At 46.6% G+C, this 140,250-nt stretch overlaps 5 protein-coding genes and 1 pseudogene across 37 annotated transcripts in view; 3 read left to right on the forward strand and 3 right to left on the reverse strand.

Annotated features, from left to right (window-relative positions):
* Window positions 1-1,803: 1,803 nt before the first annotated feature.
* Window positions 1,804-76,727, forward strand: CAMK2G (calcium/calmodulin dependent protein kinase II gamma). Of its 24 annotated transcripts, none has more exons than XM_060173285.1 (23): window positions 1,809-2,020; window positions 3,367-3,437; window positions 16,656-16,715; window positions 27,499-27,553; window positions 29,172-29,237; window positions 32,905-32,977; window positions 33,136-33,238; window positions 33,660-33,743; window positions 34,181-34,275; window positions 34,876-34,998; window positions 41,301-41,384; window positions 41,611-41,653; window positions 44,252-44,314; window positions 46,818-46,861; window positions 60,225-60,257; window positions 62,201-62,269; window positions 63,425-63,469; window positions 66,083-66,131; window positions 67,902-68,015; window positions 69,847-69,922; window positions 70,292-70,386; window positions 73,914-74,158; window positions 74,749-76,727. In XM_060173285.1, the coding sequence occupies exons 1-22, from the start codon at window positions 1,956-1,958 to the stop codon at window positions 74,144-74,146; spliced, it is 1,743 nt and encodes a 580-aa protein (XP_060029268.1). In that variant the 5' UTR covers window positions 1,809-1,955; the 3' UTR covers window positions 74,147-74,158; window positions 74,749-76,727. The 24 variants fall into 24 exon arrangements, with proteins under 24 accessions (XP_060030104.1, XP_060029482.1, XP_060029268.1 ...); XM_016186965.2 differs by having other exon boundaries at window positions 1,810-2,020; window positions 3,343-3,437; XM_060174121.1 differs by lacking the exon at window positions 74,749-76,727 and having other exon boundaries at window positions 1,804-2,020; window positions 3,343-3,437; window positions 70,292-70,394; window positions 73,914-74,093.
* Window positions 76,728-77,207: 480 nt separating this feature from the next.
* On the forward strand, window positions 77,208-90,384 carry NDST2 (N-deacetylase and N-sulfotransferase 2). 6 transcript variants are annotated; one of them, XM_016186961.2, is made up of 16 exons: window positions 77,208-77,346; window positions 77,958-78,049; window positions 81,101-81,140; window positions 81,371-82,690; window positions 83,206-83,293; window positions 83,755-83,909; window positions 84,086-84,271; window positions 84,846-84,974; window positions 85,101-85,283; window positions 85,372-85,468; window positions 88,131-88,254; window positions 88,375-88,549; window positions 88,764-88,934; window positions 89,039-89,148; window positions 89,330-89,432; window positions 89,759-90,384. In XM_016186961.2, the coding sequence occupies exons 4-16, from the start codon at window positions 81,686-81,688 to the stop codon at window positions 89,882-89,884; spliced, it is 2,652 nt and encodes an 883-aa protein (XP_016042447.1). In that variant the 5' UTR covers window positions 77,208-77,346; window positions 77,958-78,049; window positions 81,101-81,140; window positions 81,371-81,685; the 3' UTR covers window positions 89,885-90,384. The 6 variants fall into 6 exon arrangements, 5 of the variants coding, with proteins under 5 accessions (XP_016042447.1, XP_016042446.1, XP_016042449.1 ...); XR_009545351.1 differs by lacking the exon at window positions 81,101-81,140 and having other exon boundaries at window positions 88,764-88,814; window positions 88,999-89,148; window positions 89,759-89,794; XM_016186960.2 differs by lacking the exon at window positions 81,101-81,140.
* Window positions 90,385-90,506: 122 nt separating this feature from the next.
* Window positions 90,507-113,099, reverse strand: ZSWIM8 (zinc finger SWIM-type containing 8). Of its 5 annotated transcripts, none has more exons than XM_007520331.3 (26): window positions 112,606-113,099; window positions 109,274-109,427; window positions 108,934-109,028; window positions 108,580-108,752; window positions 108,298-108,405; window positions 107,599-107,680; window positions 106,829-106,949; window positions 104,345-104,546; window positions 104,021-104,196; window positions 102,715-103,708; window positions 100,108-100,239; window positions 99,789-99,968; window positions 99,389-99,572; window positions 99,094-99,192; window positions 98,425-98,549; window positions 94,884-95,121; window positions 94,623-94,781; window positions 94,298-94,526; window positions 93,834-94,123; window positions 93,448-93,671; window positions 92,484-92,966; window positions 92,089-92,248; window positions 91,790-91,966; window positions 91,537-91,656; window positions 91,115-91,225; window positions 90,507-90,982 (listed from the first exon to the last, which is right to left on the reverse strand). In XM_007520331.3, the coding sequence occupies exons 1-26, from the start codon at window positions 112,811-112,813 to the stop codon at window positions 90,522-90,524; spliced, it is 5,685 nt and encodes a 1,894-aa protein (XP_007520393.1). In that variant the 5' UTR covers window positions 112,814-113,099; the 3' UTR covers window positions 90,507-90,521. The 5 variants fall into 5 exon arrangements, with proteins under 5 accessions (XP_007520393.1, XP_016042444.1, XP_007520394.1 ...); XM_016186958.2 differs by having other exon boundaries at window positions 91,115-91,293; window positions 112,606-113,095; XM_007520332.3 differs by having other exon boundaries at window positions 91,115-91,293; window positions 92,065-92,248; window positions 112,606-113,095.
* A 5,602-nt stretch (window positions 113,100-118,701) lies between these two features.
* LOC103111099 (histone H2A.V-like) lies at window positions 118,702-119,606 on the forward strand (annotated as a pseudogene).
* A 7,289-nt stretch (window positions 119,607-126,895) lies between these two features.
* CHCHD1 (coiled-coil-helix-coiled-coil-helix domain containing 1) lies at window positions 126,896-128,945 on the reverse strand. The gene is made up of 3 exons (XM_007520330.3): window positions 128,786-128,945; window positions 128,539-128,657; window positions 126,896-127,422 (listed from the first exon to the last, which is right to left on the reverse strand). The coding sequence occupies exons 1-3, from the start codon at window positions 128,928-128,930 to the stop codon at window positions 127,309-127,311; spliced, it is 378 nt and encodes a 125-aa protein (XP_007520392.2). The 5' UTR covers window positions 128,931-128,945; the 3' UTR covers window positions 126,896-127,308.
* Window positions 128,946-132,956: 4,011 nt separating this feature from the next.
* FUT11 (fucosyltransferase 11) overlaps window positions 132,957-140,250 on the reverse strand; it is a 12,132-nt gene continuing 4,838 nt past the window's right edge. Inside the window, exons 3-4 of the mRNA XM_007520329.3 lie at window positions 134,928-136,069; window positions 132,957-134,866 (exon numbers count right to left, since the gene is read on the reverse strand). Coding sequence (XP_007520391.1) covers window positions 135,922-136,069 — 148 coding nt within the window. The 3' untranslated portion in view covers window positions 132,957-134,866; window positions 134,928-135,921. The remainder of the gene's footprint in view (window positions 134,867-134,927; window positions 136,070-140,250) is intronic.

Raw genomic sequence — 140,250 nt, forward strand, 5'->3', positions numbered from 1 at the left:
TCCCACTACAGGGAGAAGCTCTGTCTGGGAGCTTTGCTCCACCCACCCCTTTCAGGAGGCAGCCTCGGAGGTTAGGATGCCTCTCAGTCTCTCAGCTGCCTTCTCCAGGCAAGCCAGCCAGCTGACAATGAAGGCCCAACTCCCAGTGGGCATCCTGCTGTAATCAAGACTGAACTACAGCAATTGGCTGAGCTCCTCCCTGCCCAGTTAGGGCTGGTCGCTGACTTAGGGGTACAGCTGCCTGGGCAGATCGGGAACCTGCCTAGCCTGTTTCTCTTCCCCCTAGACAGTTATGTTCCCTGGTCCCACCATCCTATGACAATGAGGACAGAGGAAGGGATTAGAGTTCCCTCTGCCAGTACCCTCAGTAGTCCTTTCATTCCACAAATATTTACTGAGAGTCTGGGTTGCAAGTATACAGTAGTCAAAAAAGAAGTTGAGGCCCTCCCCTGTTTGAGCCTAAAATTTAGTGGGAAGACAAATAATAGCACTGTTCTAACTAGGTGCAGGTATAGTCTAAGTGCCAAAGTGATTTTGCCCACTTAATACTCACAACTTAGGAAGAATACTATTATTCTTCCCAGCTTTCAGATAAGGTAACAGAGGTACAGAAAAATAAGAAACTTGCTCAATGTCACACAACTGGCCAATGAGTTGTCCAGAAATTCAAGCTAGGCAATCTGACCCATGGGTTACTTTTTTTTTTTTTTTTTTTTTTTTTTTTTGCCACCAGGGTTATTGCTGGAGCTCAATACTTGGCACTACAACTGCACTGCTCCCAGTGGCTGTTTTCTTTCTTTTTCTTCTTTCTTTCCTTATTTCTTTCTTAAAACAGAGACAAAGAAATAGTGGGGGTGGGTGGGCATGAGGCAGAGAGAAAGAGAGACACTTGGCAGTAGTGCTCCATCTATGAAGCTTCCTCCCTGTCAGTGGGGACTAGGGACTTAAACCCTGGCCCTTGTGGATATAATGTGTGTGCCACTGCCCAGACCCCCACGATTTACCCTTTAGATAACCTTATCCTAGTTTTACTGCATCTTATACCAGTAAATGTGTCATTACAAAATGTGAAGAGGGCCCCCCTAAATGAAAATACACGGTACTCTACAAGAAAATGGGAATCTTTTCTCCTTCCTTTCACTAGCCCTTCTAGGTCACACTAAAGCTATCTATCCCTTTCATGACTAGCCTAAAAGAAAATATCCATTAGATAGCTAAGGTTGATGTGCAGGAAGGCAGGGTTTCACCTGCATCCTTGACACTGGCCTGGCCTCCCTGATCAATCCCTGCCTGAAGGGATTTATCTAACGTTGGGCCCTGACGTTACACCAGTCTAGACTGTCAGCTTCCCGAGGGAAGATGCGGGAGCCGGCTCCGCATAGGATAAGGGCGCCTCCCTAGCGTGCAGTCTGACACCGGCTTTTTGACTTTGTCCTTTAATCCACTTCCTGTGAGCAGGGCCAGGGGGTTAAGCCCCCAGTAAGGGGCCCAGCCAGAGAACTCGGTAGTCTCTACCCCTGCACCACTCCCACCACACCCTCGCACATGCACATTCGGAGCCCTTTGCAGAGCGCGCCCCAGGACCACACGCTCGTGGCAAACCTTCCAGCCCCCCCAACGCAGGCGGGTGGCGGGAGGCTGGGACCCCCTTCCCTCCGCAGCCTCGCGCAGCCCAATCCGGGCGGCTCCCGGGCGGGGCGGGGCGGGGCGGGGCGGGACCGCCTAAGGCCCCTCCTCGGAGGCGGTCCGGGGGCCGGGCGGGGGGCCGGCGGGGCTGGGGGCGGGGCGGGCGGCGCGGGGGTGTCACTCCCTCCCTCGCTCTCCCCGGTAAAGTCTCGCGGTGCTGCCGGGCTCAGCCCCGTCTCCTCCTCTTGCTCCCTCAGCCGGGCGGCGGTGACTGTGCACCGACGTCGGCGCGGGCTGCACCGCCGCGTCCGCCTTGCCCGCCCGCCAGCATGGCCACCACCGCCACCTGCACCCGCTTCACCGACGACTACCAGCTTTTCGAGGAGCTCGGCAAGTACGGCCCGCTCGCCGCCCCCCACCCCGACCCCGCCGCGGGGGCGCTATGCGGTCCTCGCCCCGCCCCCGGCCCTACACCGGTCGCGGCAGCGCCCCCTCGGCCCGCCCCACCCCCAGCCTTTCCCGCCAGCCGCCTCCGGCTCCCCGCGCCCCGCACCAGCTACCCCGACCGCTGCACCCCGCGCCGTTGCGGAGACTGCAGCCCCCGGACCGCTCCTGGGCGCCCTCCAGCCCCGCCCCTCCCGCACCCTTCAGGCGCCCCTCACACTGACCGCGCCGGCTCGCCGTCCCCTCCCCGCCCTGCTCACGAGCTCCCGGGCATCCTGTGCCATGTCCCACGCGCCTGGCACTCGGGACCCTCCCCGGCCCTGCAGCTCCAATTCCGCTGCGGTGCCCGGGTGTGTGTGGGGGGGTGTTTGGTTCCCGGCCCCGCCCCCCGCTAGTGTCGCTTCCAGGATCCCTGCCCCGCGTCTGGGCAGTGCTGCGGCACCCCCGGCCCCTCCCCCTTCCCCGCAGTGGTCCCGGGAGCCGAGCGCCGCAGCCTCCGCCGCCGCATCCCCCTCCCCTCCGCACTGAGCTGGCCGCTGCTGCAGCCCCGGCCCCCCCACCCCCTCCGCGGCGCTGAGCCGGGCCACTGCAGCCCCCGCCCTGCCTGCCCCCCTAGACGTTTCCAGAGCTGGAGAGTGCGAACTCTTGGGTGGGGGGTGGTTAGAAGCAAATATTATATGTTGAGGAATGAGAGCTATTGATGTCTGAGACTCACAACTGGATCCTGTCTTTCCCTGCTGTCAGTTGAGCTGGGATGCAGTGGGATGAAGCTGGTTGTAGGCGATTTCAGCCTCACTTTTCACACCTTCCCCCACAGTTGAGGGAGATTTCTCACTCAGGGGATTATTCACTCTTGCAAATCTCTCTTCCCCTTCCCTTAACTGTTCCCGCGGGAAGAATGACCGGGTCAGTGCCCCCTTCTCCTCGTTCCTTTTGCTGGAACCCCAGGGCTGTCCATGATATGCAGCAGGTGTGTGTTATAAGCATCGCCCACCAGCTCCTGATGTGCAGTCTGGAGATTGGGGCTGCCGCTTTGCCCACAGACTAGATGTGGGGGTGGGAGTAGGGTGGATTCCCCCACCCATTTCTGTTGAGAGTCATGCAGTGGCTACATCCTTCTGCCTCATGATGGGAGGGCAAGATCAATCACTACGTGTGTGATTTTGACTAGAGGTCTGCTGATAGGAGCATCCCTGTTCTCAGACCTGAGGCTTGTGTCTGTGTCACTCTGCTTTGCGCTGTGTCCCAGTTCTTTCCCCCTTCTCCCTCCAGGGGTGCTTTCTCTGTGGTCCGCAGGTGTGTGAAGAAAACCTCCACACAGGAGTATGCAGCAAAAATCATCAATACTAAGAAGTTGTCTGCCCGTGGTAAGTTATTCCCCATCTTGGTACCACCCTGGTGTGTGTGTGGGGGGGGGGGGGGGCGTCCTCCAGAGGCTATGGTTTCTTTTGAAGATGTTTCAGGAGTTGGGAATTGTTTTAACACTTGGTGCAGAGTTGGAATTTCAGGGTAGGGGAATTTTAAAATTCAGTAAGGAGTTGTCTGGGGAGCTGGAAGTGTACAGGTAGAAAAGAATAAAGACATAAGAAATGTAGGTAGCTGTAAGATGGAGTGGTACTTGAAGCCTCAAGGGAGTTAGATTTTTTTTGGGTGGGGGGGTGATATATGGAGTGGTTGGTGGGTGGCACAGAATAGATAGCATTAACTAGGAACATTTAGAATCTCTGTGTTTGGGGCAGTGGTAGCTACTCTATGTCTGTCCTAGTGCGTATGCCCAAGTAGTGTCTCAGGGTAGAAATGCTGTAAGTGAACAGCTCTAATAAACCCAGCCTCCCCCTGCCCAGCAGGCGGCAGAACAGACTCCCCAGGGAAGAGAATCTGTAAACAGGGGAGGCTGCTACTGGCGAGGGCTTCTCGGGAACAAATCCTGCCAGATGAACTTGATTGCTTTTTTGATCAAATTACAAAGTTGGTGGTGCAGCAGCAGATGCAGTCTGTCCTGGATGGAGAGTGATGCCTCATGCTCTGAAAAATCTCAACAGCCTGGTCTGGGTGGGAGGAGTGTTGCCTGGGTGGGATGGGGAATCTGAGGAACGTGAAAACCTAGGTCTTGGACCCTAACTTGTACGATCTTCCCGAGTCCCTAAGGCTGGAAGGGCCAGGCCCTGTCTTTCACACCTCAAACTTACACTCCTTGAACTTAGTGTTGGGTGCTTGCCAGACTCACCTCATCTGATAGGTACAGACCCAGCAGTGTGTGAAGTGCTCTGTGAACAGGTCTGGTGAGTACAGTGGTAATGGGTCAGGTCATTGAGGGCTGCAGGGAAACAAGTTATGAGACTCAGAAAGGAATTTGGATTGGGCAGTAAACTGCTGCATATATATTAGGAACAAGGATGGGTACCCTGATGAAGATGTGGGTTATGACCAGTAATAACTTAGGCATTGTTGTGGTAAGAGGTGTAACAGTGTCCCCAAGCATCAGAGAAACTACTGATTTAAAATTCCACAGAGGTGACAGTGGGCTTCTGTCATTTTGACACTTCTGTAACCTGTTTAGCAAGACTGTATCTGCCTCCTAACTAAGAGGCCCTTTCTCTGTTGTCCCCTTCCCGTCCCCCATCTTTTGTTGTTCTTTTACATTGGCTACAAAGGTGACTTCTTTCCTTTTTTTTTAATTATTATTTTTATTTATTCATTTACTGGATAGAGTCAGAGAAATTTGAGTTGGAAGGGGGGAGATAAAGAGAGAAGAGGGCGGAGGTAGATAGCATAATGGCATCCAAAGAGACTCTCACGCCTGAGGCTCCAGAGTCCCAGGCTTCAGTCTTCTGCACCACCATAAGCCGGAGCTGAGCAGTGGAGGTGGAGAGAGGGAGGGAGGAAAAGATGTCCGCAGCACTGCGTCACCGCCTAGTGAAGCTTCTTCGCTTCTTCCCTACAGGTGGGGACCAGGGACTTGAACGTGGGTCCTTATACATGGTAATCTGAGCACACCAATGAGTGTGCCATTACCCAGCCCCTAAATTTGACTTATTTCTTGTTTTCCTTCTCTCTGGGCACCTTAGCTTGGAGACTTTAGTTGCCTTAGAACTATATGAGCCATCAGATGCCCTCTTCCCCTGGGGGTGGAGCAGCAGTTTGGTGGGTTGAGCTTTTTATCAGATGTCCTCTGGCCAAGGATGCAAGCAGGCAAGATGGTGTGAGAATGGATCCTTCCTGTGCCTACGCACCATAGCACATCCGAAATGGGGCTGGTGTCTGGTGTCTCCAGTTAATGATGCAATATTTTTCTTCCCCTCATTTCACCTGTGTCCTCTGACCCACAGATGGGTGAGGGAGAGTCAGCTGGGAGCCAGACTCTGGGATATGAGAATAGCTGGTATGGTGACTTTGTGAGCTGCCTGCCTTGAACATCTATTCCTTCCCTACTCACTTGAATTTCTCTGACCTGTGTTATCATGTCCCCTTCCTTGACTTACCTTTTAACCTTGTCCCATCTTTCTCAACTAATATTTTTCTTTCGTTGCTCAAACTGAAAGAAACTTGATGTCTCTTTGATTTTTCTTGTCCTCGAGGAGAGGATTCTTGTGTAAGGTCATACTTCAGACATTAATGACCACCTCGCTCAAAAAGGCTATGCCAAGTCTGGAGCTCTGTTGTGTAGCTTATGTGTCAGGTTAGCTTGGGGACACAGGCTTGGTCCTGACTGATAAGCACAAATGACAGCAAGAGGGGTCAGGAATACAAGTGCTAGTACTGTTTGGAGGTGGGAGAGTGGGAGGGTGTTGTCTTGGAGATGGAGGGAGCAAGCCAGGGATTGTGCTGTAGGGGTGGACCTGGGGGATGTTAGCTCTTGGGGGGTGGGGAAGGGAGGGGAGATTGGACCAAGGTGCCTATTTGACTGGTGCCCATGGGGTTAGGGAGTGAAGGCTGTGGCTTCCCTGTAGCCTCTCAGTTTACGCTGTATATTTTATAAAGGTACAGCAGCTGGGGCTGGGTTTCACTTGTCACTGTCTGTCTGTCTAGAACTCTGTAGGTGTTGGATTTCTGTGTCTGGTATTGTGGTTGGACCACCAGGGTCATCCACGAGGGTCTGAAGAAACTTGCTCTGCTTGTTGAATCTCCTTGCCTGTTTTCTTGTTGACCAATCTCTGTGCTGCCAACCTCAAGGAAAGAAAGAGGGTATCAAGCAGCTTCTCTTTGGCCTCTGTGGTAAGGTGACTCAGGAGGTACACAGATCACCTAGTATTCTGGGGGTGGGGAGATGGGATCTGGATGAGAATACTTTTGCTCTGTTGTTTCTTGTCATTGCGGTCTTTGGTCTGGGTTGGTGACTGGGTTGTAAAATAGAGATCATGTGGCTGTCCTTTGAGCATGGTTTTTGTCTATAACTTGTCTACATTAAGCCACCCATAGTCACATAACATCACCACATTTGCTTTGGAACAGAGATGGATGTGAAATTGGGGCCCGTAAGGGAGTCCATGGTTCCAAGCTCAGCTCTCGGCTAGCTAGGCTGAAGGAGGCATTTAAAATAGTCTTGGATGCAGGAGCTAGTGGGCCAGGTGATGGCAATGATAAGTTGTTATTTTAAGATTTAAGAGCACCCCCCACCAGTAGCCTGAGCCCTTATGTCTTTTTTTATTTTTAAATCTTCATATTCCCTTCTTATCTTTATTCATATGCATATAGATTTTTCACCTCACGGAGCATAACATTTTATATCCCACTCTTGCTGGATCCAAAGCATTTTCCCCATATTGCTACAGTTAAAGGGTAAATGGCCCTCCCTTTCTTCTGCATAGTTTAAGATTTATCCTCGGAGTAATTAGCATCTTAAACCTTTATCTTTGGACCATTTATCTGGATTTCAAGTGGACACATGGCTGTAGCTAAAGATGCTACCAGAAACAAATATTACGAAATATGTTTATTATAGCACTTCTGTGTTTATTTGTGTATTTAATTTGTATACTCATGTGAAGAAATTTCTATGGAGCTAAATGAAAACAAAAGCTTTCCTCTTCCTGATAACCTGGGAGGTAAGAGTAGGGATTATATATGTTTCTTTTCTTCGATGTGGACAGAATCCAGCAAAATGTCCGAGACTTGCTGAGCATATACATGTTGAATAGATGTATTAAGAAAAATGCATAATCAGTCACAATTACCTTTTGGATTTTGCTTTCAAGAAACTTCCAGAGCTAAGTTGCTGGAAACCTTGTACCCTTTTGCTGGCTTGGCTCACCCTTTTCTGATCCATAGAGTCAAACTGTAGGCCTGATACAACTGTTGGAGAGGATAGACTAGGTTAAAGATCTGTGCTTGGAGCAGAGGACAGATAGGAGTTAAAGGTAGACAGTGTAGGTTGTGATTCTGCGCTCTGTCATTAATAGCCTTGTTGGAACTTCCTCTAAGGAATGATTTCAATTTTAGTGTGCGTAAGGATCACCTTGAGTAGTGGTTTAAAAAATAGATTCAAAAAGAAAAAAAAAAGTAGGTAAAAAGTAGATTCCTGGGCTCTATAAACAGATTCTGTGTCAGGAGGTCTGGGATGGGGTTTCAAAATCTACATTTTTTTAAAAGATTTTTTTAAATATTTATTTCCTTTTGTTGCTCTTGTTGTTTTATTGTAGTTAATGTTGTTTTTATTGATGCCGTTGTTGTTGGATAGGACAGAGAGAAATGGAGAGAGGAGGGGAAGAGAGAGAGGGAAAGATAGACACCTGCAGACCTGCTTCACCGCCTGCAGACCTGACTCCCCTGCAGGTGGGGAGCCAGGGGCTCGAACCGGGATCCTTACGCCCAGCCCCTGTGCTTTGCACCACTAGCGCTTAACCCACTGTGCTACCGCCCGACTCCCCTAGAATCTGCATTTTTAACAAGGATCCTAGTGGGTTTCCTGTAGGTAGTCCCTGAGCCATACTTTAAGAAATGTTGTCTAAAATCAGCAACAGTAGCAACGGTTGCTCTTCCCATGCTCTCTGAAATTTACCAGGCACACCTTGGCCCAGCCTTTCTCCAGGTGGCATCACTTCTTGTACAGGACCATCTGTGTGCATTGACTGTTGTGTGATATGGGGCCTCTTTCTGAACCCCCAGGCTGACATGTTAGTCTGTGTCCAAGACTGTGCAAGCTGAGTGATTAGGGTTGTGGCATGTTGGCTACCAGAAGGGCAAAGACTGTCCCTTTCTGGGTCCAGCTGGCCCTAGGGACTGAAATGGGATCCCCTTGGATGGTGCCAGCTGAAAGTCTCCGCCCCTTTGGTGTTGGCCTGAGTAGCCCCCATGACATTTGTGTCCCCTGTGGCATCTCCAAGTGAGACTTTCCTGTTAAGGATCTGGGTGAAGAGAGGGGAGGGTGAAGCAGCAATGGGGGTGGAGGAGTGGAGAAAGAAATCTGCAGTACTGGAACTCTGGGACTCAAAGCATTTAAGTTGTATGCAAAGGCATGCTTTCCTCCTGAAAATAAAATATACCAGTATTTGTTGACAGAGAGATAAGCCTCCTGCACATCAGCAACAGAACTCCTCTGACCATTCCCTATGTGGATGAGGAAGCATCTTGGAGGTCCCTTCTGTATGCCAAGACCTATGCCAGGGGCTTGCTTCATCACACAGTCACTCTCTGTGTGTGATTCAGCTCACACAGCACTGGCCTATCACCCTGCCCTCTCGCCCATCTTCCCAGGATGACTTTGAGTGCTGGCACCATGGGGTAGGGATGGCGGTCGGAAGATGGCCCCAGCCTATTGGGAAAGCCCCTGCTTTCTGCCTGCTGCTTGCTCTGGTCTCTAGGTAGAAGCTTTGTTCCCAACTTTGAGGCTGTGGTAAAACCCCCAGAATGACTGACTCCATTCTCTACTGAGACTGGAGACAGGGAAGGGAAGGAGTGGGTGTGACAGACTCTGGCCCCATCTCTTGCTTGCTGTTCTTTGAATAGCCTTGGCACACGAACAGGGGCCTGATCCCATGGGTGCTAAAAGGGTGGTGGCAGGAAGAGATGGGTACTTTGCACATCTTGAGTGCTCTAGCAGGGGCTCTTTGTCATCTGCCCAAGACTAGACAGACCTGCCCTAGATGGGGAAACCAAGGTAGAGGATTTGTTTTGTTCATCTTGAGCTATCGGTATGACGGTGATTTTGCCATTGCTCAGATTCCAGCATCCTTAAGTAATGTGGTCTTCACTTATCTCTTGACTCTTCTCTTCAAAACACAGATTCTGTGTGTTTTGTTCCTGTGACGAACCGTATATATCACCACCCATCCTCTTCTTCTAGGCCCAGAGTTCTAAGCACAGTGGGGCACATCTCTTTCTCCTGGCTAAGGCCCGTCTGTACACCACAGAGGAATGTAGCCCTCTCTATGGTGGGGATACTTCCAGTCATCCCCCCAACCCCATCTCTACTTTCTGGGCTCTGGCAGCAGCAGCAGCTTCCCATATGCTCCCCTCTTTTCTCCCTCCCCCCCCCCCTTGCTGCTGCCCTGGGAGGAGCTATTTTTAGGGCTACTTCCTGGGATGTTTTACTTGGGGCTGGTTACCATGAAGGAAATGTCACCAAAACAGTGGGCAAAGGCTGCAGGCACCCAGAGTCCTGCTGGGAGCATGGAGACCTCAGCAACTAACCCTGTTCTGGACCTTGAGTACATTTAGAATGTCCAGAGGCAGAGTCTTGCCTTCTTGGGGCTTGCTAGTTACTCCATGGGGATTTTTCTCCATCCAAGCTGGTTTGGGAGACTTGCTATGGGGTACTTCTTGGCACTGCTTACCTCTTCCTTCTTAGTTAAAGCTTTTCTTCTCTTCAGAGCTAAAGTGGAACTTAAGTCTTTATGTGGCAGGTTTAAATAGCTCAAGCTAGGACTGATGAGAAGGGTTTCAGGCTATAGGATAGAGTCTTTGGGTTCACATGGGCATGTTTCATACTCACAAGCTTCGGCTCATCTTTGGGTGTGTAGGTGTGAAGAAGTTAGAAGTATGACCCCTGCTCATACATGGTGGATGATTTTGCTCTTAATTGGAGGCTCTTTGAACCTTTCAGTGATATTTAAAGAGGAAGGGATGTGGCTTCACACAGTGTCAGAGTGAGGTCAGTGGGATTGTGGTTTAGGATTCGCACTGGTCAGTTCCCGAGGCCAGGGGCTGCTTATAAGCAGCTGGGGAATGTGGGTTGTGATACTACATCTCTACATTGCCCATGTTTTGCTTTTCAGGGCAATTCTAGATAGGATCCTCTGTTGCTTGGAGTAGGGATAGGGCATACAGGAGAATACTCACATTGATTATCTGGAATTGATAGGGCCATAGACCCATCTCATGACCCATGTGAGTCACATAGGCATAGACCTTTCAGATATTCAGTGGAAAATCAAGGGTGTCTTTGAGGTAGGAACTTGGGGAGGGTCCTCATAGCTTGAGTTGGGGGGGGGTCTGTATTCTTTCCTATTTCATAGTTGTGGGTTTAGGTGGCAGCAGGATCTTATTTGAAGCTCATGCTACCATTTATGGTTTTAGAGAAATGTCACTAAATCAACACGCCTGTTCCTGCAGGGGCATGGAGAATCAGCGATTGGGCCTCCTTGCCCCCTCCTGCCCTACCCTTGTTGGGGAGAAGAGTGTATTTGGAGAAGGGTTCTGTCCTGGGGTCCTAGGGGAGGGAGGTGCTCGTGCTCTAGGTGTGCCCTGTTGGGGCAGGCTATCTCCTCACTATTTCCTCTTTATTGCCTCCTTTGGCACATCTGCTCACATCTTGATGCCCTTCCTGTGAAGGATACTTGGCCTTCATAGTACCCTGGACCTCTTCCTGAAGTACTTAGGCAGAAGGAAGAGTCGATGCTTCCAGAGACCTTGTTTTCTAAGACCTGGCTCTGCCCTGGGTGGGCTGTAGGTTAGGTCCTGACGTGGGTCCCTGATAACAGCTGCTTCTGCTTTCTGCTCCTGTTGCCACCTCTGCTCTTGAGGGGGAAAGCCTTGCAAAGGGCTGTGGTTGGAGCTGGGCTGAAGGCCAGCAGGGGTGGGTCTCTCTCCATGGCGGTAGCATACAGGCAGGCAGGAAGTGGCCCTGTGCAAAAGCGGGAAGTGGCTGCTGTCAAACAGGAAAGGGGGGCAGGGCTGTGTTAGCGGACGGGGACAAGCCCAATAGAAGGCGGGCGGGAAGACAGTCAGGTCAGCCTTGGAAGGTGTGAGCTGTTTCTGAGGAACAGTGAGCTCAGTGGTCATTGGGAAGAGGGATGTCTCAAGGGAGAAAATCACCTTTGTGACAGGAAGGAACACCACCTGGCATGTTAGCACAGTGGGATATCAAGTAAGGCCTACACCTAACACTGTGGGCGAAGCATTGACCCTTTAGGGATTGGGGACACTGTGTTTAGCTAGGACAGCTCTTAGTGTCTGGGAATGATGCTCTAAAAACCATGATTTGTTCCTGTAAAGCTGCTGCTGCTGCTACTGCTAGAGTGGAGTCTTTGCTTTTCCCCAGACATGGACCATCCCTGGAGGGGATGACAGGATAGGAAGTAGGGGGTGAGGAAGTGGGGGTAGGTGGGAGAGAGACAGCAGATGACAGCTGGAGAAGCTAGGGTGCTGGCCAGCTGCGGGGGTATAAAGAGGCAGGGAGAATGTGGTAGGCAGAAACCACATGGCTCATTGACCAGAGCTTCTAGATGGCAGGGCAACACATCCAACAAGGCTAATTCTGAGGAAGAGGAGGGATCTTACTAGCAGCAGCACTTTCAAGGCTCTGTCCTCTGAAGATCCTTTTCTGCCAATGTTTACCTGTAGATGTGGTTGTGTCCCAGCAAAATGGTAGGAATTCCTCCTCCCTTATGGGAAGGCTATGGTGAAACCCTGTGGCTTCCCAGACTGAAGGAGAGTGAGTTCAACTCCTTCCATGTCTCTGATGGTAGACAAAGCCAACTCGAGAAGCCTTGTTTATTTCATCACTGGGCCTTTGGGAAGGAGACAGTCCATGAGTACCATTTCCCATGCTGAGCACTTACCTGGTAAATCCATTTAATCCACAGGTACCACTGCCTCTGTTTCAGAAATGAGGAGACTCTAATTTCCTTCCTTCCTTCTTTTTTTTTAATATATATTTTTATTTATTATTGTATAGAGACAGAGAGAAATTGAGAGGAGGGGGGCAATAGAGAGGAAGAGACACCTGCAGTCCTGCTTCACCACTTGTGAAGCTTTCCCCTTGCAAGTGGGGACCAGGGGCTTGAACCTGGGTCTTTGTGTACCATAATATGTGCACTTAACCAGGGGCACCACCACCTGGCCCCCCCTTTTCCTATTTTCTCTCTCTCTCTCTCTTTCTTTCTTTCTTTTTTTTTTTTTTACCAGAGCACTAGTCAGCTCTGGCTTATGGTGGTGTGGGGGATTGATAACCATTATGCTATCTATCCTCCACCCTCTTTCTTATTTTCTTGTTGTCACTGTGGTTATTACTGGGATTCAGTGCCAACACTACAACTCCACTGCCCCCAGTGGCTCCTTCCTTCCTTCCTTCCTTCCTTCCTTCCTTCCTTCCTTCCTTCCTTTCCTTCTGTCTTCCTTTCTATGTTATTTAATAGGACAGAGAGAACTTGAGAGAGGAAGGGGAGATAGAGCGGAAAAGTGAAAGAGAGACACCTACAGACCTATTTCACCACTTGTGAAGCTTCCCCTGTAGGTAGGGAGAGGGAGCTCAAACCTGGGTCTTTGTGCATTGAAACATGTGCTCAGTTGGGTGCACCACCCAGCCTCCAAAAGGTGACTCTTTTCCTGGCCATCCTATTTAAGTCTATGTGTTGCCTCTTCCCTCTTATTTTTCTGCATTACACTTAGCATGACATCACATGTTGCCATCGACTACACTAGTATATCAACTCTGTAATGGTGGAGATTTTTGTGTTTTGTGTACTGCTGTATCCCCAGCATCTAAAACAGTGCCTGTCACATAGTAGGCCTCACTAAATTTTTTTTTGAATGAATGAATGAATGAATGAAACTTAAATGGGTTTGATAAACTGATGTGATAGTCCTGGGAGTCTCGTGGGGTGTGTCTGACTCTAAAACTGACGTGTTAGTGACCAGAATTCATGGTTAAGGATCAGAACAGGGAGTCAGGTGGTAACGCAGAGGGTTAAACTCACGTGGCGCTAAGTGCAAGGACCGGAACAAGGATCCCAGTTCAAGCCCCCGGCTCCCCACCTGCAAGGGAGTCATTTCACAAGCGGTGAAGCAGGTCTGCAGGTGTCTATCTTTCTCTCCTCCTCTCTGTCTCCCCTCCTCTCTCCATTTCTCTCTGTCCTATCCAACAACAATAACAATAATAATAACTACAACAAGGGCAACAAAAGGAAATAAATAAATATTAAAAAAAAAAAAAGGATCAAAGCAAGTACCAAGACTTGATTCAGGGTTCAGAGAAGACACAGTCCTCACTCAGAACATGGAGCTCCTCCTCTTGGATTGAGGGATGAATGCAGTGGCAGACAAGGACCCTCTGAACCCTAGGAAGCTCCTTTGAGGGGCTGGAAGCGTAAATCTGTGTATCTGTCTCCTGGCTCAGAGTCACTGGTAAAGCCAAAGCACCATTATTTTTAGTGTTGTTGCTGTTGTAGAACTGTAACCATTAGCCAGTAAGAGTCTTAAGGGAGGAGATAAACATTACTCTTCTAGGCCTTCCCCTCCGCTGCCACCTCCACACTGCAAGATGCTGTTCTCCTGCACCTACCTGGGCTGCCCAGCTTGAGAGTTGTGGGTCGGAGGGTGGTGAGGTGAGTGGTCAGAGAGAGGGCAGCTTTGTCACTGGCTAGCTTGGTGCCTCCATCCCACATCCCAGTAGGGAAAGAGGCAGTGAGGTCTGATAGCCTCCCCATCAGATCTAGAAGGAAAGAGCCATGGCAAACACGGGTGTTACTGTGCTTCCTTAACTACAATTTTTGAAGGTTCCCTGGGACTAAAGGGTTCCTGGCATGGAACTATGTGGGAGAACTAGGGTTCTTCTGGCTACATCCTGGTCAGTGGGCATGCTGACCCAGAGGATGGGAAGGAAAGCCTGACCCAGATCCTTAGGCAGCTGGGATGGATTAGCTGGGCAACAGGAACTAATCTCCGCCTATCCCCACCTCCTTCTTCCACAGAGCTGTTGTGAGAAGGAAAGTTTAGGACAAAACTGGGGGTGGTTGGTGAAGCAAAAAATAGGAATTTCTTCTAGTCTATAATCACTATATTATCTCAGAATACATTATCTCAGATGAACTAGGTTTGAATCCCAGTTCTATCCCTTTCCTGCTGTAGGGCCTTTAATATGTTATTGAACTTCTTTGGGCCTTAGTTTCATCATCTGTAAAATGGAGATATTCATAGCACCTGCCTTGTAGGAGGGCTTGTAGGCTCATGAGAGGCTCCATAGGGGGGCTTTGCTGTTTGGGGTAGACATGGAGGGACAGAAGCCCCTACCAAGAGAGACTTGGCAGATGTGGGTATAAGGTGCCTTCCTGGGTTTGAAAGAGTTGAAATGACTTGGACTTACTACCCCTCCCTGATACACCCCAAAGCCCATTTTTACTTATCTATAGCATACTGATAGGAAAAAAGGTCTCTGAGCTCATACCACCTGCATCTACTCCCTGTCTGTGTAACTTCAGGTGGGTTGCTTTGCTTTCTCTCTCCCTCTCCCTCTCCCTCTCCCTTTCTCTCTCTCTCTCTCTCTCTCTGTCTCTCTCTCTCTCTCTCTCTCTCTCTGTGTGTGTGTGTGTGTTCCAAGGACCTCATACATGCAGTTTCTCTGCTGTGAGCAGTGGGGTAGAGAAGAACAGACAGGGAGAGAGAGACACCACAGCACCAGAGCTTTTTCCAGTGCCATCCTAGCACTTGCTGTAGGATACTAGAGCTCGAACCTAACCTACATGTATGGCAAGGCAGGTGTGTGCTACTTTCTCTGACTGTTCTGTTTTTGTTGTTGTTGCTGTTTGTTTTTTACCAGAGCACTGCTCAGCTCTAGCTTGTGGTGGTGCGGGGGAGGGGGGGGTTGAGCCTGGGACTTCGGAGCCTCAGGTGTAAAGTCTCTTTGCATAACAATAACGCTATCTATCCCTGCCTTTTTGCTTTATCTTTGTAAGCCTCAGTTTCCTCTTTTATAGTGCAGGGTAGCTAATTAGACCCCCCTACTTCGCTTGATTTTTTTATTAAGTGTAAAAAAGATGATTCTTCTATGAGGATGAAATAAGATGATTCTACAGTAGAAAAGGCATATAATAAATACTTAGGGAATAGTAGTTCTTACCACAGCTCTTGATGTTATTGACAAGCCCTTACGTGCCTATTATAGAGAGAGAAGATGGGGGTTTGATTACTAGGAGGGGAAATGGAAGTTTGCTCAGTGGAACAGAGACAACTGTGAAGAAGGTGATGTTGGGATTTTACCAAGCAAGCACTAGGGAGGAGTAATGGGGAAGGCCTCTGGCCATCTTGCTTTGAGCAGTGGCATCCTTTCTACATCATGAAACTTCTGTTTTTCTCTGGAAGGCATTGACTAATGTAGCTCCTTGAATCTGGGGACTCTTGGGTTTGGGTCATTTTACCAAATCAGAGTAACCCCAGAGTTTGAGTGCCAAAAGGTCAACGATTATAGCAGTGGGTGGCCAAGAGGATCCTGGGCATCATAATAGTACACCCTCATATAGTAATAACAGGCATCATAATAGTACACCCTCATATAATAATAACAGGCATCATAATAGTACACCTTCATAGGGATGTCATAAACATAAGTTAAAAGATGTATCTGCCTGTATAAGAGATTCTGGATACCCTGGTTCAATGATAACCTTGCTGTAGTGGGAAAACCACTGAAGTTTTAGTTGAAGGCATGAGTTCAAATCCTAGGTTTGGGGGCCCAGGCAGTGACACCCAAAGCCCAGCATTTTTACTTATCTATAGCATACTGATAGGAAAAAAAGAGGTCTCTGAACTCATACCACCTGCATCTACTCCCTGTCTGTGTAACTTTGGGCAGGTAATGTTGAGCACACACATTACCAGGCAGAAGTACCCAGGTTCAAGTCCCTGATCCCCACCTGCAAGGGGGAAGCTCCCTTCTCAGTTTCTCACTGTCCTGTCTGTTTAATAAAGTAGAAAGGAAGAAAGAAAGGAAAGGGAAGGGAAGGGAAGGGAAGGGAAGGGAAGGGAAGGGAAGGGAAGGGAGGGAAGGGAAGGGAAAGGAAAGGAGGAAGGAAGGAAGGAAGGAAGGAAGGGGGAAGGAAGGAAGGAAGAAAGGAAAAAGAAAGAGAGAGAGAGAAAGGAAAAATGGCTCTGGAAGCCATGGATTCATAGTGCCAACAATGAGCCCCAGCAATCACCTTGTGGCAATAAATAAATAAGTAATGCTAGCTTTGCCATTCAGTATCTTGAGGTGCTTTCCTCCTGTAGAAAAAGTAGTTGTAGGTACTGTCTCTAGGATTTCTATGACTTGTTGCATTCATTTAAAAAAAAAAAAAAGACAAGTAGTACCTTAGAATTGAAAGAGTTTGACTAGTCAGTTGGCCACAAATAGGGTGGATGGTTGATAACTTTTGCTTTCACTCTTCTGCTTCTAGATCACCAGAAACTAGAACGTGAGGCTCGGATATGCCGACTTTTGAAACATCCGAACATCGGTAAGTTCCCTCCTTACACAGCATATTTTTGGGTATTATATAGAAGAAGGGAAGAACAGAGAGATCTCCTGCTATTGTGTAAGAACTATTCTGACCTTGAGTCTTTCCTGGAAACTTCTACCAGGCAGGAAAACAGCCATGGCTTGCTTAGAATTCTGGGGCATTCTAGACTCGAAACCTGAGTAGGTCTTCATCCCTGTGGTGCCATCTCAGGGCTGGGAGGTGAGGTGTTGAAACAGGTCTTAGACTCCCTTTTTCCTCATCCATCTTTAGGCTGAGGTTCAGAGCCCTCAGCATGTGATGCTCTGGGTCAGTCGCCTGCCTGCGCCCCTCAGTGGGTACCTTCCACAGCCATCGTAGAGAGTTTGGATTTTTGTTTCTGGGCTTAAAGGGGTTTTGTTCCTATTGCAGTGTCATGCATACTCTGGGGGTTTCCATGGTACTCCTGTTTGTATTCCCCAGAGCCAGGAAAGCAAGCTGCCCACCCGCCTGGCTTCTCTGGAGAAGAGATGGCAGGAGCCACTCAGATGGAGAAGGAGAAAAAAATTAAGAGGATTTCTCCCTGCTCCCACCCTGACTTGGGGGACAAGAGCACATTGTTGGTTGTTCTAAAGCCTGAGGAGGTTGCCTGCCACAACCCACTCTGGCTCAGTTTTACATTGTTCAGTTGAAATAGTGTTTGCCAAAAGCGTTGGCCCCAATTTGATGTTTCTCAGAAGGGACAGAAACTGGGCTGACTGCAGTGTTTGAGCAGAAACCCCAGTCTTAACTTGAGGCAGAACAGAGAGTATCTCCTAGGTTTTCCCTGAAATCCCTGAGACATCACAGAAAGAGAGAAAAAGGAAAAGGCACGTGTTTCACGCACCTCAGGCATGGCCTAAATATCGGGACTCCCGCAGTGCCCCAGAGACCGCCTGCTCTGCTCTGATGGTGGGCAGGACTATGAGGCAACTTGCTGAAGCTTCATGGTTCCTCCAGAGCTTCCTAGATTCTAGTTATAGATTCTAGTACTGGGGCTTAGCGTGCTCAACATGAGCTCTTACATGGGAGAGCTGAGGTCATACTCTAGCCCAAGGAGAGAGGAACAGTTCTGAAGTAACCAGAACTCCACCCATGCAGGGCTTTGTAGATGGTAATCAGCAGCTTGGATTACACCGAAGCAGATTGGCATAACCAGTGTTGAGCACTATGTGGTGCAGTATTTACTTGGAGCTGACACTTCTCAGCTAATGGGTCACGGGCTTGGAACTGCTAGAGCTCCTGGGTGATCTCTAGAGTTAGACCCTCACCTGACAACAGCATGGTGGGGGCCAATGTGTTGCCTTGAATAGGAGAGAAATGACAGAGGAACACCTTGATAGCAATCACAAATTCAGGCAAATTTTGTTTGGGTGGCTTATCAGTCTAAAAACATTTTTATTGGGGGGCTAGGTGGTGGTGGTACACCTGATTGAGTACACACATGACAATGTACAAGGACCCAACTCAAGTCCCCGGTCCCAACCTACAGAAGGAAAATTTTATCAGCAGTGAAGCAGTGCTGCAGGTCGGCTCCTCTCTCTCTGTCTCTCTCTCTTCCACCCTCCCTCTCTCTCTCCCTCCCACCTCTTTATTTCCCCCTTTACCTCTCAATTTCTCTGTCTCTAGCCAAAAGACAAATATATTTTAAACACTTTCAATATTTGCCAGTATGTAAAAGTGAAATTTCACATTTTGGGGAAAAAAACAAGCAAACGGTCCAGGTTGTGATGCACCTGTTGGGCACACATGTGTCAGTGCACAAGGACCTAGTTCAAGCCCCTGGTCCCCACCTGCAGGGAGAAAGCTTCTCTGTCTTTCTCCCTCTCTGTCTCCCCTACCCTTTCAATTTCTGGCTGTCTCTATCTAATAAGTAAAGATAATTAACAAAGTAAATAAATAAATAAAACTGAAGGGGGGGAAGCAGGCAAACAGACAAACAAACAAACAGAAAAACTCTGGTTCCTAGTCTTTCAAGTGAGAAGACCACTCTGCTACCCCATATCAGTGTGAGACCAGAATCACCTGGGGCAGGGCAACAGCTGCCCTCTTAGCCGGCCCACTATCATCCTCGCCACTCACTGTTGTCTCAGATTTGCACTCCTTACATGACGCTGTGAGCTTGGGTCCTGGGCTCTGGAAGTTCTAAGGAAGAGAAAGCATCTGAATAACTATAACCATCCACAATCACAGAAGATTTTGGTATTCCAGTCCCAAGTCTTAGGGCCTAAAGGAAAAAACTTTCTTTGCTGCTTTTATTTACAAAGAAACTTGTAAAACAGTAATGTCCTCCTGTACGTAGGAGAGTCCAGGGTGAGCTAGGTGAGCAGGAATCTGTATATCTGAACTTCCTCTGTATCAGCTGTAACATGGGTGTGGCTGACCCCAGAAGGATATAGGATGAAAACAACTGAGAAATGATCAAGAAGGATTAAAATGAGACTCTAGGTAAAAAAAAAAAAAAAAAAAAAAGTTTTACTGTGCTCCTCAAAATTAAATATATACTTGTTGACCTCTTAGACTTTTAGACTTTATTTGCTTTCAAGGCAGTCCCTACCCCCCCCCCACCCCTGAGTTAGAATTAAGACGTGGAGTTTCCTCAGACAGATGACTGTCTCCTCCAGCCATCTGCTCTGATGGGAGGGAACGGGCCCCAGGACACTGGGAAAGGCACACTCACTTCGTCAGCATCTGACTGTCCATGACCGTGCTTCATTTTATCACTGCTCCCAGATCCTGAGAGATGTTGATCAAGTCAGGGAGGGAGAGCAGGGTGAGTCAGGACTGTGTCCCAACAGAGCTGCTGGCCAAACTTTGGCTTCCGCTGGGAACCAGGGCTCCTGGAGATGTGGCTAAGCTTTAGGGGAGGGGGGGCATAGTGTGGGGGTTGTTGCCATGGATCCTGACCTGGCTTGTGGCAGAAGAGGAGGTAGTTTTGTGCCCCCCTAATTTACTATTCATCTCTTTCCTCTGCTGCTCAGTCCTTCAGAGCTGTGACCTTTTTGGCTCCAGCCTCTTTAACCCCATCCCGCAGAGATACAAGTGGATCAGCCCAAGTGTGATGAAGAGCTGAGGAAGCTAAGAGCAGATAGCACGTGTTCTGTTGTTGCGAGACTCAGAAACACTTGAATTCAGAAGGAAGTTAGGTTCGTGGAGTCAGGCAACCCCAATTTTTTCCTTAATAGATATCCTGTCCCAGGAGTTAGAAACTAGTTAGAAGGGTGAATCCCAATGTAAACTATGAACTGTAGGTGATAGTGGCATGTCAGTATTGGTTCACAGATTGTACCCAAACGTGCTTTTAAAAAACTAATGAATTTTATGTTAATGAGAGAGACAGACACACTCCAGAACACTGGCTCTCCTTTATGGTGGTGCTAGGGATTGAACCTGGGACCTCTGAGCCTCAGGCATGAAAGCCCTTTGCATAACCATCAAGATGTGCCTCTAAAGGTTAAGTTTATATGGCCTTGCAAAACAGCTCGCCTGAGTACTACACCTGCTTGGCTATGCCTATAACCCAGATTCTAGCCTAGTCCCCACCACACTGGCGAAAGCTTCAGTTCTGTGGTCTTTTCTTTTCTCCGTGTTTTCTTTTCTTCCTGAAAAATAGGGGAAAAGTCAGCCCAGGGCAGTGAAGCCCCAGTAACCACAAAAGAAGAAAATCAGTTATAGGGGCCAAAGGGGTTGTGCAGTGGTTGCAAAGAGGATTTGCAAGCAAGGGGTCCCAGGTCCAACATGGTACCACAATGTCCAGAACTGACAGTTGCTCTGGTCAAAAATGCACACGTGTGTGAGCACACACACACATACACACACACACACACACACACACACACACACACACACACACACACACACAGTGGAGCCAAGGAAATTGGACGGCTGGCAGAGAGCACCAGATTTGCATTTTTGAGACTCTTGGCTTGATCTCCTACATATACTAAAGGGGCTCTGGATTCTGTCTCATATAAGAGACATAAAGCAAATCTTTAAAAAAGAAAAACAGGAGACTGGGGTGTTGCCGTGCTTGGTTGAGTGCACATGTTACAGTGCTCAATGACCTAGCTTCAAGCTCCCAGTTCCCCACCTGCAGGGGAAACTTCATGAGCAATGAAGCAGTACTGTAGGTATCTCTGTCTCTCTTTCCTTCTCTCTCGCTCTCGCTCTCTCTTTTTCTCTGCCTTCTCTCTCAATTTATTTCTGTCCTATCAAGTTAAATAAAGTTCAAAAAATTCAAAAGAAAAACATGCAAATTAAGTTTATTAACAAAAACAAATACAACCTGTTATTCTGCAAATCCTAAAACAACCCTAGGAGAGTGACCAGAGGTGTGGAGTTGAGAGGAGGATAGGGCATAGTGCTAATCGTCTGAAGTCTGAATGGAGTGGGTTATTCCTGTGATCTGCTTGCTCCCTGCTCCAAATTCCTCTAATGAATAGACTCTGTCTTCCATTCATGCTGAGCTGTCCCAGCAGTTTCAGTCATAGTCTGGCATTGTGAATTAGAGCAGCATTTCTCAAACTTTTATGTTTTCGTGAATCACCTAGGGATTGTGTTAAAATTCTGCTTCTGATTCAGGAGGTCTGGGGTGGATTTGAGATTCCTCATGTCTGCAGTAGTCTCCAAGTGGTGTTCATTGCTGCTGGAAAAGCAAAGTTTATGGCTTTGATATCACGTTCTCAAGGTTTGAATGTAGTACTTACAGGTTTAATGACTGTGATCTCCAGCAAATTTAGTGCACTTGCTCCTCCATTCTGTCATCAGCCTTTTTATGGAATTGTGAGATGCTTCACTAAACAGATGAGGTCTAGTAATGAATGGAGACTGGGCTGGGTTGTGGCGCACACAGTTAAGCGCACTGAGTACAGAGTGCAAAGACCTGCAGAAGGATTTGGGTTCAAGCCCCCGGCTCCCCACCTGCAGGGCAGTCGCTGCAGGTGTCTGTCTTTCTCTCTCTCTCTGTCTCCCCCTCCTGTCTGTCTCCCCCTCCTCTCTCCATTTCTCTCTATCTAACCCAATCAAGTGGAAAAAATGGCCACCAGGAGCAGTGGATTCATAGTGCCAGCGTGGAGCCCTGATGATAACTCTGGAGGCAGAAAAGAAAGAAAGAAAAAGAAAGAATGGAACAAAAGAAGCAGAGATTCCCCAAGATTTGTTAGTTAAAATGTGACATGCTGTATGGATTTTCTCTTTTTCTTCCTTTCTCTCTCTCCCTCCTACTCTTCCTCCTCTTTACATTAGAGTAAAAGAAGTAAAGCACTTCAGCATTGTTCCACCACTCATGGATCTCCCCACTTGTCACCCGTGGTGCTCCCATGTAGTCAGTCCTGGGGCACTGTGCCTGACTGGCTCAGCTGTCTCTTCTCTCTGCTGGGTGGTTTTTAAAAAATTGGAAATAGTAGGAAAGATAGTATAAAGTTTATGTAAAAATACGTTCATGCCTGAGGCTCCATAGTCTCAGGTTCAGTTCCTGCACCACCATAAGCCAGAGCTGAGCAGTTGTCTGCGTGAAAGATAAATAGGGGCTGTGTGGTGGCACACCCAGCGGACTACACACTCTGTACCATTTAAGAGGACTCAGGTTTAAGTCCCCAGTTTCTTTTTATTTTTAATCTGGATTTATTTATTGAATAGACACAGCCAGAAATTGAGAGGGAAGGGGGTGATAGACAGAGAGACACCTGCCGTACTGCTTCACCACTCATGAAACTTTCCCCTGGCAGGTAGGAAGTGGGGACTCGAACCTGGGTCCTTGCACACTGTAATGTGCACTTGACCAGGTGTACCACATCCCTGACTCCCAAGTTCCCCCCCCCCCTTTTTTTTTGTCTCCAGGGTTATGGCTGGGGCTTGGTGCCTGCACTACGAATCCACTGCTCCTAGAGCCTATTTTTTTCCCTTTTGTTGCCCTTGTTTATTGTTTTTGTTATTATTGTTGTTGTTATTGCTGTCACTGTTGCTGGATAGGATAGGATAGAAAGAAATGGAGTGAGAACGGGAAGACAGAGAGGAGGAGAGAAAGACAACTGCAGACCTCCTTCATCGCCTTTGAAGTGATCCCTCTGCAGGTGGAGAGCCGGGGGCTTGAACCGGGATCCCTACTCCAGCCCTTGCACTCTGCACCATGTGCACTTAACTCACTGTGCTACCACCTGGCCCCCAAGTCTCCAATTTTTTTTCTTCTTTAAATATTTTTAATATTTATTTATTCCCTTTTATTGCCCTTGTTTTATTGTTGTTGTAGCTATTATTGATGTCGTTGTTGGATAGGATAGAGAGAAATGGAGAGAGGAGGGGAAGACAAAGAGGGGGAGAGAAAGATAGACACCTGCAGACCTGCTTCATCGCCTGTGAAGCGGCACCCCTGCAGGTGGGGAGCCAGGAGCTGGAACCAGGATCCTTGAGCCAGTCCTTGTGCTTTGTACCACCAGCGCTTAACCTGCTGTGCTACTGCCTGACTCCCCAAGTCCCCAGTTTCTAACTATGGGGGGAAGCTTCACAAGTGGTGGAGCAGTGCTGCTGGTATCTCTCCTCCCTGTCTCTGTCTCTCAACCTCTATAAAAAAATTAATGATGGGAATCGGGCAGTAGCGCTGCAGGTTAAGCGCAGGTGGCACAAAGTGCAATGACCAGCATAAGGATCCCAGTTCGATCCCCCAGCTCCCCATCTGCAGGGGAGTCGCTTCACAAGTGGTAAAGAAGCAGGTCTGCAGGTGTCTATCTTTCTCTCCTCCTCTCTGTCTTTCCCTCCTCTCTCCATTTCTCTCTGTCCTATCCAACAATAATAACTACAACAATAAAACAAGGGCAACAAAAGGGAATAAATAAATAAATATTTTATTTTAAAAATTAATTAATTTAAAAAAATTAATGGCAACCAGAAACACTGAATCATGAAGACACTGAGCCCCAGCAATAGAACCCTGGTGGCATAAATAAATAAATAAATAAATAAGCCACAACATCTGGTTTGTGATTTTGTTAGTCCTTGAAGGTATGAACCATCAAATAAGGTATTTTTAAAGAGCAATGATTCATTTTATCGCTGAGATGCAGTAAATGCGTTACACTCTTTGCCTTACTGTTTATAGACTGGTCTAACTCTCCTTGACCTTCATGCCCTCTCCTTACTGTGAGGTGGGCTGGGCATCAGACTATTAGTTCATGCATCCATAGCATCTTCCACTTCTGCTTCACAGCCCTCCATAAAGCATACTTTGTGTGAGTGCTGGTTTAAAGCCCGCCTTCCTCCTTCTGGAAAGTCTGCAGTGGCAAGGCCAGGCTTCTCCCTGAAGTATCTGTGGCATGTACAGCCATGCCTCCTTCAGGGAAGGTATCTCATGGATGTTTTGAGCAAAGCAGAATGACCAGGACCAGTGAGGACAGGTTGGATGGCCTTTGCCGAGGAGGATAAGCAGCTTTTCTACTGTATTAGGAATCTAAACATTGACTTGTTTTAGTTTCATGCCTCTATCCTGCCACTTATTATGACCTTGGGTAAATTTCTTTTGGAGCCTCAGTTTCCTATTCTGTCACCTGGGAGTGACAGAGTAGCTACCTCAAAGAATTAAGACTAGGGTTGGATGTGAGGGTGATCTCGCTGTGACATCTGTCACCCCATTGATCGCCAGGGTTGATTCGGCTGATCTGGCTGGCTAAGCGGGTGTCCCCTTCCTCCCTCACCGCTCCATGTATGTCCCTCCCGAAGCTGCACACTCGGTGGAAGAGGACGGCCTTCCCTGAATAGAAACGGACCGGGCTTCGGTCGAGGGTATAGGAGTAGCTGCGCTCCCCTGCTAGAACCTCCAAACAAACTCTCAAGACTAGGGTTCAGTAAGATGGCATGTACAAAGCATTTACCACAGTACCTGGTACACAGAAACAGCTCAGTTGAGTGTTGTTATCACATGGCTTATCATTATTAAGCATCTGTTAGATAGGCACCTAGTGTGGCATTGCCAAGTTTCTCCTCTCGTTCTCCACTCCCTGCTAATTTTCTTTACAAATGAAAAAGTAATGACAGCAGTCTCTGTTCAGCTATGGGGCTTTCCACACCGTTCTTGCTTGAGGGCACACATCAGAACTATTCTCCGGGCTGGGTGGCTCGGGAAGATTAATCTGCTGCTGCTACTCCTCTGCTGTTTCTCCTCTTGGCTTCTTCCCACCTGGGTTCAGTGTGTGGCCCTCCAGGAGAAGGGAAGCACCATTGACTACCTGACTGGACAAAACAAGTGAGAGTGCCTATACTTTTTGCCCGATTCTCAGTCTTTTTATGCCGGACTGGAAGGCAGGCATCAACCCCAGGGCCGGGGGAGGCAGGGTCAGGTGTCAGGTCTCCCCTGAGAAAGACTGTTAGCTCCACACTGTCCTGTTAACTCACCATTCTGCTGCTGTTAGTCACCTCCCTAATGAAGCTGGTCTTTAGCTTCTGGGACAGTTGATTTCCAGGGGATTATTTGTATTACACACTTTAATGCTTTTTAATAGCAAATTTTTAATTAAATGGAAAGTCCTTTTGGAAGCAAGGGAGTAGCAGCTGCAGTAGGACTCAGTGTGAATTACTGACTGAGACCAGAGAAGCACAAGTGAGGCGGGAGGGTGGCAGGGCTTTGGGGAGCTCACTTGTGTACGCCACGGTTGGTTAGTTGGAAGGAAGGCAGGGATCTGGCGGTAACTCCGTTCCTCTGCCCTAAAAGCCCTCAGCTCTCATCTCTAGGCCTAGAAAAGCATTAGCCTGTCTGCTAGAGTATAGAAAAAATGAATTTGAGGAGAAAGAATATGGCAAGTGCCACCTGCCTCTGCCTTCATTGGTAAATCATAGAAATAAAGAGTTGGGGCTGGAATGTAGGAATTGAGTTAGCTATATGCTTTCCAATAGGAAGTGTAAACAGTTATTACGCCCTAGTTGTAGTCCTAGAAGACCTGAGTACTCATTTGTCATATAAAGGGACTGAGGGGCTACAGTGATGGCTCGGTGCCTGTATTTTACATTCTGACTGATTTTGCTTTGATGGGAGAGGATGTAGGGAAGCACCTCAGCCCTTATAAAATGTTCTGACATTGGAAATGGAAGACTTTCGATTGGGATGGTTAGCAGTCTGGGCCTGCCAGGAAGAGAGTTTGATTTTTTTTTTGCCTCCAAGAAGCTCACTGAGGGGCTGGGTGGTGGTGTACCTGGTTAAGCTCACATGTCACCATGGGCAAGGACCTGGGTTCAAGACCCCATTCCCCCACCTGCAGAGGGAATACTTCATGAGTGGTGAAGCAGGTCTGCAGGTGTCTAGGGGTCTTTCTCTCCCCTCCTCATCCCTTCTCAATTTTTCTCTCCTTTCCCAAAAAAAAAAAAAAAAAAAGAAGCTACTGGGAGTGATGGATTCATAGTGCAGGCACCAGGCCCTATTGATAACCCTGGTTGGGGGCTTTGGAGGGGAAGAAGTTCACTGGTAAGTTTGGTGTCAGGCCATTCCTAAAGTGAGGTGCCCCTGAAGCTGCAAAAGGTTGAAGTGAGGGTTTAGGTAGACCTTTGGAATAGAGGTTCCGTATTCATAGAGTTTAGGTCAGGAAAGGGACAGAAAGAGCCACACAGTTGGCCAAAGCCTCAAGTTGTATGTATGCATTAGAATGATGCTCAGAGGTTGGCATTTAACCCAAAGGTAGTTTGTGGGCAGAAGCTTAACAAGGAGACCTCAGAAAACTTTAGGTTGGCTTTTTGCTCAGGAGTTATGAAGGCAGGGAGTAGGAAGGGATTCTGCTCGCCAGTCTTTTCTTTCAGTTGGTGAGTTGTCCTGGTCAGCTCCCAGAAGTGGCCTCCTGGACTGTCTAGGATGCTACTGTCGGTGTGCTCATGATTAGTGTCTCTCCTGGGCTCTGTTGCCTGGACGTATGGGCTTCTCCATATTTCTTATATGACGCAGCAGCATAAACTAGTTTTTAGAGCCAAAAATAACTGGGTCACATCTTGACATGGCACATCCTTAGCCTTTAATGAGATACTATGTGCCCCCGAAGGTCCAGTGATGACCTCTGTAGTGTGGGAGTAATATGGTGATAATCGAGAATAGCAAGCTCCTTGAAGGCAAGCACTCTGCCTTTTCTAAATCCCACCATCCAGCACAGGGTCTGGTATGTATCAGGCATTCAGTAAATGCTGTAGAATAAGTAATGCATGTGAAGAACCTCCAGAAAGCCAGGGCCGTAAGGAGCACTTAATAATGGTTACTGTTGTTACTGCCGGAGTCTGCATGTTGCTTCCTGCTCTCAGCATCCCCCCCATTATCTTCGCTCCATGCCTTCCTGCCAGGCTCTGGGTTTCCAGCTTCCTCCCCTCCCCTACATTGTACTGTTCCATTGTACTTACTCCTCTGAAAGTGCTCTTGGGCTTCCTATCTTGTTCTCTGTCCCTGTGGCCCATGTCACTTTGTCATTTCTTGGTGTTTATCACACAGCACACCCCAGGACCAACTTCTCTGGGACTAGCCCCCAACTCTGAAGGCTCTTGCTGTTCTTAAGTCATGTAGCTTCTATGTTTTGCCTCTGTGTGAGACAGTCTGAGGTGGCAGCCAAAACACTGGCCCTGAGATCTGGTAGTCTCTGCTCTCTGACTGCATAACCACAGATCGGGAAGTGTTGGCTTATTGCCACTGCTGTCCCTCCAAGAGAGAACCTGGTAAGACGAACAGGATGAGGCAGAGTAGAGTCGATGAAGAGGATGGGATTTCCAAGTTTTTTCCTGTTAATCTCTGACCCCATCTCCTCTTTTGCAGTGCGCCTCCATGACAGTATTTCTGAAGAAGGGTTTCACTACCTCGTGTTTGACCTGTAAGTGCCGCTTTCTAGGGGTGGGGGTGAGGGGTGGTAAGACTTCCCTCTAGTTGACTCAAGATGAAGGAAAATGTCCTCAGTTGGGTCTTCAGCTTTTGCTAAGGGAAGGGATTTGATTTTGAACTTCTCCCCTCTGGTAATGGGCAGATTGCTGAGGGAAGATTTCATTGTTTGCTCAGTATCACCCCAGGGCCCCCAAACCCCAGCGGTGATGATGTTGCTCTTGTATTTCTATTCAAAAGCACATCTGTGAAGATGCTTTTTTCTTGTTCCTTTTAAATATTTTTATTCATTTTTAATATATTTATTTTCTCTTTTGTTGCCCTTGTTTTTTATTGTTGTAGTTATTGTTGTTATTGATGTCATCATTGTTAGATAGGACAGAGAGAAATGGAGAGAAGAGGGGAAGACAGAGGGGGAGAGAAAGATAGACACCTGCAGACCTGCTTCACCACCTGTGAAGCGACCCCCCTGCAGGTGGGGAGTCAGGGGCTCGAACCGGGATCCTTGTGCCGGTCCTTGGTGTTTGGCGCCACATGCTCTTAACCCGCTGTGCTACCGCCTGACTCCCTATGCGTTGTTCTTAGTAGAGAAGTGAAATAGGGCTCTTTGCATGATCTTAGAAACTCTAGGATATTTTTTTATCTTTTTTTTTAATTTTTTTTTAATTTATTCCCTTTTGTTGCCCTTGTTTTATTGTTGTAGTTATCATTGCTGTCATTGTTGTTGGATAGAACAGAGAGAAATGGAGAGAGGAGGGGAAGACAGAGAGGGGGAGAGAAAGATAGACACCTGCAGACCTGCTTCACCACTTGTGAAGCGACTCCCCTGCAGGTGGGGAGTCGGGGCTCGAACCGGGATCCTTATGCCGGTGAAACTCTAGGATATTTAAGGTAGCTTTTATTAGTCATAGGATGGGCTCCAATTGATTTCTCTCCCACTTTGGTTATGGTTTAATATCTGAAAAGTGATTCTTCACCACCTTGGAATGCTTCTGGAATTTCCAGAGTTGGATCCCTCTGCCTGTGGCCTCCTTGTTCTTCAGCTTCATAGTTCTCTCCTCCTTGGGAGGCTATTTGTTTTCATATTAGTCGCTAGTAAAGCTCAGACTATCTAAGCCGATCATTTTATTTCTTTTTCTTTTTAAATTTTTTTTTTATTATCTTTATTTTATTTACTGGATAGAGACAGCCAGAAATCAGGAGGGACGGGGGTGATAGAGAGGGAGAGACAGAGAGATACCTGCAGCCCTGCTTCTCCACTTGCAAAGCTTTCCCTCTGCGGGTTGGGGGCTGGGGGCTCGAACCCAGGTCCTTGCTGCGCATTGTAACAAATGTGATCAACCACCCGGCCCCTAAGCTGATCATTTAAATCTTCACTCCCAATATATCCACCTTTGTCTTAGTTTGACCAATCTATAGGTCGCTGAAACAAATGTGCAGAAAGGAGAGAGGGCATATGGCACTGAGTGAGTATGTCCCGGGATCTCAGGCAAAATCCATGTAGAGCTGGGATTTCTTTAAAAGCTGTTCTGCAGCTTGACCTGTTACCTGTCGGATGTTGGGGTTGACTTACTGACCTGCTTCCTCTGACCCTTTTCATCTGTTTGTTTCAGTGTTACTGGTGGGGAACTGTTTGAAGACATCGTGGCCAGGGAGTACTACAGTGAAGCTGATGCCAGGTGAGATAAAGGCCCTGTAGCCTGTGTGAATCTTGGCCATCTTGGAAGGAAAGGCTCTGCGTCCATTTGAGTAGACGCTGGGGAACATCAGAAGAGCTTTTGCCTGAACAAAGATTCTATAGAGCTGGAGCTGGGCTGTGTTTCTGTGGGCAGAAAATTCAACACTCAGATTTTTTTTTTTTTAATGCTCTTAGAAGTCTCCTTCACCCTGTCACTCTAGAACTACCTATTCTTTCGTTGCTGTGTGCTCACAGGCATGGCCATGGCCCCTGCCTACTGCACTTCTTTCCTTTGACACATTCTATTCTGTATAAGGCATTCTGGGGATGATCCAGAGATGGAGAAAATGTGATTTCTTTCCTGAAGGAGGATAAATGGCTGGGTTAGTGATCCAACCAGAGACCTTCTTGGGAGAGTTCAACTTGTAGTGCCATGTCTCTTGACCACCATGACCAGCCCTGATATGGGACCCCTTGGGCTGACTGACTTGTAGACCCACCCCTCAGCCCCCAGCCATCTATGAAATCCCTGGCAGCTCCTTTGTGTGACACAGCAAAATTCCTCCCACACCACAGCTCTCTTGGCCTGCCTTTCCTACCTCAGCTCCTCCCCCAGTCCCAAATTTTCTCTGAGGGTGATGTCTTTACAGCCTGGTTTTGATCATCCTGCCTGTAGCTTATCTGGCATGTGTGGCAGGGCTGGCTGTCTCTGGGGAGTGGGGGAGCATGGCTTCCTCACAGATTTCTCAACCCCAAGAGTCCAGTGTTTGCTGATCAACTTCAGATGCTTCAGCCTCAGGAAAAATTCTCAAGTGGGGAGATGAATTCCAGTGCCAGCAGGGGAGGACCAGACTCCAGGCGGGAGGAGGCGGTGATAGCTCAGGGAGCCTGGAGGGGAGGAGGGAGAACTGGGGGGGGGGGTGACTGTACCAGTGGGTTTGGCCTGGCTCTGCTGGGACACTTCGCACTTTTGCCATTTTTGGCCAGAAGGCTCTCCCTGCTAGCCTGGCTCTGTTCTAATTATACATTTCTGTGGAGACGCGCCTGTTCAGCTCAGTCTTAAAGTCTCTTTGGCCTGCTGTTGGGCTGTGCCCTGTAGGGAGCCCTGGCATACAGGTTGGAGCCGTAGGGATCAGGCACTACCACATGTAGGGAACAGGTTTACTGAGTATCTGGGGTGCTTGGCTGGTGACCTGGACTTACTCCTTTCTCTTAAATCTGGATGTCTGGGCTTCCATGAGAAATAAGAGGTCCTGCTAGGCTCCTGGAGGCTGAGTCAGCACAACTGACATTTAGGGTCAGATATTTCTTGTTGGAAGGGCTCCTCTTTTGCCTGGTAGAGGTTTCCTCACCCTACCCGCCAGATTCTAGTAGCACCCTGCCCTCAGTTATCACCAGAAATGTCTTCAGGTTTTGCTAGATATCACCTGGGAGGCAAACTCATCCCCCATTTTTCACTGCTGCTCTTCACTACCAGTGGTCCCTGCCAGGAGTCTGATTGCAGATCTAACAGGGTGGTTTTAAAAGGAGATATAGCCTGATTCAAGAATCAGCAGCTCAGTATGATTGTAAGTTAGCTTGTCTTTTTCTGTGCAGAATCACTATCAAAAATGTTCCTCAGGACCCTGCCTCTTAAAGGCACTGTTATTATTTGTGGTTTTTGTGTATGGTAAAGGCACTGGGATCTCACACCAGGATTTTACCACTCCCGGGCTGCTTTTTCATTCAAGTAAAGAGAGAGAGGGAGAAACAGCGCAGCACCAGCACCTCGCACGTGGTGCCAGGACTCTAACCTAGGCCTCATGCACAGCAAGACACACACCATCCCCAATGAGCTGTCTCTCTGGCCCAAGTGCATTATTTCTTTTTCTTTTGTTTTAAATTTATCTAGGGGGCAGGGGTAGATAGCATAATGGTTATGCAAACAGACTCTCATGTCTGAGGCTCCAAAGTCCCAGGTTCAATCCCCTGCACCAGCATAAGCCAGAGCTGAGCAGTGCTCCGGTAAAAAAAAAAAAAAAAAATCATCTAGTGGGGCCAGGCGGTGGCACACTTGGTTAAATGCACATAGTACTAAGCACAAAGACCTGGGTTCAAGCCCCTACTCCCCGCCTGCAGCAGGGATGCTTCATGAGGGTGAAACAGGTCTGCTGGTGTCTGTCTGTCTTTCCCTCTATCTATCCCCTCACCTCTCAATTTCTCTCTGTCATATTGAATAAAGAGACAGAAATGACCATCAGGAATGGTGGATTTGTAGTACTGGCGCTGAGCCCCAGCAATAACCCTGGAGGTAAATAATAATAATAAAATAAATACATAGATTTATTTAGCCACAAGGGTTTCCACCACTCCTAGCAGACTTTTTTTTTTATTAGATAAAGGGTGAAAGAAAGAGAGAAAGAGAGGGAGAGGTAAAGGGAGAAGGGGAGAGACCACATCACCACTCCTGAAGCTTCCCTCATTTATGTGCTCCCATGTGGTAGCCCAGGGCTCAAACCCAGTCCTTACAAATGGTAAAGTGTATATACTGAGTGAGATATCACCTGGCCTCCCCTCACCCACCATTTTTCTTTTAAGATTTATTTATTTATTTTGTGAGATAGAGGCCAGAGCAGCACTCAGTATATGTAGCACTGTTGCTGGGGATCAAACTAGGGATCTCATGCTTGCAAGTGAAGAACTCTACCACTTGCTACCACCCAGGCTATGGTATATTATTGTTTTCTTTCTTTGCTTCTTTTTTTCTTCTTCCTTTCTTTTTAAAGGTTTTAACTGTTAATACGAGAGGGAGGAGAGAGAACCAGAGCATTATTCTGGTACAAGTATTGCCAGGGACTGAACTCAGGGCCTCATGCTTACGAGTTCAGTGACCTGTGCACTGTACTGCCATTCATGTACACGCTACAGTACAGTGTCTGTTAAAGGTATCTGCAACCTTCTCTCCTGATTGTAGAAAGCCCAGTGCCTGCAGGCACTCAGTAAAGGTTTAAATAAATGAATGCAGGCATCTACTCTAAAAAAAAATATTAGGTCTATGGATTCTCTAAATTGCTACCCTAAGCCTGTTCAGGGGTCAGGGGGAGAAGGAGAAGGAATTGGATGGGGGGCCAGGTGGTGGCACACCTGGTTTAGCACACACATTACAATGAGGAAAGACCTGGGTGCAAGCCCCTGGCCCCCACCTGCAGGGGGAAAGCTTCACATGTGGTGAAGCAGGGATGCAGGTGTCTCTCTGTCTCTTTCCCTCTCTTTCTCCCCCTTCCTCTCACTTTCTGCCTGTCTTTATCTGATAAATAAATAAGGATAATAAGAAAAAAATAAAAAGAGAGAGAAAGAATTGAATGGCCATTCTTTGTCTGGAGTCTGAGGTTTCCCAAAGTCTCTTGGAAACATTGATTGTGTTGGACCTTTACAGTCCAGGGAAATATTACGGATCCTGTTCTAGTCCTCCTGCCATTATCTGGTCGGAAACACTGGGCAAACCACTTAATGTGCCTGAGATTCATTTTCCTCTTTTACAATATAGGGGAAACTAGATGATACTCTCACTCAATCAGTGATTGTCTGTGAACCTGTGACCCAGCATTCCATGCTTTAGTCTGCAGCCTAGGGTCATGGATGACGTGATTTAACTGTGCACTGACACTCTTTTATTTCTGCTTCTGTAGCCACTGTATACATCAGATTCTGGAGAGTGTTAACCATATCCACCAGCATGACATTGTCCACCGGGACCTGAAGGTACTAACTACCCTGGCTCCCCTCCTGCCTCCTGTTTGTATGGTGTTGGCGCCACCTGGTGTCAGGCAGTGGTACTGCACAGGGATTCATAGGCCTTTTTGAGCCGCACTGCAGCAGCATCTCTGTGCCTCACAAGCTCCTCTCTTGTCCTTATACAGCCCGAGAATCTGCTGCTGGCAAGTAAATGCAAGGGTGCTGCCGTCAAGTTGGCCGATTTTGGCCTAGCCATTGAAGTGCAAGGAGAACAGCAGGCTTGGTTTGGTAAGGGTGACCCTGTCTTCCTGGAATATAGCCCCCGCCCTTCCTCTTCTTCCTTATCTGCCTTCCTGTCTCAGAACATGGGGGTTCTGGCCTCCTCATACTGGAGGAGAAGGAGGGTGCAGAGATCTCCCTGCTCCGCCCCCCCACCCCGGCCCACATGATTCAGTATAGTGAGTCTAGCTGCTTTTCTTGCTGCCTCTGGGAAGGAGTTGGGAGTTCCTGGTAGGCACACAGACTTGCCCCCTGATTGAGATTCCAGGCACTACAAGGAGCCCGGCCTGTTATCTTTTGCTGCCAGTGTGCTAAGAGCTTATGTAGCAAACGCAGCAGTAGTGAGACAAGACTTGGGGGAAATTGCTGATACGGATTTAATGAGAGTGAAAGTGGGTTCAGTTTGCCTCCACCCTCTCTTCTGCTACAGGTTTTGCTGGCACCCCAGGTTACTTATCCCCTGAGGTCTTGAGGAAAGATCCCTATGGAAAACCTGTGGATATCTGGGCCTGCGGTAAGCCCATTCCACACTCTCAGCTTTTCGGTGTTAAGGGCCCTCGACTTCCAGGGATGGTGAGAAAGAAGCATTGTTATTCCTTGCAGGCCCCACAACTGTCTGAAATCCAGGGTACTTGCTTTAGTGTCCATGGGATGGTTGTTCCCATCACACCCTCCTCCTCAAGTACTTCCTGGATTACATTATGTCCTTCTTGAAGAGGGATTTGCTGACATATTAGAGGATGGGTTGTGCCTAGAGAAATGTCTGGCACGGCCTGGTGACATGGGGAGCATCAGCAGGAAGGACTGGTGGCACAGCATTAACAGCTGGCATCCACTTCTGCCTCTGGTATGGCCCGGGACTTTCTGGGTGGCTCTGAGCCCCACGTGGCATTTCCTGGTTCCTCGAGTAAATAGGTGGCTGACCCTAATGACCTGTGTTCTGTTTCATAGGGGTCATCTTGTATATTCTCCTGGTGGGATACCCTCCCTTTTGGGATGAGGATCAGCACAAGCTATATCAGCAGATCAAAGCTGGAGCCTATGATGTACGGGCCAGTTTGTTCCCACCCCTTGGATTCTCTCCACAGGAAGAGATGAGTCCAGAGTGTCATGGGGAGGTGGGGAGTGCAAGGGGAGTTGGGTGATCAAGGATGAGCATGTGGATTTCAGTTTTTGTCACCCCTTGCCCAGGGAGCAGTTTTTCTACACAATCCTTGATAGCTCTAAAGTGAAGAAGCCCTCCGATCTGTAATTTGCAAAGAGTGATGTCATGTTAAACTGAGCTGCATCACAGAGGGATGAGAAATCTGGTGGCTCCCTCCACCGGAGTTTCTCCCACAGTGGAGAGACTTTGTAGACATTGCTGAACTGCCCTTTCCTCCTAATGGAGAGATGGCCCTTGAGCCAGAAGACACTCGAGACCTCTGCCTGCTCTGACCCCCTATCCTGGCATTCTGTGACTCTTTTATCTTCCTTCTCCAGTTTTTAAGTTGGCACAGGTCCTAGGATATACCCCAGGGCTTCTCCAACTCTGCCAGACAGCTGAAGGTTTCAGAGTAGTCCAACTTACAAGGTTGGTACGAAGAATCTACCTTTCTGAAGCTCATGAGTTCTGTTTCCTCCTTCCCTCTGCTCCTGCTCCTTAGTTCCCATCACCAGAGTGGGACACGGTGACTCCTGAAGCCAAGAACCTGATCAACCAGATGTTGACCATAAACCCTGCAAAGCGCATCACAGCTGACCAGGCTCTCAAGCATCCATGGGTCTGCGTAAGTATCTGCTCAAGACTGAGGTCAAGGATGTCAGCCCTCAGCGTGCCCTTAGTGGCTCCCTTAATCTTTTTCCCTTCCTTCCTTTCTTCTTCCTCCCCTTTTTTCCTTCCTTCACTTACTTATTTTAATTTGAGGTGATACTGGTTTACAGGACTGTATATATTTAAGGAGCACATCTTACACTTCTTTAAATGTGTTACCACACCACACCTACCGTCAGATTACCAGTGTCCGCCACCAGAGTCCACTGGACCTCTAACTCCACTTTTAAAAACAGAGAATAGTCATTCTGTTGCCCAGGCAAGAACTCTGGAAGAGGAACTAGGTGCAGCCCAGGGTCAGTGACTATCACCAAGAGGGACTCAGGAAGACACCAGGGATAACTGGTCTCTACCACCTGCCTCTCCCTCGCTCCCTTACCGAGTCATGTAGTTCTGCTCTTGCATGAGAGCTTAGCCTGACCTTGGCAGAGTATAGGTAGAGTTGATAGAAAGCAGCAGGCAGAACCTAAAACAAATCGCCAAGATCAGAGTGAGTATGCACTTCAGATGTCAACTCTCCTGGCAATGTGACCAAGACTTACTATATAGCAAGGGCCTCTGAGCAGTTGAACATCTTGGGTGGAGCAACAGCATAATGGTTATGCAAACAGACCCTTTCCCAGGTCCTAAATTTAATTTCCCCCACCTCCATAAGCCAGAGCTGAGTTGTGCTCTGGTTAAAAACAAACAAGCAGGGGTGTCGGGCCGTAGCATAGTAGGTTAAGCACACGTGGTGTGAAGCACAAGGACCGACCTGTGGATCCCAGTTCGAGCCCCTGGCTCCCCACCTGCAGGGGAGTCGCTTCACAAGCGGTGAAGCAGGGTCTACAGGTGATTATCTTTCTCTCCCTCTCTGTCTTCCCCTCCTCTCTCCATTTCTCTCTGTCTTATCCAACAACGACGACATCAATAACAATAATAACTACAACAATGAAAAATTAAACCAAAAAAATGGAAGCTTGATAATAAAGTACAGACTCTGGGAGAAGCTGTCAGTGTGCGTCAACACCCTCTGTTTTCATGTAAAGTTCTATCAAGCCGAAATACTGTTTTCAAACAAGGAAGATGCAGTAAACATCCTGGCAACTGGCACATTTGTTTGCACTTGATTGTGTTTACTGAAAACCTCTTTGCTACTGGCCTCCTTGTCGATGCTAGAGACGCAAAGTTGAATGATGTCTAAGATTATCTGGGGAGAGAGTCATCCAGACGACCTCTCTAAGTGTGCGTAATCACCCAGGCGCTGCCCCGTCCGTGGGATTACTGAATACTGTGTGGAGGAGGAGGTTAGCAAGGCTCAATGTGAGAGGGAAGGGAAACTGGTGGGCTTAAAGTTTGCTAAATTGGGTGTACATAAGGCTGCAGGGATACGAAGAAGAAGCCAAAAATATTTCATGACCTAAGTTTCTGCTTAAGGAAGGTGGATTTTATTCTGAGTGAATAGGGAGATATTAAAGGATTTTGTAGATAGGATGAAATTTACAATTAAGAATGATGGCTTTGGGGCCAGAGAGTTCAGTATTAGAACACAGGACTTGCATGTCTGAGGCTCCAGCTTCAATCCCCAGCACTGCCATATGCCAAGCTGTGTAGTGCTCAGGTCTCTCTGTCTCTCATTCTCTATCTCTTATGGAAAAATACTAGAAAGAAAAGCCACTATGGGCACAAGGGAGGTGATCTAGTGGGAAGAACCCATCCCTTCAATACCAGAGGCTCAAGGTTCTATCCCCAGCGCTACATGGGAGCATCAAGGACAGAGACAGTTGGAGCTCAGTGAATGGTGGAGCCATAGTTTCATGTGTCTGTGTCTTGCAAAAAACAAAAGCTATACACTGGAAAACTTGGGAAATGGTAGCAGTTCAGGATTGCAATGCATTGTGATTGTGAAGCCTTGTTTTATTCCATAGTACCACATTAAAAAAGAAAGATCACTTTGGAAACTATAGAAAATGGAATTGAAGAGGCCAGGGAGTAAATAACTAAGTAGTAAAGTACATACTTTTCCTTTTTATTATATAGTTTATTTTAATGAACGAGACATACAGAGAGAGAGTGGAGAGGAACCAGAGTACCACTCACCTGTGGCTTATGGTAGTGTTGGGGATTGAACCCAGGGCCTTAGAGCCTGAGACCTCTTTTGCATAACCTTTATGCTGTCACCCCAGCCTGAGTATATACCTTTTATGCATGAGACCCAGGTTTCCAACCCTGTTACCACATAAACAAGATAGACAAAATAAGTAGAACATCATAAATGGTAGAGCAATTCTCTCTCATTAAAAGGAAAAAAAAAAGTTGTGTGTGTGTGTGTGTGTATATATATATATATATATATATATATATATATATATATATATTCCATATATGTGTGTGTATGGGTGGGGCAGTAGCATAATGTTATGCAGACAGACCCTTTCCCAGGTCTGTTTCCCACATTCCCATATATATGGAATTGAGTGGTGGCACATCTGGTTAAGTGTGTTAGCATGTGCGACAACCCAGATTCAAACCCTGGTCCCCACCTGCGGGGGGGAAGCTGCACAAATGCTGTGGGTTTCTTTCTGTCTCTGTTTCCACCCATATCCCAATTTCTCTGTCTTTATCAAGTAAAATAAAGTAAAAAAATATATAGACTAGAAAAAGGAAGAAAAATGCATAATTATTGTAATACAGTAATGCCCTCAGGGGCTACTGAAAGGTGATGAAGGCTGGGGTTGACAGAATAACCTCCAGAACAGAATATTTCTTCAGCTCTTGAGCGCCCATTTTAAATTGGTTGCTTTCTTACTATGGTTGCTTTCTTAGCTACTACATTAGTAAAGTAAATCCCCTAGACAGTCATTTGCAGAGGAATGAAACTAGCCCGTCAGTTAACACCATGTACCAAAATAAGTTCCAGATGGGTTAAAGACCTAGATACTGGGGGCCGGGTGGTGACTCATCTGGTAGAATGAACATTTTACAATATGCAAGGACCCAGGTTAGGAACCCCCCCCCCGTTTGTTTCTTTCTTTCTTTCTTTCTTTCTTTCTTTCTTTCTTTCTTTCTTTCTTTCTTTCTTTCTTGCCTCCAGGGTTATTGCTGGGGCTCAGTGCCTGCACCATGAATCCACTGCTCCTGGAGACCATTTTTCCCCCTTTTTTTGTTGCCCTTGTTGTTGTAGCTTTATTGTGGTTATTATTGTTATTGTTGATGTCATTCATTGTTGGATAGGACAGAGAGAAATGGAGAGAGGAGGGGAAGATGGGGGGAGAGAAAGACAGACACCTGCAGACCTGCTTCACCACCTGTGAAGCGACTCCCCTGCAGGTGGGGAGTCGGGGCTCAAACCGGGATCCTTCCACCAATCCTTCCACTTTGTGCCACGTGTGCTTAACCCTCTGCACCACCGCCCCCCAACCCCCATTTCTATCTGCAGGGGGAAAGCTTTGTGAGTGGTGAAGCTGTGCTGCAGGTTTGTCTGTCTCTCTGCCTCACTGTCATCTCCTTCCCTCTGGCTGTTTCTATCCAGTAGAGATTTAAAAAATAAAGAAAAGCTAGATATTGGACTTGAAACTATAAAATACGTAGAAAACATAGGGAGAACACTGCAGGACCTTTACATCAAAGATGTATTTGGTGATTCATCCCCATTGTCCTTGGAAATTAAAGAAAGAATAAGCACATGGGACTACATCAGATTGAAAAGTTTCTGTGCATCAAAAAAAATTGCCCCATAGATAAAAAGGAAACAACTGGGAAGTGGTATTTGCACACCACACATCTGACAAGGGATTTATATTTTTTTTAAAAAATTTTTTTAGTTTTTTTATATATATTTATTTTCCGTCTCATTGCCCTTGTCCATTTTTCATTGTTGTCATTATTATTGTTGTTGTTATTGATGTCGTCATTGTTAGATAGGACAGAGAGATGGGAGAGAGGAGGGGAAGACAAAGAGGCGGAGAGAAAGATAGACATCTGCAGACATGCTTCACTGCCTGTGAAGTGACTCCCCTGCAGGTGGGGAGCCGGAGGTTGGAAATGGGATCCTTATGCCGGTCTTGCGCTTTGCACCACGTGCACTTAACCCGCTGTGCTACCTACCGCCCGACTCCCCCTAAATTTTTTTTAAATTTATTTATTAGATAGAGATAGCCAGAAATTGAGAGGAAAGGGATGACAGAGAGGGAGAGACAGACCTCCCCAAAATTTTTTTATGAAGAAGGAACACATCAACAAAACAACACAGTGTTAAAATGGGTAAAAGATCTGAACAGACAATTCTGTAAAGAAGACATTGAGGATGTGGGATGGGGAGTCGATAGCATAATAAATTATGCAGACTCTTGTGCCTGAGGCCCCAAAGTCCCAGGTTCAATTCCTGCACCACCATAAGCACTCTGGTCAAAACAAAACAAAACAAAGTCCAAATGGCCCACAAACCTAGGAAAAATGTTCCACATACAAAAGAAAAGTTCCACATACTAAAGAAAGTCCAATACAGACCACAATGTGATGCCACCGGACACCTGTGTGGATGACTCGCATCAACAATACAAGAAATAGCGATTATTGGCAAGGATGTGGAGAGACAGGAACTTCGCTGCACTGTAGGTGAGACTGCAAACTGGTACAGCCTCTATGAAAACCAGTTTGGAGAATACTTAAATAAACATGGAATTGCCCTGTGACCCAGCCAATTCCTAGGAATAGACTCACTCAACGGATATAGGAGCACAAAGCCAGAGATGTATGCCCCTTTATGTGAGCGGCTGCTTTATTCACATCGGCTGAAGTGTGAAATAACCTAAACGCTCAATGACAAATGAGTGGATAAGAACGTTGTGGGATGTATATACACAATGGCACACTACTCTGCAATAAAAAGATAAGAGTGTATCATTTGGAGCAAAATGAGAATTGGAGGTGAATATATCAAGTAAAGAGGTGAAAGACAACTATCATGTGGTCTTGGTCATGTTAGGGGCATAAAATTCAGGAAGCCATTAGAGGTATAAGACCAGATGAAGCTGTACAGATACATGGCATTGTTTCTATGCTTCTTCTAGCATTTGCCCTTCTTCCGTAGCCAGTCAACAGCGTCAGGTTGAGCCCGATGTAAAGTTTCGAGACCTCCTTTGAATCTGGAGAGGTGGCAGTCGTTGACTATGTGGGTCATAGTCTGTCTGGAGCCGCAGGGGCAGTTCGGGTCGTCTCTGGCTCCCCAGCGATGGAACATAGCGGCGCACCGGCCATGGCCTGTTCGATAGCGATTGAGGAGGGCCCAATCATAACGTGCTAGGTCAAAGCCGGGTTGATGCTTGCAGGGGTCTGTGATGAGGTGTTTGTTCTTTACCTCAGCTGACTGCTGTATGCTGATTTAATTTTAATTCCAGCTTCAGTAAGAGTGTTTAGTGTTTAAAGGAATCAGGACTGAGAACAAAAACTTCCATGGTAGTTTCATTCTGCAGATGACTGTCCCAGGGATTTATTTTTTCTAGTAGGTTAATTAAGAAAGCAACAATAGTAAGAGAGTGACCAGTTTAAAATGGGCACTCAAGAGCTGGAGAAATACTCTGTTCTGGAGGTCACTTTACTGACCCCACCCTCCATCGTAGATATTTCAGAAGCCCCTGGGGGCTTAACTGTATCGTGATGCATGTATTGACGACACTGACTCAGAAAATTGCACGGCACGTCTAGTGTTTAAGGGAGAAGGAAAGTAGTAGTAATGATGCACTGAAGAAAAAATTCTCATCTAAAATGATTAAAAGAACTGATGCTTCAAGGTAAAGATCTTTAGCCTCTCAGCTTACAGTTTCCTTTAGGATCTTGGGATATGTTAAGACAAGCTCTTGAGGGGAATGAACATTGTCTGTAGAGAACAGGTTCTCTGCATGTTCTTTCAGTACTCAGAATCGGGAGTATAATAGGTGCTCAGGAAAGACTTGCTGAAGGAGTATCTGTATGAAGATCACACTTACAGGATATGCTCCCGCTTCCTAGCTTCTGTTTTCCCAAGGAAGATTAGAGTGCTCTCTCAGGCTCCCTCATCTGGCATCAATTATTGGTGGTGTTTTCATCTTCAGATGAAAGATTCAGTCCTCACATAACCTTGAGTTTTGGGTAGTGCTTTTATTCTAAGAGCATTTTCAAATCTATGACCTCATTTTACCATCAGAGCAACTGTGGGGTAATTGAGTGCAAGGCCAGTGATGGTAAGGGACAGAGGATGTGACGAGAGTGAGCTCACAAGCCTGTCTGTTTGGTTTCCAGCAACGGTCCACAGTGGCATCCATGATGCATCGTCAAGAAACTGTAGAGTGCTTACGCAAGTTCAATGCCCGGAGAAAACTGAAGGTGAGTCTTGTCCTGAAATCATACCTTTTGACAGTGCGTATCCAGCCCCATCACAGAAGGAGCTCTCTTTCTGACTGTGAGAGTTACGTAGACTGAACACATGTTAGAGAACCCCAGAGACCTGATGTCTTGGGGCTTCTAGCTAGTAGCAGTCTTCTACCGAACTGAGGCCAGGCTTTGCTTCCTAGAGTCCAGTAGCATTCACAGGACCCCTTTTTCTCCCCAGGGTGCCATCCTCACGACCATGCTCGTCTCCAGGAATTTTTCAGGTATGTTTTCCCACGTGTGCACTTTAATTTCACTGAGGTGAGTGAGTCAGAATGAGGCACTGCCATCCCAGCACTGGATGTTTCAGGTAGCACCTTGACCATGATAAGGATGTCGTTTTGAGGGGCTACTGCTGCTGGTTTCTGTAACCTGAGATTGAGGGGGTGGAGAGGCTTTGCTGGGGTTCACATTTATGAATTCTATTCCCTAGAACCTCCCAAGGAATAGGATGCCCAGCCTCCCACTGGACTCCTTAATTCTCTGAAGATTCTCAGCACTTTAAAGCTTTAGCCAGTCTCAGGGGTATTGCTGGGGAAAGAAAGGGATGAGGTGTAGTGAATCTTTTCACTTTTCTCTCTTGCTGCTGTTAAGTTTGCTGACTGGGCTGTTCTTTACTGTGTCTGAGTAGAGTTGACTAACAAAAATTACTCCAGATGTTTAAACCTTTTATAGTAACTGTGCCTAAAATAATTTCTGTGATGTTAAACTGCAAAAATTAAGAAATAGAGACCAGCAGGATGAACAGAAAGGAATTTGCTTAAGGAATTGGGAGCGTTGGAGCCAGTGAATTGTAAATCACTCTTGACATTTCTTTTTAAGATGCAAGACACTCCACTTCCCCCCACTCATCCCCCTCACCTCCATCATTGTTTGCCCTCAATTGGGAAGCATGGTGACTTTTCTGTGAGGAGAATATTAATGTCAAGGTTGAAATAAGACAGAAAGGTTTCTTCCCAGCTTGCCTTTTCCCCTGGCCTTCCTTTCCCCTAACCTCTAATCCTACTGTTTGGTTCAAAACCCACTTTCTCTCATTCTCCTAACAAGATTCCCTCCCTTGCTTTCTTTTCACACTGCCATAGAGAGGGACTTATGCAGGAGTGCTTAAATAGGTGACTACACCCTTGAGCTCGAGTCTTGACAGGCTTGTCTGTGATGGTTCCAGGTACTTGGGGGCTCTGAACATGCCTGAGAGAAAAGACCTATGGACTTCATGAGCTCTAGTCTAAGTGAGAACCACAGGGCTCTCCAAGGAGGGTCAGAACTGCAGGGTGAGCCAGGAGACTGTCTCATTCTGGCCCATCCCCTGTAACCCTGGTTCGGGACTCATTCTTACATTGTGGATACTCATGAGGAAAAGATTGTGGTTCTGGATTTGCCTTTTAGAAATGTGGGTGGAAGGGCATAATTTGACTGCTTCTAACACATATGGAGCTCAAGTCCCATATTGTGTTTCTATCTACTAATTACGTGAGACTTCTGCTTTATCCATTGAGACCCTTTCTAGAAGACACTCAAAGGCGTTTCTGTGCTTTATTCTCCAAGTGGAAGAAACATGTAGGCAATCTCCTGCTTCTCTTTTTTAGGCTGGGACATGTAGCACATGCCTTGTCCCATGGCCTCAGTCTATTAAACACCATTCAACACCAAACCTCCATCACTGCCCCCTCCAGATTAGTCTGTGAAAATGGCATCCTAGTTTCAGGAAATCGGTCCCACCATTAGGGCATACTCTGTTTCCCTAAAGAGCCTCCTCTATTGCTGAGACCCCATCTGGTCTTTGAGCTCACTTTACCCTGGATCAGAAGAGACCCAAGGGTTGGGGGAAAGTTGCAAGCATTCCAGGATGACCACTTTCACCCTGACTCTAGGACAGATGAGGACAGAATCTGCTTATAGAAGTATCTACAGAAAGAGGTTTCTACAGATGTCACCAAAAAGGAAAGGTACCTTTTCTTTAGGAACAAACTAGGCTGTTTTCTGAGTTGACCTCAAATCAGAGGGATAATTGAACATTGGGTTCCAGCAAGTTTACTAGTGGTGATATCAGAGCTTCTAAAGGGATCACTTCAGCAGTCTCTGTTTTCTTTCTGGTGACTTGTTTCTTGGGCATTGTCACCTTCAAAACAAGGTTAAATACAGGCTGAGGAAAGCTACTCTGCCTGGCTACTAGCCTTGAAAAGGGAAAGTACCCTGTGTCTCTGAAGAACTGGGGCATGTGAAAGGACGTGGAGCATCAGAGAACTTAGCTACACAAGTGCCATGAAGGTCATGATCCTTGCCTTGGCCCCAAGTGTCAGAGTCTCTTTTTGGAGCACAGCCAAAAGAAAAGAAAAGAAAAGAAAAGTGTGCCCTGTGCTCAGAGCTCTGCTCTGTCCTCATGTAGATCCCCTAGTTGGGAGACGGGAAGGCCTGAAAGTAAGGGTTAATTTCCTCAGAGTTTTAAATTGGGCTATACTTCCTTAAAAGGATCCTGCTTTTTCACCGAGTTAGGCTCATCGCCTGTAGTTTCTCACCGAGGAAGTCAGGGAACAGGTTCTGAAGCCATTTCCACCAAGCAGAGCCATGGTATTCCATATGCTCTATCCTAGCCCAGTCTTCTCAGGTCCCCAGACTGCTGTAGGGCTGGCTGCACCTGCTCATCAGCCTGCCCCCCGGCGCCTTTGCTCTCCCCAGCTCGGCTGGTTTGGCCACGCCACCTGGGCCTTGCTGTGCGTGGGCAGTCAGCGGGTTCCCGCGCCTCTTGCTGGGGCATGCTCGCTGCTGACTGGCCCCTGTGGCTTTGCGGCAGCTCTGTGCACTGAGAGACTGTATCCCCTCAGTTGGCAGGCAGAGCTCCGCCCCCGCCTCGCCTGCCGCGAGCGCCGCCGGCCTGGCCGGGCAAGGTACGTGGCATGAGTCCTCCCTGACCGCCTGCCTTGGCTCCCTGCCACCCCACCAGGAGGGCCAGCATGCTAGGCCCACTCACCAGGGAAGCAGGTCCTATGCTTGTGGGTTGAGATGGGCATGCCGGACCAACCACCTGACTTGGCATCTGCGAGCGCATTGGTGTTATGGAGCCCCTAACCAGCCATGCATGCTGGGCGCTTGCCAATTCTCAGGAGGCAATAGCCTGGGGACGTGGAGCTGGGCAGTAGGAAGTTTTATTCCACATAGCCCCACAACTTGATCTGCCTATGAGGGCCTGGGCTGACACTGGCCCCTAGAGACAGCCCTGGGTATGGCCTCAAGCTGCCCAGTGCTGCTAGTAGGCTTCAATAGCACTATTGGATGCCCCACAGAGAAAGTCACACCACTCAAAACTGTTAAGTCAGGTATTTGTAGGCCTTCTGATCTGAAAAGCTGTATGGTACAGAAGCTCTGAACACAAGCATCCCTGAGTTTGGCTCCTAGACCTGCATCATCCTGAGCAAGTTACATCAGCTCTCCCAGTTCTAGTATCCTCATCTCTCTGATGGGGCTAGAAAGTAGCATGATGATGATTAAGAGATTATATATGGGGCCAGGGAGATAGCATAGTGGTTATGCAACAACCCAAGGTTCAATCCCCAGCACCACCATAAACCAGAACTGAGCAGAACTGGTAAAAATAAATAAATAAAATCATACATATTTGAAGATTCTCAACCCTGCCTGTACAGGACAACTAGTAATCTTAATGCTGGGACAACACACCAGACAAATAAAATCAGAACCCCTAAGGCACTCACTGAGTAATAGGGTACTGAGTATCTATAACATATATATGTATATATATATGTTACTGAGTAGTAGGGTACCGAGTATCTATAACATATATGTGTGTATATATATATATATATATATATATATATATATATATGTTACTGAGTAGTAACACACACACATATATATATATGTTAAAGTTTCCCAAGTAATTCTATTAGGCAACTCGAGTTGAGAACTCCAATTTGTTGTAAACACTTAATACAGTCAGGTGAACACATTTGGGGAAAAAAGGAGAAGGAGGAGAAGAAGAAGAGTAGGAAGAAGGAGAAGAAGAGGAAGAAGAAGAATTTTAAATCATCCCAGCATGACCGGAGGAGATAAGACAGTAGTTTTTCGGGGTTGTGATGGAAGGACCCCAGTTCTCACTGGAGAGAGACGGGACCCAACATGGGTAGGACTGGCCGAGTGGAATAATGACAGCAGCAGTGACTACAGTTAGTATTTACTGAGTACTTGCTATGTGCTAAACACAGTGCTTAGTGCTTCTTGTGTGTCCCATTGGAACCCCACCACTATTCAGTGACATGGGCCCTGTTTTAATCCCATTTTTTTGACAGTTAAACTTAAGTTCAGAGAATTTGGGGTCCTAGCAGTGGTGCACCTGGTTGAGTGCATAAGTTAAGATACACAAGGACCCAGGTTCAAGCCCCTGGCCCCCGCAGTGCTGCAGGTATCTCTGTCTCTCTCCCTATCTTCCCTTCCCTCTGGATTTCTTTCTGTCTCTATCCAATAAAGAAATAAATTACATAATTGAGAGGAAAATAAAGAGAGAATTGAAGTAACTCACTCAAGATCACATACCTCGCAAGTGGTGGAACCAAGATGGAAACCCAGTGAAGTCTGAGCATATCAGACAGACTGATTCCGCCACCCTCTGCCTCCCAAACTCTCCCATATGCTGTCTGCTACCTTCTTGTAGCCTTTGCCGCCAGCAGGCATCACCAGCCTTCCTGCACTAAGTTCTTCAGCCTTGAGCATCACCCTGTGCTTGGCTAGAATCCACTTAATATCTCATTATTTTGCCTAGTCCTGTCTTCACAGTGGGTCTAGAAAGTGGGCTTTGAGGAAAGGTTGGCAGATAGAACCCTCTAAGCCTGGAGAGGAAATGCCCAGTCAAGGCTTCAATCCCCTGGCAAAACCTCCTGTGGGTGGTCCTGGTCTCTGTGTCTGTGTGTCTGTATTCATGTCTGGTCTCCTTCGTGAATTGTGACATTCTTGTTTCTTGAGAACACCCAGGAGATGTCTTGCATCCTTCCAGCTTGGCCATCCTATGGATCTCTGTGGCATCTAGGGATCTGAAGGCCTCACCTTTCACCCTGGCACTCTGCTGCCAGGCCTGGGTGGAAGCTGTTGAAGGCAGAGTTCCCAGTGCCCTAGGCAGCTCCAGTACTGAACGTGGTTTCTCCTTCTAAGCACAGTGTGTCCGTGTCTGCTGAGCCCTCTTCCACGGAGGAAGAGGTCCTGGGGTGCCACTTGAGGGTCTGACACTGCTTGAGATGTCCTTCTTGCTTTGGGGCTATGAGGAGGGACCTTTCCCCAAGGGTTTCAGACACAGCAGTCTCTTGCAGATGCAGCTGCCAGACTTCGTATTGGAAAGAGGGTTCAGTGCAGGAGACTTGATTTTCCTTTTTGTTTCCACAGCTGCCAAGAGCCTATTGAATAAGAAGTCTGATGGTGGTGTCAAGGTAGGTATCTCCATGCCTCTAGCCCAGACTCTCTTTCTCTCCCACTAGCCACAATGGGGAATTCTTGGCATTTTGTCCCCCCTTCCCCTAGGAACCTTCCTGTCCTTGCTTTTCTGCTTTAAACCATAAAATGTTGTGCTCAGAACAGCAGGTTCCACTGGCCTGAGAGGACAGAAAAGAGCTGTGTTTTTCCTAACCCTCGACTGGTTAGAGAGACTTGAAGGAAGTGATCCAAATTATAGTGTTCTAGAGCCAGTTTCTGAGCCTGACCTCCAAATAAGGACTTTATCTATAGGGCTTGACTGTCTGGACTGTCTAGGTTATTTTGTTAATATTTCTTTTTTAAGCAGTTTGCCTGTTTAACTCAGGGCACAGGGTATGAAACCTGAAGCTAAAGTCCTTAATGTCTTTTTCCTTATCTCTGAAGCACTTCTAGAACCCAACATAGATACCTCTGAGTGAAAGTGTCTTAAATTTTCTCCAGGTGTAGGCTCTTGAGAAACAGGCAAGGACTGTGATGTAACACAGCTCATTCCCAGCTGGTAAACCAGCTTTTTCTGGAAAATAAGGAAAAGAGATGGGAACAGGGACCTGCAGGAAACACTAATGGAAGTGGCTGTCTGTCCAATGTAGAGGATAGAGGACTGGGGGCCCTCAGAGGGCCCTAGGTGTTCTGTAGATGTTTGTGGGTAGAAAGGTTCCTGAGGCTGGGGCACTGGATGGGAGTCAATACTACCATTTTATACCCTAGGTAATGTCAAACTATAAAACCTTTAAAACTCCCAACAAAAGTTTAAATTAGGTCTTTCCCCAGGATCTTCTGTCCCTAGTTGTGATATACACTGGTGTCCCAGTTCTTTCCTCTATCCCTTCTTCTTTCTCTCATTCTCTGCATGCCTGCTTCTGTGTACCTCTGCCCCCAGGGAGGGGAACTTGAACCCCACGCACACCTGCTGACATGGCACTGGGGGTGAATGACACCCCTTTCCCCCACCTCCCCTTTATAAGGACACAGCTAGCTGGGTGGATCCAAGTTAGGAAAAGGAGAACAAATTTAGTTGGAAAGAGATTTCACATATTGATGTCTGGGGGAGAAGTTAGACTCAGTCTTTACAAAGTAGTAAGTACAGTAGTTCCCTCTCACCCATGCCATTTTAAGACCTCAAGTGATGTTTGAGATCAGAGATAGTACCAAATGCTATATATATATATATATACTGTGTTTTTCCTACACATACTTACCAGTGATAAAGTTTAACTTATAAAATAGGCACAATAAGAGACAGAAATAACATAACTAGTGATAGAACAGTTATATCATGAAAACATGAATGTGGTCTCTCTTACTCAAAATATCTTATTGTACGTAATAGTTTCGGACTGTGGTTGACTTTGGATAACTAAAATCTTTGGGAAATGAAACCATGGATAAGGGGACTACTGTACCTATCAAAGGCCCAGGACTGCACTCACTCAGCGCTAAGTGCATACAAGAGGTCTAAGGTGATGTAATTCTCATCATAAATTAGGAAGTTGCAAGACTGATTGAGGAGGAAGATGGACACACTGAATGGCATATGATACCAAACTCTACCAGCACTGGCCATGTACAATCAGTATATGGTACTGGATCAAGAAGCTTCTAGGGGAAAAAGGAGAAGAAGGGTATTGGAGAAAGCTTAAAGGAGGTAGGAAGATTAGAACCAAGTTAGTGATCGGCTCTAAAGACTGAGGCTAGGGGTGAGGACGGGTAGAGATAACACCTTTCATTTTTTATTTGGTGCACATGTATTCTTTAAAATAAAAATGTGTTACCGTTATAGCTTAAGTATTTTTAAATATTTGTATGGCTTCTGTTATACCACGTTGATCTTTTTCTGCTTAACTGAATCATGAGATGTATGTCCAAAAGGTGGCTGAATTAACTGAATTGGTCTGGTAAGGCAGAAGAATTGAAGATTATCTACGGAGCGAAGTTTTAATCATGGCAAATACTGTAGGCCACTGAACAGGGAAGCTACAGTAAGAGGATTATTTTCATAGGATTTGGCTAATGCATAAGGGCAAATAGACGAGGCGGAAACTAGACACAGGTGTGGTAATGTTTTATCTCAATTTGTTATAATCTGGGTGTAAATAGAAGGTGATTAGAAATTGAAAGGGGGCCAGGGCTAGGTAGTAGTGTACCTGGTTGAGCACACATGTTACCATGCACAAGAACCTAAGTTCAGGCCTGGGGAGGAGGGGAGCGTTTCCCAAGTGGTGAAGCAGTGTTGCAGATGTGTCTTTCTCTCACACACGTGCCCTCCCTCCCTTCCCCTCTCCCCTCATCCCTCTCAATTTTTCTGATCAAATTAAGAGAGAGAAAGGAAGAAAAAAAAAATTAAAAGGGGGGCGCTGGGCAGTACTGCAGCAGGTTAAGTGCACATGATGTGAAGCACAAAGATCAGCGTAGGGATCCTGGTTTGAGCCCCTGGCTCCCCACCTGCATGGGGGGGCCACTTCACAGGCGGTGAAGCAGGTCTGCAGGTGTCTATCTTTCTCTCCTCCTCTTTGTCTTCCCTTTCTCTCTCAATTTCTCTCTGTCCTATCCAACAATGACAGCGATAACAATCATAAACAACAGGGGCAACAAAATGGGAAAAAATAGCCTCCAGGAGCAGCGGAATCATAGTACAGGCACCGAACCCCAGCAATAACCCTGAAGGTGAAAGAAAGAGAGAAAGAAAGAAATTAAAAGGGGTAATAGACAAAATATCTAACCATCAGAAGAACACATGTACTAATCAATCAGAATAGGTATTGCCCAGCTATATATATGGGTATTGAGCTTTAAATAGATACATTTTCTGATAAGAAGTAGGGGAAAAGAAGTTAACAGTGAATGTTACAGGATTTAAAATGAGTCCATCAAAGAAAATTTCAAAGCTGCTTGAATGTTGAAAGAATTGGTGGTGCCAATGCTAGAAATAGTGCTTGTGGTAAGATACCTGTTCTGGTGGGAAGAGTTTTGTTTTAACTGCCCTGAGCTGGAAATGCAGGTGGAGGGGGCCAAGTGTGGCGCACCTGGTTGAGTGCACATATTACAATCAATGCACAAGGACCCAGGTTCAAGCCCCCGGTCCCCACCTGCACAGGGAAAGCTTTTCAAGTGGTAAAGCAGTGCTGCAGGTATCTCTCTATCTCCCTCTTTATCAAGCCCTTTCTCTCAATTCCTGGCTGTCTCTATCCAATAAAAGAAATCAAGTAAAAAAGAAAAAGAAATGTAGGTGGAATGTCATTTCATGGTGCTGGGATGAACATAGTGTAACCCAAGGAGAGTGTTACTGCTGGACATACAGATATGCAGGGACTTGCATGAGTGAATCATACGTACTCGACTGCTCACTCACTCATTTCTGTGCCTCTGGAGCTGGGAAAGCAGCAATAATCCACCACCTAAGTGTTCAAAGTAGGAAAGAGACAAGGAAACCACTAGCCCAGTGTGTACTGGGGAGCAGAGAAGCCATTATCTGAACCAGAACAGGAAATGTACCTGAAGATAGTGACCATTGAATGAATTTGAATGGGCTAATTGGATTTGGGGGGGGGGGGGTAGAGCAGCTTAAGGAAGAGAAAGGCAGGGGAAAAGGAGAAGAGAAGGCTATTCCAGGCAGAGAACAGCACATTTGAAGATAAACAAGTTTGGAATAATATGATTCTGGGGACTTTAGTAGTTTCTGTATAGTTGAAGGGGAGAATGGTTACACAGAAGTCAATAAGCAGTGATGACTGAATGGTAGTGAGAGGATGGGTGAAGGAACCATTAGGAGACAGATCTCTAGCAGACCTTTCTAGATGTTGACTCCAGTGATGTACCTGACACAATCATGTAATTCTAAAAATATACAGATTATAGGATCCAACCTGGAATTCCGATTCAAGAAGACTTGACTAGGAGACAGAATCTGAATTTTAACATTTCCCTTCTCCTGTTTTAACCTAAAGTACACACAGGTTTAAAAGCTTGGCAGAGGCAATATATCTAGGTTATCTTGTTATTCAGGGGGCTGGAGGAAGAAGAAATCAAGAAAAGAAATGGAGAAAGAATGAAGAGGTGGGGGAGAACAATGTTGGGCATTCCGGCAATACTGACAAGAATGAGGACTGAGCAAACAGAAGCATGAGATAAACTGCTTTAAGTGGGAACCCGTGGGGGCCTTGAAGATAGCACGGTAGTAGCTCAATCTGGGACTCTTTGCATGTATCCTTAGCACCAGCAACAGCCAGAGCTGTGTGGTACTCTGGTGAAAAAACAACAGCGGACCCGGGTGGTAACGCAGCGGGTTAAGCACACATGGTGCAAAGCACAAGGACCACCACAAGGATCCTGGTTCAAGCCCCCAGCCCCCCCCCCCCGCAGGGGGGTGACTTCACAAGCGGTAAAACAGGTCTGCAGGTGTCTGTCTTTCTCTCCCCCTCTTTGTCTTCCCCTCCTCTCTATTTCTCTCTGTCCTATCCAACAGTGATAGCAGTAGCAACAACAATAAACAGCAAGGGCAACAAAAGGGAAAAAACAGCCTCCAGGAGCAGTGGGTTGGTAGTATGCCTAAAAAGCAAAAGTCTTGCACCAGCATAAGCCAGGGCCAAGCAGTGCTCTAGTAAAAAAAAATAATAATAAATATAAATAACTGGAAACATGGGTAAGTCCACCCCAGTGTCTGACCTTATGCATTCAGTAAATGAATTTTGTGCATGTGGAGGGAGGGGAAGAAAGCTGTTTACTATAGAAGTTAAGACCAGAGACTAAGATGCAAATATTTCAGAAGGAAATGAGGTTGGGAAGATAGCTCAGCTCATAGAGGTGAGGACCTGAAAGCCCAGGGCTCCTTGTTCGATCCCCAGTGCCACAAGTATTAGAGTGACACGCAGGCTTTTTTCTCTGCCATGTGAAATTCTATGAAACAAACAGCATAGAATTTTTGTTTGCCCCCTGGAGATCCACACCTGTATAATTCCAGTGTTCCAAACAGACTATTTTTTTCCTTTTAATTTCAGATGGAGACAGAGAGAAGAAACCAAGAGAAAAAGAGAGATACCACAGCACCACTCCAGTGTTTATAGAGCTCCCCTCTGTGCTGCTGCTTCCATATGCTGCCAGGGATTTGAACCTGGATCCTCACACATGATAAAGTATGTGCTCAGACCAACAAAACAGCTCACCCGGATTGTGCGCCTACTTTATCATGTGCACATCTCAGGTTCAAGCCAGGCCCCCATCACATGATAGGAAGCTTCAGTGCTGGAGTGTTTTTTTTCTGTTTTTTGTTTGTTTGTTTGTTTGTTTTTTTGCCAGAGCACTGCTCAGCTCTGGCTTACGGTGGTGCAGGTGGTGTCTTTCCTTCTTTCTCTCTCTGAAAAACATTGACTCAGAGGGGTGAAGCCCCAGTAGTGACAAAGGGAAAAATAATGTGTGCTCTACTAGATGAACTGTCTCCCAACACTAGAATTTTTTTTTATATATTTATTTTTATTTATTCCCTTTTGTTGCCCTTGTTGTTTTATTGTTGTAGTTATTATTGTTGTTGGATAGGACAGAGAGAAATGGAGAGAGGGAGGGGAAGACAGAGAGGAGGAGAGAAAGATAGACACCTGCAGACCTGCTTCACCGCCTGTGAAGCGACTCCCCTGCAGGTGGGGAGCCGGGGTTCGAACCGGGATCCTTATGCCGGTCCTTGTGCTTTGCGCCACCTGCGCTTAACCCGCTGCACTACAGCCCGACTCCCACTAGAATTTTTTTTTTATGAGTGATTTAATATTGATTTACAAAATTATAAGATAACGGGTACGATTCCACACCTTTCCCACCTCCAGCGTTCTGTGTTCCCATTCCCTGTTACTAGAAACTGAGTTAGTTCTCCCAAGATCATAGGTGAGGGTTGGCTATTATTTCTTTAATTATAATAATCATTTATTATGTTTACCCATTTTTTCCTATGGTCCTGCCTTTTCTTCCTTTCTACTATCTAGTACTTTATAGTGTCCTTCCTTTTTTTTTTTTCCCCCTCTTCTCCCTCAGGATCCTGATGGAATTGGAGTTCAGAGCCCTCTGGTCATCTTCCCCTAACATTTACCCTTCTGGGGCTATGAAGGTTTTTTTTTTTTTTTTTTTCAATTTTTAATTGCCACTGTGATTATCGCGGGGGCTCAGAACTTGCATAGTGAATCTATTGCTGCCGGTGGTTTTTGTTTTGTTTTGTTTTTGTTTTATAGAGACAGAAATTAAGAGGGAAGCCAGAGGGAGTCGGGTGGTAGCGCAGCGAGTTAAGCAAAGTGCAAGGACTGGCATAAGGATCCCGGTTCGAGCCCCTGGCTCCCCACCTACAGGGGAGTCGCTTCATAGGAGATGAAGCAGGTCTGCAGGTGTCTATCTTTGTCTTCCCCTCCACTCTCCATTTCTCTCTGTCCTATCCAACAACGACGACATCAATAACAACAACAGTAATAACTACAACAACAAAAAAAAGGCAACAAAAGGGAATAAATAAATTTAAAAAAAAAGGGAAGGAGATAAAAGGAGAGAAAAAGACACCTACAGTAACATTTTGATTTTTATTTTGCTTTTTTTTTTTTTTTCTAATGTCACCAGGGTTATCATCGGGGCTTGGTGCATGCAGGATGAGCCCACTACTCCCAGCAGCCATTTTTTTCCTTCTTTTTTAAATTACGTTAGAGACAAATAAAGCAAGAGAGAAAGAGAGATACCTACATGCTGCTCACAAAACTTTTCCTCTACAGGTGAAGACCAGGGACTCAGCCCTAGGTTCTTGTGCATGGTAACCGTGTGCTTTACCCAGCCCCTCCCTATTTTTTTTTTTTAAAGGAAATAACCAAAATTAAAAGACCACCAAGAGACAGATTGGGAAAGTATTCATAGCAAGTGTAGTGGCAAGAGTTAATAATTTTTTTAGACAAAGGAACCTCTCTCTAATAAATAGAACTTCCTACTCCTAAAAACCAGTAGATAAAATGACCAAAGATAAACTGATATTTTTTTTAAAAGGAAGTAAAACTGGTTAACGGATGTGGGAAAATTTTTAATCTTATGAGTGTCTGAGAAATGCAAATTGAAATTGTGTCACTTTTTTTTTTTACTCTTAACTTCATGATGGTAATATAAATTGGAATGATCCATTCTCACACAGTGTGTGTGACAAGGTTTAAAGCTGGGGTCTGGGAGGCAGTGTAATAGTTAGGCAAAAAGTCTTTCATGCCTGAGGTCTCAGATTCAATCCCTGGCACCACCATAAACCAGAGCCGTACAGTTGGTCAGTCTGTCTATCTATCTGTCTTTCTATCTTTCTTTCATTAAAATAAATAAAATATTTTAAAAATATAATTTAACAACAAGGGCAACAAAAGGGAATATATATATATATATATATATATATATGTAATTTAAACATTTTGGGAATTGATCCTAAAGAAATATTTCAAAATATGAGGGGAAAAGAAAACCTAAAACAAAAATTTTCAACATGACATTATCTTTAGCTATGAAAATATTGGAGACAGTCTCAAAAGCCAGTAAGATAATAAATAAATATGAGAAACCCACTTAATAATTCATTACAAAATCAGTACTTTTCATAACTGTGTACTGACAGAAATGTTTTATATTTATATTAAGTGGGGGGAAGTGGTACATAAAGCAGTAAATATATCATTATTTGAGTTTTAAAAACAATGTTTGTTATTCAGTGTATAATATATGATTAGAAAGAGAACTGAAGGGATGAGTGGTGGCTCACCCAGTTGAGAGCACACATTACCGTGTGCTAGGACCCAAGTTAAGTATTTATTTATTGCCATCAGGATTATTAGGATTATTGCTGGGGCTTATTACCTGCACAACCCCATCATTTCTGTTGGATATATATTTTTTTTCTGAGAGGGGAGTTGGGCGGTAGCGCAATAGGTTAAACATATGTGGCGCAAAGCACAAGGACTGGCATAAGGATCCCGTTTCAAGCCTCTGGCTCCCCACCTGCAGGGGAGTCACTTCACAAGCGGTGAAGCAGGTCTGCAGGTGTCTATCTTTCTCTCCCCTCTCTGTCTTCCCCTCCTCTCTCCATTTCTCTCTGTCCTATCCAACAACAACTACAACAATAAAACAAGAGCAACAGTGGTCCGGGAGGTGGCACAGTGAATAAAGCTTTGGACTCTCAAGCTTAAGGTCCTGAGTTCGATCCCTGGCAGCACATATGCCAGAGTGATGTCTGGTTCTTTCTCTCTCCTCCTAACTTCTCATTAGAAAATAAATAAAATCTTTAAAGGGGGGGGGTAACAAAAGGGTGCCTTTTAAAAAAAAAGGTGAGAGAGAGGCATCACTCATGAAGCTTACCCTGCAGATGGGGTCTGGGGGCTTAAACCTGGGTGTTTTTTGTTTGTTGTTTGCCTCCAGGGTTATTGCTGGGGCTCTGTGCCTGCACTATGAATCCACTGCTCCTGGAGGCTATTTTTTTCCCCTTTTGTTGCCCTTGTTTTTATTGTTGTTGTTGTTGTTATTATTATTATTATTGCTATTTCTGTTGGATAGGACAGATAGAAATCGAGAGAGGAGGATAGAAAGGGGGAAAGAAAGATAGATACCTGCAGTGGTCCGGGAGGTGGCACAGTGGTAAAGCTTTGGACTCTCAAGCATGAGGTCCTGAGTTCAATCCCCGGCAGCACAAGTGCCAGAGTGACGTCTGGTTCTTTCTCTCTCCTCCTATCTTTCTCATAAATAAATAAAATCTTTAAAAAAAAAAAAAAGATAGACACCTGCAGACCTGCTTCACTGCCTGTGAAGCAACCCCCCTGCTGGTGGGAAGCTGAGGACTCTAACCAGGATCCTTGTGGCAGTCCTTGTGCTTTGTGCCATGTGCACTTAACCCGCTGCACTACCACCTGGACCCCTAAACCTGGGTCTTTTTATACATGGTGAAATATGCTCTCTATGGGTCACCATTCACCCTAGTTAATTTTTTTTTTAAATTTATTGTCATAGAGGCTAGGGAGGTAGATAGCATAGAGGTTATGCAAGAGATGTTCATGTCTAAGGCCCCAAGGCCTGAGGTTCAATTCAGGTACTCCCATCAGCCAGAACTTAACAGTGCTTTGGTTGAAAAGAGAATTTTATTAGCATGATAAAGAGCAGAGTATCACTCTGGCATAGGTAGTACTGGGAATCAGGCTGCACCTCATGAATGTCAGATTCAGTGCTCTACACACTGTGCCCCTGGTAAATCACACCGTCATTTCACTGGAAAACAAGTGATAGGGTGGGGACATAGCTCACCTGGTGGATCACACAGGGAAGCTCCACAGAAGATGGCACGATGCTAGGGTGCCCTTTCCTTCTCTCTTTTTTCCATCTGAAATAAAAAGAATAAAAAGTCAGCCCTGAAGCAATGGGATCATGCGTGTGTGGAGCCCTGGCATTACAATACAAATATAAATATGCGTAGAATCCTTTTAAAAGTGGCCTGATATTCAGAGTCCCAGGAGATGACTCAGCAGGTAAAGCGCCTTCCCGTTTGTGAGGCTCTGGGTTCGATTCCTAGCACCACCTGAGAGCACAATAGGCAGTGCCAATAGAACTGTACTACTGGGTGGTGGAATAGTGTTTTGCTATTTCCCTCCCTTTCTCTTTCCATCTCTAAAGATGTAGAGTGAAAATTGGGCCACGGAAGTGGAACTGCACGTGTGGAACTGCACATTAAAAAGGAAGGTCTGGGGCTGGCAAAATATTAATAGCTCACTTTGTTATGCACACAGACTCCAATTTGAGCCTCGTCCCCGCTGCATTGGAGGGAGCTGCAGTGCTGTGGTATCTTATCTCCACTCTCTGTCTTCCCTCCCTGCCCTTTATTGTCACTAGGATTATCGGTGGGGGTTGGTGTCATCACTACAAATCCACTGCTCCTATCGGCTATTTTCCCCTTTTTTTCCACTTTATTCAATAGGACAGAGAGAAATTGAAAGGGGAGGGGCTCAAGCCCCAGTTCCCACCAGCAGGGGAAAGCTTCACAAGTGGTGCAGCAGTGCTACAAGTGGCTCTCTGTCTCCTCCTCTATCTCCCCCTTTTAATTTCTGGCTGTCTCTGTCAGATAAATAAAGTTTTTAAAAAAGAAGGGCCATCTCAGGGGCTGGGCATGGTGCACCTGGCTAAGCACATATATTACATGTGCAAAGATCCAGGTTTGAGCCCCCACTTCCCACCTGTAAAGAAGACCCTTCACAAGCATCTGAAGCTGGTCTGCAGGTGTCTTTCTCCCTCTCTATCTCTCCTTCCTCTCTCAATTTCTCTCTTCCCCCCATCAAATAAAAATAAATAAATAAATGGGGAAAAAATGGCACGAAACCCCAGCAATAACCCTGGTGGTGGTGGGGGGGCATCTCATGTTTTGATGCAGGACAGTTTGGGGAAAATAATTGGGAACATGATTTCCTAGAGGTGAAGCTGACTGCTAAAATTGTTCTGCCTACTATAGGACCCAGGTGAAAGTGGCATACAAACAAGAGCTTGTTGACAGGTCTCTGAAAGTCACAAGAACTAACACTGGACCTACTTACTGTTCTTCAGAGCTTTCACTGATGCGATTCGGGACTAGTTATTTAGAAACCCGCCCTCTGTTTTAACCAGGGGTAGGGGGAGACCAGAGTCAGTAAACTCAGTTCTACTCCACAGACAATTGATTGTATGCTAGCTTGAAGACATTTTGCTAGGCATTGGAGGAGACCACAAAACTAAATGAGGAGCCTTTCCTCACAATGTTGATACGGTCGATGGATAAATGAATGTAAGGCAACTTCTTTTGGGGGTATAACTTTGAAAGTAAAAATCTCATATTCTGTTTTAGCATATATGAAAGGCTAGTGTAAAAGAGACATGTTTATATATTTTTTCCCTTCTAAATACTTGTCATTTTTTTTTTAATTTTTTTAAATATTTATTTTATTTATTTATTCCCTTTTGTTGCCCTTGTTGAATACTTGTCATCTTTTGAGTATGATACTTTGCAAAAAAAAAAAAAAAAAAAAAGTCTTCTGGTGAAGTCGGGCAGTAGCGCAGCAGGTTAAGCACAGGTGGCGCAAAGTGCAAGGACCAGCTCCCCACCTGCTGAGGGGTTGCTTCACAGGCAGTGAAGCAGGTCTGCAGGTGTCTGTCTTTCCCCCCTCTGTCTCCCCCTCCTCTCTCCATTTCTCTCTGTCCTATCCAACAACAACGACAACAATATTAACTACAACAATGAAACAACCAGGGCAACAAAAGGGAAGTTAAAAAAAAAAAGTTCTGAAGTCAAATGCCAGCAGCCCAGGAAGTGGTGCTGTAGATAAAGCATTGGACACAGAGGCACGGGGTCCTAAGTTAGAGCTTTAGCATTACATATGCTAGAGTGATGCTCTGGTTCTCTCAGGCTCACTTTCAGTAATAAATAGATTTGGGGAGCAGGTGGTCGTGTACATGTTACTGTGTGTGTAGACCCAGGTTCAGGTTCCCATCCCTACCTGCAGGGAGGAAATCTCACAAACAGTGGAAATACGCTGCAGGTGTTTTTCTTCTCTCTCTGTCTCTATCTCTTTCACCCTCTATCAAATAGAGAGACAGAGAAAGGGAGAGAAAAGGGCCACCACTAGTGGGAGAGCCTTCATGCAGGCACAGAGCCCTAGCAATAACCATGGTGGCAAAAATAAATGGTTGGGGCTGGGGATATAGCATAATAGTAATGCAAACAGGATTTCATACCTGAGACACCAAAGACCCAGATTCAATCACCAGTGTACCACCATAAGCCATGAGCAGTGATCTAGGGGAAAAAAAACAAAACAAAACTCCATTCTTTAAAAAAATTAAAATAGATAAATAAAAAATGTTTAATTATTTTGAAAAAGTCAAGTATCCACCACCTTGAGGACAGGATTGTCTGATACATTCTTTGTATCTTAGGAGTCCTCAATAAATCTTTGTTTGATTTTTAAAAATTTATTAATAAGAGAAAAAAGAACTAGAGCATCACTGCACATATGATGCCAGTTATTGAACTCGGGACCTCATACTCACAAGTCAGATGTTCTGGCCTCTGTGGCATCTCCTAGGCAAGTGTTTGGTATTTTTAAATGGATATGCAATTATCAAACAAGATAATCATAATTACCTTTTATTCATGTTCTGAGTTGTTTCTTTTTATCTCTATTTATTTACTGAATAGAAACAGCCAGAAATCGAGAGGGAAGGAAGTGATAGAAAAGGAGAGACAGGCACCTGCAGCACTGCTTCACCACTCACAAAACTTTCCCCCTGCAGGTAGGGACCAGGGTTCACACCTGGGTCCTTACACATTGTAACATGTGCACTCAGCCAGATGTGTCACCACCTGGCCCCTGAGTTGTATTTTCTTTTTTTTTTTTTTTTTACTTTTTTTTTAAGTTTTTATTTATGAGAAAGACAAAAGAGAGAAAGAATCAGACATCACTTTGGTACATGTGCTGCTGGGGATTGAACTCAGGACCTCCTGCTTGAGAATCCAGTGCTTTATCCACTGCATCTCCTGCACCACCCGAGTCATATTTTCATTGTGGTCTGTATTCTTAGGCTCATTTCACATCAGAACAGAAAGCCTGCTCACATCTGATTGAAGCCAAGAAACCAATGCTTTCAATATTTCCAGAATTTGTATGTGTCTTTATGGTCATTGCACTTTGGGTCACCAGTACTCCTATTTTTGTCCTTCACACTAATTGTAAAATGGAATGAAATTTTCTATATGAGCATGACCATACCAATAAGGGGATCCTAAAATCTAGCTGTCAGATGGCTTACAAAGGCTCAACATCCTTCTCTGAAAGCCTGTTGCCAAAGTACAGGTTCAGAAGTCACATGGTACTAAAGCTAAGCATGGCCTTAGTAGCTTTTGCTGTTTGCCTGATAGCCACTTGCCTGAACCTCAGGCAGATCTGCTAATGAAAGACAGCAAGTTACCTTATAGGTGAGCTGACCTTATAAAACCAGACTTACAAATCTGCAACAAAATACTACTCTCATAGGCCTGGGAATAACTTTCTTAAGCTTTCTCTGAGCAAAGCTGAAACTTTTTAAACCTACTAAGCTTGTGTTTTGAACCCAAGGAGTGTTTCCCCTCCCAGGGTCTAGAGGGATGCAGTGTTTTTGGTGGTCTGGATGCTGTTCTAATTCTACCGTTGCTGGACTCCAGATCTCCTTCTTCTACTCCTTTTTCCTGAGGCAGAGCCTATGCTGGCGCACTAACCTACAGCGTCTCTGTGCTATTTCTTTTCTTACCTCCTCTCCCGTTCTCTTTCCCTTTTGCTGTGGTGTGTCCAGAAAAGGAAGTCAAGCTCCAGCGTGCACCTAATGGTGAGCCTTGCCTGCCCACCCATCTGCCCACTCCATGCTGCCTGTACCCGCCTGCCAGCCACGCAAACCCATTCTGCCATGTGCGTGTGCTTCACTCATCCTCACTGCATGTCTGTGCTGTGTGGGCAGGTGTGGCCTATCCTGCCAGGCGGGGGCCATTACCCAGGGTCACCTAATGGCCAAAAATATGGGCATTGGAATGTGTGGTAAGGCATCCCCTGCTGCAGAGCTTGGACTACAGCCAGCAGAGCAGGAAGTGAAGCTAGTAGGAATTTGGGGCCAGGTAGCAGGTGTATGGAAAAAGACTCACTGTCACATAGGAGGGCATGAGCAACCACTTCCTACAGCCTGGCAGTCAGTGAGTGGACAGAGGAACTGATTGTAGACTTGGGACTCTCAGCCTTCCTTTCCTAGCCTTTTCCCCATGCAAGTGCCATTAGCAGGCTGTGCCCTAATGTTTCATCTGTCCCACCCAGCCCTCAGGGAACAGCTAAAAGACAAAGAATACATCTCTGACTTGGGACACAGGGCTCAAGAGGAACACAGCAACCTGAACACTATGAAATCATCCACTAAAGCCAGAGGTGGGGCCATCTGGGTGACATTCCAGCCTTCTGTAAATTTGACAGGTTAATTTATGGGTACCTTGGCCTCTTCCTAGTGTTTTTGTCTCAGTTGGGCTTTGCAGACAAGACAGCCTTCTTCAGTCAACACCCAGTGGGAGGTCTGTGTCAGCAGCTGACCAAGGAGGGCTCTGTTCCAACATCCAGAGTTCAGGAATGGAGTGTGATAGCACTTGATGTCTGGCTTAAGGTTCCATATCTATCCTTATGTTTGGGGGATGTCACAGCCACTGGCAGGGCTTAGGTTAGATGGCTTCAAAGGGCCAAAAAGAGACCTCCAATGAAGAAGGGCAGTTTCAATAGACTTTCTGTGTGTCCTAGGAGAAAATACTGTGTCTTAGCTGCCAGTGTATCTTCATTTGTGCACTGCACCAAGATGGTAGCCAAACATTTGGTCTCTGCCTGTTAAAGAACTTGGAGACATCAGACTGTTAGTGGATACTGGCTCCACTAGGACTCTTGTGAGATTGAACACATTAGTTAGGGAGCTTTTAAAAGGCAGAGAGCATTAATATGACTCCTAGAGATCTGCCTCCTTCCTCCTTCCCTCATCATCCTCCTCTCCAGCCTTTCAGTAGAGATATCCCAGTAACCTACTACTTTTAAAAATGTTGGTTTGCTGAGCAGTTTACTCTTTCCTGGGAGCTGAGTTCAGGGGCTGGTGCTCAGCCTTTCCTTGGGCCTCTGCCCTCACTTCCTGCTGATAAAGTCTAAAATTTGTTTGACAAAGAGACCAACACCATCTCAGCTTCTGGAGATCATTGGATACATTTTGTATCCACAGTTGAATTTCACCTCTTTTCTCTCTGGATACCATCTCCCAGGCTGGATTTTCTTTCTTTTCTTGTTCTGTCTCTCTCTAGATTGGGCTCCAAATGTGGGTTTAAGGGGAATGAAATGCAGGTGACAGGTTGAAACTGCCCACAGAGAGGACCCTGCTTCTTTATAAACCACCTTCCTCTATCCCCTTCCCCATCCGCCCAATAAAGAGAGAAGGTCTGAATTTCTTGGGTTAAAGTATGATTGCAGTGATATAGCATCAAACATAAACAAAGATTCCTGGAGAGATAGATGCTTTAAAACCACTCTCTGGTTTGGTCCCACCTTGAGGCTGCCTCCAAAGCTAGGTCTCTGGATTCCTCCAGATATCCCCCTCCTCCGGTTCTCTCTCCAACCATTGCTCCCATCTGCAATGTTATGGAGGCCACCTCAGGCCTATCTCCTATAAACTGGGCCTGGGGACAAAGGGGGTTTGGTAGTCGAACCTGAGCAGCTTTGATAACTCTAGAGGAAACTAAATCATCTGTTTTCTTGTCTCAGCCACAGAGCAACAACAAAAACAGTCTCGTAAGCCCAGCCCAAGAGCCTGCGCCCTTGCAGACGGCCATGGTACCTCCTGACTCCGGCATCTCCACCCCCATACCTGGCTGCTTCCCGCTCCTTCCTGCTTCCTTTTCTTGTCCTCCCTCCCAGGCGTTTTTGGCCCTTTTCCTTTCTGATCCCTGTAGAGCAGGCTGTCTTGTGTACTACCCCGGAGGCCCCTTCCCTCTCATTGCCCTGCTTGGCCATGCTCCTTCCTGCATGGCAGAGCTGCTAGTCCTGCGCCTTTCACTGTTGGGGAAAACATTGATTAGGGCTCTCACTGCACCCCCAGCCGCAAGATGGACCCCCACACACACACAGTGGATCGGCTGTGGGGACTGGGAAGATGCGTTGCTTATAAAAAGGAGAGGGTAGGAACCTTCTTGGGACCTATGCGTCAGTTCTTGGGAAACTAACAAAACCTGCCTTGGTATGTCTTTTGCAAAGCCATGAACAGGAAGGAGGATAGGGGAATCCCACCTCTGGATGGTGCTGAGGTCTCTGGGTTTCAGGAGAGAGCCCCATGCTGCCCATACTTCCTGAATTCTGTCTGGGCTCATCCAAGGGTTACTGTCTATTCTCAAAGCTTCCTCTGGGAACAGTGACTGACTAGGGAAAGTGAGGAGATAACTGAAGCCTATTCCTGCTTTCTCATGCTGCTTTTGTGGTGCCATAGGGTCAGGAATTCTGTGGAAGGCAGAAGGTGGGTGAAGCAAGCAGCTCTGTGACCTCAGCTTGCAGAGAGGGCGTCCTGGGTCCTTCTGGGAGAGCTCAGTCTACTGTCCTTGTGTCCCTGCCTCTTGCACATCCCCAGTGAACCCGGCTGGAGGGTACAGCCTATGCCTTCAGCCCCACGACTCCTCCAGTGTACTTGCCTGTCTGTAGAGCACTGAAAACTAGCGAAATGGAGAGGAGAAGCTCATGTCCTCTCAACTGCTCTGGCACCTGCTTTCATTAAGTACCAGGCTTCTTATCAGCCAGTACTGTCCCCTAACTCAGGCTTCTAAGCTTCCTGAAACCCAATTGAGTCAGGGTGTCTTGACGAGTGGAAATGGCTAATCAGCAGGCCTCAGTGGTCATCATAGCATCTATAAGGGTGCTGAAATACAGGATGGGCCCCTGCAAAAAAGAGTTATAGGTATGTCCCCAGATTAGGAGGGTAATTTTCATCTTCTCTCACAGGAGCCGCAAACCACCGTTGTGCACAACGCTACAGATGGAATCAAGGTGAGTGACCACTGAACACTCGGAGGAGCAGAAAACAGGTGGGCTGGGTCACAGCATCCAAGGGTCCTGTGGAGGGTAGCCTGTTGGCATCTGAAAGCCAAAGTGTTTGCCTGAATGATCTTGGAAAGAACAAGTCTGGGGCTGAATCCTGGCCCTGGGTCACTAGACAAGGCAGTCTACCACTTGCATACCTCAGTTTCCTAGTCTATAAATCTGAGACAATAATAATAGAATCATTGGGAGTCAGGCGGTAGCGCAGCAGGTTAAGCGCAGGTGGGGCAAAGTGCAAAGACCGGCTGAAGGATCCTGGTTCGAGCCCCCAGCTTCCCACCTGCAGGGGAGTCGCTTCACAGGCGGTGAAGCAGGTCTGCAGGTGTCTTTCTTTCTCTCCCCGTCTCTGTCTTCCCCTCCTCTCTCCATTTCTCTCTGTCCTATCCAACAACCATGACAAGAATAAAAACTACAGCAATAAAACAAGGGCAACAAAAGATAATAAATAAATGTTTTTTTAAAATAATAAAATCGTCTTTTTCTTCCTTTTTTTAAATATCTATTTATTTTCCCTTTTGTTGCCCTTGTTGTTTTTTATTGTTGTTGTAGCTATTACTGTTGTTATTGATGTCATCGTTGTTATAACAGAGAGAAATGGAGAGAGGAGGGGAAGACAGGGGAGAGAAAGACAGACACCTGCAGACCTGCTTCACCGCTTGTGAAGCTACTCCCCTGCAGGTGGGGAGCCGGAGGCTCGAACCAGGATCCTTATGCCGGTCCTTGAGCTTTGTGCCACATGCGCTTAACCCTCTGTGCTACCACCCAACTCCCTAGAATCGTCTTCTGAATTGTAGTGTTTAAGTGGAAGTAAACATTAGCTAGAAAATACAAATAAGCCCTCGTATCTCCATAGCTCTGGTCCACTAGGGATGATAGAAACAGGGATATGGATCAAGTTGTCACTGATCCATACTCCCAGCGGGGGAGAAGTGATAGGATGAAGATAAGAGGGCTCTGAGCTCCAGCTCCATCAGCACCCAGAGAGAGAGAAGGAAAAGGAGAGGGACACCTGGAGGTAATAATGTTGTCATGAGTGGCTCATGACACTTGGAGGGGAAGAGAGGACTGAATCAGAAAAAAAAAAGGGGGGGACCAATTATGTATAATGTGGACAGATAGTTGTAGAAATGATGGTTGGCCCATGTCTACAACCTTAGGGGAACTGTGGTGGATTGCAGCGGGAGACTGAAGATTCAGGTCTCTGGTGGTGGGAATGGTGTGAATTCAAACCCTGTTGACATGTAATTCTGTAATATAAAAATAGCTACACCAAGGGCAACAAAAGGGGGAAGAAAAAAAAAGGCCTCCAGGAGTGGTGGATTCATGGTGCAGGCACCGAGCCCAGCAGTAACCCTGGAGGAGGAAAAAAAAAAAATAGCTGAAGCAGGTCTGCAGGTCTCTGTCTTTCTCTCCCCCTCTCTGTCTTCCCATCCTCTCTCAATTTCTCTGTCCTATCCAACAACAACAGCAGTAACTACAATAATAATAATGATAAACAACAAGGGCAATGAAAGGGGGAAAATAGCCTCCAGAAACAGTGGATTTGTAGTACAGGCACAGAGCCCCAGCAATAACCCTGGAGGCAATAATAATAATACAGGATTTACTTTTAGGGGATAAATAACACATTTGATTTTTACATTGAATAATTGAGATATGAGAGAGAAGAGGAGCTTGGCAGTAGTGCATCTGGTTGAGCACATATTAATATGTGTAGGACCCGGGTTCAAGTCTCCAGCCCCTATCTGGGAGGAAGCTTCACAAGTGGTGGAGAAGAGCTACAGATGTCTCTCTGTTTCTGTTTCCCTCGCTTACTTTCTTTCTGGCCTGTCAAATAAAAAAGATTTGGTCTAGAGTCAACTCTTAATAATGCTTCTAGGTTTTAACCCAAGTAATTGGATAGATGGTGCTAGAGTTTTGTAAAAGATGGCCAGAGTGAAATAGAAACTTCTTTTTATATATATATATTTTTATATTTATTTTCCCTTTTGTTGCCCTTTTTTATTGTTGTTGTAGTTGTTGTTGTTGATGATGTCGTCAGATAGGACAGAGAAATGGAGAGAGGAAGGGAAGACAGAGAAGGGGAGAGGAAGAGAGACACCTGCAGACCTGCTACATCACCTGTGAAGCGACTCCCCAGTAGGTGGGGAGCCAGGGGCTCGAACCGGGATCCTTCCACCGGTCCTTGTGCTTGGTGCCACCTGTGCTTAACCCGCTGCTCTACCGCCCAGCTTCCGAAAGAGAACCTTCTATGAGTCTTATCTTTTACCTTTTTTTTTAAGCTTTATTTATTGGATAGAGACAGCCAGAAATCAAGAGGGAGAGGATGACAGAGAGGGAGAAAGGCAGAGAGACACCTGCAGCACAACTTCACCACTTGCAAAGCTTTTCCCCTGCAGGTGGGGACCTGGGGCTCGAACCGGGGTCCTTGTACATTGTAACATGTGCGCACAACCAGGTATCTTTTACCTTTTATAGGAGCACATACTCTGCTTTTGTTCTGCTTGGTTACTCTGGTATCCAAGTGTGACTCTATAGAAACCACTTCTTTTTGGCCTACAGGGCTCCACAGAGAGCTGCAATACCACCACAGAAGACGAGGACCTCAAAGGTAGGTGCTACCCCCTTGATGGGAAAGGGACCCTAGCAGTGTCGTATGTACTTAGGCCCTAAGGAGACACCTGCCTTGTTTGCCTCCAAACTGAAGAGTGGTGGCTCCCTACATACATATATATTCATATGTGCCCCTGGAGAAGTCTTGGCATTAAAGCTGCTTTCTGTGAACCAAGATCTAAAGCCCCTATGTGGTATCACTGGACAAGGCAAAAGGTTTAACCCCAAACCCAGAAGAGCTAAACCACAGAGTTTTTCTTGAGGCTGCCCAGAGCCAAGTCTCAGAACTGTCAGTGTTGCTGATAATGATATGATATCCCAGAACTGGGACATCTTGAGTCCCTGCAAAAGGAGCTCATAAATATTATGAATTTAGAGTAAACAGTTGCCTCAACATTCCTAGGATTGAGGCAGTTCCTAGGTTATGGAACTCTGAGTTTTAAAGCCAGGACAGTCTTAGGCACATTGGGATGAGTTGTCTGTGCTCATCACAAAAACTTGGTTTAAGTGATGGTGTCAGAGCCACATCTGACCACACCTCGGTGGTCCTGTGAGGGCCACCAACCTACCCTCTTGGGCCTGGGCCTGGCCAAACAGCCAGTGAGAAGCCATGATTGGCCCAGACCTCTGGGAATCTCTCCTACTATTTGGGTTCACCTCTTAGAATTACTCTCTTTTCCTATAGGAAGTAACTCTCAAAAAAAGATGGAGGGGGGAGTCGGGCGGTAGCACAGCAGGTTAAGCAAAGTGCAGGGACCAGTGGAAGGATCCCGGTTCGAGCCCCCGGCTCCCCACCTGCAGGGGAGTCACTTCACAGCGGTGAAACAGGTCTGCAGGTGTCTATCTTTCTTTCCCCCTCTCTGTCTTCCCCTCCTCTCTCTCTCTGTCCTGTCCAACAACAACAACATCAGTAACAACAACTATAATAACTACAACAATAAAGCAAGGGCAACGAAAGGGAATATTTTTTAAAATCTTAAAAAAAAAAAAAAAAAGATGAGGGGGTGGTCCGGGAGGTGGCACAGTGGATAAAGCATCAGACTCTCAAGCATGATGTCCTGAGTTCAATGTCCAGCAGCACGTGTACCAGAGTGATGTCTGGTTCTTTCTCTCCTACCCCTCTCATTAATGAATAAATAAAATATTTTTTTAAATGGGGGAATTTTATACGACAGAGCTGAGAGAATATTCCCAGGGGCAACAAGAAAGCACCAAATCTGGAGGAACCAAAAGCTGAAAGTCTAAACACTTTAGAGCATTGCAACCTGGGAAGTGGCACAATGGACACAGCATTGGACTTTCAGGTTCAAACCCCAGCATCAAATGTGCCAGAGTGCTATTCTGGTTCTCTCTCTCCTCCCCCTCTTTCTCATTATTAAACAAAGAAATCTCCAGGGCTGCTGGGACTAAGGTCAGATCACTTCAGTTCTGGTGATGGTGACAGAGTAATTGACATCTTCACTGTTGTGCTCTTGACCTTGTAGCCTAACCCCCTAGCACAATTTCTCTAGGAGAAATTGTCCAAAGTATTTGAAAGCTCCTCTGGATGCCACAAGTCCATGCACTTTTCCTGAGACTCCTGGCTGGGAGACCTCTAGCAGAGGCAGCGGCATGGGATGTGGTCCAGTGTCCACAGCAGCCCGAGGCATCACCTTGCCCCGGCTCTGCAGTGCCATGGGCTTGGGTCCTGTCTGGCTTGCTCGCTCACCTGCCTTGTTCTGTTTGTTTTGGCTGCTCTGCCTTGCCCTGCCCTACCCTGGCTGGCTAGCTGCCCCGCTCCGCACTGGGAATGGCAGCTCAATGCCTGAAGGACGGAGCTCCCGGGACAGAACAGCCCCCTCTGCAGGCATGCAGTCCCAGCCTTCTCTCTGCTCCTCAGCCAGTAAGTGTGAGGGAGGCACATTCTGGCTTCCGTCTCCCTGGCTTGTCCTGAAGCCACTTCAGAGACCCCCCCCCCCCCAAGCTGTCAGTTCATTGGTCCATCTTAGTAAGCATTAGAAGCTTAGCCTCTGCTGGGTGGGGGAGCTGATCGGAGGCACTGTTAATTCCAGGTAGGGGCCCCCATTACCCGGGGATATGCAGTGGGCCTTACCTCAGCACAAAACCAAGAAGAAAGGCATAGCCTGAAATCTGGGCGTGGGGGTGGAGGTTATGGTGAAATTGAAATGTTAAGATGCAGTGTTTCCTGAAGCTGAGTATATCTTATCAAGAGAATGGGGCTTGATATGAGCAGGCCTGAGTTTAAATTCCAGCTGCACTACCTTCAAAAATACGTGAAGTAGTAGCACAAACCTCCCAGAGCTTCATTGTCCTTGTTGATAAAGTGGTAGTGAAACGTTACCTGCCTCATAGTATTATTGTAAAAGATAAGTGAGACTGCAGAATACACTGTCTTGCTAAGTTAATAGTGGCTTTCATGTCTTTGTGGCAGATGCCTTTATCTGCTTCTTTTATTCCTGCCATCCATTTAGAGTTTCTAAACATGGTCCTCTTCACCCATAGGGCCCCAGTCAGGTCCTGCAGATGGATTTGGTGGGGTGGTTGTGTGGGTGGGTGGGTGAGTGACTCTGTGTGTGTCTGTGTCTGTGTGTGTCTGTGTGTACACGCTTACCTCTAGAATGTGGCTGTAGCTCGCTGATTCTCCTACCCTCCACCGCTTGCTGATTCTGATGGTGCTGATGGGAACGGGGTCCCTCCAGCCATGCCTTTGGCTCCACTGCTTCTCCCTGGGCTGTGCTATTCTAATGCTTGCGTTTGTTTTTTAACTTCTTGCTCCTGTGAGCAAAGGTGTGTGGCCTAGGCTAGCCTGGGCCTCCAGTCAGTGTTAGCCCAAGCTCAGTTTGAGCCCTTTCTTACCCTGGCAGCACCTTCTGCTAGTAGTGGCACTCCTCATAAGTGCAGTATGCTACAGACAGTTCCTTGGCTTGGGATGAGATGGTGCTCTGAGGGCACCTTCTCTGCCTGTCAGAGTCTTATCTTGGTTTTCCTGAAGGTCACATCCTGGCGTGATAGCTAGTGTGTGATGTAGATCTTTTCCCAGATTTGTCTAGGATAAATTAAGCCTTCTCCTAGTGAGAGGTGCCATTAATAGAAGGAAGGAAAGAGAGGAAGGAAGGAAAGAAGGGAGAAAAGACTGTTGGTTTTAAGACCCTTTATCCCAGAAAAGCCTTGTGGAGGACAGGAGCAGAGTAAAGAGAAATAGTGTCCATCCTAAGTCTCTGTTTATCCTTTGGAGGCCTCATCCTGGCTAGATTTACTCTCAGGCTGGTTGCTGCCCAGGCTAAGTTCTGGACCACTGAGTGAGGACTACGGGTGGGGAGAGGTGCTAATTTGAGACCTGACTGAGCCCCTTCAGGTGAGAGAAGGAATAGGTGGTAGAAATAGTCATTCCCTAGGAGATGCTTCATCAGGAGGCCAAATCTAGGGATGAGATACAGACTCTGGGCAGAGTGTTCTTGACATGCCATGCTCCTCAGTGCATGCTGGCTCTTGATGGAGAGGGAGGCAGATGTTAGAGGACCATAACTAAAGTGTAGGCTACAGGAAGTGAGGGCCTGCAGACAACAGAGGGAAGGTGGGCTCAGTCTGCAAGGGGCTTTAAAGACAGAGCAGGGGATGTCTTTGTTAAAGAGATCACAAGGGATTCTCCCCCCACTTGGGAGCTCCATAATCCCACACAATTAAATTGATGGATTTTTTTTTTCTCCCTACAGTGCGAAAACAGGAGATCATTAAGATCACAGAACAGCTGATTGAAGCCATCAACAATGGGGACTTTGAGGCTTACACGTGAGTAGAGACTCATTTTCTTGAGACCCAACTTGTCTCTCAAGACTTTTTACCCCTTAAAAAGCAGCTTAGGACCCTGGGAAGGCTAGCCTTCAGCACAGTGTCAGTGAGTTTAAATCCCAGGCAAGGAGTCCTTTCAGGTAGAAACTTATGATTGAGCCTTCCTGTGATGTCCTGCCGTTAGACTTAAAGGGCAGGACTAGTGTAAATAGCTTAGCAGTCAGGCCCCTAAGACCTTGGCCATATTTTCAGGGCTAGCCCACTACCACTAACCTGCTGCTGTGGGACAGATGCCACCAGCCAGGCAGAAAGGCAAGTAGCTGTCATAGAAGACTGACAGGCTGCCTTTTTTTTTTTTCCCCTTTGCAGGAAGATCTGTGATCCAGGTCTCACCTCCTTTGAGCCCGAGGCCCTTGGTAACCTCGTGGAAGGGATGGATTTCCATAAGTTTTACTTTGAGAATCGTGAGTGGGTTCGTGCTGCTGATATACTCCTGCCTGCCCCTTCACCCCCTTTGCCTCTGTCCTGCTTCACCTTCTCTTCCCAGTCGCACATTTTCCTCTTATTTGACTTGCCTGCTGCGCCCTGTTCTGTGTGCTTGCTTCCCTGTGTTCTTGTAATTGTCTTATAAACTGGCACCTTCAGCAGCACTGCTCAGAGTTCTTCCTGCCCTACTGTCCTGCAACTACCTTGTGTCAGTACAAGTCATAACAGTCAGGGTCACTGCATTTCCTGAAGCCTCACTTCTTTCCAAGGCAGTTGGAAACCACTTGAGATTAGATTGTGATTATCTCAGCAAGAAATAGTGAAACCCTGCATCTGGCCATTTCACAACAGAGGAAATTAAAGCCAGGGTAAAAAGCGCATAGGGTACTTTGTGAGCTAGAAAGCTGTGGTCAAGTGTTCCTGAATATTGAGGGAGACAGAGTTTTGGTAGAAAGTGTACACATTGGACAGTGTATGGACGTTCTAGGGCAGGGATTTGGGAGCCTTTTCCTACCAAGTGTCATTTGGATTTTTTATCATTCTCTGACCATACAAAAATATCAGTTTAAAAATTTGCACAAGGGAGTCGGGCAGTAGCGCAGCAGATTAAGCGCACATGGCACGAAGCGCAAGGACAGGCGTAAAGATCCCGGTTTGAGCCCCCGGCTCCCCACCTGCAGGGGAGTCGCTTCACAGGCGGTGAAGCAGGTCTGCAGGTGTCTGTCTTTCTCTCCCCTTCTCTGTCTTCCCCTCCTTTCTCCATTTCTCTCCTATCTAAGAACGGCATTAATAACAACAACAGTAATAACTAGAACAACAATTTTAAAAAGGACAACAAAAGGGAAAATAAATAAATATTTAAAAAATTAGCACAAAATGTTGCTATGAGAAAAGGCTCCTAGATTGATTGAATTTTGATGCTCACCTACAGTTGCCTCAGCAGGCCAAACCATATAATTTCAGCCTATGGGCTAGACATTTTCCATCCCTGTTCTAGGGGATAAGAAGTTATACTGGGGGCTGGCCAGTAGAGCAAGGACCGGTGTAAGGATCCGGTTCGAGACCCCGGTTCCCCACCTGCAGGGGAGTCGCTTCACAGGCAGTGAAGCAGATCTGCAGGTGTCTATCTTTCTCTCCCCCTCTCTGTCTTCCCCTTCTCTCTCGATTTCTCTCTCTGCTATCCAACAACGACATCAATAACAGCATCAGTAATAATAACTGCAACAACAATTAAAAAACAAGGGCAACAAAAAGGGGAAAAAATCAAATAAAAAAATAAAGTCAGAAAAAAAAGTTATATCATCTCCTTTCTTTTTTTTTAATATTTATTTATTCCCTTTTGTTGCCCTTGTTGTTTTATTGTTGTAGTTATTATTGATGTTGTTGCTGGATAGGAGCCGGGGGGCTCGAACCGGGATCTTTGCGCTTAACCCGCTGCGCTACCGCTGGATTCCCCATCATCTCCTTTCATCTACCTACTTTCTCTAAAATTCTTCTCCTCCTCCTTCATTTCTTTCCCTTTTTTCATTTTTCTTTTTCTTTTTTAAATTTTTTTTTATATTTTATTTGTTTTCCCTTTTGTTGCCCTTGTAGTTCTTCATTGTTGTTGTAGTTACTGTTGTTGTTATTGATGTTGCTGTTAGATAGGACAGAGAGAAATGGAGAGAGGAGGGGAAGACAGGGGGAGAGAAAGACAGACACACCTGCAGACCTGCTTCACTACCTGTGAAGTGACTCCCCTGCAGGTGGGGAGCAGGGGGCTCGAACCGGGATCCTTCCACCAGTCCTTGCTGCCAGGCTGGCTTCGCAGGCGGGAGACAGACAACCAGACTCATGGCTGAGCTGGGGCAGTAGTATCTCTTTATTCATGTAGAACGCAGCACAATCTAAGCTATCTCTAATCACAATCCTGTCCTTATATAAACTCACCAAGTAGGGTGGAAACAGGATGTGACGTAGAGCGGGTGGAGCAAAAAGACAGTGGTGGAAATCAGGGTGACAACGAGAGGGGGCAGAGCAAAAAGACATCTTGAACCAGTGGGGATTAAACCAATGCTCTGCAGCCAGGGCAGTGCTTAGTTAACAGTGGTTATGTAAATAGAATACAGTGTTAAGCAGGAGGGATTAAACCAATGAAACAGAAGGGGTTTTAGAAGCAGAATTAGAAGCATACCAACGCCTCGCACTTTGCGTCACATGCGCTTAACCCACTGCGCTGCCGCCCAACTCCCTATTTTTCTTTTTTTCTCTTTTTTTTTTCCTTTTTCTTCTTCTTTTTTGAAAAGGATGTATTAGGGCAGAGGAAGATAGCATAATGGTTATGCAAAAAGACACTCATTCCTGAGGCTCCAAAGTCTCAGGTTCAATTAGGAGGTTGGGAGGTTGCTCACCTGGTAGATCACACACTTTTACCTTTCTTGAGGACTTGGGTTTGAAACCCTGGCCATCATATGGGAGCGTCATGCAAAGGGGAAGATTCACAAAGTGGTGGGGCAGTGTTGTGATGTCTTTCCTTCTCTCTTTCTCTTACCCTCTATCTGGAGAAAGCAAAAGCTTTTTTGTCAAAACAAAAAACAAACAAAATATATTTAACAAGTGAAAGAGAATCAGAACACCACTCTACCATAGGTGGTGGCTGGAATTCAACCTGACACCTCAAACAAGCAAGTCCTGCACTCTAGTGCTAAGCCATCTCCCTAGTTTCCTTTTTTAATGTTGTTTCCCACTCTATGTGATACCTTCCCGTCCTCCCCCTCAGTTTCATTTTGCAACTGTTTTCTCTATGAACTACCACCCTCTCTATCTCACTTATAAGAGACATGTAAACTTTAAGTGACTATTATTAGCCAAAAGCAACTCCAGAGTTGATAGAAGCTCTAGGGAAGGTCTCAGGTAGGCCTGGTCTGACATTTGGATTGATCTTAAATATCAGCAACGTAGTTTTCACAATGTTTGCTGATAATGGCAATCTAACTTCTTCTGGATTTTCCCTAGAGAATTCTAGCAACTGCAGGAGATGTACTCGGCATAGTGCTTTGGTGATTGTTTTAACTTTGCTGTTTTGTTTTGGTTTTGTGAATCACCAAGGAGTCTTGTGAAATTGAAACATTAGTCTGGCATAGTATGGACAAGACCTATAGACTTCAGTTCAGAGTCATCCAGTCCTGTATTCAAATGTATGCTTAGATCAAATTATGTAACCTCTTTGAGCCTATTTTCTGAATTCATAGTGAAGGAAATAAGAACCAAGTAATACAGCTCTTGCATGTGGAATTTCCAGTACTCTGATTGTCATTGCTACTGTTATCATATTCATACCTTTTTCTCCCTTTTGAATAACTGAGACCAAGGTGATAGGGTTTTCTGGCCTCTATATAGGGGACTTGGAGACTACCAAGATGATTGCTGGGAAGAGGGTGAGACTTGGAAATACAGACTGAGAAGAAAATGCCTGTACCTAGGCCTAATGCCCTCTTACTTCCCTCTCCCCACCCTGCCCCTGCAGTCCTGTCCAAGAACAGCAAACCCATCCACACCACCATCCTGAACCCACACGTCCACGTGATTGGAGAGGACGCAGCTTGCATCGCCTATATCCGCCTCACCCAGTATATTGATGGGCAGGGCCGGCCTCGGACCAGCCAATCAGAGGAGACTCGGGTCTGGCATCGCCGGGACGGCAAGTGGCTCAATGTCCACTATCACTGTTCAGGGGCCCCTGCCGCACCGCTGCAGTGAGCTCAGCCACAGGTGCACCTGGTGGGGTGGGTGGGGAGAAGTTGGGATAGGTGGGCTAAGAGGAGGTTGGGAGGTAGCTTTTGGGGCAGGAGGTATGGGTCATCCCAAATGAGTGGCAGAGCCTAGACAGTGTAGTTGTAGTAAGTTTTGCTCTGATATCAGGTAGACTTTGGTCTGGCTCCATTGCTCTTAACTGTGTGATCCTGGACAGCTTACTTCCCTTCCCTAAGCTGCAGTTTCCTTAGCTGTCCAAAAAAAGACAAGTAGTACCTACCTCACTGTGTTGTTGTAGAAATTAAATACTCAGTAAGTATTCAGCAAATGTAAGCCAGTATTGCATATCTTTTAACAATCTATTTATTTTTTAAACAAGAGCACTGCTATGCTCTGGCTTATAGTGGTACAGGGGACTGACCTGGGACTTCGGGGTCCCAGGCATGTGAATCTCTTTACATAACCATTATGCTGTCTACTAGCCTGCCAGATGGTATCCCTACTCTCTCAGGCAGACATGGCCGTATGTGCAAAGTGTTTAAATCTCTGGAAAGCATCTATGTGCTTATCATTCTGTGTTGTGTTAACACATCTGTCCTGTTTCACAGGGGAATTAAGAGATCCCAACTGGAGGTTGAACCTTCGCAGCCAGTGGCTCTGGAGGGCCTGAGTGACAGCAGCAGTCCTGTTCGGTTGAGGTTTAAAACAATTAAATTACAAAGCGGCAGCAGCCAATGCACGCCCCTGCATGCAGCCCTCCCGCCCGCCCTTCGTGTCTGTCTCTGCTGTACGAGGTGTTTTTTACATTTAAGAAAAAAAAAAGATTGTTTTTAAAAAAAAAAATGGAACCCATACCATGATGTGTTTTAAAACCACCCTTGGGCTGGCAAGAAAGCAGGAGTTTGCATGATGCCCATCCTGGCATGAGCAGTGGGCTCACTCATAAGCCCTGAAGAGGTGAGCTTGACCTCTGGCCTCCATGGACTCGGGGGGACCAGGCAAGAACTCTGACAGAACTTACTTTGGGGGCCATGGTGATTACAGCCCCTGAAGTGGCCTGCCTGCCCCAGGTCTAGGAATGGACTTCTTCATAACTTGCGTAGGTGCCTAGATTGAGGCTGATGAGAACACCGTGGCCATCAGATCTACTTGGGAGAGAATGCAGAGCTACCAGCTTGCTGTGGAGGCAGTTGAGAAGCAGTGGCCTCCGGACTGAGGGCCGAGACGTTGTTGTACTGTTCATTTAGCGTAGAAGGGAAGAGAATTGGTGCTGCAGAAGTGTGACCGCTACAAAGCCAATGAGAAACCTCGTGTTAGTCTGACATGCACTCACTCACTCATCCGTTTCTATAGGATGCACGAGGGCCCTGACCTTGAGGCCCAGTCCCTGCAGCTGGGAAAGGGAAGGGGTTGCTGCTTTGCTTTGTTTGTTTTCTTCTGACTTAGCAAGGAGAGAGCCAGAAAAGGCTCCCCTTGTTGCCTTTGGCAGTTCTGTTTCTATGCTGATTTGGACCATCTATGTCTTGCCTTTTTCATAGTTGTGGTCCCTGTGCTGACCCTCATCTGGGCCTGGGCCCTCTGCCAAGTGCCCCTGTGGGATGGGAGGAGTGAGGCAGTGGGATTTAAGAGTTGATATTTGTCTCTATGCATTCAGGCTGCCCTCTGGGCTACCTCTCTTACTCTTTCCTTGCTGCACGTTCGTTCATCTCTTTTCCTATCTTTGACCTGACTGCTTTAGCAAGAAGAGGAGGTGTCCTCTATAAAGAACTTTACTGACAAACTGAAGTACAGAGTTACTGCTGGACAATCTGCATGGGCACCACTCCCTCTCACCTGCATGTACCTAAAAGAGGTAACCAGAGCCAAGCCTCCTACATTCATTGTCCCTCTGTGTGCTCAAGGAGTCTCATTCCAGAAGGGAAAGATCTATATAAGAGGATGGGGGGGGGGGGGGTAGGAAAACAATTGGTCAAGGCCTTGATTTTCCCTAAAACAATTGTGCAGGTTTATCCTCGCTGTGGAGGGTGGAGTAGGGGGAGCACATAGTTCTCTGCTCTCTGGACTACTTTTGGGAGGCATAGGAAATGGAAGAGGCAAAGCTACAGTTTTACCTTGGAGCCAGTTGAAATGAGAGCAGACTCACAGGTGCTGGTGCTTGGATTTAGCCAGGGTCCTCCGAGCACCTCATGCATGTCCTAATCCCTGGATCCTAGTCCTTTCCTGCCCTGCAGCCTGCAGTACCAGCACGCAGACACCTTCACCACAGGGTTTGGTTTTGCTGGCTTGAAGACAAAATGGTCTTAGAGTTCGTTAAGACCCATAGCTTCATATGCCTCCTCCAGCCCCACTTCTTAGCATTCTTTTCCTCTTCTGGGGCTAATGTCAGCATCTATAGATAATAGACTTAAAAAAAAAAAAAATCACCTTTTAAACAGGAAATGGAAGGCATTTGATGCAGAATTTTTGCATGATGACATAGAAATAATTTAAAAATAATTAGTGTTCTGAATGTTGATAGATCCTTAATAGCTTTGTTACAATGAAACCTTGAACTGAAGATATTTAATAAAATAACCTTTAAACAGTCCATTTGTGTTATTGCTGTTGGAGGCTGAGCTTTTTAGCAGCCTAAGTTACAAGGCTTCCGATGGAGACTTGGACGTTCTCACACTCCCTTAGAATCCGGTTTTGAATAAAACTCCCTGGCTTGCCAGCCTCCAGCCAGCCCATCGCGCTGCCGAGGCGAGTTGGGTAAGGGGCCGGGCCCCGCCCACCCGAGAACCGCCCCCGGCCTTCCGCTCTCCCTCTGGCTCCCCCTCCGCGGGGCTGAGTGGACGAGCCCGAGCTTCAGCCCGACGCTCATGGGCTGTGCCACCGGCGGGGGGAGCAGGGGTGCGCCTCTGCGGGCGCGGCGCGGCGCGGGCGGACCGGGAGGCCGCGGCTGGACTGAGCACTGCAGAGGGCCGTCGGGCTGCCCGGCACTTGGGTCCGCGGCCGTCAGGCCCGGGAGCGGCGAGCGGGCGCGTCTCCTGGCGGGGCGCCGCCTCCCCTGCGGGAGCGGTGGTTGGGCCCGGCTGCGGTACCGCGTTCGCTCGGAGATGGCGGAGCCGCCGCGACGCGGCCGGAGTTCCGGAGAGCTGGGAAGCCGGGCAGCTGCGGGGCGCGGCGCAGCCCGAGGACCACGGGGACGCCGCCCAGAGCGCCGGGTGAGCCGCCTTTCGGGAGACCCCCCGCCCGGGACACTCCGAGTGCGGCCTGTGCCCACGCTCGCCCGCAGTTCCTCCCCTTAGCGCTGCCTCCATAACTCCCCGCAGGGTCGTCCCGGGCGGCCCCTCCGCGCGGCCCTCGCCCGGCCGCGTCACTGGCCGCCGTCGTCCGCAGTTGCCTCCTTCCTCCCGGTACAGGCTTTTCTCCCCTGTGGGGCTTTCCCAGCCCGGCTCTCCTCGGCCTGCCCCTCACCCTTTAATGCCCCACACTCCGTGCGCTCTTCTCGTCCACCTGTAACCCCACGCCCCCCAGCAGGGTCCCTCCGTCCCTGAGCCCCGGCGCCCGGGCCTCGGTGTCCCTGCCCCTCGTCGTGACCCCCGCCCCCGCAGTGCCCCCGCAGTGCCCCCGCAGTGCCCGCGCCCCTCCAAGCCCACCCCAGCACACCCCTCTCCCAGCCCGGGCCTGGGTGACCCTGGGGCCCCGTCCACCGCTGTGCAGACATACAGCGCTAACCCCCACCCCTTCCGACCTGAGTACCTTCCCACCCCACACCCCACCCCATTAGCATAGTTCTCTGTCCCCCTTCCCTCAATATCGCTGCTGCTTCTAGGCGTGAAACTAAGGTGTTTAAGAGCACTCTGAAGTTTGACAACGCTGACTTTGAATCCCAGTTCCTCTGCTGATTGAGCTGTGTGATTTCGGGTAAGCTACTCAACACTTCTGGGTTTCAGTTTACTCATATGGAAATCGGAGGCAATAATAGTGTCTTCTTCTTACCTGCTTCATTAGGCTTGCTCTTACAAGATGGTCTTGGCAAAGAGCATGCAGTCAAGTTATGCTGTTATTCTTTATTACAAGACTTATTTTTGTCTGTGACATATGTGAGTTTCATGCAAGGCAGGGAGACACAAGCCAGCAAAGTGCAGTACTAGGGATCAAATGGAGAAACAGGCATGGAAGTCCAATGCTCTGCCAGTTGAAATTGTTTTTTTTAACATCTTTATTTGATAGGACAGTGAGAAATCAAGAGGGGAGAGGAAGGTACAAGAGACACCTGCAGCACTGTTTCACCGTTAGTGAACCCCCCAGCCCCCCACCCTGAACTTGGGGACTAGGAGCTTGAACCCGCCTGTCATGTATGCACTATGCGCTCAACCAGGTGCTCCACAACCAAGTCCCTTGTTTATTTTACTAGAGCACCTTATCGCCTCTGGCATATGGTAGTGAAAGGGATTGAACCTGGGACCTCACAACCTCAGGCATGAAAGTCTCAGGCCCCTGAGCTGTTATTCTTTTTTTTTTTTAACCACAGCACTGATCAACTCTGGCTTATGGTGGTGCAGGGGGTTGAACCTGGGACTGCGGAGCCTCAGGCGTGAGAGGCTCTTTGCATAACCATTATGCTATCTGCCCCTGCCCCTGAACTGTTATTCTTAATTTTAGATACACCCTGAATTCAGTGCTTAACTCCTGGTGATGTCTTATTACCTATGTTCCATAAAGAGTTTCTTCTAAAGGTAGGAAGATAGCTCATTATGTGTGAGGTTCAAACCTCAGCATCACACAGGATCACCATGGAAAAGACCAGGAGGAACTCCGTGGATGATGGACTGGTATTCTGTCTCTTTCCCTCTCTTAAAATTTCAAGGGGGGTGGGCAGTAGCACAGCGGGTTAAGCGCACATGGCACGAAGTGCAAGGACCAGAGTAATGATACCTGGGTGGGTCCGCTTCACAAGTGGTGAAGCAGGTCTGCAGGTGCCTATCTTTCTCTCTCCCTCTCTGTCTGCCCTTCGTCTCTGGATTTCTCTCTGTCCTATCCAACAACAACAGCAGCAATAACAACAATAATATTAACAAGGGCAACAGAAATGGAAAAAATGGCCTCCAGGAGCAGTGGATTCATAATACAGGCACTGATCCCCAGCGATAACCCTGGAGACAAAACAAACAAAAAAAACTTTGCGGGGTTGAGTGGCGATGCACCTGGTAGAACATACATGTTACAGTGTTTTAAGGACCCAAGTTCAAGCCCCCAGCCCCCACATGTGGAGGGAAGTTCCATAAATGATGATGTAGTGCTACAGGTATCTCTTTCGCCCTGTCTTCTCCTTCATACTCAGTTTCCCAGCCCCTTGGTCTTTATATATATATATATATATATTATATATTATATATATATATATACAAATTTAAAAATCAGAACAGTTTTCAGGCTGACAAAATAGCTCACTTGGATAGTGCACTGCTTTGCCATATATGCAACCCAAGTTCAAGTCCAACCCCCAGCACACCGAAGGAAGCTTTATCTCTGTGGTTTCTTTCCCTCTCTTTCTGCCCTTTTGTTGTTCTTTAACTGAAGAAGTTGGCCCAGACCAGTGAACTCTTGGAAAAATGATGAAATCTTTTTTTCTTTTAGTTATTAGAATCCACTCCTCCCAAGTATCACCATTTTAATTCTTTCTCCCTCCCAATTCCTGTATGTATTATTAGTTTCACTCAGGTCAAAGCTGAAGCATTCTTGTTCTTTTCTTTTTCTTTTTTTCTTTTAAGGTTTATTTCATGAGAAAGCAAGGATTTAAGATCAGAGCATAGCAATACCAAGTGATCAAGCTCAGAGACTCATACAAGCAAGTCTGCATTCGAGCCCCCAGTCCCCACCTGGCCCCTCCCCTACGTGAGTGGTGAAATAGTGTTACAGGTGTCTCTCTCCCTTTTTATTTTTTACCAGAGCACTGCCCAGCTCTGGTTTATGGTGGTGCAGGGGATTCAGCCTGGGGCTTTGGAGCCTCAAGCATGAGATTCTTTTTTGCATAGCCATTATGCTATCTACCCCCCCCCCCATCTCTCTCCTCCTCAATTTCTGTGTCTATCCAACATAAATAAAATATACTTTAAAATTTTAAATGAGAAAAGAAAAAAATCTCAAGTTAAGTCTGTTTAAATTTAAAAATAAAATAAATCACTAAATCACCTTGCTGATCCATAACTTTTATGATCCCTTCGGTTTCTCTTATTGGTTGCATGTGACTTAAACTTCCATAGCTGTTCTCCAGCCCCACTCAGTTTGCTCTGTTTTTGTAACAGGATTTAGTCCTTCATGTCTCTCCAGGCTAGTTCTGGTGTCTTCTGAGATGTTCATGGGTGGAGATACAGTGCCAACTAGGCCAAGTCACAAAGGAGAACTGGAGTGGGCAGACTTGCTCAGCTCTTACTTCTGAGGCCCCAGGGATGTGAGCTGCTCTAGTGCCACACTTTCATCACCTCTCCTTACAGGTGAAGGGAAGACAGAAAATGTTTAATAAACAACAGCAATAATAGTAAGCTCCTCAGTTTTGGTTTTGTAATGGCTGACGTGCACCACGTCTTCCTTTTGAAATCCCCCATTTTAATATCCACCTGACTGCAAGTTCGTTAGTACTGTTAGCAGGCGATGCTGTGTTTGATCGATGAGAGAGATTAATAGACTCATGAGTTATTTATTATCTGGTGTCCTCTTATCTGGTATTTCGTTGGAGCACAGGACTTTGGGGGCCTTCTGTCCTCTTCGGAGCTCCTGCCGAGTGGTCAGCTGCTCAGTCACAGGCTGAGAGCTCCATTCAGAGCAAGTTCATTTCCAGCCTCAGCTGTCTGACTTCTTGATGGGATCTGTTCCTTCTGATCCTTGAGTATACTGCTCCAACTCTCATTTAGCATCTAGAGAACTTAGACAGTATTCTAAGAAAAGAGAACAAGCTGTGTTGTTATTCTACAGGAGCCTTGTTTTGGAGAACAGATCATCCTGTGAGCAAGAGGTAAGAGAGGTGGGGGCAGGGCAGGGGTAGCTAGCATAATGGTTATGCAAATAGACTGTCATATCTGAGGTTTCAAGGTCCCAGGGTCAATCCCCTGCACCACCATAAGCCAGAGCTGATCAGTGCTCTGGTTAAAAAAAAAAAAAAAAAAAAGAGGTGGGAGCACAAGGGGAATGGGTTAGTGATTCTGTTTCAAAAGGAGAAGTAACACATCAATTTCTTTTTGACAGATAGTGGAGGAAGAGAGTGTGAACTTTGCTGATTGCTGATGTGAGGAACCCAGCCAGGACCAAGGGCAGCACCTGGTTAGATTTACATCTTGAAGTCATGGGCCAGGGGGCCATGGTGACCTGAGACTAATGGATGCTGTCCAGTTGCCCCCTATTTCCCCTTCTACCTCCCCTACCCTATACTAAAGGAACTGACTCTGAAGGAACCCCGTTTCCCTGTTTTCCCATCATTCCACCCTCCTAAGAGAGCCCCATTTATAGAACTGCTACTCCCATCCCCAAGGTGGGCCCCATTCCTGCCTCCCCTCCCCCGCCATGCTCAAGCTGTGGAAGGTGGTGCGCCCAGCTCGGCAGCTAGAACTGCACCGCCTCATACTGCTGCTGATTGCTTTCAGCCTGGGCTCTATGGGCTTCCTGGCTTATTATGTATCCACCAGTCCTAAGAATAAGGAGCCCTTGCCGCTACCCTTGGGAGACTGCAGCAGTGCTGCAGCAGCTGGCCCTGGCCCTGCGCGGCCACCAGTCCCACCCCAGCCCCCCAGGCCGCCAGAGACAGCTCGAACTGAACCTGTGGTTCTTGTGTTTGTGGAGAGTGCATACTCACAGCTGGGGCAGGAAATTGTAGCCATCTTGGAGTCTAGTCGTTTTCGATATAGCACTGAACTGGCACCTGGCCGAGGGGACATGCCTACACTGACCGATCGTACCCGTGGCCGCTATGTCTTGATCATTTATGAGAACCTGCTCAAGTATGTCAACCTGGATGCCTGGAGTCGGGAACTGCTAGATCGATACTGTGTGGAATATGGCGTGGGCATCATCGGCTTTTTCCGAGCTCACGAGCATAGCTTACTGAGTGCCCAACTCAAGGGCTTTCCCCTTTTTCTACACTCAAACTTGGGGCTCCGGGACTACCAAGTGAATCCTTCTGCCCCTCTACTGCACCTCACACGCCCTAGTCGCTTGGAGCCTGGGCCACTGCCTGGTGATGACTGGACCATTTTTCAATCCAACCACAGCACATACGAATCAGTGCTTCTTGCCAACCTTCGGCTAGCAGAGCCCCCTGTGCCCGGACCAGTTCCTCATCGAGCCCGGCTGCCCACCGTGGTGCAGGACCTGGGGCTTCATGATGGCATCCAGCGGGTGCTCTTCGGCCATGGCCTTTCATTCTGGCTCCATAAGCTTGTTTTCGTTGATGCTGTTGCATACCTCACTGGCAAGCGTCTCTGCTTGGACCTTGACCGATACATCTTGGTAGACATCGATGACATCTTTGTGGGCAAGGAAGGTACCCGCATGAAGGTGGCTGATGTTGAGGTCAGTCTTTTTCCTGACTCACATTTCTTCCCTTAGATGCTGTTTCAAGCTCTAGCCTATCCCTTTTCCCCTCCTAAACTTGTCATAGGTACACTCCCTTTTCCCCTCCTAAACTTGTCATAGGTACTCTTCCCTAGACAGGAAGAGTACTGCTCATTTTTCTCCTCAAGTCTGTTCTGTCTGGATTTTTAAAAGATTTATTTATTTAAAAAGAGAAAGAGAAGGGGTGGGGGAGATAACATCATTATTATGCAAAGACTTTTGTGCCTGAGGCTCTAGATTCACAGGTTGTCCCCAGCACCGCCATAATCCAGAGTTGGCCAGTGCTCTAGTCTCTCTGTTACCTCTCTCTATTAAAGTAAATAAAAATATATTTAATAAAGAGAGAGACCACAGCACTGCTCTGGCATACGTGGTACCAGCAATCAAGCCTGGGGCCCTGAGCATGCAAGTGCTGTACTCTTTGAGCTACTTCCCTGGCCACTGTCCTCACTTGTCTGTGCTATTCTTCCCAGGCTCTGCTGACCACCCAGAACAAACTCAGGACGTTAGTCCCCAACTTCACCTTCAACTTGGGCTTCTCGGGCAAGTTCTATCATACTGGTGAGCTTATTCCCCTGCTTTTTTTTTTTTTCTTTTGGATAGAGTGTGAAGTCTGGGGGCAGGAGACATCTGCAGCACTGCTTCAGCACACGTGAAGCTTCCCACCCTGCAGGTGGAGATTGGGGAACTTAAACTCAGGTCTTGGCCCACTGTGACGTGCACTCTGCCAGGTGTACCACCATCTATCTGCCCACCCCTCCCACCCACCTCCCCCCATCTGTTATTTTCCATCCATCTTGTCCAAAAGTTGGAGAAAAGGAACAGTGTTTTGGATCAGATAGCTATAAAGCCCTAACTGGGTGTGAATTTAGCTTAGCATGGGTGGTTAGAGTGTAAGCTGGTAATGAGGCCAGTAGACAGTCACAGGTAGGCAGAAGTCAGCAATGTCCCGAGGGTAGAAGGTGGTCAGAAAAGGGCGAAAGACTGACGGGTCGTGGTCAGTGGTCAGTGTGTGGTCCTAGGGACAGAGGAGGAGGATGCAGGGGATGACATGCTGCTGACGCACCGCAGAGAGTTCTGGTGGTTCCCCCACATGTGGAGCCACATGCAGCCACACCTGTTCCACAATCGCTCCGTGCTGGCTGACCAGATGAGGCTCAACAAACTGTTTGCTCTGGTGAGACCCTGGATCTCCTCCCCATTTCCCCTAGAGATTATACTTTTCAACCTTCCCCTAATGGAGTACCCTTCCCCTGCCCTTTCCACTGTATTTCTATGGAGGTATCCCCACCCTCTTTACCCTCTACTCCCTAAACCTCATCAGGTCCTGGTGAGAGTCTCTGCCATTCCCAGGAACATGGGATTCCCACGAATCTGGGGTACGCTGTGGCCCCTCACCACTCGGGCGTATATCCCATCCATACGCAGCTCTATGAGGCCTGGAAATCCGTGTGGGGCATCCAGGTGACCAGCACTGAGGAGTATCCTCATCTCCGCCCTGCCCGCTACCGTCGTGGCTTCATTCACAATGGCATTATGGTGAGGGGTTCCCAGTGCAAAGTCCCACATCTAAACAACAGCCTCCAACCTGCTTTGACTCCTGTCAACTTCCAATTCAAGTTTATTCACATAGTCAAGGGTGGAGGGGTGAAAAATTACAGTGTACATAGCAAGAGCTTTATTATAATTTCAGACCGAGTTCCATATAAATCCAGGAGCTCCTTACTACTCGGCAATTAAATATATCATGTCCTTCAGGACAAAATGGATGGAACTGCTGAAGGTGATTATGCTTAGTGAAGCCAGGAAAGAAGTGAAAGACAGCTACTGAGTAGTTTCACTCATAAGTGGAATGTAGAGAATTGAAACACATGAACTTGGGAAGTACTCAACCCATCTCTAAAATCTTGGGAGAAATATGATGGTTATTATTTGGGGGGGGTGCACACAGAACTTTCATGGTGGGAATGGTGTAGATATAATCTTAGAAGTCACTAACAATTTCTTTTAGTAACAAGTCCAGGGACTCCTAATCCCTCATACTCCTAATACTTTTGTCCATCTTCTAATTCTGCCTTTCAAGTCTCATCTGTCTCTGTTTCATTTCTTCCAGGTACTGCCAAGGCAGACATGTGGCCTCTTCACTCACACAATCTTTTATAATGAGTATCCTGGAGGCTCTCGTGAACTAGATCGCAGCATACGAGGAGGAGAGCTCTTTTTGACAGTGCTGCTTAATCCGGTATGATACTGAAAGGCCTAGATTAGAAAGCCAAAATGTTTACAGGCTGGAATTTATGCTCAAGAAGCCTGGTTCTGGGATGGGGGAGGCTCCCCCAACCTGACACACCGATACTGTCCTCTATAGATCAGCATCTTTATGACCCATCTATCCAACTATGGAAATGATCGTCTGGGCCTGTACACTTTTGAGAGCCTGGTGCGTTTCCTCCAGTGCTGGACTAGGCTGCGCCTACAGACCCTTCCTCCTGTGCCTCTTGCACAAAAGTATTTTGAACTCTTCCCTCAAGAGCGGAGCCCACTTTGGCAGGTGGGTGGAGCTAAAGCGAACCAGTATGTGATGGGGTGGGGGTTGAAGGAAAGGTTAGGTCTCATCTAATTCTTGGCCTCATCTTCAGAATCCTTGTGATGACAAGAGGCACAAAGATATTTGGTCCAAAGAGAAAACTTGTGATCGGCTCCCCAAGTTCCTCATCGTGGGCCCTCAGAAGACTGGTGAATCATTCTTAGCCAACTTCTCTTGCCTTGCCCTAAACCCAAAGGATTCTTTGGTCAATGAACTCCCTTCTCATAGCTATCATATATCAATTTAATCTCTTAAGACATTTTTTAACATGGTATTGGGGAATGTGAACCCATGGCCTCACACATGCTTGATACTAAGGAGTTTTTTTTTTAACTTACTAAATCAGAGCATTACTCAGCTCTGGCTTATGTTGGGGCTTTGAATTATCCTGGGACTTGGAAGCCTCAGGGATGAAAATCTTTTGCAAAGCCATTATGCAATCGCCCTGACCCTGGACTAATTCTTTTTTTTTTTTTCATCTTAGAGTGGGGAAGAGACATAAGGGGAGAGGCACCACACTACCATCCATGGAGCTGTCCCAGGATGGTCCATAGTATCCTTGACTGGTGCCAGAGCTATCTTCTGACCCAAGATAGTGATTTTTTGTTTATTTTCATTTTCCTTTCCTTTTCTTGTGTGGTGCCCGGGCCTCCCTCATGAGCAGTTCCACTGTGATCTGACCAACTTCTCCATTCTTTTTAGTTTTAATGGGAGAGCAGCTCAGGAAGTGGTATAGTAAATGAGATATTGGACCCTGGGTTTAATCACCAGCAACACGAGTCAGAGTAATGCTCTGGTTCTTTCTTCCTCCTTTTCTTATTAATAAGTATCTTTAAATTTTTTTTAAAGAAAGGCATAATAGCACTGTTAAACCATCTCTGGAGCCTCCCCTGGTGCTGTGGTGCTGGGGTTCAAACCTGGCACCTGACAGAGGTAAAGCTGAGCTTTCTGCCATCCCAAGACTGATTTTCTTAAAATTGTATTGCTTTTTAATATTTATTCATGATAGATACAGAGAGAAATTAAGAGGGAATGGGAAGATAGAGGGGGGGGGAAGAATAGAAAAGGGGGTTTAAAAAAAAAAGGGAAAGAGACACCTTCAGCAATGTTTTCACTTCTAGTGAGGCTTCCCTCCTGCAAGTGGAGATCAGGGGCTTCAATTCTGGTCCTGGCACATTGAAATGTGTGTGCTCAACCAGGTGTGACACTATGTGGCCTCTAAAGTTTTATTATTTATTTTTAAAGATATTTTTTAGCAACCAGGGGACAGTACAGTGGATACAATGTTAGACTTTCAAGCATGAGGTCCTGAGTCCATGACATCAAATGTTTAGATTCTCTCTCTCTCCCCTTTTCTCCTCTAGAGTATAGCTATAGCATAATGGTTATGCAAAGAGATTCTCATACTGAGGCTCTTAAGTCCCAGGTTCAGTCCCCCACACCACCATAGGCCAGAGCTGAGCAGTGCTCTGGTAAAAAAAAAATATATATATATATATATATATATATATATATTTAAATAAATAAATCCCTTTAAATAGTCATTCTTTCTTGAGCTAGAAAAACAGCTCACTTAGTGCTCTGCTTTGCCATGTGTGACACAGATTCAAGCCCAGCCCCCACCTGATTAGAGGAAACTTCAGTGCTGTGATTTCGTTCCTTTTCTCTTCTTCTCTGCCTCTCTGTCTTCATCTGAAAGCAGTGAAGTCCTAGAGATGACAAAAAAAGGGGGGGGATATTCTTACCTTTTTTTATGGTGGTGCAGGGGATTGAACCTGAGACTTATCTACCCCTGCCCTTCTTAGTCTTTTTTTTTTAATTCTTTTTTTTTTAATATTTATTTTATTTATTTATTCCCTTTTGTTGCCCTTGTTGTTTTATTGTTGTAGTTATTATTGTTGTTGTCGTTGTTGGATAGGATGGAGAGAGGAGGGGAAGACAGAGAGGAGGAGAGAAAGATAGACATCTGCAGACCGGCTTCACCACCTGTGAAGCGACTCCCCTGCAGGTGGGGAGCCGGGGTTCGAACCGGGATCCTTATGCCGGTCCTTGTGCTTTGTGCCACCTGCGCTTAACCCGCTGCGCTACAGCCCGACTCCCCCTTCTTAGTCTGTTTAAAGATTATTCTCATGACAGGTGACACAGAGACCAAAAGCACTGTGCAGCTCTGGCTTGTGGTGATAACAGGGACTGAACCTGAGCTCTCTGGGGCCTCAGGCATGCAAATCTTGTGTTGGGTTATCTCCCCGCGCCTCTAAGACAGTGATTTTTAAAAATATTTATTTATTTATTTTCCCTTTTTGTTGCCCTTTTTTTTTTTGTAATTATTGTTGTTATTGTTATCTCGTTGTTAGATAGGACAGAGAGAAATGAAGAAAGGAGGGGAAGAGAAAAACACCTGCAGACCTGCTTCACCGCCTGTGAAGCGACTCCCCTGTAGGTGGGGAGCCGGGGGCTTGAACTGGGATCCTTATACTGGTCCTTGTGCTTTGCGCCATGTGCATTTAACCCGCTGCACTGCCGCCCGACTCCCCTAAGACAATGATTCTTTATCCTACTTGTTTATCAGCAGCATCTATGGGATTGATTTTTTTTTTTTTTTTTTTTTGATCAAGCTAAGAACCACTATTTTTACTCTGGACTCTAGGATTTTCCTTAGCTCTGATTTGGGAATTTTACTGTCTAGATTGTTTAATGGGGATTTTACTACCTAGAATGGTTATTTTCTTATTTCCTTCAAGCTTACTTCCTTTAAACTCATATTGAGCTGACTTCTCTTCCACAATTGCCTGGGCTTTCTCTTCCATTTAGGGACCACAGCTATTCACTTCTTCCTGAGCCTGCATCCAGCTGTAACTAGCAGTTTCCCTAGCCCCAGCACCTTTGAAGAGATTCAATTCTTCAGTGGTCCTAACTACCACAAGGGCATTGACTGGTGAGCCTGGAATCCCTTGGAATGATTCTCAGAGCCTCCCCACCCCCCACCCAACCCTACTCCCAACTTCCACAAGTAGACCTGCTACAAATCCTGTCTTCTCTCTATGCCACTTCCTAGGTACATGGACTTCTTCCCTATCCCATCTAATGCCAGCACTGATTTTCTGTTTGAAAAAAGCGCCACCTATTTTGACTCAGAGGTTGTACCACGGCGGGGAGCTGCCCTCCTGCCACGAGCCAAGATCATCACTGTGCTCACCAACCCCGCTGACAGGGCCTACTCCTGGTACCAGGTGAGCCTGAAAGTAGAAACATACTAGGGCCTGCATCCAGCTGTGACTAGCAAATTTATGGCTAGAGAAGGAATGGTGGTAGCTGCAAGGCATGAGTGAGGGTAGGGAAACTAAAGTAGTACTTTGGGGATGGGTGCTTACACTATACCAAGAATCAGGACAGAATGATTGTCAGGTCACCGATTCTTTTCTCTCCTACACATTTTTCTTTCAGCATCAGCGCGCACATGGAGACCGAGCTGCCCTGAACTACACCTTTTACCAGGTGATTTCAGCCTCCTCCCAGGCCCCTCAGGCACTTCGTTCCTTGCAAAACCGCTGTCTTGTACCTGGCTACTATTCTACCCACCTACAACGCTGGCTGACTTACTACCCCTCTGAACAGGTAGAGTTCCCCAATAGCCCATATGGGGTTCCTGTGCCTTCTCTCTTTCCCCTTTAACCCAGAGGATTTAAGGAATACAGAAGGAACCACACCCGTTTCTTTAGTTGCTGATTGTAGATGGGCAAGAGCTACGCACAAACCCAGCTGCCTCAATGGAGAGCATCCAGAAGTTCCTGGGTATCACACCCTTTCTGAACTACACACGGACCCTCAGGTGGGAGAGCATGGCACAGGGGAGGACTGTAGGGGAAAAGGGGGAACAGGTTAACCAAGTCTGTTCGAATTTACCTCGTCTTACAAGGAGAAATATATTCCTCTGGGTTGGGAGAGGTGGTATATATGTATGTGTACTTCATTTTTTCTCTGCCACCTGAGGGACCCTTCCCTTTGAGCAGGTTTGATGAAGATAAAGGGTTCTGGTGTCAGGGACTTGAAGGTGGGAAGACCCGCTGTCTAGGCAAGAGCAAAGGTCGGAAGTATCCAGATATGGACACTGAGGTAAGTAAAGCCTGAGGCAGGTAACCCTTGCGCTTCTTTTTTTTTTTTAATTTTTTTATTATCTTTATTTATTGGATAGAGACAGCCAGAAATCGAGAGGGAAGGGGGAGATAGGGCGAGAGACAGAGTCACCTGCAGCACTGCCTCACCACTTGTGAAGCTTTCCCCATGCAGGTGGGGGCTGGGAGCTTGAACCCAGGTCCTTCCGCATTGTGACACATGCGCTCAACCAGGTGCGCCACCACCCGGCCCCAACCCTTCCGATTCTAAGACCTGATCCTGTATCTCACTTTTTACTAGTTCTGTCTTCATTTTTCTCCTGTCAGTCTCGCCTTTTCCTTATGAATTTTTTCCGGAACCACAATTTGGAGCTGTCAAAGCTGCTGAGCCGCCTTGGACAGCCAGTGCCCTCATGGCTTCATGAAGAACTACAGCATTCCAGTCTGGGCTGATGTTATCAGCCTCTTGTACCAGCAAAAGCCCCCTGCTTCCCTAGTGGGCGAGTCCAAAGCAGGATCTCCAAGGGGGACTAGAGTGGCCTGGCCCCTCCCCCTTCTACCTCAGCGACCTCTAAGCCTGGGATGGCTGAGAAGGGGGGGCGCATCCCTTTCCTATAGCTTTGGGGTCTGATGAAGGGGTTTTCTTTGATATCCCGCATCATGGTACTAAGCCCCTTTCACCCATGATCTTGGAAGGTGGGGAGGAAGAAGGTCCAGGCAGCCTAGAGGAATGTATTAATCCAGTGAGTCCCCTCTTCATCCCCAGCATTGTATCTGTCTGTACCTGGCTTTAGGAGTTGACTCTTTGCTGTGGGATTAGTGGGATCTACCTGTGGCCTGGCCTACCTAATGTCATTCACATTGAATGGAGATGAGGTCGGACGTGGCTCATAGAGCTGAGCATAAGCCCTAGCCATGGGCCAGAATGTCCTTAATAAACATTCTTATTTTTCTGTTTTGTTTGCCTCACTGGGATGGGGCATAGAATAAAATAAGCTTCAGACCTCCGCAGCACCATCACCCATTCAAAATTCAGTTGTACACAGTGGGTAAGAAGGGAAAGGCCCAAGCATACTAGAGTAAAAAAAGTTTATATATTTAGAAATGCCAAATAAATACCAGAGGTCACCCAATACCCTCTCCCAGCCAGGGCTGTCTCCCCCAGCCTTAAGTTTCTAGGGTCTGGAACACCTTGATCCCAAGCTGCAGCCCAAGAGCAGCTGTCAGTCTGGGCTACCAGGGACCCGTGTGAGGAGCAGCTGCCCAGCCAAGATTCACTTCCTCTGTGTAAGGGGCTCCCACAGCCACAGGCCTGTGTCCCTGTATAGGGCCCCGGGGGAGCCCGACTCAGGGAGAAAAGGTGGTCATCTCGAGTGAGACTCGCCGCCACAGCTCCTTGGTCTGTTTGCTGCGCTTGAGGTTCTGCAGTATGTCGTTGAACTGCATCATGCCCATGGGTGTCAGGCAGAAGGCGCTGCGGGCACTGCAGATGGCATTCACAAAGTCGTCGTAGTCTGCAGGGGTCAGGTGAATCAGGCGGTGGTGGATGTACTAGAGAAGGATGTGCAGAGGGTGAGCTGCTAAGTACAAAACCACCTCCCTCTGCCCTGGCATGCTGCACCCATCTGTTCTGTGCCTGCCCGGGAGGTGTTTCACCCTGGTCCACACTTCCTGGGTTGTCACCTGCATGTATGCCTGCTGGCAGCGCTGCACCAGTTGGTGGAAGGCCGGGGCGCGCAGGTGGTTGTGGGCATGAGCTGGGCTCAGCCGCTGCAGCGTCTCCATGACGATCTCCTGCAGCACAAACGGGCTCAGCACCCCCTTGGCTGCCCCCACACAGAACTGGTGCACGTAGTTCACTCCTGGGGGGCAGGGGGAGGGGCATGAGATGGAGGTGGCCACCTCTGCCCTAGGGACCCAACTTTACTCTCTCAGCTCTGGCCTCCACCCCAAAAGCTGAGGTAACCCTCCAAAACGCCTCCTCCCCATGCATGCACACATACCCGACCAAGGCCTCAACTCTGAGCAAGAGCTACGAAGGAGGTCTGGGATTAGAAGATGTGGATGGGGGGGATGGACAATGGTCCCGGGGAGGCAGGTGTTACCCAGCTTTGCTGCCAGTCCCAGCAACCATTTGACATCATCAGTGTAGGGGGGAGAACGGGAGAAGTTGTTGGGGTGATCATTGGGTGCCCGACGACCCAGCATCTCCAGTGCCAGCATTCCTGGGGGAGAAGGATTGGCAGGTAACAAGATGCATCCCCTTTACTCTCTAGCCCAAGCCTGCACCTGACCCCCACAATAAACAAATGAAGAGCTCTGGGGAGGAGGGGGGCACAGAAAGGGACCTCCTCTCACCAACTCGGTAGGCAGCGTGCAGGTGGTGTAGGCTATGAGGGTTGACAGGCTGGCTGTGGGTTTCTTCCTCTGGTGGTGGGAAACCCCCGCTCACCAGAGGGCTAGGCTGTGTGGTCAGGGCAGGCAGTGAGGTACCCTGAATGGCTGGAAATGTGGATGCTGGGTGAACACTGCTCACTGGAGGGAGGAGAGCCATGTGAGGAATTTTAAAGTCCAAGGAAGAGCACAGAGGATCCCCTCACCTCCCCTGCCCAGTTTACCTCCCCTCCATTCACCTGTTCCCTGCCCCCACAACTCACAGGCCACACTGGTGGGCAGTGGAAGCCCTGGCTCTGTGTGGTAGGGATGTACTGTGATGGGTGCCATAGAAGGGACGGGGAAAGACACAGCAGTGGCAGCAAGTGAGGGGGGAGTCACTGAGTAAGGGTACTGAGCCCCCAGGAATGCAGGATGCACACCCTAGAGGCAGGAGGAAAAATGAAGGAAGATATGTCGTATCAGAGTATCTGTCTCCTATCACCCTACAACTGGGTATCCCTGTGTTTCTTTCATTGGGTTGGGTCCTCAGATTCCCACACCTCCCCAGCACTCGTGGACACCTCTCTTCTCCCAGAGTCCCACTCCAAACCCCCACCCCATAAACTCCCAGTTTCTCCCACATGCCCAATCCCCCCACCACCCACACTGGTCTCACCTGTGGGTATGCAGAGCTGGGCACAGGGAAGACAGCAGGCCGGGGCATATGAGGCATAGGGTGAGCTGGGTGGGTGAGGTACTGAGGGCTGCAGGGTAGGTGGGGCTGTAGAGCAGTGTAGGGGTGTAGGCCAGGGGAATGACCATGCCCCAGTGCTGGACTCGGATATAAACCGGAACCCACTGAGATGACTGGCACCACTGTGGCTGCTGCTGTCACTGCTGCCGCCGCCGCCACTGTAACTGGCTCGGCTCCTGGGCCCCCTCTCCCCTCAGACAGTCCCCGTCCAGCCTCCCCAGCTGCTCTGATCCCACTGGCACTACAGCTTGTAGCCCCTTCACGGGATGTTGAAGAGCCACCTGCTGTTTGCTCATACAGCCAGAACCACTGATGAGCAACCTCAAATAACACTTCGGGGTATACACCCCCACCCTTCGCAGCCTCTTCCACAGCCATGCAGGCTTTCTCCAACATCAGGTTATCCTGGAATGCAAGGGTACAAGGGTTAAAGGAGAAGGCTTTTACTCTGGACTGGTTTTAGGTGACATTCCAGCGTTCCCTTACAGTCCCCAGGCCAGGACAGATGTTCAGAGTCACTATCACAGCGGTGAGTGCTTCATAAAGATACTGATCTTGCTGACTTACAGTAAAAGCCAAGACCCAGGTGATAGCTCCAACTTCAAGTCCCATAATCTCCCAGAGGTCTTCCCTAAATACTATCCTGGTGATCATCTTGATCACTCAACTCTAAATCCCTGCTTCCTCACCTGTAAAATAGAAATCCTAATCTCAGTCATAAAGGAACTAACAGATGTGAAAGCATGTTAATATGTCAAGTGTCACCATAAGAAAAAAAATGGATAGTTTATAATAAACTCCAGGGTGTGCAATCAAGAGCTGGACCCCTTGTTTTCCCCATGTTCAACCTCACTGCCCAGATGTCCCAGATTCCCTTTGAAAGTACCTGCTCCTTGCACTGTACCAGTGCCCGCTGGATCTCATTCGGGTTCAATGCATGGGCGTGAGGCAGGCAGCTTAGGGCTAGTTCTGCTGCTGCCCTCACCATATTGGAGTCCCGTGCCCGTGATGCTCTGTCAGCTAGGGAAGCAACCTCAGGGGGCGTCAGGTGCCCATCCCAGCATTCTACCAGTATAGTCAGGGCTGCACTGCCAATCTCCATTGCTTGGCCTTTTGAAAAGGAAGAGAAAAGCAGAGTAGGGTTAGCATGAGTTGAGCTGTCTGGGGAGTGGGGATGGTCTCTCTCCTATCAGATAAGTAATCACAAAGGTAGAAGTTATTCATCAACTAATCCCACCACCCACTCACCCCCAAATTAAGGCATTTGTTTACCTGTAATCCAGGAAACATGGGAAGAATAGGTACGTGAGAGCCAGTTGGGAGAAACAAAGTTGTGCAGGCCAAGGGCATAAAGCCCAATCTCAAAGGCGCAAAGGTGCAGGTTGCGGTGAGGACCCTGGTGGCCCCCTGAGGAAGAAGGGTGTGTGAAAATGGAAGTGCTGCTGTTGCCCCCTGCCTTGATCAGCACGGTCTTCGCCAGCTCGAAGTAGAAGTGTGCAGCCGCCTCTGATGGCTGATTGGGTACATGGGGAGCATGACTCTCAGGACGGCGGCCCTTGTACCTGAAAGGGCACGGGGGTAGGGATCAGGATTGGGGTTTCTCTGAAATGGCCGTCCAGGTCAGTTGGGAAAAAACGTAAAGTAAGTGGTGACATTGGGGAGTAACAGATTACACTACGGATGTGGCTGTTGTGGGTGGGTCAGTTTAGAGATGGTGATTACTTCCTCCCACTGACCTGCCAACTTCAACTGTTTTCACTCGGGCCCCTCCACTGGCACTGGCCCGGCGACTTCCACTGGAGGATGAGGAGCCTAGGGAGTCTGAGGAAGAGCTGCTAATGCTGTCGCTGTCTTGTCCTCGACCCCACGAGGTGGGGGCCCAGCCCCCTCGAAGTGGCCTCCGGCTTAAGGTGGGGGAACTATCCGATGTAGTTTCAGGGGCACTGCTGTCAATGCTGGCCATACCTAATCCCCCAAGACAAGTCAGTCTCAGAAGTCAGAAGTTTCACAAGTCAGAGTCCAAACCTTCAGGAATGTCATGTCACCCAGGGGCTGTCATACCTGTGTGCTTCTTCTTTGGCCGCCCAGGGGAGCCCCAACCCCTTCCATTATAGCCTCCACGACTGCCCAGTGCCAGGCGGCTAGGGACCTTCCCTTCTGGCCTTGGGGTCAAAGCTGCCTCAGAAGGCAGAGCTTCACAAGGGGAATGTGGGGAAGTCTCTGGATGGAGAAAATAGGACATTGGGATATTGAAGTGAGCCCATGAAAGAATAGCATGTTTTCATATCACTTAACCCCCCTCCCTCCAATGCCCCGCCTCACCAGGTACATTCTCTGAGAAGCCCTCAGTGGGGCCTGGCCCAGCCCCTGCCACACTTCCTGGCTGAGTGGGCCCTGCAGAGCCTGAAGTCAGTGGCTGCAGGGCCCCTGCAGCAGATGGAGCCCCATGCTTTGAAGGAGACCTCTGGCTGGCTGTGGCTGGACGGCTGGATGAATAGAACGAACTCAGTGTCTGTGGCTTGTGAGTCTGGCTTTCACGGTCCAAGAGTTTGTCTAAGATCTGGAGGACAAAAGCAGTGGTCGGATGCTCTTTATCTTCTGAATTATATTACCTTCATTTCTCCTTGAAACAGCTTAACAATACCTTCTTAGAAAGCATTCTCCAGAACCTCCTGGAAGATGAAACTGGTTTACATATTTGGTATATATTCTCCAACACCACAGGACTGAATATACTGATAATCAGTTTATATTAAATGAATGAATGACTTTATGCCTTCTGTTTCTCTTCTTCCACTACCTGCGTAAGTGCTCCTATAAGAACCACTGGTCTTGGGCTGGCAAAATAGTTCACTTGGATAGTGCTCTGCTTTGCGTTTTGTACTACACTGAAAGGAGAAGCTTGGGGCCAAACTTGGTTAAGCGTACACATTACAGTGTGCAAGGAACTGGGTGGTGAAGCAGGGCTGCAGGTGTCCATGTCTCTCCCTCTCTGTTACCCCCTTCCCTCTCAATTTCTGGCTGTCTCTATCCAATAAATAAAGATAATTTAAAAAAGAAATGCTTTAAGCTATTTAAATATAATAATAAGAAGATTCAGTGCTATGGATTCTTTTTTTTAATATTTATGTATTCCCTTTTGTTGCCCTTGTTTTAGTGTTGTAGTTATTATTACTGTTGTTATTGATGTTGTTACTGTTTGATAGGACAGAAAGAAATTGAGAGGAGGGGAAGACAGAGGGGGAGAGAAAGATAAGACACTTGCAGACCAGCTTCACCACTTGTGAAGCAACTCCCCTGCAGATGGGGAGCCAGGGGGCTTGAACCAGGATCCTTAACGCTGGTCCTTGTGCTTTGCGCCACCTGCGCTTAACCCGCTGCGCTACCACCCAAGTCCCAGTGCTTCCCACTCCCCACCTCTACCTTAAAAAAAAAAGTCGGGGGTCGGGCGGTGGCGCAGTGGGTTAAGCGCATGTGGCGCAAAGCACAGGGACCGGCGTAAGGATCCCGGTTCGAGACCCCAGCTCCCCACCTGCAGGGGAGTCGCTTCACAGGCGGTGAAGCAGGTCTGCAGGTGTCTATCTTGCTCTCCCCTTCTCTGTCTTCCCCTCCTCTCTCCATTTCTCTCTGTCCTATCCAACAACGAAGTGCGTCAACAAGGACAATAATAATAACCACAACGAAGCTACAAGGGCAACAAAAGGGGGAAAAAAAAAAAATGGCCTCCAGGAGCGGTGGATTCATGGTGCAGGCACCGAGCCCAGCAATAACCCTGGAGGAAAAAAAAAAAAAAAAAAAAAAGTCAGCCCAGAGCAATGAAGCCATGAGATGAAACCTTATATTTACTTATTTAGTTTATTATTAGTAGTAGTTTTTATTTTATATTATATTATTTTATTTTACCTCCAGGGGCTTGGAGCCTGCACTACAAATCCACTGCTCCTAGAGGCTATTTTTCCCATTTTGTTGCCCTTGTTGTTGTGCTTGTTGTAGTTGTTATTGTTATCATAGCTGCTGTTGTTGTTGGATAGGACAGAGAGAAATGGAGAGAGGAGGGGAAGACCGAGAGGAGGAGGGAAATACAGACACCTGCAGACCTGCTTCACCGCTTGCGAAGCGACCTCCTGCAGGTGGGGAGCCAGGGGCTGGAACCCAGATCCTTACGCTGGCCCTGGGACTTTGCACCACATGCACTTAACCCGCTGCGCTACCGCCAACTCCTAGTAGTTTTTGGTTTTTTTTTTACCAGAGTACTGCTCAGCACTAGCTTCTGGTGGTGTGGGAGATTCAATCTGGGACTTTGAAGCCTCAGGCATGAGACTCTCCTTGCATAACCATTATGCTGGGTCCTCCACCCCCTTTTTTTTTAAGTTTATTTTTTTTTTATTATCTTCATTTATTTATTGGATAGAGACAGCTAGAAATTGAGAGGAAGAGGGGAGACAGAGAGGGAGAGACACACCTGCAGACCTGCTTTACCACTCGCAAAGCCTTCCCCCTGCAGGTGGGGACCAGGGGTTAAACCCGGGTCCTTGTGCACTGTAACAAGTGCACTCAACCACATGTGCCACCACCCAGCCCCTATTTTTATTTTATTTTATCTTTTTGCCTCCAGGGTTATCACTGGGGCTCAGTGCCTGCACTATGAATCCACTGCTCCTGGGGGCCATTTTTTTCCCCTTTGTTGCTTACTGTTGTTGTTGGATAGGACACAGAGAAATTGAGAGAGAAGGGGAAGACAGAGAGGGGAGAGAAAGATAGACATCTGCAGACCTGCTTCACCACCTGTGAAGCCACCCCCCCCCATGCAGGTGGGGAGCCGGGGGCTCAAACCAAGATTCTTATGCTGGTGCTTGCACTTTGTGCCATGTGCACTCAACCTGCTGTGCTACTGCCCAGCCCACCCCATCTTCTATTCTTTATGAGCAGGAAGAGTGTGAGTGAGTGTGTGTGTGTGTGTGTGTGTGTGTAATGTCTCACACATATACTCTACCACTGAACTACCTCCCCAACCCAATTTATTGTTCACAGATTTCTTCCTTTTTTTCCAATGGGAAGTTTCAGAATTCCTTTCTCCGCCGATATTTATTTACTTATTATTATTAATTTATTTAGTATTGTTATTATTTATTAATTATCTTTTTTTTTTTTAACCAGAGCACTGCTCAGCTCTGGTTTATGGTGGTATGAAGGATTGAACTAGGAACTTTGGAGCCTCAGGCATGAGAGTCTCTCTGCATAACCATTATGTTATCTATCTCCTATTGAAAGATTTCTTTTGTCATTGTCACCCTGCACCCTCCCCTCCCACTGCAGACCAGGTTTTTCAAATCAAAAAAGAGACAGAGAGAGGCAAAGTTATCATAGCATAGAAGCTTCCCTCAGTGTACTGGAGGGTGGGCTTGAACTTGAGTCATGAACATGGCAATCAGCACCCTCCCAACTGAGTTATCTTGCCCTTACCAAATTCTTTCATGAAAAAGAGAGACAGGCCAGATCACTTTTCCACGCCCGTATATCCAGTGCTAGGTATCAAATCTAGGTTCCCTACACATGCAAGTCCTGTGCTGTACTCACCGTACCACTTTTCCAGCTGCGTTGACCCACTGTTTTATTTTATAAAAGTGAGTGAGAAAATGAACACAAAGTATGGCCCCACCAACCATGGAATTCTACTCATTTTGTCTTTATTTATCTCATAAGATGCCAAGGAAAAACCCTGGACCCCACATATGCAAGGCAGGCACTTTACCACTGAGCCACCTCCCTGTCCCAAGGAGAACATTATCTTACTTATTGTACTAGAACCCCTGATAAATGTGGTGTAGTTTGTTCTCAAAACCCCAGTACCTCAGTCTCTTACTTTTTTGAGCTTGGCCTGGTCATCCTTGTAAGTGATCATTAATGCCAATGCCAGGTCACCCTTCTCCCGACGTGTACCTTCACAAAGAAGGGGATGCTCTGCTTCACTCACTGTCGTCTTCATGCCTGTTAAGAGGAGAGTGTTCATGGGTACTAAGCATGTCCAGAACTCCCAAGAGTAAAGGTAAAAGACCAGGGCTTCCCAGCCACCAGCATGTGAGATAAGGACATCTCTTGATCCAACCTACATTTCCTACAGAAGGTCCTAATTGCCAGTAACATCCAGTCTAAGCTTTGATCTGCTTTTCAAGATCTCCATAGCCTGATCCACACTACCATCCCAGCATCCCCCATCACTCTAAGGGAAACTGGGCATTTCACTCACGAAGACTTGACTGTTTTATTCCCCTCCTATGAACTCAGCTGATCGTTTAACCCACAGTCCACATACTACTCCCTCCTTGAGGCCTCCCCCCTAATTTTTGGATTTGTTTTGCTTTGCTGTCTTTATAATGCCCAACAGCCATAACAGACATTTTTGTCCTAGATTCTTGACTCCTACATGTCATTCTAGCTTTGCCATTAGAGTTTATTTGAAGAAGTCCTATGTCTCAGACCCTTCGAAAGGTCAAGCCTAACTCACAGAAATTCAAGAAACTGACAGACTCACCCAAGGCAGCAACTGCTGCTTCAAATCCTAGTTCTTCATCCCCAGGCATCTCATTGTTCCAGTTGCGATTTGGAGGCCGGGAACCCGTAGGAGAAACCACTAGATGGAAGTTGAGTTAAGTCAGGCAGACAGAAGTATGAAAAAGAGTGAAAGGGACAGACCTCAAGACCCTTATCACCCTAGACTCTCCCATGCAAATACCTATTATACCCTAAATGAGATTCAGAGCCTTGTGGTTTTGGGTTTTTCTTTGGCTCCCACTACTTGGCTCCACTAATCGAGTCAGGCACTGTACCTGGAGCACACAGAACATCAAAGATGAAACTGGCCAGCATGAGGGGTAACACAGGCCGATAGTCACACAGTGTCCCCTCACGAAGCTCTTCTGCCCGGCACCGCATGGTACTCATCTCACTAGGACCTCGAGGAATCTTCTTGAGCAGGGCAGCCACCTCAGATTCCTGGTATGCCAGCTTCACCTGGAGGCACAGGAAGGAGCTCAGATCTTTAATAGTCTCAGTGAAACTCCAGGTACAAGGCTATGAGGAGACTGTAGTGCAAGGTTTAGATAGAACCACTGAGGTCCAAATTAATTCAGTGGTAGATCACATGCTTTGTATGTATAAGGCCTTGAATTTGATCCCTGGTGACCTATCCCCCTCAAAAAACAACAACAAAAAAAAAAACCTTCTGACCTCTAGGGCCTTAGTAGAAGCTGGGGGCCTCTGCAGCTCCAGGGCAAACATGCCAACTCGGAAGGCCAGGTTGTGGTGCTCTGGGCGTTCACTTAGCACTGTCAACAGGAAGGCTGCCTTGGTTAAGGTGTTGGTAGCCACCCAGGTCTGACGGCTTGTGGATACCTTGTTCTTCTTGCCCTAGAGAGAGAATAACAGGGAAGCAAGCAGATGAGTCTGACTTATCTTGGTGAGGAGAGAAGGAGATTCTCACTTGGGGTGGGGCATAGGAGAAGGTGAGGGCTAAGTGGGAAAGGGTGAGGCAGGGGGTCTCTCTCACCTTGGCAGGGGGCGGCTCTACCTTGAGGTCGGGTGGGTTGGCTAGCAGGTCCTGGGCGAGTTCCACGGTGAGGCGGGAGGCCTCACTACTATAGCCATGTGCATGAAGGGCCTCAGCACAGGCAAATAACACCTGAAGAGAGGACATGAGACCACACAGACTGAAGTCCCAACTTCCAGGGGCAGAATACGAAACACACTCCTATAGTAAACATCGTATAAGCACTCAATATGCATTAGGTCCTAGGTATACCACAGAAACTCAGTCCGGCTAGAAAAACTAGGCATAAAGGTGGGAGTAGATAGTATAATGGCTATGCAAAGAAACTCTAATGCCCAAGGTTCCAAAGTCCCAGTTTCAATCCCCCATACCCTCATAAGGCAGAGTTGAGCAGTGTTCTGGTAGAAAGAAAGGGGGGGGAAGGGGGGGAGGAAGGAAGGAAGGAAACAAAACCAAAGTAAAGTCAGTACTAAGTATAGAAAAGAGCGGGGGGCAGGTCGTGGTGCACCTGGTTGAGCGCAGGTGTTACAATGCACAAAAGCTCGGGTTCAAGCCCCAGGTCCCCATCTGGAAGGGAAAAGCTTCACAAGTGGTGTCTGTCTCCTTCCCTCTATCCCCCCCTTCAATTTCTGGCTGTCTCTATCCAATAAGTAAATAAATCTTTTTTAAAAAGGGGGAGGAGTTGGGCAGTAGTGCAGCGGGTTAAGCACAGGTGGCATAAAGCACAAGGACCAGCATTAAGGATCCCGGTTCGAGCCCTTGTCTCCCCACCTGCAGGGGAGTCACTTCACAAGCGGTGAAGCAGGTCTGCAAGTGTCTTTCTCTCCCCCTGTCTTCCCCTCCTCTCTCCATTTCTCTCTGTCCTATCCAACAACAGTGACATCAATAACAACAACAATAATAACTACAACAATAAAACAAGGGCAATAAAAGGGAATAAATAAAATAAATAATTTAAAAAAACAGTATTAAAAAAAGGAAGGAAGGAAGGAAGGGGAAAAGAGCATGTAGGTAGGATACCTCAAGATATGAGGCTACAAATGATATCTCTTCGGTCAGAGGGTCAGTCTCAGGAAGACTTTTTAGAGGAAATGGCCTCATAATCTCTAAAACCTGAAGTGGACTAGTAGCTAACCAGTAAGGTGAAGGAATAGCATTCCAAGCAGAAAAGCCAATCTGTGTCCAAGTGTGAACACAGGAGACAAAAGGATTGGCTCAACTGATTGCTGTATAAGAAATAAACAAGTGGGGGAGTCGTTGGGCAGTAGCACAGCGGGTTGAGCGCAGGTGGCGCAAAGCACAAGGACCCGCCTAAGGATCCGGGTTCCACACCCGGCTCTCCACCTGCAGGGGAGTCGCTTCACAGGCGGTGAAGCAGGTCTGCAGGTGTCTATCTTTCTCTCCCCGTCTTCCCCTCCTCTCTCCATTTCTCTGTCCTATCCAACAATGACGACATTAATAACAACACAACAACAATAAAACAAAGGCAACAAAAGGGAATAAATATTATAAATAAATAAATAAATAAATAAATAAACAAGTGGACTGGGGAGACAGCATAATAATTCTGCAAAAGACTTTCATGCCTGGGGGCTGGGCGGTAGCGCAGTGGGTTAAGTGCACATGGCACAAAGTGCAAGGACCGGCTTAAGTATCTAGGTTCGAGCTCCTGGCTCCCCACCTGCAGAGGGGTTGCTTCACAGGCAGTGAAGCAGGTCTGCAGTTGTCTATATCCTCCTTTGTCTTCCCCTCCTCTCTTCATTTCTCTCTGTCTTACCCAACAACAACAACAGCTATAACAATAACAACCACAACAAGGGCAACAAAATGGGAAAAATGGCCTCCAGGAGCAGTGGATTCGTAGTGTTGGCACCAAGCCCCAGTGATCACCATGGAGGCAAAAAAAAAAAAAAAAAAAGACTTTCGTGCCTGAGGGTCCATGGTCCCAGGTTCAATCCCTAGCACCACCATAAGCCAGAGCTGAGCAGTGCTGTTCTCTATGTATCTCTGCCTCTGACTGTCTCTTTCTCTCTCAAATGAAAATAAAAATGGGGGGAATACAAAAGAAAGGGGGGGCCAGGCTGTGGTGCACCTAGGTAAGTACATTACAGTGTGCAAGGACCCAGGTTCCAGCCCCTGTCCCCACCTGCAGGGGGAGCTTCATGAGCGGTGAAGCACGGCTGCTGGTGTCTCTCTCTCCCTCCCTCCCCCTCTGCTCTCAATTTTTCTCTGTCTTTATCCAATAAATAAATAAAAATATATTTTTTAAAAAATGAAGAAAGAAAGAGAGAAATAAACTAGCTAAATGACACTGGAAAAGCAGGCAAAGATCAAGCCAAGTAGAGCCTGTGGGTCATGCCAAGAACCTTCAATTTTGTCCCAAAGGCATTAAGTAATCACTGAAGAGTTTTAAGCAGCAAAGTGGCACAGACATTTCAGAAAATCAATATAGCAACAGTGAAGAGAATAGACTGCAGGCAGAGAGACTAATTAGGAGACTGTTATAGGAGTCTGTCATGCTACAGGGTTGATAATGCCAACTAGAGCCAAATGGCCCTTCTCCTTGCAGTGGCTAAGCAACATGCTCAGAGTTCTGCAAAGTCTCACCTCCATACGGCTCTCCTGTTCCAGCGGCTTCAAGCCAGCAAATAGGTCATGCTCCTCTCCAGCCCCTCCCTCAGCCTTCTCTTCCTCGCCCCCAGCTCCATCCTGGGCATTCAGATAATAAGCCTGATAGTCATCATCTTCCTCTCCAACCGCAGGGGCCACCTCTTTTGTTTTGGGAAGCCCACTGCCACTTTCATCTGTGGAAGGGAGGTCATCCCGGGTATGGACCTCCCCAGGAAGTAGGCCAGGGGGACCTGCAGAGACTGTGGGAGGTTCAGGCCCTTCTGAGAAGTACACACCACCATCTTCTTCATAAGTATCTGGGGGTTCAGGGAGAAAGGTAGAAGGGCCACGGGAGCCACCAGGAGGAGGGCAAGGTGGTGGGCTCTCAGGGAATCTGCCAAAGGTGCTAGCTTCTGCACCCAGGGCTAGGCTGCTGTCGTCCAGGCTCAGTTCGGCCAGATCTGGCTCCAAGGAACTGTCCTCACTGCTCAGTCGTCGTTTGCTCCCGCTTCCTGCTGAGCCTTTGCCCCCACTGCCAGCCCCACCAAGTACCTTGGTTTTACCCCCACCTGGGCCCATCTTATGGAAAGCTTTATCTCCCCCCTCAGCTGAGAGGCGCCGGGAACCCCGTTGTGATGAGGGAAGCCCCTCACCCAACCCCTTGCGCTTGCCACCTGGCTCCTTGGGCCGCACAGCTGGCTCAGAAGGAAGAGGTCGGGACCGCTCCCGGGATTCCTCAAGGCCCCCAGATCGAGAGGCACCTGGTCGAGGAGGGAGGGCTCGGGCCCAGCACAGTGCCAGCTTCCGGTCAGTGCCACTGTAGGTGACACCAGGAAGTGGATAGGCTTCTTCCCAGTTGAAGTAGCAAGCCTCCACTGCAGGTCTGAAACCAGGGAAGAGTCGCTCCAGAGTCTTCTTATGCTGTCCCCGCTTCACATTCTCAATCACCTTCAGCTGCCACTGGCGTAGTTGTGTACACAGTTCCTTGCGGCTATAGGAACAAAGTGTGGGAGGCTACTGAGGAGTTACCCTCAACAAACAAGTGAGAAGGAAACACTTCCTGAACAGCCCCATAGACATCACTCCAGTACTCAAAGGTTGTACAAAGGTGGTTCTATTTAGGAGAAGAAAGGAAGAAAGTCTGCTAGAAAAGGAGTCATAAATCCCTGGAAACCTACTCCCCTGAGCACCCCCCATTTCCCTAGAACTGAAAGAATCCACATGTGCAAAAGGAGGTAAGGGCCGCATCTGTATGAGCTGGCTTAGTCTCTGTGCTGTGGTGAACTTAGGGAGAGAGACTCACCGCTGGGGGCTGAGTGCAGGGTCCAGTACAGCCAGTCTCCACAGTGTGACCATCTCATCACACATGCTGGCACATGCATGGGCTGCCACCTCTGACTGTCCATTGCTACGGCCTGTGTGTCCACTGGCACTGCTGTGGGAAGCTGAGGTGCGCACACTGTACCACCAACCTGTTATCTGGAAACAAGGAGGTCTCTGAGATATACCTAATAGCTTGAAGGAAAGGAGATAGCCCTTCCCAGTGTCCCTGTCAACAAGAGGGGAAGGGAATGAGGCTAAGGGATAGAATGAACCGCTGCGAGGCTGTCCAATTCTGGGGAATTACCTGTTCATAGGTGAGGCACTGGTCTGTAAGGATTTCCAACAAGGGGGCTGCATTGCTGTCTCTTCGCTTGAACATCTCCCGCACAATGCTAAGCAGGTTCCAGACACCTTCTGGCTCACGGCCCCTCAGGGGACGCAGCAGACAAGCCCATTCAGCAGCAGCTGGGGGTTCCGTGGAAGACAGATACATGGAATTCACGTCACTGTAAAAATAAGAATGGAAAATGACTAGCAGGTGAAAATTTAACAGGCTCTAACATAAAAGAGGACCTAACTGGGTAGTGGGGAGAGAGCATAATGGTTATACAAAAAGACCGTCATGGGTGGGGGTGATAACATAATGAATGGCTCTGCAAAGAGACTCTCATGCCGGGAGTCAGGCAGCAGTGCAGCATTAATTAAGCGCACGTGGCGTGAAGCACAAGGCCCTGCATAAAGATCCCAATTTGAGCCCCAGGCTCCCCACCTGCAGGGGTTCGCTTCACAGACGGTGAAAGATAGACGGTGTCTATCTTTCTCTCCCCCTGTCTTTCCATCCTCTCTCCATTTCTCTCTGTCCTATCTAACAATAACGACATCAATAACAACAACAATAACTACAACAACAATAAAAAAACAAGGGCAACAAAAGGGAAAATAATTAAATGAATTTTTTAAAAAAAGAGACTCTCATGCCTAAGGCTCCAAAGTCCCAGGTTCAATCCCCAGCACCATCGTAAGCCATAGCTGAGCAGTGCTCTGGTTAAAAAAAAAAAAAAGCAAATAAAATAACAAAAGGTAGAGGGGTTTTCTAACATATACATACATACATACAGATAGATATAAAGGGGGAAGAGAGAGACAGTGAGCACCTGAAAAAGAAAAAAAACTATTTCACCTACCTTTTGTTGTTGTTTTTCATTATCTTTATTTATTGGTAGAGACAGCCAGAAATTGAGAGGGAGAGATAGGGAGAGAGACAGCAAGACACCTGCAGCCCTGCTTCGCCGCTTGCAAATGCTATCAGTAGGAACCACAGGCTTAAACCTGGGTCTTTGTGCACTGTCACATGTACAGTCAACCAAGTGTGTCATCTTCCAGCCCTGCTTCGCCACTTGCAAATGCTATCAGTAGGAACCACAGGCTTAAACCTGGGTCCTTGTGCACTGTCACATGTGCAGTCAACCAAGTGTGTCATCTTCCAGCCCTGCTTCGCCACTTGCAAATGCTATCAGTAGGAACCACAGGCTTAAACCTGGGTCCTTGTGCACTGTCACATGTGCAGTCAACCAAGTGTGTCATCTTCCAGCCCTGCTTCGCCACTTGCAAATGCTATCAGTAGGAACCACAGGCTTAAACCTGGGTCCTTGTGCACTGTCACATGTGCAGTCAACCAAGTGTGTCATCTTCCAGCCCTGCTTCGCCACTTGCAAATGCTATCAGTAGGAACCACAGGCTTAAACCTGGGTCCTTGTGCACTGTCACATGTGCAGTCAACCAAGTGTGTCATCTTCCAGCCCTGCTTCGCCACTTGCAAATGCTATCAGTAGGAACCACAGGCTTAAACCTGGGTCCTTGTGCACTGTCACATGTGCAGTCAACCAAGTGTGTCATCTTCCAGCCCTGCTTCGCCACTTGCAAATGCTATCAGTAGGAACCACAGGCTTAAACCTGGGTCCTTGTGCACTGTCACATGTGCAGTCAACCAAGTGTGTCATCTTCCAGCCCTGCTTCACCACTTTGCATGGTGCTTCCATATGGCCAGGGCCTTAAATTCTCAGAGAAAAGTATATGCCATATTAAGTGAGTTATCTCCTGACCCCCACGACAAAATTTTTTTTTCTTTAATCTTTTTATTTATTGGATAGAGACAGACAGAAATTGAGAGGGAAGGGGGAAAACAGGGAGAGAGACAGACAACTGCAGCACACTTCACCACTTGCAAAGCTTTCCCTCTGCAGGTGGGGACTGGGGGCTTGAACCTGGGTCCTTGCGCATTGCAACATGTGTGCTCAACCAGGTGCGCCACCACCTGGCCCTGTAAAAATTCTTATTTTATTTATTTTAATATGAGAGAAAGAGAGAGAAATAGCAGAGCACTACTCAGCTCTGGCTTATAGATGGGCTGGGGGTTGAACCTGGGGCCTCAAGAGTCTCAGACACGACAGAGTCATTTTGTATAACCATTATACTGTGTCCCCACCCCTCCTTTAAAAACTTTTTTATTATCTTTATTTATTGGGTAGAGACAGCCAGAAATCGAGAGGGTGGGGAGAGATAGGAAGAGAGAAAGAGAGATACCAGCAGCACTGCTTCACCACTTGCAAAACTTTCCCTCTGCATGTGGGGACCAAGAGCTCGAACCCAGGTCCTTGTGCATCGTTAACATGTACACTCAACCAGCTGTGCCACCACTCAGCCCCCTAAAAATTCTTAATCTCTCTCTGCCTCGGTTTCTGTTCTCTCAAAGGAAGGAAAATAATAGGTAGGAAGAGATGTGGTTTACCTGAAGACAACAGGGGAAGGGCCACAGAACTTGTGCAGTGTCTTCTTGATATTGTCAGTCAGTGTTGATTCATCCAAATACCAAGTACTCTGGTCGGAGGCTGAGGGTCCTGCTGTGGGGTCTTAGGTAGGGGTGATTGACAGTTAGTAAACTAGAGACAGGGGCTTGAATGCTCATGACAACAACTAGCCTTGAGTAAGTGGCACTCTGCACTACCAGTTTTCTCCCTTCTACAGCCATTATCTTCATTACTGTGGTTGAACTCTGTATTCCTATTGGATAAGACAGAGAGAGACTGAGAAGGAAGGAACACTCAAAGAGACGGGCGCCTGCAGCACTACTTCGCGACTCATGAAGCTCCCCTGCATGTGGGGACTGGGGGCTTGAACCTAGATCCTTGCACATGCTAACATACCCAGCCATCATCATTATTTGCAAAGGCAAGGCCTTATACATACACAATTTCATCACCGAGTTGCTTTTTCATTAAACAGAGACAGGCAGAGAGAAAATGAGTACTGCCAAAACTAGAACCTGAGATGTATGCACAGCCAAGGGACACACTACCTGACAAACTATCTCTCTGGAGTCTTATTGCCCTCCTCCTCTTTATTGTATCTATTAATAAGAGATGAAGGAGAGAGAGAAGGCACCAAGGCATCACTCTGGTATATGTGCTGTGCTGCCAGGGATTGAACTCAGAACTTCATGCCCAATGCTTTACCCACTACATCGCCTTCTGGACCACCGTTCTTTCTCAACATAGTCACCTGGTGCTCCACACACTGTATTGATGGCTGTTGACTGGGAGGAGAGAAGTTCATCCAGGAGACGCTGGGCTGTGGGAAGAATCTGAGGAGGGAAGGGGATAAAGATGTGGGTGGCTTGCACCAAAGTAAAAGACTCTGGGGTAGCTGGGTAGGGAGAAAATAGATCCAAGGATGACAGAGGACCTAGTGGGGGTTGTATTGTTATATGGAAAACTGGGGAATGTTATGCATGTACAAACTATTGTATTTACTGTTGAATGTAAAACATTAATTCTCCAATAAAGAAATTTTAAAAAAAAGATGTAGTGGGGGGGGTCAGGCGGTAGCACAGCAGGTTAAGCACACATGGCACGAAGCACAAGGACCGGCATAAGGATCCCGGTTCGAGCCCCCGGCTCCCCACTTGCAGCGGAGTCACTTCACAGGCGGTGAAGCAGGTCTGCAGGTGTCTCTCTTTCTCTCCCTCTCTCTGTCTTCCCCTCCTCTCTCCATTTCTCTCTGTCCTATCCAACAACAATGACATCAATAACAACAACAATAATAACTACGGTGATAAAACAGCAAGGGCAACAAAAGGGAATAAATAAATATTAAAAAATTTTTAATTTAAAAAAAATGTAGGTGATACAAGGAGGCCTGGGTCTAGAAGGAGGTTGTTATTTAGCCCTGGAACAAGTTGGAGTAGCCAACTTCACTCACCTGCTGAGGGAGTTCACTGATGAGGTACTGAGCAAACTTTTGTAGCTGGTCCCTCTGTAGCCGAGACAAGGATTCTGAGACTGGGGCTCGAAGGCAGACTGCTGAAGCCTGAAAGGGACAAAGAGAAATGACATGATGTGAGAAGTGGGCTGCTACTGCTGAAGCTGGGAATAGAGAGACAGAGTTAGGGAGGCAAAAGGGCTCACATTGTGAACAGGCATGCAGCAGAGAGGGGGAGGGTGGAGTGTAGGATAGGGCCAGGATAAATTGGGAGGGCCTCACGTTGTGGATGCGGAAGAGACAGAGTGCCACGACGTGGGTGCACCATTTGGCCCCATCCCCACAGGTGCAGCTGCAGGAAGTGACCCGGCAGCGATCAAACATCACAGCCACGTTGTAGGCCCCTTGAGGGGGGACCATCTGAGGTGGCACCACTGTAGCACTCAGGTGGAACCCTGGGGAGAAACATGAGTATAGTCAGGGAGAGCCACCAACACACAGGTCTCTGCCCTGGAAACTGGACCAGTAGTTATTCAGACAACCTAACCTACTCTAGCTTCTTGCTGTAGGTCCTGATTTCCTAACACTGGGGATGAGAAGAAAAGAGAATGCCAGTGGAGATGATGGGGTCCTCACCTATTTGCAGTGGATCTTTCACAGCTCTCATGCGGAATAGCTGGTCCCCTCGCTGAAACTCATCTGCACTGCCATTAGCCAGGCAGGAATATAACCTGTGTATAAAGAACAGGAGAGAGTTTCAAGTCAGCAAATAACCTTCTATAGACCATGTGGGAGGCCACAATGCTCTGGATATGTCCCCCTTCTGTCACTCCCTCTTAGGGTGAATCCCAGCACTTCCCCTTTTCTTTCATCTTACCACACCCCCAAATACAACATCTCCTTTGTTCTATGGGAAGCCCAGCAGACAGTGTAGAATATCAGGACCTGGCCCCTACCATCAGTCCTTTAGCCTTACCGAATATCTTCTTCATTCTCAGGAAAGCTCCAAAAAGCAATTCGGAGCTGCAGCTGCTCAGGAACTGGTGGGTAAACTTTTTCCACCACTTCAAATGGAATATGAAATGCCACCTGCTTTGCGGACAGTTCCACCAGTGGGATCACCAATCCATCTTTGGAAACAAAGGTTGAGGGAACAGGAATGAAAAGGGTCATGATTATTTAGCACCAGTGTCAATTCCACATCTGAAACTCCACCTTCACTATAAAAGGAAGACTTGAGTGAAGAAACAAAGAGAAACTCATGTCAGGATACAAAAACCCTTATAGGGGGAGAGAAGCTAAACAATTTCCAGCTCACTGTCTGCTGTCTAAGGTGTAGAACAGAAGATACCAGAAATAGGCCCCCAAACTCCTAGCAAAACAGATGTTTCAAGATCCAGCAAGCAACACCTCTCACATAGCATGGCATCTAATTTCCTTTATACCCAGAACTTTATATTCAATTACACTGTTAATATCTCTCCTCTGATAGTCTCTTTCTTTTGATTGTTCTTTTTTTTTTTTCCTCCAAGGTTATCGATGGGGCTTGGTGCCTGCACCACAAATCTACTGCTCCTGGAGGCCATTTTTTCCCCATTCTGTTGCCCTTGTTACCCTTGTTGTCATTTATTGTTACTGTTGCCACTGATGATATTGTTGTTGGGTAGGACAGAGAGAAATCAAAAGAGATGGGGAGACAGAGAGGGGGAGAGAAAGATAGACACCTGCAGACCTGCTTCACCACCTGTGAAGCGACCCCCTCTGAAGGTGGGGAGCCAGAGGGGCTCAAACCGGGATCTGGTCCTTGCGCTTCACACTATGTGCTTAACCCGCTGTGCTACCTTCTGACTATTCTTTTACTGTCCCTTTTTCTCTAGGTGACTCCAGGTCCTCACCTAAAAAGAGAGAAAAAGGCTACAGGACCAGAAGAGCTAAGAGAGGGACCTCCAGAAGCAAGAAGGCTGCAATTCTTTAGGCACATCTGAACTCTGGTTTCCCACAGTTGGAGGGGTGGTGGTGTGGGGGAGAATAGGCTATCCCTAGCTGCTGATCCTGATCCTGGAATCACCTGGAGTAGAATGCACTTACTATCCAAGGTTTCTGAATTAAAAAAAAAAAAGCAGTAAAATACAGATTATATAACTCATCAAATTGCTAGTCAATCAAGGTAGAAGATTACAGCAGCTGGGTGGAGCACTGGACTTTCATGCCTGAGGTTTACAGTTGGATCCCCTGTACTGCATGTATCAGTGTGGTGCCCTGGCTTGCCTGTCTCTCTCTGTATCTGTCTATCTGCTTCTCTCTCTTCCTTGCCTCAAGTGAAATTTTTCTCACATGTAATAAATAAACCTTTAAAAAAGATAAGTTGCAAAAAGTATGGAGTTGAGAGAAAACCTTTTATTTAAAAAGTTAACTTCCTTACAATTGAGCAACCAAGGGTAGCTCAGGAAAAGTGATGAGCGTAAGGGGCAAATTACTTGCTTTCCTAGATTATAACCTATTCAGATAGATACCATGTTGAAAACGTTCACCTCCATGACTTCCCTTAAAGATTCAAGGCTACCCTCATCACCTACAAGTAAGGAATAAACAGAGGGGGCCAGGTGGTGGTGCACCTGGTTGAGCACACATGGCGCAGTGTACAAGGACCCGGGTTCAAGCCCCTGGCCCCACCTGCAGGGGTGGGAAGCTTTGCGAGTGGTGAAGCAGGACTGCAGGTGTCTATCTCTCTCTCCCTCTTGGATTTCTGGCTGTCTCTATGCAATAAATAATTTTTAAAAATTAAAAAAAAAAAGAAAAGAAATAAACAGAAACAATAGAAGACCCACAGTGAAACTGCCTGTGATCTATGTGTGTATGTGCGTACACACACACACACACACACACACACGCACGCACGCACGCACGCACGCGCGCGCGCCATGCAGTCTCTCTTCAAAGTTAAGTACTACTCCTAACACAGATAGATGCAACTTTCTGTTCCAAACAGGAACAGGGCAGTTTGGGAAACAAGACTTTTGGAATGATCCAAAAAGAATCACAAATTAAACTCTCAATTGCTGGGGGGAAAAAATTAAATTTCCACTGAGATGCAAGACAAAAACTGGGCTCTGAGGAAGGCAGGGACAAGATACAGTGAGGACTGAGCTTATGGAGCTTCTCTCTCATCCATCACTCTCCTCTCCGCAGCTTTAGGAAAAGCAAAAGTTTTCACAGTACTAACCACAACTCACTGAAAGGCCCAGTGCTGGGGGGGAGGGGACGACTCAAAGTAAAAAAACTGAGAGGATAAACATACTCCAGAGTGACCAGGGAGGTGACACAAATAGTGCTGGACTTGCAAGTATGACATCCTGAGATTTATCCTCAGCACCACATAGACCAGTGTGACATTTTTACCCTCTAATTCATAATGAATCTTAAAAATTCAAAGTTTCATTAAAAAAAAAAAAAAAAAAAAGAACCTAAGGGTATTTTAAGGCGTTTTAAAAAATCAATTATTTGTATTTGACAGGGCAGAGAAATGAGGGGAGGGGACAGAGAGGCTGCTGCACTGCTTCACGCCCCTGCAGGTGGGGACCAGGAGCTTGAACCCGGGCCCTTGTACATGGTAACACGTGCACTTATCCAGGTGTGCCATCACCTGGCCCCTAGTAAAGGCACTTCAGAAACAATTCTTCCCATGCTCTTCCCCCAAGCCCCAGGTGATGGAAGAACTCTTAAGGTTCCAATCCACTGGTCTCAGTCTTGGCTTGTGCCAAGTGTTCAATATGAGCAGGCGCCAAGCCTCTAATCTAAACCCGTGTGATTTTGAAGCCTCTCGCAGGCCGGTTCATCTCCACTTTCCACGGTGTGGAATCGTTCTGGGGACAGCTGGAAATCAGAGATCATCTGTAGGGCGATAAACCTCACGAATGGGCACTTCACAACCCACCGCTTCCTCCCTACAGGTTCTTCTGGTTACTTTCGGGCTTGCCCGAGGCTAAACTCCGTAAGTTTTCCCAAGTCAGAGAGGCGATTCTTCTCCCTTACCCCACCTCAGAGGCGAATGAACGACAAAGACGTACTTTCTTTCTCTAACGCTACCAGCCATCGCCCCCAAACACACTCGCACACGTACTCGCTCGCGCGCTCGCCAGAGGCAGCCGGGCCCCGGGAGACCGGAAAGGCGAGTCCTCGAGTCCGCTCTCAGCTTGGGACAGCTCCCAGCCCCGGACAGCTCCCCGGCGGGGACAGCTCTCCGCCACCGTCGGAACAAGGCCTGCCCGCTGCCCGCTGCCCGCTGCCCGCTGCCCCGCTCGCCCTCACCTCGCATTCGGGCGCCGCCGCTGCCACCCCCGCCACCGCCGCCAGTGGGGGAATTGGGCCCCGCTGACTGTTTGCGCCATCCCCGCCAGTTCTGGCAGAGGCTCTCGGCCTCCGAGATGAAGGAACAGAGCGAGTCCTCTTCGAAGCGATCCGAATCTTCGAATGAGAAGCGCTCCCCGTCCTCCCACTCCGCGAACATCAGCTCCATGGGGTCCGCAGCCAGCCCCGGGGCCTGTACCACCGGCCGGGGGCTGAGGGGCGGCCCGGGACCAGAGGAGCGAGCCGGGGGTGGGGGTGGCCGGGGCACTCGGGGCTGTCGTGCTGGCCTAGGATCTTGGATCTAAGGGATACGTGACCCGGCCTCACCCAACTGCGAGGTGCGAACGGGGATGGCGGCCAGACTCCGAGACTCTGGGCCCGGACGAAGCACTAGGCAGCCGGGGCCTCCAGGCGGCAGCGGCGCCGCCTCCCCCATCAGCTGATCTGAACTTCCGGCCGCGCCGGCCGCGGCCACTTCCGTCCTCGCGGGCTAGCGAAGTCGACGGGTCGTGGGTGGATACACGTTTGTTTGCTTAATTGCCACATTTCCTGCTTTTTATTTAGAGTCCATTCTCAGGCTCCATAAGAAGACGACCCTAGAGCTATATGAAACCTCTAAATAAAATAGTGATATCTCGGCGTCCATGATGTCCCCAAGGCATAAACAGCCACTAAGCATGCCGGGAGCCGTAGGCTGTCAGGCAACACAGAAAACATTGGGTAGAGTTATTGTCCTAACTCCGGATAGGCGCTGCAGCTGCATCACTTTCTGGGACTTGTAGTTCAGAATCCTGCATTCCAAAGGATAAATGGCATTGTAGAAGCAATTAGGAAAAGCTTTTGGTTTCAGGAAATGCCCGTACTGTCTCAGTGGGGGTCCTTGAATAAGGGTGTGTGTGGAGGGGAGAGGGGGAGATAGTCTTTAGAAGCCTGGTGAAATTATAATGCTTATAAATGCACGAAGTAAAATATTCACAAACTACAGCCTGAGGGATAGTGCTGTAGATAAAGCATTTGACTCTCAAGCCTGGGTCCTGAGATCAGTTCTAGGTATTGCATGTGCCAGAGTGATGCTCTGATTTGCTGTCACATAAATAAAATAAGGGTGTCAAGTGATGGCACACCTGGAAAGAATCTGGTTCAAGTCCCTACTATCCATCTGCAGGGAGGAAGTTCAGGAGCAGAGCTGTATGTATCTCTCTCTCTCTCTTCCTCTCTGTCTCCCACCCCCCTTTCAATTTCTCTTTGTCCTATCAAAATAATTTAATTGAATTTTTAAAAAATAAAAAGGGGGTTGGGTAGATAACATAATGGTTGTACAAACAGACTCTCATGCCTGAGGCTCCAAAGTCCCAGGTTCAGTCCCCCACACCACCATAAGCCAGGGATGAGCGGTGCTCTGGTGAGTAAATAAATAGGAAAAAATAATCTCCAGGAGCCACGTGGTGGATTTATCATGCAGGTACCCGGCCCAGGGATAGCCCTGATGGTTAAATAAATAAACCTACTGTATAGGGATTTTACAACTGTTGTGGGCTTGCATATGTTAGACAGCTTCTTAACTCAGTCTCTTTATCTGTGAAATGGAAATAGAAACCAATTGAAACAGACGTGAGAGTGGTGGCAAATAAATATTTTTTTAAACTTGCAAACTGAAGCCGCCTCACTGATGGCATAGTGATAGAGCTTTTGCTGTCCAAGTATGAGATGACATTCCCATCTCTGGCCAGAGTATAAGCCAGAGTGGTGCTCTGGCCTATCTCATGAAATAGATAATAATTTATAATGTTTGACTTTTATTTATTCATTTATTGGGTAGAGACCCAGGTTCAAGCCACTGGTCCCCACCTGCAGGGGGAAAGCTTCACAAGTATTGACACAAGGCTGCAGGTGTCTCTTAATCTCTTTCCCTTTTTTTTTTTTTGCCTCCAGGGTTATTGCTGGGCTCAGTGCCTGCACCATGAATCCACTGCTCCTGGAGGCCATTTTTCCCCCTTTTGTTGCCCTTGTGGTTATTATTGTTATTGTTGATGCCGTTGTTGGATAGGACAAAGAGAAATGGAGAGAGGAAGGGAAGACAGAGAGAGGGAGAGAAAGACAGACACCGGCAGACCTGCTTCATTGCCTATGAAGTGACTCCCCTGCAGGTGGGGAGCCGGGGGCTCAAACCGGGATCCTTAAGCCGGTCCTTGCACTTGGCGTGGGCCACGTGTGTTTAACCCGCTGTGCTACTGTACGACCCCCCTCTTTCCCTTTCTATCCCCCGCTTCCCTCTCAATTTCTCTGTCTCTATCCAATAATAATAACTGAATAGTGGTACAGGAGGTGGTGCAGTGGATAAAGCATTGGACTCTCAAGCATGAGGTCCTGAGTTCAATCCCCAGCATCGCATGTACCAGAGTGATGTCTGGTTCTCTCTCTCCTCTAATCTTTCTCACAAATAAATAAAATCTTTAAATAAACAAATAAAATTTTTTAAAAGGAGTGAGAGAGAAGGGGCTGGCTGGAGATGTCCCTGGGTGAGCACACGCACTACTCTGTACAAGGACATGGCTCAAGTCCCTGGTCGCCACCCGCAGCAGGGAATGCTTTACAAACAGTGAAGTAGTAATGCAGAAGATTCTATTTCCCCATTCCCTCTCAATTTCTCTATCTCACCAATAAAAAACAAATAAAATATTTTAAAAGGAGAAAGAGACATCTGTAACACTGCTTCACTACTCATGAAACTCCCCCACTAACTCCGCCACACACACACACACACACACACACACACACACACACACACACACACGGAGAGAGAGAGAGACTGAGGAGTTGGGTAATGTGTTTGCTCAACCAAGTACTCCACCACCCACCCCAAAATTTCAATTTAAAAATTACAAGGGGGCCGGGTGGTAGCACAGCAGGTGAAGCAAAGCACACATGGCACAAACTGCAGGACAGGTGTTAAGGATCCTGTTTCCAAGCCCCCAGCTCCCCCACCTGCGGGGCGGGGGTCGCTTCAGTGAAGCAGGTCTGCAGGTCTTTCTCTCCCGCTCTCTGTTTTCCCCTCCTCTCTCGAATTCTCTCTGTCCTATCCAACAACGACAGCAATAACAACAATAATAGTGAAAAACATAGCCTCAGGGGACAGTTAATTTATAGTGCAAGCCCCAGGAATAACCCTGGACCCTGGAGTCAAAAAAAAAAAAAAAAAAAGGAATTACAAAAGAGGAGTCTGGTGGTAGCACAGGTGGCGCAAAGCACAAGGACTGGCGTAAGCATCCTGGTTTGAGCCCCCGGCTCCCCACCTGCAGGGGAGTCACTTCACAAGTGATGAAAAAGGTTTGCAGGTGTCTTTCTTTCCCCATCTCTGTCTTTCCCTCCTCTTTCCATTTCTCTCTGCCCTAACAATGATGACATCAATAACAAAAACAACTACAACAATAAAACAAGAGCAACAAAAGGGAATATTTTTAAAAATCTTAAAAAAAAACTTTATTAAAAAAAAGAATTACAAAAGAGGGGGCAGGGCAGTGGCACACTGGCTTAAGCACACACAGTACAAAACGCAAGGACCATTGTGAGGATCCCGGCTAGGGCTCCCCCCCGGGCCTCCATCTGCAGAGGGGTCACTTCACAAGTGCTAAAGCAGGTCTGCAGGTGTCTATCTTTCTTTCTCCCTTTCTATCTTCCTCTTCTCTCTCAATTTCTCTCTACCCTATAAAAAATTAATAAAAATTCAGTCACCAGGTTCCAGGTGTCATCAGGATGCCGGCCAGACTTCCCTGGATTGAAGACACCACCAATGTGTCCTGGAGCTCAGCTTCCCCAGAGACACATCCTACTAGGGAAAGAGAGAGGCAGACTGGGAGTATGGACCGACCAGTCAACGCCCATGTTCAGCGAGGAAGCAATTACAGAAGCCAGACCTTTCACCTTCTGCAACCCACAATGACCCTGGGTCCATGCTCCCAGAGGGATAGAGAATGGGAAAGCTATCAGGGGAGGGGGTGGGTTATGGAGATTGGGTGGTGGGAATTGTGTGGAGTTGTACCCCTCCTACCCTATGGTTTTGTTAATTAATCCTTTCTTAAATAAATAAATAAATAAAAATGACCACAGGAGCAGTAGATTTGTAGAGCAGGCACCAACTCCCAGCAATAACCCTGGAGGCAAAAGTAAATAATTACAGAAGAAACAACTTGAAGTAAAACTATGAAAATATTAAAACAAACTTGTAACATAGTTGTACTTCAGGTATTAGATAAGATCCAGCAGCAAGTGAAGTAACTACCATAGTTTGTTTGTGTATATATATGTATATGTATATATTTCTTTTTGGATAGAGACATAAAAAAAAAAAAAACTGAGAGGGGAGAGAGAAAGAGACATAAAGCACTGCTTCATTGTTTCTGAAGCTTTCCACCTTGAAGGTAGGGACTTGAACCCAGGTCCTTGTGCACTATAACATGCCACTTTATTGGGTAGACCACCACCCAGCCTCTATTTATTAATGATAGAGATAGGAAAGAAAGAGAACCAGAGAATCACTCTGGTACATGTACAGCCAGGGATCAACTTCAAGACATCACAAGTCCAACTCCAGCCACTGCACTACCTCCTGGACCACTACTATAATTTATGTATTTGACTTATCTATTAATTTATTTGTCACCAGGGTGTTAGGGCACAGTGCCTGCATGATTCCACCATTCCTGGTGGCTATTTTCTTTTTCTAGATGGGAAGTTGAGAAATATAGAAGACAGATACCTAGGCGAGGAAGATAGCATTATGGTTATGCAAACAAATTCTCATGCCTGAGGCTCCAAGTTCCCAGGTTCAGTCCCCTGCATCACCATAAGCCAGATCTGGTGTGTGTGGGGGGAGAAGCCAGAACTGAGTAGTGTTCTAGTAAGGAAACACACACAAAACACACACACAGGCACACACACCAGAGACACCTGCAGCACTGCTCCACTCATTGCTTCCCCTGCAGGTGGGGGACCAAGGGCTTGAACCCAGATCCTCACACATGGTAACATTTGAGTTGATCTACTACCTGGCCTCAATTTATTTACTTATTTATTTATTGCCTCCAGGGTTATCACTGGGGCTCAGTACCTGCATCACAAATCCACTGCTCCTGGAGACCATTTTGTTGCCCTTGTGTTTGCTGTAGTTGTTATTGTTATTATTGTCATAGCTGTTGTTGTTGGATAGGACAGAAAGAAATGGAGAGAGGAGGGGAAGACAGAGAGGGAGAGAAAGATAGACACCTGCAGACCTGCTTCACTGCCTGTGAAATGATTCACCTGCAGGTGGGGAGCTGGGGGCTTGAACCGGGATCCTTATGCTGGTCCTTGCGCTTTGTACGTATGCTTAACCTGCTGCGCTACCGCACGTCCCCCGCCCCCATTTATTTTTTAAATCTATTACTTTAATAGAGAAAAATGAGGTGGGGTGAGGAGAATGCAACACTCCTGAAGCTTTCCTCCTTAAGGTGGGGAATGGGGCTCAAACCCGTCTAACTTGTGTGTTTTATCAGTTGCGCCACTGCCCAGCCCCTGTTTAATTATTTATTTGTTTTGGATAAGGACAGAGGTAAACTGAGAAGGAATTGGGAAGATAAAGAAGTAGAGGGAAGGAGAGAGAGGCAGAGAGAGAAACACAGCAGACAGAGACAGACAGGAGAGACGCCTGCAGCAATGAAATTTACCCTTGCAGGTGGGGACCTGGGGCTTGAAGCCAGGTCCTTATGCAATGTAATGTGTGCACTCAACCAGGTGTGCCACCACCTGCATTTTTCCAGTCAAATTCTCTACCACTGAGCTATACCCCTGATCCATTTTATTTTTTTATTAAAGTTTATTTATGACAGAGGAAGGAAACCAAATGGTGACAAACTCAGAGATGCCTCTTTCACTATCTCCCCCTTCCCTCTCTATTTGTCTCTATTCAATAAATAAATAAATAAAATATAAAAAGGAAAAGATGGTGATTTTTGTAGAGGTGTTGCTATAATGATAGTGCACTTTGTCTCCCAGTCCTAACTGAAATACTAACCTCCCGTTGTGGTTAAAGTTAATTTCCCCCCATTCATATTTATATACCTTTTACTAGGAGTCTACGGACATTAGGTTAAGGGAGCCAGGCGATGGCGTATCCAGTTAAACGCATTTAGGACTATGCGCAAGGACTTGCTCAAGGATCAGGGTTCGAGTCCCCACTCCTCACCTGCAGCAGGAACGTTTCACTAGCAGTGAAGCAGGTCTGTGGGTTTCTCTATTCCTATTTCCCCTCCCCTCTCAATTTCTCTCTGTCCTGAATCAAATAGGGGGAGGGGAGAAAAAAAGCCATGGGGAGCAATGGATTTGTAGCATTAACCCTGAAGGCAAAAAAAAAAAAAAAAAGGAAGGAAAAAGAGAAGAAAAAAGAAAAGAAAAAAACAGAACTTAGGTTAAGAACTCCTAAAACTGGTCTCAGTGCTGTGGTGGCTTGCAAGGTCCAGAGTAATCTATGACTGCAGGCAAAGCTGGGAAAGACGGTGGGAAGTCCAAGGCAGTGTCTCCTTCACAGAGAGCTGGGCTGAAGTTTCCTATGACCAGTATTCATAGACACCTGAAGACTTCCACCAGGAGCCATGGGGGACAGGGGTCGGTGACACTGCTGCAATGTATAGCACCGTGACTCTGGAGTACCTCACTGCTGAGGTGCTTGAGCTGGCAGGTAATGCTTCCAAGGATCGCAAAGTAAAGCACATCACACCCCGTCACTTGTAGCTTGCAATCTGTGGTGATGAGGAGTTGGATTCTCTCATCAAAGCTACCAAAGCGGGTAGTGGTATGATTCCGCACATGCACAAATCTCTGATTGGCAAGAAAGGACAGCAGAAAACAGCTTAGAGTTTATTTTAACCAAGCTTCTTCCTCCCCCATCATTGTATTGTTACTGGAACAGAAGAAATAATGGAGTCATGTGGAATTAAAAAAAAAAAAACTCAATTGAAAAGCATAGACAATTACTGTAGACATGGTAAAAAAAAATGTACATTCTTAGACTGGAAGTTCGATAAAAAGTACCTTTTTGTGTGGCAACAGTTGTGCGTTGACTGGCTGGGTTTCTTCCACATTTTTTATACATAAATGGAACTGATAAGCCATTTTTACAATAAAAAGAACTCCTAAACTGATAGCCTGCAGGTGTTGTAATGGAGCAAATGATGACTTGAAGCATGAGGGCCGCCCAAGTTCAATCTTTGGTATTATATTTTTTATATTATTTTATTATGTCAGAATGATGTTCTGCTTCTCTCTTATTGAATAAATATTAAAAAGAAAAAGAGGGGGCTGTACTGCAGCGGGTTAAGCGCACATGGCGCAAAGTACAAGGACCAGCTTAAAGATCCTAGTTCCAGCCTCTGGCTCCCCACCTGGGGGGGGGGGTCACTTCACAGGCAGTGAAGCAGGTCTGCAGGTGTCTATCTTTCTCTCCACCTGGCTTCCTCTCCTCTTTTGATTTCTCTGTCCTATCCAACAATAACAACAGCAATGGAAACAGTAACATTAACAGCAACAAGAGTAACAACAAGGGCAATAAAATGGGAAAAATGGCCTCCAGGAGCAGTGCATTCGTACTGCAGGCACTGAGTCCCAGTGATAACCCTGGAAGAAAAAAAGAAAGGAAGAAAGGAAGAAAGGAAGGAAGAAAGGAAAAGAAAGGAAGGAGGTAGAATAATGGTTATGCAAAGAGACTCTCAAGCCTGAGGCTCCAAAGTCCTAGGTTCAGTCCCCTGCACCACCATAAACCAGCACTGAGCAGTGCTCTGGTTAAAAAAGTAAAATAATGCCTAAAAATAATTCAAAGTGGTGGTCTGGGAGGTGGAGCAGTAGATAAGGCACTGGACTCTCAAGCATGAGGTCCTGAGTTCAATCCCTGGTAGCACATGTACCAGAGTGATGTCTGGTTCTTTCTCTCTCCTATCTTTCTAATAAATCTAATCTTAAAAAATAAGAATAATAATTCAAAGTGCCTAAATACTTAGCCAAATTAGCAGAGTTAGGCAAAGCCCAAGAGTGTTCTCATGGGATATAAGGTCTATGGAAAAGGTCAGAGAGGTAAGATTCCTTTATCTTATTACCCCACTTGAACTATATTCTTTAAGATTTTACTTACAATAAGAGAGGAGAGAAAGAGAACTAAAGTATCACTCTGGTACATGTGCTGCCACAGACTGAATTCATATTTTAGAGTCCAATGCTTTATGTATTGCACCATATTCTGGACCAGTGGAACTTTATTTTAAAAAGATTTATTTAGGAGGCCAGGCAGTAGCGCACCTGGTTAAATGCACATATTACAGTGTGCAAGGACCTAGGCTCAAGTTCCTGGTCTCCACAAGAGATGAAGCAGGGCTGCAGGTGTCTGTCTCTTTCCCTCTATCTCCCATTCCCACTGCCATCTCAATTTCTGTCTCTATCCAATAATAAAAACATAAAAACTTATTTAGGGCAGGGGTAGACAGCATAATGGTTATGCTAAAAGACTGTCATGTCTGAGACTACAAAGTCCCAGTTTCAATTCTCCTGCACCACCATAGGTCAGAGCTGAGCAGTGCTCTGGCAAAATAAATCAATAAATAAAAACAAGACAGGAGTCGGGAGGTAGCAGAGCGGGTTAGGTGCATGTGGCGCCAAGCGCGATGACCTGAGTAAGGATCCCCACCTGCAGGGGAGTCGCTTCACAGGCGGTGAAGCAGGTCTGCAGGTGTCTATCTTTCTCTCCCCTTCTCTGTCTTCCCCTCCTCTCTCCATTTCTCTCTGTCCTATCTAACAACAACAATTACAACAACAATAAAAAAGGGTAACAAAAGGGAAAATAAATAAATATTTTTTAAAAATTTAAATAAAAATAAAAACAAGACTTATGTTGTCAGGTGGTGTTGCACCTGTTTTGAGTGCACGTATTACCATGTGCAAGGATCCAAGTTCTAGCCCTGGTCTCCACCTATAGGGGGAAAGCTTCACAAGCGGCGAAACAAGGGCTATATGTGATTCTCTATCTCCCCCACCCTTTTTTTATTATTATTTCTTTATTGGGGAATTAATGTTTTACATTCAACAGTAAATACAATAGTTTGTACATGCATAACATTCTCCAGCTTCCCATATGACAATACAACCCCCACTAGGTCCTCTATCATCCTTCATGGACCTGTATTCTCCCCACCCACCCACCCCAGAGTCTTTTACTTTGGTGCAATACGCCAATTCCAGTTCAGGTTCTACTTGTGTTTTCTTTTCTGATCTTGTTTTTCAACTTCGGCCTGAGAGTGAGATCATCCCATATTCATCCTTCTGTTTCTGACTTATTTCACGCAACATGAATTTTTCAAGGTCCATCCAACATCGGCTGAAAACGGTGAAGTCACCATTTTTTACAGCTGAGTAGTAGTCTATTGTGTATATATACCAACTTGCTCAGCCACTCATCTGTTGTTGGACACCTGGGTGGCTTCCAGGTTTTGGCTATTACAAATTGTGCTACCAAGAACATATGTGTACACAGATCTTTTTGGATGGGTGTGTTGGGTTCCTTAGGATATACCCCCAGGAGAGGAATTACAGGATCATAGGGTAGGTCCATTTCTAGCCTTCTGAGAGTTCTCCAGACTGTTCTCCACAGAGGTTGGACCAACTGACATTCCCACCAGCAGTGTAGGAGGGTTCCTTTGACCCCACACCCTCTCCAGCATTTGCTGCTATTACCTTTTCTGATGTATGGCATTCTCACAAGAGTGAAGTGGTATCTCATTGTTGTCTTTATTTGCATTTCTCTGACAATCAAAGACTTGGAGCATTTTTTCATGTGTTTCTCAGCCTTTTGGATCTCTTCTGTGGTGAATATTCTGTCCAAGTCCTCCCCCCATTTTTGGATGGGGTTATTTGTTGTCTTGTTGTTGAGTTTGGCAAGCTCTTTATATAAGTTGGTTATTAAACTCTTATCTGATGTATGGCATGTAAAGGTTGTCTCCCGTTCTGTGAGGGGTCTCTTGGTTTGGGTAGTGGTTTCTTTTGCTGTACAGAAGCTTTTTAATTTGATGTAGTCCCATAGGTTTATACTTGCCTTAGTCTTCTGGGTTTTTTTAAATATTTTATTTATTTATTTATTTACTTACTTACTTATTAATGAGAAAGATAGGAGGAGAGAGAAAGAACCAGACATCACTCTAGTACATGTGCTCCCAGGGATTGAACTCAGGACCTCATGCTTGAGAGCCCAGTGCTTTATCCACTGCACCACCTCCTGGACCACACCTTAGTCTTCTTTGTAATTGGATTCGTTTCATTGAAGATGTCTTTAAAATTTATGCGGAAAAGAGTTCTGCCAATATTTTCCTCTAAGTATCTGATAGTTTCTGGTTCCCCCACCCTTTTCAATTTAGCAAATAAAATGAAAATAAAAATAAATTAAAAAGGGGGGGCGGGTGGTGGCACACCTGGTTAAGCACACACATTACAGTGCACAAGGACCTGAGTTCGAGGCCCTGATGCCCACCTGCAGGGGGAAATCTTTGCAAGTAGTGAAGCAGGGATGTAGGTGTCTCTCTTTTTCTCTATCACCCCCTTCCCTCTCGATTTCTGGCTGTCTCTATCCAATAAATAAATAAAGATAACAAAATTTTTAAAAATATCTTTATTTATTGGGTAGAGACAGCCAAAAATGAAGAGAGAAGGGGGGGATAGAGAGGAAGAGAAGCAGAAAGACATCTGCAGCACTGCTTCACCACTCGCAAAGCTTTCCCCCGCAGGCAGAGACCGGGGACTCGAACCCGGGTCCTTGCGAATTGTAACATGTGCACTGAACCAGGTACGCCACCACCTGGCCCCCCCAATTTATTTTTAAAAAGGGGGATTCGGGTGGTAGTGCTGCGGGTTAAGCACACATTGCGCTAAGCGCAAGGATTGGCTTTGATCACCTAACTCCCCACCTGCATGGGGGTTGCTTCACAGGCAGTGAAGCAGGTCCACAGGTGTTTATCTTTCTCCCCCTCTACCTTCTCCCCTCTCAATTTCTGTCTGTCCTATCCAAAAAAAAAAAAAAAGGCCACAGGAATAGTGGATTCATACTGTGGGCACTGAGCCCCAGCAATAATCCTGGAAGGGAAAAAATAAACTAATTGGTTAATTAATTAATAAAAAGAAAAATGGTCATCAGGAACAGTGAATTTGAGTGCAGGCATCAAATCCCAGTGATAACCCAGGTGGAGGGGGAAAATTTTTTCAGGGCCAGGGAGGCAGCATAATGGTTATGTAAAAACCTTTGTTGCTGGGGGCCAGGCAGTGGCGCACCTGGTTAAGTGCACATATTATAGTATGTAAGGACCCAGGTTCAAGCCCATGGTCCCCAACTGCAAGGGGGAGAGCTTCATGAGTGGTGAACTAGGGCTGCAGGTGTCTGTCTCTTCCCCTTTCTCTATACCCTTCTCTCTTAACTTCTCTCTATATTCAATAATAAAAACAAAAACATTTAAAAAAATAAAAGGGAGTTGGGCAGTAACGCTGCTGGTTAAGCCCACATGGTACAAAGCGCAAGGATTGGCAAGGATCTCAGTTTGAGCCCCCACAGGTTAAGCGCAGGTGTAGCAAAGCACAAGGACCGGCTTAAGGATCTTGGTTCGAGCCCCAGCTCCCCACCTGCGGGGGAGTCGCTTCACATGTGGTGAAGCAGGTCTGCAGGTGTCTAACTTTCTCTCCTCGTCTTCCCCTCCTCTCTCCATTTCTCTGTTCTATCCAACAAAGACGACATCAATAATAACTATAACAATAAAAAAAACAAGGGCAACAAAAGGGAAAATATAAATAAAAAATAAAAAAGTTTCATGCTGTAGGCTCTGCAGTACCAGGTTCAATCCCCAGCATCATCATAAATCATGCTGAGCAGTGCTGGGGTGGTAGCGTTTGTGTCTGTACTAATCTCTCTCTAAAGTAAATAAAATAGGAATATTCATTTTAATTTTTTTAATATTTACTTATTCATTTTCCCTTTTTGTTACCTTTGCTGTTTTCATTGTTGTTATATTTGTTGTTGATGACGTTGTCATTGTTGGATAGGACAGAGAGAAATGGAGAGAGGAGGGAAAGACAGAGAGTGGGAGAGAAAGATAGGCACCTGCAGACCTCCTTCACCGCTTATGAAGTAACTCCCCTAGAGGTGGGGAGCTGGGGGGCTTGAACCAGGATCCTTACGCCGGTCCTTGTGCTTTGTGCAACCTGTGCTTAATGGCTGCGCTACCGACCAACTCCCAAAATAGGGATATTTAAATTAAAAAAAATTATGGGTGGAGGTAGATAACATAATGGTTTTGCAGAGACTGGTATGGCTGAGGCTCCAAAGCCCAGGTTCAGTCCCCTGCACCGCCATAAGCCAGAGCTGATCAGTACTCTGGTTAAAATACTTATTATTTATTTATTTATTGGATAGAGACAGTCAGATACAGAGAGAGGAGTGGGAGACAGAAAGGAAGAGAGACAGAGACACCTGAAGCACTGCATCATCAGGGCTCAAACCTAAGTCCTTGACCATTGTGACATATGCATTTAAGCAGGTGTGCCACCACCCAGCCCAGAAAATAAAAGTATCTAAAATAAGTAAAAGTGTTTCTACTATCAGGGGATCACAAAAGTAAGTGCTGTAAACATAACTCATAACTTAGTAAGAGAAGCTGACAGATAATACATAAGATAGAAACACCTAAGCAGGCAAACCCAGCCCCCACCGTACTGAAGCTTTAGTGCTAGAGTCCCTTTCCTCTCTCTACCTCTTTCTTTCTTTTAAGTATTATTTTATTTACTAATGAGAAAGATAGGAGGAAAGAACCAGACATCACTCTGGTACGTGTGCTGCCGGGGATTGAACTCAGAACCTCATGGTTGACAGTCCAATGCTTTATCTACTGCGCCACCTCCCGGACCACGTCTCTGTCTACCTGGAAAAAGTTGATGACCGGGAGCCATGCAGTGGTGACCTCATTTAAGTGCACATATCACCATGTGGAAGGATCCAGATTCAAGCCCCCACACCCCACCAGCAGGAAGGTCGCTTCACGAATGAAGGTCTGCAGGTGTCTTTTTCTCTTCTTCCCTCTCAATTTGTTTCTGCTCTGTCCAAAAAAATAAAGTCAATGAGCAAAAAATGAAAGGTAAGTGGTGGTGCCATCTAGTTGAGCACACGTTACAATGCTTAATAACCTGGGTTCCAGCGCCTAGTCACCACCTGCAGAGGGACAGGTATTTGAGTGCTGAGGCAGTGCTGCAGGTGTCTCTTCTTAGTTTCTGGCTAGCTATACACAATAAAGATAATAACATTTTTAATTAAAAAAATTGGCTGGGAGTCGGGCGGTGGCGCAGCGGGTTAAGCGCACGTGGCGCAAATCGCCAGGACCTGCGTAAGGATCCCAGTTCGAGCCCCCGGCTCCCCACCTGCAGCGGAGTCGCTTCACAAGCGGTGAAGCAGGTCTGCAGGTGTCTATCTTTCTCTCCTCCTCTCTGTCTTCCCCTCCTCTCTCCATTTCTCTCTGTCCTATCCAACAACAACGGCATTAATAACCACAACAATGTTAAACAACAAGGGCAACAAAAAGGAATATAAATAAATAAAAACTTAATTTATATATAAAAAAAAATTGGCCAAGTATGTGCTCTAATTACTGCGCTGAATCTCCAGCTTAAAAACAAAAATTTAATTACATTCACCAAATGTCTGTAATACTCTTGGTTTACCTGTATGTGAACTTGATTGTTATTATTATTTGCCTCCAGGGTTATCACTGGGGCTTGGTGCCTGGACTACAAATCCACTGCTCCTGTGGCTATGTTTTTCAATTTTTTTTTTTTTTTTTGATAGGACAGAGAAAAATTGAGAGGGGAGGGGAAGATATAGAGAGGGAGAGATAAGACACCTACAGACCTGCTTCAGCACTTGTGAAACTACCCTCCTGTAGGTAGGGAGTTGGGGGTCAACCCAGGATCCTTGTGCTGGTCCTTAGGCTTCGTACTGTGTGCACTTAATCTGGTGTGCCCCTACCTGGCCCCCTGCGCTTGATTATTTAAGTACCTTTCAGGATCTATGCACAAAATAGGTTACTACTTAATACTTATCTATGATAAAAAAAAAAACCTGCATGCAAACCTCAATCTTCTCTACTACACACAAAGGCAATGACACTAAATGATATGAAGGTCTTCAAATGCAGAATAAGACAAAGGGTTGGTGTTTTTCTTTTTATAATTTTTATTTTATTTTAAGAGAGAACCACAGAATCACTCTGGCACACTGTATTCCAGAGAACTCATGTTTGCAAGTCCAATACTTTATCCACTGTGCCACAAAGGTTTTTTATCTGGTTCCTAGAGCAAATCAGGGAGCAAAGAACTTCCAGAATCTAGAGGAAGATATATGGTTCAAGTATGAAGGGAGTATATAACTCAGCAACAAAAGGTCAAATTCTCTTCATAGTATTTCATTCAAGATGGTTAATTCGCAGACCATGATTACAAAGTGGAAAAAAGGTCTTGCCTACTTTTGTCCTTCAAAAAGATGCCAGTGCAACTATCTTTAAAAACAGCTTTTTCATAGCTTTCAGAAAATACAGTCCAGTCAGTGACAGTATTTCTCCATTTTCAGAGGACATAAGATTTACTAGGAAACCTCTGTAATAATTTATTCAACTTCTTGGGGTGTAAACTCCCAAGCTCTCCCATGATCTCCTGTGTTGATTTCATTTTTCGGGATGCCTGAAAACAAAAAAAATGATATTCCAAATATTGCCCTGACCCAAAAAATTCTCAGAATGCTCACCCACACACTAAAATATAAATTAGTCTGAAGAAATCTGTTAATCTGTCCAGTCATCTTTCAACTAAAAGAGATTGGGGCCTACAGATAACTATGGTCTGAAGCTACCGTGTCAGAGAGCAATGAAACTACTAAGGTCAAAAACAAAATCACTTGTACTGGGGGCCGGGTGGTAGCACAGCCGGCTAAGCGGGAGTCGCTTCACAGGCGGTGAAGCAGGTCTGCAGGTGTCTGTCTGTCTTTCTCTTCCTCTCCTCTCTCCATTTCTCTCTGTCCTATCCAACAACAATTACAACAATAATAACAGCACCGATAAACAACAAGGGCAACAAAGGGGGAAAAAAATGGCTTCCAGGAGCAGTGGGTTCGTAGTGCAGGCACCAAGCCCCAGCAATAACCCTGGAGGCAAAATAAATAACTTCTCCTTCATAATCTTTAGTTCTACTGTAGATAATATCTATATGACAAGTGATTTAAATTTTGTAAAGTGGTCATCCTTCTTATTTCCTCATTCCACATTCCCAAGATTCTTTTTTTTATATTTATTATATCCCCTGTTGTTGCCCTTTTTTTTAATTGTTGTTACTGATGTCGTCGTTGTTGGATAGGACAGAGAGAAATTGAGAGAGGAGGGAAAGACGGAGAGAGAAAGACACCTGCAGACCTGCTTCACCGCCTGTGAAGCGACTCCCCTGCAGGTGGGGAGCCGGGGGCTCGAACCGGGATCCTTCGGCCAATCCTTGCGCTTTGCGCCACTTGCGCTTAACCCGCTGCGCCACCGCCGGACTCCCCCCCAAATTCTTTAAGGTGCGTATTAACTTCATTTTACAGTTGCTAAAGTTAATGCAGTGAGTGCATCATTCAAGGTCATGTCTTCACAGCCATAACCTATCCCATTTTTGCCGCTGGTGAAGTAGGTTGAAGCACCTGTAACTCCTCTCTTTCAGAACAAGTTTGTGTTTTCTCTCCCCCCTACTCCATCAAAAGGCAGAAAGAACCATTACTTTTATTCTTCCACCCCCATCCCCCACGAGGGAGCCCCAGAAGCCTGTCACCTCAGCCTTTGAAGCACAATCGAAGAAGTTCTTGATTTCTTTTCCGCACGCTTCATCGTGGAATTCATTTTGCTTCCAGCAAGCCATCATCAATGACATCTCCATGACACACGTTGCCTCTAGAGGGGGCAAAACAGGCAAATCCCTCGATCAGAGACGCCCTTCCTCACCTTCCAGCCCTCTCTCCCAACCAACCACTGCACCCCTACGGTTTTCGCTCTGGGGTCTGCCTGGCCCGACTACTCACCGCCTCTCTCCCGGCGCCGTTCTCCCACTCGGTTAGCTAGAATGAGGGGTCTGCTGGGTTTCAGTACAGGCTTCTGTGAGTTTCCAAGCCGCGCTAGCCGGCCCCGCAGGTTGGGAACCGCCATTGCGCGCCGAACTCCCAACATGCATCGCGCCGTACGTGACCCTACGTGACCTCTACGAGCTCAAAGAGGCGCAGCACAGTTGTGACGGTTCGCGCTTGCGCTCAGGTTTCTTCTTGCCCTGAATTAGCCGACTCTGGGACACTGGCGAGTCCAAGCCCGTGTGCAAATTGGGAGAATCTTCAGTGCTGGCACGACCACCAGAGTCACTCGTTTCTGGATTTCAAGCCTAGAACGCCCAAAAAAGGGCTTCAATAAATGGATCTTGGAAAAAAAAAATGGATCTTGGTTTCTTCTGTTGGCTTGCTGAATTAGATGGACGGGGGGTCGAGCGGTAGCGCTGCGCGTTAAGCGCACATAGCCCCCGGCTCCCCACCTACAGGGGGTCGCTTCACAGGTGGTGAAGCACATCTGCAGGTGTCTTTCTCTCCCCGTCTCAGTCTTCCCGTCCTCTATTTCTCTGTCCTATTCAGCAACAACGACAGCAATGACAATAATAATAACAGCAACAGTGAACAAGGGCAACAAAAGGGGGAAAATAGCCTCCGGAAGCAGTGGATTCGTAGTGAAGGCACTGAGCCCCAGAGATAAACCTGGAGGCAAAAAAAAAAAAAATGAAGGATGATAAATGACATAGTGGGGGTTGTATTGTTAAATGGGAAACTGGGGAATGTTATGCATGTACAAACTATTGTATTTACTGTTGAATGTAAAACATTAATTCCCCAATAAAGAAATAAACAAAAAAATACAGACAAGGACAGAGGATGCAGCCAGTAATAAAAAAAAATTTAAAAAAAAAAAAAAGGACGGGGAGCCGGGTGGTAGCGCAGCGGGTTAAGCACAGGTGGCACAAAGTGCAAGACCAGCATAAGGATCCCGGTTCGAGCCCCCGGCTCCCCACCTGTAGGGGAGTCACTTCACGGGAGGTGAAGGAGGTCTGCAGGAGTCTGTCTCTCTTCCTCTCTATCTCCCCCCATCTCTCTCAATTTCTGTCTCTATCCAGTAACAAATAAATAAATTTAAATTTAAAAAAAAGTGGGGAGGGCTGGGATAGATAGCATGATGGTTATGCAGACTCTCATGCCTGAGGCTCCAGCATCTCCTTACAATTTCCTGCACCACCATAAGCAGAGCTGAGCACTTCAGATATAAGGTTCAGATTTTTTTTTTCTTGCCTCCAGGGTTATTGCTGGGGCTCGGTACCTGCACTACGAATCCACTGCTTCTGGAGGCCATCTTTTCCCTTTTGTTGCCCTTGTTGTTTATCGGTGTTGTTACTATTATTGTTGTCACTGTTGTTGGGCTGGACAGAGAGAAATGAAGGGGGGAAGACAGAGAGGGGAAAGATACACCTGCAGACCTGCTTCACTGCCTGTGAAGCGACTACCCTGCAGGTGGGGAGCCTGGGGCTGGAACCGGGATCCTTAAGCCGGTCCTTGCTGCTACCGCTTGGCCCCCTCAGATTTTTTTTTTTCTCACCGGGTTATCGCTGGGGCTTGGTGCTGACACTAGGAATCCACTGCTCCCAGCGGACATTTTTTTCCCTTTTTTTTTCTTCCCCTTTGATTGGACAGAGAGACATTGAGAGAGGAGGAGAGAAAAAGAGGCAACTGCAGACCTGCTTCACCACTACTAGTGAAGCGTCCCCCCTGCAGGTGGGGAGCCGGAGGCTCTAACCAGGTCCTTGCTCACTGGCAGGTCTCTGATATATTTTAATAAACCTTCAAGAGGGTGAAAGAGATAGCATAATGGTTATGTTATCTCACGTGCCAGAGGCACCAAAGGTCCCAGGTATAATCCCCAGCTCCACCATAAGCCAGAGCTAAGTGGTGCTGGTTAAAAATAGGAATAGGACTACAACAATAAAACAACTAGGGCAACAAAAGGGAATAAATAAATATTAGTAATAATAATAATAATAAGGTGGTCCGGGAGGTGGTGCAGTGGATAAAGCATCAGACTCTCAAGCATGAGGTCCTAAGTTCAATCCCCGGTACACCAGAGTAATGTCTGGTTCTTTCTCTCCCTCCTCCTATCTTTCTCATTAGTAAATAATAAAATCTTTAAAAATAATAATAATAATAATAGGGAGTCGGGTGGCAGCGCAGTGGATTAAGCACACATGGCGCAAAACTCCAGGACTGGTGTAAGGATCCCTGTTCAAGCCCCCAGGGCCCCCACTTGCGAGGGGGGGTCGCTTCACAAGTGGTGAAGCAGGTCTGCAGGTGTTTTTCTCTTCCCCTCCTCTCTCCATTTCTCTCTGCCCTATCCAACAACAAACAACATCAACAATAACAATAATAACCACTGTAGGGGACCCCCAGAAGGCGAGCCTCTACCAGGCCCTCTGTAAATGAGGCTGCCGAGAGGAAAACATGGATAAAGAAAACCATGGCCTCTGACTGGACCCCTGCTTCTCCCGTTTGTGCTCTGCTGATCTTGGCAGGACAAACAAGTCTTGGAATACAATAGTCGGCTGCCGAATAATCATAGAATAGTGTGTGAAAGTAAGCAAATGCCAGTAACCACTTGATCTTTACAATAACCAATTGATCTTTACAGTAATCGTTTGATCTTTAAGTAACTGCCAGTAAATCATGATACCTTGTGTAATCTTGTGTGTAGAACTGCTTGCCTTCTGTATATATCTTAGAGACTCAGAAATAAAGTTACCGTGTCTTTGGCACTGGTCCTCCCTACCCCAATTAGCCCTCATTCCTCCTCTCAGGTTTATCGTTTGACTTTACTCCATGCTGGACGCTGGGACAAGAAACCACAATAAGGCTACAACAACAAGGGCAATAAAAGGGGGAAAAACGGCCTCCAGAAGTGGATTTGTGGTGCAGGCACCACCTGCCCCAGCAATAACCCTGGAGGCAAAATAATAATAATAGAGTGGGGGAGATAGCATAATGGTTATGCAAAGAGACTCTAGAGTTTGAGGCTTCAAAGTTCCAGGTTCAATCCCCAGCTCCACCATAAACCAGAGTTAAGCAGTGCTGGTAAGAAAAAAAAAAAAAAATCAAACAAGTAAATGCAGTAAAATTTAAGATTAACTTAGACCCTACTAAAATCCTAGGTGTATTTCCTCCTTTATTTGAGGCCAGACCCCATAAATCTTATACCGGTTTGGATACAATAAATGACACTCAATTCTTTAACAATTGGGAGAAAGTCTAAACTCAGATAAAGTACTACAAAAGTTGGATAAGGGCAAGACACAGGCTCACTTAATGATATCCTTTTTTTTGGGGGGAGGGGTGTCAGGTGGTGACACTGGTTTAAGCACATATAGTACCAAGCGCAAGGACCTGAGCATGGATCTTCGTTGAACCCCTATTTCCCCACCTGCAGGGAGGGTCGCTTCACAAACGGTGAAGCAGGTGTCTTTCTCCCCCCACTCTCTATCTTCCCCATCCCTGTCAATTTCTCTCTGTCCTTCCAATAAAACGAAAAAAAAAAAGGTCACAATGCCGGGGTAGCTTTGTGGGTGGGAGACAGCCAGGAGACAGGCGACCAGGGACTCAGGCTGAGCTGGGAATGCAGTTCAATCTTTATTGATGAGTGGGAATGCAGTGCAATCAATCTAATCTCCATTCATTAGAAAACCCTGTCCTTTAAATCTCCTGAGGCGGAAGTGTCACGTAGGAAGAGGAAGTACATAGGATAGGGGGTGGGGAGAAGGAAAAAGAGCACTTGCGTAGAAGTATCAAGCTTCCATTTAAACAGAGGGGATTAAACCAATGCCCTGTAAGCAGGGCGGGTCTCAAGTAAAGCAGCGATTATGTAAACAGACCACAGCATTAAGCAATGCAAGCGAATCTAACGGGATGATCAGAACAGAAGGGGTCTTAGAAGCAGACCAACACCACAGAAGCAGTGGATTCATAGTGTAGGAACCAAGCCCCAGTGGTAACCATGGAAGCAAAAAATAAAATAAAAAATGTAAAAGAAAAGTAGTGCTAGTACATACTTGTTAAATGAACATTTTTTTTGCAAGTCTAAACTCTAGCATGCTCACCCCAGAAATACAACTAGTAGAAGGCAGTGTTTATAAAGAAGCCGTTTATTATACAAAATGAAACCTGAGATCATAGAAAATAGCAGTATTTGTAAGAAAAAGCATCAACCTAATGTTTGACCTCTCCAGCAACACAAATCGATTACTATCAGGCACTTCTACCAATAACCCAAAGCCTTTTGTTTATACAAAGCAGACTGGGCCTCAACTATAAAAATCTTCACATACTTACTTTCTCCATAAAATAAGATCTTTAGTATCATACAACAATTCCTTGTTCTGCTTTCCCTTGTAAAAATGTAGCACCAGGTTTACCCTGCTCTTTTATAAATACTTAGATGGTGATAAAAAAAAAAGGAGGTCTGTGAAGCATTTGACCACAAAGCAGGCATGAATCCAGCCTAACTCATAAACTGGCCTACTTTTGTACATAAAAGTGCTTAGGAAATGTCTGTTGGGGGCTGGGCAGTGGCACACGTAGTACAAAGCATAAGGACCCACACAAGGATCCTGGTTCAAGCCCCCAGCTCCCCACTTACGGGGGGGGGGGGAAGGTGCTTCACAAGCAGTGAAGCAGGTCTGCAGTTGTCTTTCTTTCTCTCCCTATCTTCCCCATCTCTTTCAATTTCTCTCTATCCTGTCCAAAAACTTGAAAAAATAGCCACAGGAGCAGTAGATTCATAGTAGAGGCAATGAGCCCCAGAAATAACCCTGGAGGCAAAATTTTAAAAAAAGAAGAAAAAGAAAAAGAAATGTCTTTGTGGGCTCATGTAATTAGGAGAGGGTAGGGTGATGTTTTTGTATTTCCATAACCATTACTTACCCTTTTTATTGCACATAATGCAATGATTCCTAACCGTAGTTTGCACTTGGCTAATATGTATTTTTCACTATAAATCGGCAGCACCTATATTTAAAGACCGCAAGCTTGAGTATTAACTTCTTGCACAATTTCTTTCTTTCTTTTCTTTTTTTTTTTTTGCCTCCAGGGGGCTCGGTGCCTGCCCTACAAATCCACTGCTCCTAGAGATTATTTTTTCCCTTTTGTTGCCCTTGTTGTTTATCATTGTTATGGCTGTCGTTGTTGGATAGGACAGAGAATAATCGGGAGAGGAGAAGACAGAGAGGAGGAAAGACAGACACCTGCAGACCTGCTTCACTGCTTGTGAAGCGACTCCTCTGCAGGTGGGGAGCCGGGGGCTCGAACCAGGATCCTTAGGCTGGTCCTTGTGCTTCGTGCCATGTACGCTTAACCCGCTGTGCTACCAACCAGGCCCCCACAATTTGAATTTATTTTATTTTTTAAAGATTTTATTTATTCGTGAAGACAGAAGGAGAGAGAGAGAAAGAGAGAGAGAGAGGGAGAGAAAGAATCAGATATCACTCTGGTATATGTGCTCCAGGGATTGAACTCAGGATCTCATGCTACCTCTCAGACCACCAATTTCAAATTTTAACAGGTATTTTTGAAAGTATATATTTCACTCTTTCCATGATCTTATAAAGTATTATTATTTTTTTAATTAAAGAATAAAGTGGAAGGCTGGAAAGAGAGCACAGTGGTAGGCAGGACACACAGGACTTAATGCAAGAAGTCCAAGGTTTAATCCTTGGAACCACCAATAGCCAGAACTGGGTGGTTCTCACACCAAAAACAAAGAATAAAATGGGAAAAAAAATAACAAAAAAAAAACCCAACAATGAACTATCCTAGCAGTGAACTCCTTGGTCTTACTAATAGTCACAATATTAAGAATGGGATGTTAGTTCTACATATACATGTGTGCAGACATATTTAAAACAGATATATTGACATGTTATGAAACTTGTTAAGTGATAGTTCATTAATACAGCATCACTACCAAGTAGCTCTGAGGTTCAAGGATTTTTTTTGTTCCACTGACCCTAGGGAAAAAAAGAAAAAAAAAAGGCTTCCCTGTCCATTCTTCTTCTTCTAGCGTTTGCCCTTCTTCTGTAGCCAGACAACAGCGTCAGACCCATTAAACTGTATGTTCAAATCACAGCAATAGAAGAGTTTGTCTGCATCCCAAACTTGATTAGCGACTTTTTATTTAGTTAGTCAATTATGTTGGTTTAAATCTCCTGACTTACTCTTCAAACCCTTACGCTTAGGACCTTGGGTGGTTCCATCAAAATGTAGTCTCAGTTAAGTATTATAAAGTTTTGAAGAAGGATCATATAAGTAATAGAATACAGTCAAAATAATACTCATCTCACTTAAAGTGAAAGTGCTATAGAAGATAAAATAATTTCTAAACCTACTTAAACAGCTTTTTTTCTACTATAATTTATCCAGATTCTTTGGATAATATGGAACATATAAAAGTGATATGTCGAGGAAAGACATACAGAAATGAGTAGTTATAAGAAAATAATGCACTTTGTCTGAGGCAAGATCATAGTGGTTTGTGCACCAGACTTTGACACCTGAGGCCCCAGAGGACCAAGGCTCAATCCTTGGCACCACCATATACCGAAATTGAGTGGTGCTCTGGCCTTTTTCTCCTCCCTCTCTTTATATCTTTCATTAAATAAAAATTTAAAGCCTGTACTTTGATTCACATTGACTTATTTTCACATTTAAAAATTGTATATGGATGGAGGAGATAAAATAATGGTTATGCAAAAAGACCTACAGGTTATGCTAAAAGACCTTCATGCCTGAGACATAACAAATCCCAGGACCAATCCCCAGCACCACCATAAAGCAGAGTTTTAAAAAAAATTATATACATGATTTTTCTACCATCATTTCCAGCCTTGGTATCCCATCTCAAACCTAAAATAGAATAAAAAAATTGTTAAACTGATATGGCACATATTAATTACTATATTAGAGTATATCATTCTGGTTATGTCATGAAAATACAGTATCAGTTAATATAAGAGTTCCTTATATTCATAAGACAGTGTTCACTAGAGGTTTGTGCAGCAGATGACCCCTCATCTCCTTAGTCTCTCAGAGGCTAACTAGAGATTTTGATTCCGTCTTACGAAGTTCTCATGTAGGTAATGCCAGAATTTCCTTTGCTGTGTCTCATTGTTATGGATCATTGTAGTTAGAGCTTCTGCCTGGTCAAGGTTTTGCCAATAATCTTGCAGCCACATCTCCTTCCAGCTGAAACAACAAAATAGGAGTTGAATTATGAAAATTTAGCACAAATATCTGTCCTGTTTTTCTCTGAATTGGGATAACGAAAAAGAAGAAAAAAAGATTTTATTTATTAAAATGAGAGAGACAAGAGAGAAAGAACCAGAGCATCACTCTGATACATTTGATACCAGGGACTGAACCTGGGACTTCATGCTTGAAGCTGGGCGGTAGCTCAGCGGGTTAAGCGCACGTGACGGGAAGCTCGAGGACCAGCATAAGGATCCCGGCTCCCCACCTGCAGGGGAGTTGCTTCACAGGCAGTGAAACGGGTCTGCAGGTGTCTCTCTTTCTCCACCCTGTCTTCCCCTCTTCTCTCCATTTCTCTCTGTCCTATCTAACAATGACGGCATCAATAACAACAGTAATAACTACAACAATAAAAAACAAGGGCAACAAAAGGGAAAATAAGTAAATATAAAAAAAATATTGGGAGTTGGGCGGTAGCGCAGTAGGTTACGCGCACTTAGCGTGAAGTGTAAGGATCCCGGTTCGAGCCCTGGCTCCCCACCTGCAGGGGGGTGGCTTCACAGAAGGTGAAGCAGGTCTGCAGGTGTCTTTCTCTGTCTTCCCCTCCTTTCTCCATTTCTTGCTGTCCTATCCAACAATGATGACATAAATAACAACAACAATAATAACTACTATAACAACAATGAAAAACAAGGGCAACAAAAAGGAAAATAAATAAATATTTTAAAACTTTTTTTTTTTTAAAGTGCACACATTAGGGGCAAAGACCTAGGTTCAGTCCCCCAGCCCCCATCTATAGGAGAGAAACTTCACAAGCAGTGGAGAGCAGTACTGCAGGTGTCTCTCCCTACCTCTCCCTCCCCTCTCAATTTCTTTCTGTCTCTATCAAAGAGAAAACAAGGTTGGTTTTTTGTTTTTGTTTTTGTTTTTGTCTTGAATTGTATTTTACTGCAGTAGTCTCCACAAGGAAGGAAAGGGAACATGCTTAGATAACTACCTGTTAGCCATCTTTATTTCAATAATCAAAATGAAGGTACAGTGGCATCTAGTGTCTGGATAAAGCATATTTGAATATTTCCTCTTTAACTGTCTACATTGTCTTATATTCTTCCTTTAATAAGTTATATATATTCAACCTGGAGACAAATTATTATATAGAAGACTATAATTTTAGGACCAGATTATGTCCACTATATTAAAGTAGTCCTCTGCGGCCACCTAGTTACAGTGGTCTCTACAGGTCAGGCAGCCTCTCCCAAGTTTAGTAACTGAACACCTATTCCCAGTAGGTCTAGTTTGGTGCAAGTGACAGCAACATTTTCCCACTTTCCAGGCTAACCTTGTTTCCCAATGCTACCATCTGCATCTACTATAGTAGACTCTTCCTTTCCCTTTCAATCTACACTGCCCACCACTGACAATGTTTTTTGAAACATTCCTTCTATTCTATGAACTTTTAAAAATACTTATTTTGGGCTAGGAAGACAGCTTAATAGTTATGCAAAAAACAAAACAAAACTTTCATGTCTGGACTGGGGAAATAGCATAATGATTATGAAAAAAAATTTTTTTTTCTGTCTGAAGCTCTGAGGTTTCGGGTGAAATCCTCAATACCGTAAGCCAAAGCTGAGCAGTGCTCTGGTTAAAAAAAAAAAAAAAGGAAGAACGTTGGCTTTTATGCTTAAGGACCAAGGTCCAAGGTTGAATCCCCAATACCACCATATGCTAGAGCAGATCAGTGCTCTGGTAAAAGAAATAATTTTATGGCCTGGGAAGTGGCACAGTGGATAAAAGTGCTAGACTTGGGAACACGAGGTCCCAAGTTCAATCGTCAGTACCACAAATGCCAGAGTAATGTTCTGGTTCTATCTCTCATCAATAAATAAAATCTTTAAAAATAAAAATTAAGGGGGGCGGTGTGTTAAGCGCACATGGCACAAAGCACAAGGACCAGCTTAATCTTAGCATACAATAAAAGTAGGATTTTAAACTTTTTTTTTTATTTTAAACATTTTTCATTTACTCACAATCACTCAAACACAACAGAAGTTAAAACCGTTTCTTTCAATTTAAATTCTTGGCTGAGCTAGCATTCCTGGGCTTATACCATGCCCTCTTTTGAATTTCTTTTGATTACAATGGGCACTCATTTTTCCAGTGCCTCTTTTCTTTGTAATAGGCACATTGCTTCCTAAGGCCCATAATATTAGGTTAGTTAGACCAGGAACAGAGAAAAGTGACAGAAAGAAAATGACAAGACAGACAGCTGGCAATACACAGAAAATAGAGACAGGTGGCTACAAACCAGAAGGACTCTGTGACGTCTTATCAGAGTCCTGGACTTGGGAATTAGCACTGTGTCCAGCTTTCTTTCCCTTCAGTCCCCAGATACAGATGGCACCCAGATTTCAGTCAGACTTACTTCCGGAGGTCCAGAAAACAGGTGACTCTCTGCAGGTTGAATTTAGTGCGTTGGCCAGTGGGAGTCAAGGCAAGGGGGTCCTCCTGGGACTGAGGAATATATTCTAGGTGGCCGGCCCCTAGGAGACTCCTGACTCAGCAACCACCAATCTAGAAACAGTCAAGGCTCGGTCTGGGAGTCTCTGACCGGATCCTGGACGAGCCCCCAAGTGTTGTGGGGTAAGCATCAGAGACCACCCAAGACCAGTTCAGTCAAATTAGACAGTCTTTATTAAGCTGGCTGGTGACTACACTCAACAGCTAAAAGCACTGCTCAGAGTGCAGTCCCGAGTTCAGTGTAACACAACCATTTACAGGGGTAGGTGCAGGAAGCAAGCTAGGTTACAGAAACCAAAATGCAGTGGTTAAGGCAGTCTGTTACTGCAGTCAGGACAACTGTTATGGAAACAATCAACAATTAATAATTTCAGAACATTAAGATCTACTTCTTGTTGGCAAGTAAAGCAGCTGCACAGGTTCAGGTCAAGATGGAGTCAGTTATGCTAAGGAAATGGGGACCCGGCCACACTCTATAGTCCCAGGTTCAATCCCCTGCACCATAAGCCAGAGCTGAGCAGTGCGCTGGTTAAAAACTAAATAAATAAATAAATAAATAAATAAATAATAAATCATTACTTAAGAGAGTTTCACATGAGGTAAACCTGAACACCACTACAGATTGAACCAGGAACATCAAGCAAGAAAATGATATTCAGGGGGTCGGTGGCGCAGTAGGTTAAGCGCATGTGGCGCAAAGCACAGGGACCGGCGTAAGGATCCCGGTTCGAGCCCCCGGCTCCCCACCTGCAGTGGAGTCGCTTCACAGGCAGTGAAGCAGGTATGCAGGTGTCTGTCTTTCTCTCCCCCTCTGTCTTCCCCTCCTCTCTGCATTTCTCTCTGTCCTATACAACAATGAACAACATCAACAATGGCAATAATAATAACCACAACGAGGCTACAACAACAAGGGCAACGAAAAGGGGGAAAAATGGCCTCTAGGAGCGGTGGATTTATGGTGCAGGCACCGAGCCCAGCAATAACCCTGGAGGGAAAAAAAAAAAGAAAAGAAAAGAAAATGATATTCAACCAGTTGAATTATTTTCCCAGCTGCCTATGGTGAACTGTTTAATGTTTCTTCATTTTTAAAAACATTTTATTTATTTTATTTTTGAGAGAGATGCAGAGGGAGAGAGAAAGAAACACCAAAGCACTGCTCAGCTCTGGCTTATGGTGGTACGGGGGATTGAACCTGGGACTCTGAAGCCTCAGGCATGAGAATCTGTTTGCATAACCATTATGCTATCTCCCGTTTCTTCGGTTTTTACACTATCAAATAAACCTTTATTGAAACATCTTGCTTTGTTATTTTTTAAATACGTATTTATTCCTTTTTGTTGCCCTTGTTGTTTTACTGTTGTAATTATTATTATTGTTGTTGATGTCGTCGTTGTTGGATAGGACAGAGAGAAATGGAGAGAGGAGGGGATAGACACCTGCAGACCTGCTTTACCACTTGTGAAGTGACTCCCCTGCAGGTGGGGAGGCAGGGACTCAAACTGTAACTTTACGTCACCAGTTCTTTTGCTTTGTGCCACGTGGGCTTAACCTGCTGCGCTACCGCCCGACTCCTGCTTTGTAATTTTTAACTAGTTGGGGATCCCACAGCACCACTATTGATGTTTTCTATAATATCATGAGAGTGTGGTAGCCATTAACAT

This window comes from Erinaceus europaeus, chromosome 1, assembly GCF_950295315.1.
Source record: "Erinaceus europaeus chromosome 1, mEriEur2.1, whole genome shotgun sequence".
NCBI classification, from domain to species: domain Eukaryota; kingdom Metazoa; phylum Chordata; class Mammalia; order Eulipotyphla; family Erinaceidae; genus Erinaceus; species Erinaceus europaeus.

What these genes read in the sequence shown, in the direction of transcription:
- CHCHD1 (XM_007520330.3), bottom strand. Translation starts at nt 128,930, where the DNA reads ATGTTGGGAGTTCGGCGCGCAATGGCGGTTCCCAACCTGCGGGGCCGG. An exon ending in ACGGCGCCGGGAGAGAGGCG is followed by an intron (nt 128,658 to 128,785) that starts GTGAGTAGTCGG and finishes TGCCCCCTCTAG; the next exon opens with AGGCAACGTGTGTCATGGAG. An exon ending in ATTGTGCTTCAAAGGCTGAG is followed by an intron (nt 127,423 to 128,538) that starts GTGACAGGCTTC and finishes TTTTGTTTTCAG; the next exon opens with GCATCCCGAAAAATGAAATC.
- NDST2 (XM_016186961.2), top strand. Translation starts at nt 81,686, where the DNA reads ATGCTCAAGCTGTGGAAGGTGGTGCGCCCAGCTCGGCAGCTAGAACTG. An exon ending in AGCGGAGCCCACTTTGGCAG is followed by an intron (nt 85,284 to 85,371) that starts GTGGGTGGAGCT and finishes CCTCATCTTCAG; the next exon opens with AATCCTTGTGATGACAAGAG. An exon ending in TACCACAAGGGCATTGACTG is followed by an intron (nt 88,255 to 88,374) that starts GTGAGCCTGGAA and finishes GCCACTTCCTAG; the next exon opens with GTACATGGACTTCTTCCCTA.
- CAMK2G (XM_016186965.2), top strand. Translation starts at nt 1,956, where the DNA reads ATGGCCACCACCGCCACCTGCACCCGCTTCACCGACGACTACCAGCTT. An exon ending in CACTACCTCGTGTTTGACCT is followed by an intron (nt 27,554 to 29,171) that starts GTAAGTGCCGCT and finishes TGTTTGTTTCAG; the next exon opens with TGTTACTGGTGGGGAACTGT. An exon ending in TCAAAGCTGGAGCCTATGAT is followed by an intron (nt 34,276 to 34,875) that starts GTACGGGCCAGT and finishes CCTGCTCCTTAG; the next exon opens with TTCCCATCACCAGAGTGGGA.
- ZSWIM8 (XM_007520331.3), bottom strand. Translation starts at nt 112,813, where the DNA reads ATGGAGCTGATGTTCGCGGAGTGGGAGGACGGGGAGCGCTTCTCATTC. An exon ending in AGTGCCTCACCTATGAACAG is followed by an intron (nt 104,197 to 104,344) that starts GTAATTCCCCAG and finishes CCTTGTTTCCAG; the next exon opens with ATAACAGGTTGGTGGTACAG. An exon ending in AACAGGAGAGCCGTATGGAG is followed by an intron (nt 100,240 to 102,714) that starts GTGAGACTTTGC and finishes TCCTCTCTTCAG; the next exon opens with GTGTTATTTGCCTGTGCTGA.